Source organism: Homarus americanus, unplaced genomic scaffold (genome assembly GCF_018991925.1).
Source record: "Homarus americanus isolate GMGI-L3 unplaced genomic scaffold, GMGI_Hamer_2.0 scaffold57980, whole genome shotgun sequence".
NCBI classification, from domain to species: Eukaryota; Metazoa; Arthropoda; class Malacostraca; order Decapoda; family Nephropidae; genus Homarus; species Homarus americanus.
In genome coordinates, this window is record NW_024716703.1 from 24,072,299 (window position 1) to 24,194,194 (window position 121,896).

General features: G+C 39.0%; 2 protein-coding genes across 13 annotated transcripts in view; both read right to left on the reverse strand.

The window, feature by feature from the left end:
* The window catches only part of LOC121858346 (serine/threonine-protein kinase D3-like), a 202,407-nt gene extending 168,517 nt beyond the window's left edge, over positions 1–33,890 (reverse strand). For 2 of the 3 annotated variants that reach the window (XM_042354759.1, XM_042354756.1), the window contains exons 1-2: positions 33,741–33,890; positions 16,532–16,663 (exon numbers count right to left, since the gene is read on the reverse strand). In XM_042354759.1, coding sequence (XP_042210693.1) covers positions 16,532–16,663 — 132 coding nt within the window. In that variant the 5' untranslated portion in view covers positions 33,741–33,890. Of the gene's footprint in view, positions 1–16,531; positions 16,664–33,511 lie in introns of all 3 variants that reach the window. The other variant, XM_042354757.1, reaches the window with a different exon arrangement.
* A 7,045-nt stretch (positions 33,891–40,935) lies between these two features.
* Positions 40,936–121,587, reverse strand: LOC121858347 (flocculation protein FLO11-like). 10 transcript variants are annotated; one of them, XM_042354765.1, is made up of 19 exons: positions 121,555–121,587; positions 115,264–115,423; positions 109,960–110,022; positions 108,523–108,581; positions 106,049–106,114; positions 104,607–104,705; positions 99,312–99,486; positions 97,269–97,290; positions 94,527–94,927; positions 93,710–93,813; positions 88,743–88,869; positions 84,784–84,890; positions 81,610–81,796; positions 77,229–77,282; positions 73,718–73,748; positions 67,541–67,591; positions 48,488–49,066; positions 46,986–47,137; positions 40,936–43,912 (listed from the first exon to the last, which is right to left on the reverse strand). In XM_042354765.1, the coding sequence occupies exons 2-19, from the start codon at positions 115,336–115,338 to the stop codon at positions 43,757–43,759; spliced, it is 2,508 nt and encodes an 835-aa protein (XP_042210699.1). In that variant the 5' UTR covers positions 115,339–115,423; positions 121,555–121,587; the 3' UTR covers positions 40,936–43,756. The 10 variants fall into 10 exon arrangements, with proteins under 10 accessions (XP_042210699.1, XP_042210698.1, XP_042210700.1 ...); XM_042354764.1 differs by lacking the exon at positions 121,555–121,587 and adding an exon at positions 118,954–118,974; XM_042354766.1 differs by lacking the exon at positions 121,555–121,587 and adding an exon at positions 118,408–118,616 and having other exon boundaries at positions 48,488–49,063.
* Positions 121,588–121,896: the final 309 nt, after the last annotated feature.

The following is a 121,896-nucleotide window of genomic DNA, read 5'->3' on the forward strand; positions in this document are numbered from 1 at the left end:
CTTTGATGACAGTCAGTTCACAGTCGGTATATTCTTGGACCTCTCTAAAGCCTTCGATACTGTCGACCATACCATCCTCCTTTCAAAGCTTGAACATTAAGGCGTTAGGGGCCTGTCCCACAATTGGTTTACCTCATATCTATCCAACAGGATGCAGTATGTCTGCTATAATAATCACCACTCTGACGCCAAGCCAATCTTGTATGGCGTCCCCCAAGGTTCCATTCTCGGTCCAGTACTGTTTCTGTTGTACATAAACGACATAGTCCACACCAGCACACTAATAAAATACAACTTATTTGCAGACGATAGCAATCTCTATGCCAGCAACTCAGACCTCCATTCCTTGATGAGAACTGTGAACACTGAATTGACTAAAATAGGACGTGTTATTAAATCTGACGAGGACTTCGCAAAACTACAGGAAGATCTAAACAAATTTTTCGAATGGTCTGAAAAATGGCACATGAAATTCAACGTGGACAAATGTAAAGTACTCTGTATAGGAGATGTAAACAGGGAAACCAGATACCAGATGAACAACGATGCCATAGAGAAATCCGACTGCGAGAGAGATTTAGAAGTAATGATAAGTAGGAACCTTAAGCCAAGTAAACAATGTGTTTTTGCTCGTAACAAGGCTAATAAAGTACTTGGGTTCATACAAAGGAGTGTTAGTTACAAGACTAGCGAGGTCATCCTAAAACTGTATCTTGCGCTTGTGAGACCACACCTGGATTACGCAGTTCAGTTCTGGTCACCGTATTACAGGATGGATATAGAATCATCGGAAAGAATTCAGAGGAGAATGACAAGACTAATCCTGGGCATTAGGAACCTTGAGTATAGAGACAGGTTAAAGCATCTTAATTTGCACTCCCTCAAGACGTAGAGCGAGGGGCGACCTGATAGAGGTGCATAAGTGGAAGTCAGGGCTAAACAAAGGGGGCATTACGAAGGTACTCAAACTATCCAACCAGGAGCGAACTCGTAACAATGGTTTTAAATTAGACAAATTTAGATTTAGGCGTGAAATAGGTAAACACTGGTTTGGAAACAGAGTAGTGGATGAATGGAACAAGTTACCAAATATCATCATTAACTCGAATATGCTGAATAGCTTCAAACAGAGGTTGGATGCTTATATGAGCAATAGGGGTTGGGTGTAAACGGGACTGCCCAGTATGGGCCAATAGGCCCGCTGCAGTTTCCTCCATTCTTATGTTCTTATGTTCTCTGTACCTGTGTTTTTCTGGCTAAATAAACTGATTCAATTCAAAGACGCGGTACAATGTCGTATTTTTAATGACAGTCTGGGAAAGCTAACGCGTTGGCTATTCCGTGCATCTTTAAACGCCATAAAATAAACGCCCTAGTCAAGTTACCCAAATCATCAGGTCAGCCTATTCCTCGGGTCACAACTTTCAGGGGAGTTCTTTGTCTTACATTAGTCATAACATAATGAAACATTTTCATTAAAGCACTATCAAATGTGCGCAGATCTCAACTTATATTCATATTTTTACTTTCTGTTAACTGAATTTATGTTCATTTAAACTTTTGAATCAGCATTAATACGCCGGAGAGAGAAGAAGGGGTATGATGTCATAAACATAATCACTCTGAAGACAAATAAATAAAAGCGAAAAATACGCCGTAAACTCTGGACGGCTTATCTTCAACTGCTTAACAAATCGTTCTCAAGAGACCAAGTGAATTTCGCTTCCGAGGATCTTACCTCTTGTAACCTAAGACACGGTCATCGATCAACCTTCCCAAGAGACTCGTGTTTTCGGACTACTTATGGTAGCTCAATTTTTCCGTGCGGTTTATCGTGCATATTCTACCTCGTCTTACTCCACTAACATTAATAATGGTTTTACAGTTATAAGTGACCATATAAAATAATTTGCACTAATAAATAATTGTACGATTACCAGTACCACCCTATTCAACTATAAGAATAAAGGACATATAATAAGCACATTCCACTGTGTGTAACTGATTCAGGAGTCTTATTAACAGTACGCTTTAAACACGGTTCTTTGCAAAAGCAAGTACAGTACAGTACAATTTCACATACGCGAGTGAGATATGTGACGTCAAGACGAGGCGGCATCCTGGTACAGGGTGTACGGTCAGGGTCAAGAGACAGTGCGCAGATTATCTCCCTAGTACACGTCATGGACAATTTGATACTGCCATACAACCTTACGGTAACATACTATGTAAGCATTACATATGGTATTGTAATTTTACAGGTATGTAGCAACTTATTGTATTAATGTATATTATTGAAATTTAAGGATCTTCAACGTTATCGAACAAAATAAAATCCGAATTCTTAGAGATATCATGTAACATTCTAAAAATAAAAATAAAATAATAATCAATACAATGCCCCCAAGAGGTGAGGCGGTCGAGTGGATACAGAGCTAGTCTCCGCCTTGAGGTTGGCTAGTTCGATCCCGGGGCACTCCTGGTCCACCCATTCATGAATGAGTACTAAGTTTAGAGTTGAGGAAGTGAAGGTAGTCGAGTTAAGCACCGGCCACGCTGTCTCTTAGAGTACTCACAAGTATGGTATAAAGTGTTCTGCATGGGACACACTTTCGCTTTTCACTATACAGTATAGTATCTAGTGACAAAACTGAGGAACACCTGTATAAGAAAGTTATCAAGGAGCTTGCCAATACCTCACAGTACTGTTAAACTATGGCGATGAACAGGTCAAAAGCACTCTATAAAGACATACGGCAGGGTTACTCTACAGTCTACATAACCATTGACAGACGTAAGTACTGTACGCGAGGAACCATTAACTTTCCCTTAATTCAACTATGATGTGTTATCTCCTCCAAATTATCAAATAATCTGTTGACCAGCCCTAAAGAGTTAAGTCAATGAGAGATGGCAACAATCAGCTACTACAATGAACTAAGTGTGTGTCTTCTACTGCCAACTACCCTGCCAATAGGAACATAGAACATAACAATGGAGGAACCTGCAGCGGGCCTATTAGCCCATACTGAGCAGTCCCATTTACACCTAACTCCTATCGCTCATATATCCATCCAACCTATGTTTGAAGCTATCCCGCGTATTAGGGTTAATGATGATGTTTGGTAATTTCCAAACCAGTGTTTACTTATCTCGCGCCTAAATTTTAAATTGTTTAACTTAAAGTCATTGTTACGAGTTCGCTCCCGGTTTGAGTACCTTTGTTATATCATTTGTTTTGCCCTGACTTCCATTTACTCGATCATATCGCCTCTCACTCAATGTCTCGAGGGAGTGCACATTAAGATGCTTTAACCTGTCACTGTACTTAAGGTTCCTAATGCCCGGGATTAGTCTTGTCATTCTCCTCTGAATTCTTTCTCGGGATTCTATAATCCATTCTGTAGTACGGAGACCAGAACTGAACTGCGTAATCCAAATGAGGTCTCACAAGCGCAAGTACAGTTTTAGGGTGGTGACCTCGCTAGTCTTGTAACTAACACTCTTTTGTATGAACCAAAGTACTCTGTTAGCCTTGTTTCGAGAAATTCACATTGTTTACTTGGTTTAAGATTCCCACTTATCATTACTCCTAAATCTTTCTCACAATCGGATTTCTCTATAACATCGTTGTTCAACTGATATCTGGTTTCTCTGTTTACATCTCCAAGACTACTTTTTTTTACGTTAATTAGCCCACCCGGGCACTGGTCGAACGACCCACAACGGGCCCTAAGGGGCGAAAATATAAGACTAGAAAGCAATTAAAAACAGAAAAGAAAAAGGTTATATTTATCCACACAACGAAGATGGTGGCCCGTCCTCACTTACTGTATATACGCCGTGTCATATTCTTGTATATAAGCAACTGAACCATCCTGGTGTTTTTAGATGTAACTATGGTAAATCTGTGTATAAGAATCAATATAAAAGACAAATACAGGTGCCCCAGTATAAATGGTACAATGTCCTGCCAAACTACTGTATACCTGAACTCGTATATAAATTTGAATCCGCAAAATATCCCTGAATGCCCTCAATATCCTGACTAAAATAATTACTGCGTATTTTAACGATTATTTTATATCACCAAACTGGACGGATGTCTATGGAGGGACCAATGTCCTTACAGACGTCCGTATAAATCCGTCCATCCACTAAATAATTTCTGCTTCATAAGGATGGGCAACAGACTTTACACGCACGCTTTTAAACATCCTATAAACTCAATGGAGATAAAATATAAACCCTGCGGTAACCAAGTGCTGCCAGTTTTTTTTCTACTTTTTTTTTGCTAACAAAAATATACATTTGGGGGGATTTTTTTTATTCATACAAAATATTCATAATGCAATATAGTATTAATTCAAAATGATTTAATGAACGGATCTTTTTATTGCGTGGTCAAGAGGTCCCCTGACTTAAAAAACGCAGAACGTTTTAGACCCGCCGCCAAAACTCCTAAACATGGAGACTGAAATATGTTAGCTTTGCTCTTACCCATCGTTTACCCAAATACGCAAAGCTACTTATGGCATCATACGGATGCCTAAAACATAATATATATATTTCATTAAGTTATTTTTTATGATTTTCCTACGAGAGGCAAGTCCCCCCCCCCCCCAATACAAACATTTTTTCCTAAAATGTCCCTGATAACTTAAAGTTCAGGGTAAAGGTCCATTTCTTACAGTTTGGGCGTTACACCCAACTTAACAGCGTCCTGCGCCTGCAAACACACGAATTTTAAAAGCGCCGTAAACATTGCTACACAAATACACAAACAAATCCAAGCGTCACTGATTACTGTCTCACAAAACGTCCCTAATACAACATGGGCCTACATGTAATCAGTACTGTAGTATAATCATGTCAGCATCATATAACATTACAACTATACGTCACTTACACTTGAGAAACTCACGGATAGTAAGAACCTGGTATTATCTTATCAGCCACGCGGTTCTCACACCCCTGACAAGGCTACTGATAAGGTAATTCAAACCTAGTGTGTCCATTTTTCCGCCACCCTAATTTATTATGTTGCAGCGGTCAGCGACACACCAGCATGTTGAACTAAAACTTACCTAATTATATATATATATATATATATATATATATATATATATATATATATATATATATATATATATATATATATATATATATATCATTCCTCTGTTGTCACCTACTGTACTAATGTGCAGTATTTTCTTTAAATATACAGGAAACTACAACAAAAACATCAGCAATACTACACATGCCGAAGATGAATATTTAGGTAGTAAGGACTAAGTAGCTACCAAACAGGGAGGTACAGTCACAATCCAAAGTTTTGACACCCCCTGGCTGGGTGTTCGCCGAGGTCAGGGTTGAGGTAAGGCTGGGTGATTAGACGCAGACTAGTTCAGCAATGTGGTAACGAGACATTTCAAATTCCACCACCACAAAACTCCGAGACTCATAGCACACGAGCACAGGAAGGAACTTATTACGAACTTTGACATGGCATGAACTTGCATAACAAATGCATTCATAACATTGTTACCACACATAATAATAACATGTTAAGATTGGAGCATGAAAAACTTTGACCGGTCCCAAAACACTGGCTTGGAACCACTAGATGCGAGTCCTCGTATTACACATGAATCACCAGGGCAGCATATTATTATAAGGGGTGGCCGGCAGCCAAATTTCGTCAAGAGGGGGTGAGCGGTCAGTCGACAAGGTGAGACCTATACATGTAATAGATATTACCATAACCCTGGGAATATTATGGTTTCACACATACTAGGAATTCATATAGTCATGTTTACAATATTTAATGGTGTATCAGTAAGTACATTGGAGTATTTTGGCTTGGAATGTTGCAATTCACATTAATCATGATATCACCCAAACAATTTTTGTCTGGTCCGGAGCAGCGACTTTGCCAAAGACCTCGACCCTCAGCGTAGATGCCTGGCTGTGTGTCATCACTAGTGACTACTTCTTGGTCACTTGCCTTGTTTCCTGTCTACTGCTGCTTTTAGTTTTTAAATTTCACTTCATAATGTCTCGAATTATGAGAGTTATGGCACAGAGGTCACCAATATTACAACTAGTTACGCATATGATTCTTTTTTATTTTTCACCTGAAGGATAAATATCTATGACGTCCTAATCATGGCGTTTGGTAACTTGGAGCAAATTTCCAACAGATATGGGACTTATTATTTGTCTGTAGTAGTATCACGATACTTTTAGTCCATCAACACGTGATGTTTATCAATATTTATACTTGTATTTCATAGCTGGGTCGAGAACAGCCCAAGTTTCTCATGCCTCACTCCTAACTTGCTATTGTTGTGTGTGCCAACACTGTTATGAATGAAATTTTGTTATGCAGGTGCATGTCATGTCAAAATTCGTAAAAATTTTCTTCCATGCTCGTGTGCTGTAAGTCTTGGAGTGTTGTGGTGGTGGAATGTCTGCGTCCCATCACCCAGCCTTACCTCAACCCTGGCCTCCGCGAACACCCAGCCATGGGGGTGACGAAAATTTGAATGTGACTATACTACCACCTAGGAAGATATCGGAAGCATAATGTATTGTCTAATGGTAGACCCTGCTGCCATATGGCATTACGAAAATTGTGACCAAGTCCCAGGTTGCTCATCTGACTTTCTGCCTCATTTACAAACAATTGTTTTTCTTACTACTGACAACACAACATACAAATATCGTTTCTCACTTTTGATCTTTTTTTTAATTTTTTGTATTTCTTTGTTTATTATTATTATTATTATTTATTTTTTATTATAAATTTTATTTACAGTACTATGAATTTTTATTACATTTTCGCCTCTCCAGGCCCCGATGTGGGTCAGAGACCTGTGCCGGGTGGGCTAATCCCCATTTAAAAAAAGTGGGATAACACTTAACTCTTTGCTCCCACTCTTCCCCTTCCCCCAGGCAATAATTAAATATTTTGTCACAATATTAGTAAATTTCCAAAGACTGTGGATACATTCAGCCATCATTAAGATTCACTAGGTTCATATTCTAAATATGTTTAGGTTAAGTTTGGTTGTGGTACCATTCAACAAGTCACCCTGCCCCAATGACACCACCCACACGTCACAGGTACCAGAGGGTGCTAGTGTGTGCCCCTCGCTCATGGGGTCCTCTCCATTCCACCCTCATGCTGGAGACATCTCGTTCACAAAGGAAATGTGTGACGTTTTGTCGATATGTGATATGTCAGGATCGTTGCTCACATCAACGAGCAAAAGGCTTTGTAGCCTATCGGGATTTACTTTGCTATCTTTCGCGCCTTATAATGTTAAATGGTTCGGTGTGATACTGGAATTTCGTATTAGTTTCAAGGAAAAAAATTTCACAAGAGTATCTTGATGGGATATGCAATCGACTGATGACACAAGTATAGTTATTTACAAAAGTGTAATCATAGCTTTATTATCTTGCAATATGGAAACCACCATACACGAATTTTGTTTTAACTGAAACCAAACACAGTAACCTCCATTACGTCATATGGAAGAACTTTTTAAGTGTAGCTATATAAATAAGAGTGAGTGCATGCATCTATCGTGTTAATAATAATAATAATAATAATAATAATAATAATAATAAAAATAATAATAAACGGTTTATTAATAGAGTTGCAGCCGGTGGCTGAAAATATACACTTACATTTGATTTAGACATGATGATATAATATGCATTGAATACATTTACAGGGCTGTACAGTACATAAATCAGGAGTTGTTTATTATTTTAACAATAGATGGGATGGTACTGTTCTTATATCTATCGGTGCGGGCTCTTTTGGGCTGAATTTTGTTGTAGTGGCGGACTGCGCGAGTTGGGTGGGGGGATGCAGGTGGCAGGAGGTGGCGATGACGAGGGTGGTGCAGTAGTCCACTGCCAAACCTTTCCAGTGCTTGGTGGTGGAGGTCCCTGAGGGATCGCATTTCCAGGGTGGAGAGAGCGTTGGTGTAGCCAGAGTATTCTGCGCCGAGCATGATTCTGCAGGCCCTTTTCTGTACCTTCTCTAGCTGACGTTGTTGGGTGGAGTTGAGAAAAGACGACCAGGCTGGTGACGCATATGTAAGTTTGGGGAGAATAAAGGCGTTGTTTTGGTCCTCAGCTCTGGCGTGGGTGTCCCAAGTGACCTAAGTCGTCGTAGCATATAGAGACGGTACGAGGCTGCCTTGACTGTGTTATTTACATGGGCCTTCCAGTCAAGTTACACCCAGGAGTTTGGCAGACTGCACCAGCTGGAGAGGATGGGCACCCACTGTGACTGCTGGGGCTTGCACTGGAGTGGTGGCGGTATTGATGTGCATGACTACAGTTTTGGTGTGGTTGATGGTGACCTTGTTCTCCGTAGTCCATGCCTGTAGCCTGTCCAGGGTGCCTTGTAGCGATGAGTAGTCTGGTGCGGTGTTGTCCACTGAAACCCCTACAGTGCAGTCATCCACGTACTTCCACCTGTGAGGAAGCAGCAGTGATAGTATGCGGTCTATCACAGCTGAGGGAAGAGGCTCACATCAAGTCCTCTCCCTCAAGGTACCTTCCTTCACCACTCGCATCTGCTTTCTCCGCGTCTAGTGCACCACAATTCACACTTTCGTGTATACAGGCAAATTTAAAATGTACTCTAACTCTCCCAACTGTCCTGAGTTTATCAAGGTAAACGTTTTTCTATACCTCAAACGATTGTCAGGAATAGTTGTTGGCATTGTAAAAGCTAACTTAACACTCCCAACTTTGTGGGATTCTCAAGGTCAATTCCACTCTCCAACTTTGACATAATATCGTGGATAATCCTAATCCAATCTCCAAACAGAGGTAGCAATTTGTAAGTTGCCTACCTGTACATTGCCACCTATGCTGCGACTGCGATTTAACTTTATTCTAAGAGTTGTGGTGGAATTGTGAAGGATAACTCTTCACCAAACTGTCCATGGATCTTCAAGGTTAACTGCAAGACCTCAACTCTGTCGCGAGTCTTTGGGTATAGATGACTTCTGATCGGCTCGGTAAAGAGGTGTGGTTTAAGATTAAAATAATGTTATGACTGTTAAATCCTTCAAAAATTCGTATCAAATGAATATTACCATTATCATGTCATGACATAGTGGGGGGGGAGTGAAAATTTATTCTTCCCTCCATAGATTAAGGTTCTTGAATGTATCACCCCTCTTGCGACCTTATGGCCCCACCACACTAGGAATGCCGTTAGGTAGTAGGTAGTAGGCAGCTATCAAACAGGGAGGTACTACTGCCTGGGAAGATATTGGAAGCATAATGTGTTGTCTAATGGTAGACCCTGCTGCCATATGGTACCACGAAAATTGTGACCAAGTCCCAGGTTGCTGATCTATCTTTCTGCCTCAATTACAGTGATCCCTCGGTTAACGAGATTTCGGTTAACGATTTGCCTTCCATAAGATTCTTAACTTCGGTTAACGAGCAATCCCTCGATTAACGAGTTTTTTACGAGCCGACTTCAACATGTTTTCGCTTGCATTTGGCGGACCACCAGCTGTAGTATTAGTCCGCCAATACAGTAATCGGTTCTAGGGCTTAAATTCCTTACTATTTTAGTAAATATCAAGAAGTTTATACTATTCAATAATTTTAAAAGTTTAATATTAACCTTTTTAGTCATTTTAACAATTATTGAACATAATTGAAGGTAAAGAAACTAGTTTCTGGTGTGCCATCCAGCCTGTTAACACACCAGACAGGCGTTAGTCTCTCTCTGTTTTCAGTGGAGGTAACATCTTGCTTGAGACTCTCTTCAACTAAACGCTTTTTTCTGTGTTTCCAAGCAAATTATTGGTCATTTTGAAATATATTTTACATATTGACAATATATAATGCAGTGCAGTGTTGATTTAAAGAAAATAATCTTGAATTACACCAAGAGAACTAAAATTTTATGGGTGAAATGGTGCCATGGGGTGACTTCCCTTCTCCTCCACCCCCATTCTAATTCCCATCATCATCATCCAGGAGCCTTCTACATACACACCTCAAAGTAACTGTACTTTTCTACCTTTTTGGTTGAATTTAGGCAATTTTCGGTGAGCTGGAACCAATTACCCAAAAACCCATTGAAACAATGGTTTCGGATAACGAGCAACCTGCTGGAACGGATTGTGCTCGTTAACCGAGGGACCACTGTACACACAATTGCAGGGTCTCAATTGTTTCTCTTACTTGACAACACAACATACTGTACATATATTTTTTCTCACTATTTTTTTTCTTTATACAGGTTGTACCTCTCCAGTCCGGCATTCTGTGGTTCGGAACGATTTTAGTTTGTCCAATAGGTAGATAGGCAGCTCTTTTTTTTTTTTTTATCTGAATTATTATTATTATTACAGGAGTATTAAATTTTGCCCTCAGGCCCCAATGTGGGTCAGCGACCTATGCCCGGTGGGCTAATCCTTAAAAAAAAAAAAAAAATCCGCGGGAAATTAAGGTTTGTTTACATCCGGCAGTTCGGCTGCTCGCTCTCTCTCTCTCTCTGCTTGTCTATACAGAGTACAACATTTCACCCTTCAATATATATGAGCAGTAAATAAGTGTTGCTTTCATATTCTTATGTAAAGTAATGACGATATGTTTTCACATGTGCGCACTTACAGTACATACGCGATCTCTCTTTTTTCTTTACCATTATCGTTAGCTACTTCTATTGTTCCATTTATTAACATAAAATAACATTACTTAAAACAACCATATTAATTTTACTACAGCTACAACCAAGGTCTTATTTTCTTCAGTTTTATATGTAGAACCAGTCAGTCACTGGTTTTGTAATCACGAAAACAATGCTGTCTCATTTCCTTGTGTTTTAATATTCTACGTATTATTAATGAACTGTATTGCTCATTTTGCACACATAAACATTAATTCAATAAAAAAGACATTCAGTAATAAACAATAATGAATCTTTTGTACATAAGAGAAATGACGCTGTTAACAAGATTATGCACGTCGTCTGCACGTTCAAACCCGTCAAAATTCAAGTTTCCGCCGTCAAAATTTTTATTTATTTATTTTTTTGTGTGTTCCAATAAAATACGTTAAGAATTAAAAACTCGCGAAATTTGAGAAGCTACTATACGACATTTAACCCTTCAACATGTCTTCAAAGAGACCATGATGCAGAGAAAGTGGTGCTAGTGCTTCCAAGCATAAGCAGAAGTCACTATCTATCCAGGAAAAGGGTGAATTTCCATGGTCCGGCACCGGTCAGGTCCCGAGGTTGCCGGACTAGAGAGGTACAACCTGTAGTTCTTTATTATTATTAGTGTTATTATTATTAGTGTTATTATTATTTTATTTTACTTTTTATTATAAATTTTATTTACTATGAATAATTATTACATTTTCGCCGTCCAGGCCCTGATGTGGGTCAGTGACCTGTGCCCGGGTGGGCTAATCCCCGCATAAAAAAAAAAAAGTTGTAGGCAGTTATCAAACAGGGAGGTACTACAGCCTGGGAAGATATTGGAAGCATACTGTGTTGTCTAATGGTAGACCCTGCTGCCATATGACATATCAAAAATTGTGACCAAGTCCCAGTTGCTGATCTGACCTTCTGCCTCATTTACACAAAATTGCAGGGTTTCAATTGTTTATCTTCCTATGAAAATACAACATACATACTGTACAGTATATCGTTTCTTGCTACTGATCATTTTGGGGGTATTTATGGTCCTTTATTATTATTTATTACATATTATTATTATTATTATTATTAGTAGTAGTAGTAGTAGTATTAATTTATATTTTTATTTAATTATTTTTATTTTTTCATTAATTTTTATTATTATTATCAGATTATATTTTTGCCCCAGGCCCTGATGTGGGTCATTGATCTGTGCCCTGGTGGGCTAATCCCATAAAAAAGTATAGCATATCTTTGTTAATTTATTTTACTGTTAAAGTAAAGCAAAAAATTGTATCATAACAACATGCCATGCCCTTGGCATTGCAAACATCCAATTACAATTCCATAGTACTTGTACCATACTCACTCTGTTGACCATCATTCATCCTCTAGTTTAGCCCCTTTTTTTTTGTTCGATTTATGCCGAGTACAGTATGATATAGGTTCCGTGCAGGTCATCTGTAACTATTTACTGTTCACACTGTGGTCAGGTCTACCTACCTTATTATCACCTCCACAGTACAGTACTCCCTCTTTATCGACGGATTTTTTATCGGCGGTTTCGACTATCGACGGATTATTTAGCCGAGATTTTTATTTTGGCTTTATTTGAACTCCGCGGGCCTTGTTTGTACTTTCGCCGCTAGGCGGCACTAGTGGCGTGACTAGCGCCTACCCGCGGCCCGCCTTCCCTGAACACAAACATCAGCCAAGCCGAGTGGGCAACAGTCTTTGATTTTCAACTTTTGCTGGTGGTTCATCACATGAAATTATATCACTATGCCTCCCAAACGACCTGCTGCTCCCTCTGGATCTACACCTAAGAGGGCAAGACGAGTGCTGACGCTGAATGAGAAGAATGAAGTGCTGAAACAACTCGACAGCGGTATGAGCTATGCAGCTGTTGGCCGCCACTTTGGGCTCAACGAATCCAGTGTGCGTGGAATTAAACGACGTGCAAAGGATCTGAAGCACGCTTTAGCTTCAAGTGCACCAGTGACATCAAAAGTGACAAGCCATGTGCGTGATGATGCCCTCATTAAAATGGAAAAAGCACTGAACATTTGGATAGAGGACCTAAACCGCCGCCGCATACCACTTGACTCGAAATTTATTAGGCAGAAAGCTAAGGAACTTTATGATAGGTTTTCTAAAAGTGATGATCATGGTGTTGGTGATGGTGATGGTGATGATCAGGGTGATGGTGATGGTGACAATTTGAAAAAATTTGCAGCTAGCAAAGGATGGTTTGAGAAATTCAGACATCGTTATGGGCTGCATAATATAAAAGTGACTGGCGAAGCAGCATCAGCAGACACTGTGGCAGGGGAAGCATACCCTGCAGAGTTTGCTAACCACATAGCACAAAAGGGTTATAGGCCGGAACAAGTTTTTAATGCTGATGAGACAGGCCTATGGTGGAAGAAGATGCCACGCCGAACCTACATCTCTAAAGAGGAAAAAAGTGCCCCTGGATTTAAAGTTGCGAAGGACCGAGTGACAGTGATGCTATGTGGGAATGCGGCAGGGCATATGATTAAGCCCATGTTGTTATACACTGCCGCACGACCTCGGGCTCTCAAAAATAAAAACATGAACTTGCTACCAGTTTTCTACAGGAACAACAAGAAAGCGTGGATGACATCTGATTTGTGCGTGGATTGGCTGAAAAACTGCTTTGCTAGAGAGGTGAAAAATTATCTGGATGAACTTGGCATGGAGTTCAAAGTGGTATTATGTCTAGATAATTGCCCTGGCCACTCTGAAGAACTCAAGACTGCCCACCCCAACATTGAGGTGGTTTTCCTGCCAAAAAACACCACCTCCATCATCCAGCCAATGGACCAGGGAGTCATTGTCGTGTTTAAGGCTAAATATGCAGAGAAGACTTTCAGCATGATTCGTGAGTGCCTTGATAAGGATGCTGATGTGACACCCAGAGAAATGTGGAAGAAATTTGATATTGCACAGTGCATAAACTTCATCGCTGAAAGCCACAATGAACTGTCGCAGAACTGTGTCCGATCATGTTGGAAAAAATTGTGGCCTGAAATTGTCCCAACATTCACAGGGTTCCCAACAGCCGAGCCTCAGTTACGCAACATAATAACTATGGCAAATGAAGTTGGAGGTGAAGGGTTCTCTGACCTAACAGCGGAAGAGGTGCAAGAAGAGTTATTGGGAAATGTTGGGGACCCATTTACAAGTGATGAACTAGAACAATTAGTGGAGCTGCAGGATGAAACAGACGATGAAGTGAGTGATGATGAAAATAAGAACTTAACTTTAGATAATCTTGGTGAAGTGATAAGAATGAGTAAGGCCCTCTCTGCTCGTCTCTATGACATTGATCCCTCCCTTGATAGGTCCCTTAAAGCAAAGAGAGCTATTGAAAATGTTATGTTGCCATATATTGAACTGCAGAGGGAAATGAGAAGCAAGAAAGCACAGACCACCATCACCAACTTCTTCAGTCGCCGAGTGCCTGTCATCGCCGAACCTGCCGACACCTCACAACAACAAGACGTAGAAGCTGCCGGCACCTCACAACAATAAGACGCAGTACCTGCCCACACCCCTCAAGAAGATGCAGACCTTGACTAATCATACTCATCTGACTGGTCAGGCTTTTAATAAGCCTCAATCATCACACTTGTATATACTGTATATACTGTATTGTTTACTGTCAGGACCGATGTTCACTTCAATAAATTAAATGGTAAGTTTGCTAGTATTTTTTTCCACTTATTATATTATTATTTATACACTATTATTTAAGGTTATGTGTAAAGGAAACGCATTAATGCTTAAAGGTACATTTATTCAACATATGCTAATAATAGTTAGAAAAATTACGCAACCATCACGGTATCGACGGTTTCTTTATCGACGGCCGTTTACAGAACGTAACCCCCGTCGATAAAGAGGGAGTACTGTATATACCTAAACATCTTAGGAGTTGTAATACCTATCCTAAAATAGAAAATAAAATAAATGAATGAATTTGACTTAATGGTCTGAAGCTTTTCCATTCATTCTGTACAAGTTGTGTCATTTGTACCGAAAGAATAAATCAGTTGAGAGTACAATGAGCATGTGCATCATTAATTCCTCCCCACCCTACTGTATGGCAGCAAGACATGGCGTCACCTCAAGGTTACTTGAAAACTTTCACCAACGTAATCTATGTTCGCTGGGAAGACAAGAGAACAAATGCCAGTATTCTCACTGACACTAACTGTAGAAGCATCGAGGTTACCATTATCAATGAACAACATTGGACTGGCCATGTTACCCATATGGACGACAGTAGACCGCCAAAGCAGCTACTCTACAGTCACCTAATGAATGGTAAACGTAACACTGGTGGGCAACAGAAAAGGTATAAGGATAGTCTTAAGACAAACCTGAAAAAGTGTCAAATCAACCCTCTCACCTGGGAGACGATCACTCCACACCATAACGCTTGGAGGAGCACCACACGAGAAGGTGTCGATACTTTCAAGTTAGCCTGACAGCATACCGAGCCAGATAAGTGCCAGCACTGGAAAGACGCTGCCGCTGCCCCTCCCTCACTAGATGTAGCCCCCCACATGTGCAACATCTGTATACAGCCCTGACGGCCCTGTATTGGCCTCTCAATTCACATCCGAGCTCACCGACGAAGGTTACATCTTCATTAACTCATATCATTGTATCTAAGACAATTCTTCTATGACGTATCCCTCGCAAACTACCTAGAGCCAAGGTATTCAATATGGCAGAGGGTCCGGGGGTATTATGGAGCTTACCATGGGTAATAAAAATATTTTGTGATAGAGGCTGTGTAGCACCAATACCTGCAACATCACCCAAAAAACTGCTGTCGATACTGATACAATCACACTTGACCACTGTTAATCAAGTGTTACATAAACTAACTGGACTTCATTTAACCCTGACCTAAGTGCCAATCGATTGGATTTTCTGACAAATTCTGTAACAAAAATAATAATCCAGCTTGCTATAAGACAGCAGCTTCATAATTTCATCTAAATATCTCTCACTGCCAATACCCCATGATGATAACTTTATGTATTACAACTAAAAATTCATGTAACAACAGCTGCAAATCAGAACAGGGTTTTATGCTCTAGTTTCAAAGCACCTAGTCAGAAGGTGGTTGGTAGCCTTGATGCTGCTGTGTGTGATGCAATCAATGCCCAGAGCAGCTCTGAGCTTCACCCTCACATAACCTTACCCACACTTTCTATTACCACCTCACTTACTCCACGGTTGCAAACCTGAAAATTTACAACCCAGTATACAGTCTGGTCACATGAAGCAATAAACAATGTTTTTAATTATGAACATTACAGTAATGAAAGTCAATGGAAAATGTACAAAATCATAATACTGTACAGTACGTGTATAAAATTGACTTACAGAAATGTTATGAAAGGGGCAGTAAGGGGTGATAGTGAAGAATGTATTTCGAACAAAACTTTGTGAAAATGCCCTGAATAAAGTGAACAATGCACTTTCTCTATTGTATTACCTCGATTCACTCAAAGGTTTCTGGATGCTTGTGAAAATACAGTTGATCCTTGATACAGTACAGGTCTCTTTCCATCATGACTGGTAATTCAAAAAGAAAATGGACATATTTGAAGGAATTATAAATACAGGTATAGTATTACTGTATCAAAGGTACCTATGGTTTTGCTTTTGTTTTTCATAAATGAGTAGAAAGAATAATCACAAAGGTGCTTGGATTTTTTTCCTTTACCCCCTCACCTCCTCTACATTCTGTCACTGTATTTACACATCAGAACAAGATTATGTACTTACCTTTGAGTTGATGAATTCACATGCCCGATCTTTCAAGGTTTTAAGAGTGAGCTGTGATGCATTGACAGTTGTCGTATCCCGGATCAGACCGTGCTGTAAGGAGAAGCTTATATCTGCTCCAGTCACCTCCATCTGAAGAGAAATTAAATGAACCACAATGAGATTATATGTCATGTTACCAAAACTGTGTTCAAGCATCAACTGCATCATTAACAGAAGCATTAAAAAAATACAGTACTGTACCTGGATACCTATAAACCATATATTGCAAAGCAGTAAGCTCCTAATTGAGGCCTTACCGTATATTCCAAAATAGTAAGTGAAGTGATTTGATAGTTTCCAATTTTATCAAACGACAGTACAGGGGCCCCCCAAATTTGGCGGGGAATAGGTTATCAAAATGGCAGCGAATCGCCAAATTCACGAATAACATTTACGGACCGGGGGGAGGTACATCTTTACTTGTGTACAAAGAAATGTATACCCTGTATTCCCTTTATGTGCTTGCCCTTAGGACAACTATTTCTTTTACCTGTATTATATATACTGTATGTGTGTGTGTGTGTGTGTGTGTGTGTGTGTGTGTGTGTGCATACACACAAAACACATACAAATAAATAATATTGGGAAATATTCTCACAAATACCGTAATCAGAAACAAATTTATTTAAAATGTAAGTCTAATAAATTTGTTTCTGATTATTTGTAAGGATTTTCCAATTATTATTTATTTGTAAGTGTTTTGTGTGTGTATGTCGCCTCACACACACAAACACACATATTTACAATACAGGTAAAGGAAATTACTGTCTCTTGAACAAATGGCTCCCTGTCCCAGCCGCAAAAACTACCCACAGACATTCTTGGGTACATCCAGGGTGTCATCCGCGAATAATAGAGGACCACGAAATAAAAATCCACGAACTTGGGGCCCCCTTGTATCTGAAGTATAGCTGTAGCTGCTATTAATTTCATTTATCTTTGTAAGAGCATGCTTCAAAATATACGAGCAGAAGAATTCCTGCCAACACGTAAATTCTGATCGTATTAAAGCAGATTCAGGTGCAGTGGTTTTATTTCTCCATACCCGTATATGACCTAATTACAGTGCAATACTGCACAAGAACTTAACATAAAACAAAGCTTTATACATTGACTTTTTTTTCTACATGTACAGTATTTGATTCCTGTAGACTTGTGATTTCATTATGACATGATTTAAATAAATATCTTACCATAAAAAAATTCATGACAATCTTTTTTTAAAGTTGCTGTTCCTTAGAGTATGAAACATTCCTGCTCACATAAAGACAGTCAAAGTGCAAGAATATTCACATTTATGTTTGTATCTACCAAGCAACGAGTGTTGGTGGTACTGTACTATACAGGTACTCCTCGCCTTACGACCTACGACCACCCGGACATACGACCGCCTCAGTCATACTAAACAAATTTCAAATTAGGTACGTATTTTCCAGTACCGAAACGTTTCCGTCCTGTACGAGAGCGTGGCGTGGGCTGGGCCACCTCGTGGTGTAAAGCGTCCACGCCATAGAGCGCTCAGTTGGTGTTTGGCCGTCGTTGTTGTCAATAGTGATCGCGCTGTGTACTAACAATATTTTCAATATTTTCGGTTCTAATTCCCTTCAAAATGACTGGCAAGCATAAAAGTGAGAGTTCTGGTGGTGCTCAGAAGAAACAAATGGCAGAGGCATTTGCTACTATTAATAAGGGGATGCAAATGTTTGACGAAATGGATCAAAATGTTGAGCGTTTTGCAAAGTTGACAGAATGATCCAAGATGCACTTGCTTGCTACAGGGAGATTTACAATGAAAAGAAAAGGCAAACTGTGCAGTCTAAATTGGACATATATTTTAAGGAGTCCCCCACTGCTGTCTCCTCACGCCCCACCAGTGCTGCCTCTTCACTCCCTAAAGATGATCCAATACCTTCAACAAGCAAGTATGTTAGCCTGTCTGAAGAAAGTGATATTGATGACCCACCCAGCCCTGTCTCCTTCTCTGCTTCATCCAATTAATGTAGTCTCCATGTTTAATTAAAAAAATATTGGGGCCCCGTGTGCATTCAGCTGACTACATTAAAGGTAAGAGCACAGTAACACTTTATTAATTTTTCATTATTGATTACTTTTACTGTACTGTATTTCACTTTAGATTTTCTATTTATTATTTTTTGCATTTTCGACTTACGACCAATTCGACATACGACCTGGATTTGGGTCCCTAACCCCGTTGTAAGTCGGGGACTGCCTGTGTACAGTGGTAATGTGTGTATCCCTCACAACAATGTCATGGGTTAGAGTCCTGGCTCAGACACAAGTGAGAAGGGTGATATCCAGGTTTCCTCCGAGTACATAATTCACTGGACAATATACAGGTACGTACTTTATAGAAGTTCAAAACAAGTAAGAAAGACACACAGATATCACTCACAGTTGTCAAATGTGTTCCTTCACCACAGTGTTTGTAGAGCGAATTAAGTAGCTGTGAAAAATTTCAGAGAGTGAATTATTACTTCTGGTGTCATATGACATTACAGTACATCACAGCTGCTCCAAGATATTTGAAATAGGTGAGAAAAATCAAGATGTACCTCATATGTCCATAGGACACTGGTCCCAAGTGTATGAAATATGTCTGTAAGTCTGAAAGGATTAAAAAAATGATATGACAATTAAAGAAAACTTCAAAAATAAGTTGACCATAAGGTTCCTTGGGTCAACTAATGCTACAAAAACACACTGGGACAAATCTCCCCAAAATGCCTTTCCTCAAACTTGTTAGAACAAGTTCTTTCTGACTGTAAGGTTCTTGGGAGAGTAAACATAAATGTATCCTCTGGAGGGCAATACAATTGACAAGGAACCTATAGGTTATGCAAGATAGACTTGCCTAGCACACCAGGGATAGGAAACCTCTTCCCTCAATATCTTACTACTCCAGTATCTGAAATGTCAACTGTCCAAGGCAGCTTCACCCAAACTTTCAAGACTCAATCTACAACCTTTATACATCTTTCCATTCTAATGGAGATGTATGAACCAACTGCAATACACATACATTTAAAGCTCAACTTACAGATCTTCAATCTTCCCTTTCCAATGTCATTTGGCTCAAACTATCTCTACCAACTATAACTATTTTTCTTTGTTTTCTATAATGTTCTCCCAACTTTTCCAACTACCTGTATATGGAACTCTTTCACTATCTCACTTCTTGCCATGAGTCATTGCTTTCCTCACACCCCAACACCGAGATCCTCTACCTAAGGGTTTGCAAGATAGCTACATCACAGAAAGTGGCTTAGCTCTGTAATTAAGGGATGACCCAGGAGGAGTCGAGACATTGTCCTTTTCCTTACTTAATGATCTTTAACAAATAATTAAACACCTTACACTCGTTCCAGATCGACACAACCAACTTGCTAACATTCTTGATCTTTGTTTTACCTCTAACCCCTCTCACTCTTCATACTCAATATCTGTCCCCCCTCCCCCCCAGGGTCTTCTGATCACAATCTTATCTCTATTAACTCATACAGGGCCCGACCACCTCCCCCACCCCCCTCTAAACGCCAACTATAGCATTATCGGAGGGCACACTGGCAATCCTTGCAAGAATTCTTCTCCAACTTTCCTGGGATGAATGCTGCTTTTCCACTCGGGACACCTCGGTATGTGCTGACAGCATTGCTGGGGTTATACTTGGTGGTATGAGTGCATTTATCCCATCTTCTACCAAAACTTTCACTTCACAATCATGGTTTGATCACTCCTGTTCTCTTGCATGTGGAGAGAGAGATAAGGCATATCAAGTTATGAAACTTCTGTTTCTCACTCCTCGTTCATTACATCTAGGAATCATTGTAAAGCTCTTCTTCATAGGGTCAAGTGGAATTTTATTAAAGAGAGACCGCTGACCTGACTAACTCTTCTTTTAGTAAATCTTTCTGGTCCTTAACTAAAAACATCTGTAATAACTTCTGCACTACCTCTTTTCTGACTTGGTAACTCCATAGCCAAAACTCCCTTTGATAAAGCCAATCTCTTTTAACACCTTATTTTCCTCTAACTCCACCTTAGACAATTCCAGCTCTACCCCTCCTACTCTTACTGAACCCATGCACTTTCCTATAACCTCCAATCTAGATATGAATAAGGCCCACGGACCAGATGGAATACCCTCTCGTGTTCTGAAGTTCTTTGGTGTACTGTACTGACCAGATTACTTCAAGATGTCATCACCACCACACCATTGTTTTACGGTCATTTTCCACACTTGCACTGTCTCTTGAAGCCTCTCTTGTCAGGCTCTTATTGCTGAGGTTATTTCATACAACTTCTCCGCAATTGATTCTCCATATTCAAACAAATGTATTTCTTGACCCAGTTGGTCTCCTTGCTCTCCACATGCCCAAACCATCTCGGCCTACACAAAACCTTGCCAGTACTCTCAATACTGAAGGTTCTCTTGCTGTCAATAAAGGCAACAGCTCACACTGCTGATGGTCAATTTCACTCTTTTCAACTTAGCACAAAAAGTTTCCTTTATATTTCATTAAATTTCAACATTTTCCTTCTTGGAACATACACCTTCCTCTCTCTGCACATTTTAAACATGTCACACACAAGCAAACTGTGCTGCAAAGGCACATTCTTCCCCTGCTATCACCTTTACATCCCAAACAAGCATTCAGTCTGATTTCCTGACACACATGTAATTAATCTAGGATTTTGTGTAAACTGACCCATACATGATCAGCGTACCTGCCCTCTCCTTAAACAATACGTTGCATACAACCATATTTAGTGCATCTACAAACACAAGTACATATTCCTTTACCTTCAATATTTTTTGTTTCAAAGCCTTTTCTATCATACACACCTTCACAACTCACTGTGTTCACCAACATGAACCTTAAGATCACCATACAGTACAGTACAGGTACTCCTCTACTTAAGAACATTCGACTTACAAACTTTCAGAGATACAAACATCATCATTGAGGGCAGTTACCTTCCAGAGTACGATGTTTAATGTAGACGAGACCGGATTATTTTGAAGAAAATTTCAGATAGAACATACATTACCTAAGAGGCAAAGATTGAGCCAGGTTTTAAGGCTGTATTGTAGGGTATAGCTGTACTAAACATCCATTATCTTTTCATTTTTTATAATATGTTTGGTATCTACAGGAGTAAAGTTGGACTTACGATCAAGCCTCAGGAACGTAACTCATTTGTAAGTAGAGGAGCACCTGTACTACAATTTCTCTTTCACCAAGCTCTGATACTACATGCAGCAACTCATCTCAGAACTTGTCATTTTCTTCCTCCCTCAGCCCAACCAGTGGGGCATATGCAGATACAAGTCACCAGATTCTTGTCCACCAGTTACTTAAAACCCAAAATATTCTCATTAACCCTTCTCACCTACAGCACTTTCTCCACCCCAAAGCAGAATCACTACCCTTCCCCAAATATTTGTACCTATCATACTTAATTTTTTGAAAATGGAAAATTTGTAAATACCTCCTTTATTTCCAATAAATATATATTTTATACAGGTAAGCTTCTATATACTGTATGATGTCGCCATCTCCGATAATTCGCGTTAACAACACTATTTCGACAAAAAATCATCCCCAAAAATTTGGAAAAATTGTACAATAGGTTGTACTGTACTGTATTATATCTAATAGAAAACAAGAGTTTGAGGATGGGAACATCAATGTATTTCTTTCAATACTTAGATGTTATTGTACCTCAGTGATATTTTTAAGAGAAAACAGGTTTCAGGGCATACTCATGATCCTTATTTACAATATTTCGACCTGCAATGAGGTTTTCAGGAACCTAAATCCATTTTAATAGAGGCTTACCTGTACACATATATGCTTAAATCAGATTGACTGGTTAGCATAAATTGTAATGTAATAATGGCATTGTTTATAAGCCACAGAATCTTTTAAATCCAATATCAAGATTTAGCAGAACTCTCCAGTAATTTCCTGCATTTTTCAAGAAACTTGTCCTTTAAGAGATGTGAGAAAAGTGACCAGAAAGAGAATTAGCAGCAGCAATACCTCCATGCAGCAGTCTGTTCACTCTTAGCTTGCAACCGAGGCACATACTGTAGACACCCGAAGAATCACTACTGTTCTTTAGTATTTAATCTATATTATTTACATTATAATATTTTAATGCACAACAACTCTGGTTTGAGGAAACAAAATTCAGAATGTGAAATGCACTAGTAAAAAAATCATAAAAACAACATAAACACCATAAACAAATTCAGGGATGTAAACTCCTCCTCACTGCATGGTGGATGTCGCTGAATTTTTTTTTACTTTTTTCTTGTTCTCTTCAAGTTATCTATGTTACAAGTGTTTCACACAAAAATTTTTGCTTCCCTAAATGCAAAAATTATCAGAGACTAAAATAGAACACAGTACAGATAGTTATAATTCCCTAAAATATCAGAATACTGTACTATACTGTAGTGTACTGTAAATACGATAGATTACATATTGTACTGAAGAACTACGTATAGTGATTCTTCGGCAGTCCATTGGCCAACCAATCAGCTGCTTTGCTACTAACTGCCCTAGACCTCTGTTGCAAGCTTTGAGTGAACAGACTACAGTATAGTGGTAAAAGACCCTGTAAAGCTATCATTTTAGATGCTAAGCTGGATGTGTTACGGCATAATTAGGCTTCCAAAAAAATTATAGCCATTGGAGTTTTAAAACTATCTGAGTCAACTGTGGCGATTATTAAGCAAATTGAGTTTTGTTTTTCATTAAATTATTGCCTATGTGGTACTGTATTACATTTCAAATGTTTATGCATGCAAATATTTAAGAGGATAACATAAGCAAGCTTAAGCAAGCTAAAATGAGAATGGTGAGGAGGATGTGCAATGTGACACAAAGAGGGGGCCCTGTCTTGAGTTAAGAGGATGGCTGAGTATTGAGGTATAGATGAGATGGTTTGGGCAAGTGGAATGAATGAATGAATGAGACCAGTTGGGTCAAGAGGTGCATGAGCCTAAATGTGGAGGGGAAGAGAGCCAGGGGGTAGGCCAAGAATAATATGGGAAGAGGTTGTAAGAAATAACAGAAGAACCTGGCAAGAGAGACTGCAAGTGACTGTGGAGCATGGACAGCTGCCATCACATAATCACGAGTGGAAAATGGCCAATTTATAATAGTAATCAATGGAAAAATATGACTCAATTTACAATAAGGTTTACAGGTAAGCAACCCTATGATGAACCTGGGGATACCTGTATACAATACTGTACAGTATTGTGGGAACCTAATTAGCTACAGTGTGAACTTACAGAGTTGGCTACCCCACACAAGCATGGAAAATAGCCATAAAATGTTGTTGTTGGTACATTATAACCAAAAAGTTTAAATGTCAAATGTTGTCAGTAATACAGCCACAGTACTAATTTCATTACAGATGCCAAAGTGCCATCACCATCAGTAATAGTGCATCCAAATGTACAGTATACTACAGTATTCAGTAACATCTATCATATAAATTCACACTGGACTCAGCTTGTATATACTGTCCTATACAGTAAACAACGTAGACACACACACATACTGTACCAGTGAAGGGCATGTGGAGCCAATAAACGACAGCCCTAGAAAGCAGGAAAACGCGTATTTTCAAGAAGGTCCATAAATGAGGACAGGACGAGTGGGTGGGAGATGGGCTTCCAACCACATTACATTTAACATCCAAAAACAAACAAGAAAATTAATATGACTGCATTCTGTTGTACTTAAACTTATTGATAATACAGAATTGTGGATCTTTGCAAATACAAGATATTATGGTGCTACTATAGCATGCGGTCTAGGTAAGGTCAGTACTGTACAGTACAGTATATACGGTACTGTATCTCATTTTACACTGCAGGTAAAAGATAAACACTGTACTGTGTAGAGATGTTCTTGAAATAGCAAAATGAAGGGTAGCAAGACTATTTACAGGTAGCTCAAGTGTATAGGTACAGGCATGTGATTTTTCTCAACAAATTAAGCAGTACTGTAACAGGATTCATCAAAGTACCAGTATGTACTGTATACCAAATCATCTTCACTGTACACCCCATGCATGTTTCAACCTTCTGCACCAACGACCTGATTCAGCAAGTGAGATACAATACATGGATGCTTGGTGAATAAATCAAATTACAAAATTAACAAAACACCAATTATGATACCTAAACAGAAGTGTGTGGAGTCAATTTCCAGCTTAGCCATAGCCCCAGACTAGTACAGTCTTGTCAACCCTCGCTTTACACGGTTTCACTTTTACGCGTTTCCACGTTTACGCGGTACCCTGCCGAACACGGAATGCTCACTTTCCGCGGTGTGTGTACTCATTTACGCGGAGAGCGGCTGGCGGTCCTCTCGCGCCGCGCCATTTTTGGATCCAAACCTCCCGCCATGTTGTGTAAGCGGCGCGAGTAGGTTGCGCAGTGTATGTCTTTGTTGCGTTATCAGTGACGTCATATGACGTATCGGGCTGTGATTGGGCAAAGCATCCTTACCTCCCTCCCCGCTAGCTGTGATTGGTTTAATGTACTATGACGTGCCCCGCCGCGGGAGCGTTCAAGCCCCTTGACCTACCCGCGGCAGTTACACCCCTCCTGGCTACACCGTGTATATCGGTATCCATTGTTCCATAAGAATGGCTTCCACCGGACCACCACAAGAAACCTTGCATTACCTGGACCCAGCCGCCCTAAGCCAAAGAAGACACGACGTTCCTTAAGCTACGAAATCAAATATAAGATCATACAAGAGTTGGAGAAAGGAACAAGACAGGTTGATCTCGCGCGCCAGCATGGTGTTAACGAATCAACTATCAGGACAATTAAGAAGGATGCAGCCAAGATAAAGGAGCACATGAACATCACAAAGTCTACAGGTGCTTCTATGATCAAGTATTTCCACAACCAGGTGCTTCTCAAGACGGAAAAATTACTTGTGAGCTACTTGGTTCGTCAGGCGCAACGGAACATGGCTGTGGACACGCGCTCAGTAAGGAGTACGCACGTGAAATGTATGCTGCAGTGTCACGAAAGATGGGAATTGCACAGCCCAAACCCTTTAATGCTTCCTCTGGGTGGTTACAGATGTTTAAGAAGAGGAACAAGATCACCAATATCAACATTGGTGGTGAAGAAGCTAGTGCTGACCGTGTTGCGGCTAGGGAATTTCCTCCGTTTTTACGTGAGATTATGGAGGAAGGACAGTACACCGATGACCAGGTGTTTAACATGGACGAATCTGGTCTTTTTTGGAAAAAGCTACCTTCCAAGACCTTCGTTGTGAAGAATGCCAGCAAGTGTCGGGGCCGGAAATTGCAGAAGGAGCGCATCACCGTCCTGTTTACCACCAATGCCTCCGTTACCTGTAAGCTCAAGTTATCGGTGATCCACACAGCACGCAAGCCGCACGCCTACAAGAGCATGGACATGACCAAGCTAAATGTCCACTGGCTGATCGCACGTAAGGCATGGATGTTCTCTACTCTGTCCCTCTCCTGGTTTGATGACAGTTTCGTTCCCGATGTAAAGAAATTCTGTGAGCAACAGAATGTTCCATTCAAGATTTTGTTGCTGCTTGACAACGCACCAGGACACTCGCCCCTACTGTTAGATCGTCACCCCAACGTAAAAGTGGTCTTCCTTCCTCCCAACACTACGTCTATAATACAGCCCATGAACCAAGAATTGATCTGTAATGTAAAAGCTGCATTCTCTGCCAAGAAATTCAAGCTCCTGAACGACTACACCAACACCAAGGAAGAGTTGCGTAACCTGAGTGACACCAACACCGATAGCAAGAGCGAAAACGACGAGGATCACAGTTGGCAGAACAAGAAGTACTTTTGAGACAATTTTGGAGAACATTCAATGCCAAGAAAACTGTGGACTTCTTGGTGGAGGCATGGGATCAGCTGTCTGTAGCAACTGTTCGTCACGCATGGAGACATGTGTTGCAAGGTATTCCGGGTGTTAGGCAGAGTAAATCTATGACTGGTGAGGTTCAGACTGTTGCAGTAGCAATGGACCTTGCCAGAGAAGCTGCGCAGAGTGTTACAGCTGCAGGTTTCTCCGAGACCACCAACGACGACATCCTGGAGGTGATAAGGGATCCTGATGTGACTACCGACGAGATGGTAGATGATGATGACGTCAGTGAAGAGGCAGGTGGTGAGTCATCCCAAGAAGAACGCCGCTTATCCCATAGTAATGTTAGGGGTGCCATCGAGTGTATTGAGAAAGTCAAGCTCCTCCTTTCCGACGACCCTGACGCAAACAGGTATGAAATCTTCACTACCCAGCTGTTGCAGACTATGGAGCCCTACATCAAGGTTTATCACGACAACATAAACACCAGCCGTCAGCAAAACATAACCGAGTTCTTCGCCCGCAACCCACCACAGCCAGCCCAAGCCAGTGATAGTGACAGAGGCAGAGACAGTGATGATGACTTTGAGGGATTTGTCAGGGAGGCACTAGTAAGTGTGGATGACAGCGATGAAGACTCACCTGAGGGCCAGTAGCCTGCCCTCTGCCTCAGAACCAGCCTCCATTCCCCTACGCCGACCCATCTCTTCTACTAACGTAAGTGTGAACCCCAACCTTGTTTTTTTCTAACCTAACCTTCAGTATATTATTCTCTTATTGATTGTTCCCTTCTATATTGTGTGTGTGTGAATACCATCATAAAGTTAAGATGTTATTTTTAGTAAAACGTACGTATTGTGTCGGGAAAGAGTGGAGTTTGGGGGTCGGCCCGGTCTCTATTTCAATTAATCCCATATGTTATGTTGTTCACTTTACGCGTTTCTCACTTTACGCGGGCCGCCGTGGGTTCAATTAACCGCGTAAAGTGAGGGTTCACTGTACAGTACAGTACTGTACACACAATTACAAGGTTCTCATACTAAGTCTGTGCCCTTAAGATATTGTCTCTTTGCCTTTACATGCTATACAATTTGCAAGGATAAATATGAAATTTAGTTTCATCATAATATTTTTTAATACCTTATGCAAATCTGATGGGAAAAAAATTGATAGCCACTGATACAGCCAACCAAATGAACCTGGATGTTTATGCACCAATAAACCTTGAAAGAGGCAGAGGCAAATAGAGGAACTTATATTGTAATTGACAAAGTCTTAACTGTCTTACTTATAAACAATCATACAGTACTACAGTAGAAGTCCAAAAATCCGGACCGCTTGGGGATTGGGTCGGTCCGGATTTTCGGATTTTCCGGATTCTCAGGCAGTACTTTTAAAATTCAAATTTCAGGAGAAATAAAGGAGAGATGAACAGGTACATTTTGATAGTTTATTCATTAGCAAATATAGCATGCTTCATTTATCTAAACGAGCAGTTTTAAAGATAAAGCTGTGAATTGTAAAATTTTATTCTTTGCCTTTTTTATATCATAAATTGTAGACTTTCCAATGTCATATGTTTCCATTAGAACAGTATTGCTCACACCACGTTCTAGTTTCTTAATTATTTCAAGTTTGTCACTCAATTTCAACGTGTTCTTCTTTCTCTTCACACAACGAAGTTTATCTACTTTGGGAGCCATTATTATGGGCTTGTACAGTACTCTGTAAATGGAAAGAGTAGGACTCAAAATTTCATACGTTGTCACAGTTTGATTACTTGTTTTAAAGTGGCGACTGCGTGGTCGCTGTGCAGCTGTGGTGCTCACGCATGCAAAAATACACACAAAAGCCAGCTAAATTAAAAAAAATAAAAAATTAAGTTTGAGTTTTCGAAAAGTCCAGATTCTCGGGTGGTCCAGATTTCTGGCATCCGGATTTTTGGACTTTTACTGTATATACTGTATGTGAGGAGCTCTGGACCATAACCTGCCATGTGCCATATATCGCTGAAACATGCTATGTATTGCATTGTACAGTGGGTCCCTGATTTACGAACGCCTCCGATACGAACTCGGTTAAACTTGAAATTTACAGTACCCCTCAGCACATGTCAAGTCATACCCAATTACAAGATAACTCGTACCCAATTTACAAGACAGTTTGTACCCATATATATACATACAATATATATATATATATATATATATATATATATATATATATATATATATATATATATATATATATATATATATATATATATATATATATATATATATATATATATATATATATCAAGAGAAATCCACCATATGCGGAAAGGAAATTAATTAAATAAGATCAAAATTAGAATGCTCGTATACACTGATGAACTGGATCCAAGAAGTAGATACGCTGGCAATAACCTTTAAGGAAATAGCCAATTCAACAGGACTTGAAATAAATGTGGATAAGACCAAAACAATGATCATGGAAAGAAACCAAAGGCAAATCCCACAACATATCGGTATAAGTGGAATGAATATTTAAAAAATCGAATCCTTTAAATACCTTGGATCACTTATGACATAAGAATACCTGTACAAGATTGAAGAAGAAATTATGTAAAACCAAAGTAAATTATAGCAAGGATTGGAGCTTGTAATAGATTCTACTACAGTCTTGTGGGCAGACTAAACAAAGTTCAGTATCAAGAACAACAAAGCTGAGAATTTACAACACAATAATAAGTCCAGTTCTTACTTATGGTTGTTAATCAAGGGATACATTTCTGCAAATTTGTGAGCCTCATTTCTGATGTCATCATTATCTATTTGGCAGCATTCTATCACTACTGTGAACTGATTGTGTACAATTTTATATGCAACCATTCTAGCCTGCCTCTGGGGAATTGTTGTTCTCAACATGCCGCTTTCGTTGTCTAATTATGGTTACTTTGTATTCTGCAGTACTACATAAAGCCTGTGCTTCCATCTAAAAAAAAAATCAGAGGGCGAGTTGGGTGCGAGTTATCTTAGGTACGAGTTGGCGTGGGTACAAGTTGGCAATTTTTCTTGGGTAAAAAGATGAGCCTAACCCCAGTACAGGTATATATCAGGTGCCCGCCAGAGAGCTCAGGCTCTCAAGTGGCTCAGCCATGTTAATATTGGTATTATAATCGACTCTGTATATGTGTTTTTCTGGCTAAATAAACTGTTTCAATATCAATACCTGTATATCAATAATATCAATAGGTTAGGTAAGTTTAGGTTTCTCCTATCATTCAATTCTCGGCCAGCAAAAGTGACAACGTGATGAAATTGTCCACATAATTAACCTCAGCTTATAATTACAATTGATTTCAGCAGGGTATTTTCCTGTAAAAAGTAGACATAGTTCAGTGATTATTTTCTAAATCGTAGTGGCTATTTTGCTGTGACCGGCTAAGTTCCTACAAACGCTATTTTACCATGAATGCGCTCTGATTGGTGAAGTACTTTCTGTTTAATATGATGGTTAGGTCAGGTTCTATTAGGTTCTAGTAAATGTCGCCTCTTTTATAATGATAAGAACATGTGGAAAAAATGAACAAAATCGAACACCTCCTTCTGGTGGTCGTGGTGGTCTCAGACATTACCGTATTTTTAACCTTTTTACAAGTTAGGTAAGGTTTTCAAAGGCTTGTTTGGTGTTCTTTTTAGAATTTTACCCCACATTTTCCCTCTACTGCCCAATTTGAACAACCAATGTTATTGGTAATTGGGGAATCTTACAGGTTAAAATTTCTAAAAATTATATAAATTTGCGCCGGAAACGTAATATACAATAATTTTGTGTTTTTCTTTTTTGGGGCTTTCTCCCTATACAAATAGAAATATGAAATTCAATGTTCAATCTAAAACGAATCTTTACTTCAATTTCTGTTAGTAGCTTCCCTGCACAACAGAAATATGGTCAGATATGTTAATAACTGCACAACTAATGACCCACGATGAAATAAATACCAAATGCCACCAATGTCACAGTCAAATATAGTTCTTGCATTGTTCACCGATAATGGACGATTAGCCAATCAGAGCGCACTCATGGTAAAATAGTGGTAATAGAAACTTAGCCAGTCACAGCGAAATATCCACTGCCTTCTTAAATCACTGAAGCTCTGAAGGGGTGGCAGTGCACAGCCTTTTTGAATTTTCTAAGAAAATTTTTCAATATTTTTTCCTTGCTTCCAAGCAAAGGCAGAGTGCAGAAGGGCTGAAAAGGAGTTCCAGAGACTAGTTGCAAGCAAGGTCAAGTCAAACCCAAAGGCATTTTACCGCTATGCAAAGTCGAAATTAAAAATGCAAGTACCCTGTAGGATAAAGCTGAGGCATTGACCAGCTTCTTTTCCTCGGTGTTCACAAGAGAGGATGCGATTAACCTTCCTGCATTTGAGGACAGACGGTATGACACAACACTGACCCACATTGTGTTCACAAAAAAGGGTATAAGAAATAAACTGTCAAAGTTAAAGGTCCATAAGAATCCCGGCCCTAACATGGTGCATCCCGGAGTGCTAAGAGAGTTGTGCAACGAGCTTGCCGAGCCCCTGAAGATCCTGTTCTGTAAATGCCTGGATGAACAAAAGGTCCCCAGTGATTAGCAAATGGCTTATGTGAGTCCTATCTTTAAGAAGGGCGATTGTCACTCCATGAACAACTATAGACCAGTGAGCCTGACCAGCATAATATGTAAAGTACTTGAGAGTATTATCAGAGATGCCGCGATGGAACATCTACTACGAAATAACCTTGTAAAGGATTGCCAACACGGTTTTATGCAGGGGCGCTCCTGCTTAACACAATTTCTCAAGGTATCTTGGATATTTGGACCCATATTCTGGAACAGAGTGGTAATATCGACAATATTGTATACACCTAGATTTTGCTAAGGCTTTCAACAGTGCATCCCACGAAAGGCTGAAAATCAAACTGGAAGGGTACAGAATTCGGGGAAATGTCCTAGCGTGGATAGAAGACTTTCTACATGACCGCAAGCAGGGTGTGGTGAATAATGGCACGAAATCATCATCTGTACCTGTCACAAGCGGGGTACCACAGGGCAGTGTATCGGGCCCGCTGTTGTTTATTTGTTTCATAAATGACATGCCTGACGTTGTACACGCCTCCATACAAATGTTTGACGATGCCACCAAATTATTTCGGGAAATCAAGAACCAAGACGACTCTGAAGAGCTGCAGAAAGAACTCTGTGTAAGAGGAAGCACCTGGGATGTACCAATGGTAAAGAGGAGTATCATATGTCCCAACAGGATGAAGAAACTGCACTATTTGAGACAATGTGAGAAGGACCTAGGTGTGTATGTTGACAATGAGCTGAAGTTTTCGGGCCATTGAGAGAAGGTAAACCGGGAAAATAAATTATTAAGTCTTATAAGAAGGTCGTTCATATATCTAGACGGTCTGTCCCTCATAACGATCTTGAAGAGTAAAGTGCTTCCCCACCTGGAGTACTGTCACCCAGTCTGGTCTCCGAGATATACTAGGGACTATCAGTTGGTTGAAAATGTTCAAAGGAGGGCCACCAGACTGGTGCCTGTACTTTGGCACCTCAACTACCCTGAGAGATTGGAGCGCCTGAACTTGCCTAGCTTATACTGCAGACGGGCAAGGGGTGACCTAACTGAGGTGTATAAGCATCTCAAGGGGCACTACTCAGTCAAGTGTCCTTACTTGAAGCTGGCAGACGTTCACCGCACAAGGGGTCACAGCTCAAGATTGAAGAAGCCGCAGGTCCAGAAAACTGTGAGGGCAAACTTTTCCAGAGTGAGCGTTGTGAACTCTTGGAACAATCTACCAGAAAGTGTTGTGACGGTACCGAGTGTAAGTTCTTTTAAGACCAGACTTGACTGGAGCAGGTTCAGGTACATTCAGGAGCCAGTGCATGCCCAGTACTTGCCAACAGTGCGTAACAGAGACGTGACAGATCGCCCAAGCGGCTAACGAGCTTATCAGTGGTGAAGAGTATAAAAGTAAAAGGTAAAAGTACTGGCCTTGCAATCTTTGTATTAAAACAAATACTGGGTAATGATTTTCTGTACATCAAAATTAAGTGCACTGATTTATTAAATGTCATACCTTGTGACAAAAAATTACACAGTAAAATATTCCTTTCAGTAGTTTCAATATGAAATTTGCCACTCCCATTACATATATACTGTACAGTACTTTAAATTTCACCCTGAATGTGCAAGTAGTCCAGTGCCATCACAACTTCAGCGATGAAACCAAATCACCATTTAAGTACAGTATGTCTGACTTTATTAAGAACGAACTAGTGATACAGTACTACCTATACAGTACTCAGTAGTTTCTTCCTACTAAAATGAGACTCGGCTCTATGTTGGCTTGTTTTAATTTAGAGCTGAAGGTATGTGATTAGTGGCTTATTTGCCCCTTCTGAAAAGTAAATATTGTAATGAAAATAGCAAATGACAGCCTGAAATAGATTCTGGTAATGTAAGTATTTTGGTGCATATTTCATTATTAAAAATATTAATAAACAAGCACAGCTAAAATCTCAAAAGTGTTAAACCAGTATTAATGTAGCAACCCAAAAATACACTTTTACCAACCAAATGCATTATCTAAAAGTATCAAAAGTTCCAAACTCATACACCACCAGTCAGAATCAGAAACCAGAGATATTCAGAGCCTTAACCGTAAGCCAAGTCATTGTGAGGCACCCATAAGGCTGACCTTTCTCTACAAGTATAAGACTCATTTAAGACTTCTTAATTTAACTTTCACAAGCTCAACAGCATATTTTTACTCATATAACTCCAGAAAAATGTACCCCTGAAGCAAGCAAGTGCCAGAGAGCAGGGGAGCTGGGTGGGTGGGTGTCGTGGAGGTAAGCGGTGGGTGGATGAAGGTAACACCTGTGGCTCTGGTCTAGGCTACGGTGCACTAACTAATCTCCTAACTCCGCCTTTGTACCACCACCATTGCCCAACTAGAATCGCTTGCACCTACCAACTGAACTCAGGTCGGTATGGAACAGGGAGGGACGAGTATACATTCGTGACGCAAATACACCAAGGAGCTCCTCTGCAATATGAACCCCCAGCGTGGTGTGATGGTAACCTTAACGCAGAGTTCGAAATCTGTGTCACAGGCAATTTCCCAAGAGAAACTGGTACGTCTAACCACAAAAACAGATGGATTTTAAAGTAGGGCGCATTGATCTATATCGAAAATTTACCTTGGACGCAGAGGCTTGATATGGACTTCTTATCTCTCTAAAAACTTGTATTCCGAATCACATACAAATTTAATAAAAGCATTTCACTCCGGACATCGCAAGTAGTATGTACGAAACAACACCTACACTGACACTGACAGAATCTGTTCCCGCACCTGCGTACAATATATTCATGTGGGTGCCGGAGAAACAAAAGAGCATCGTTCAAATATGTTTTCTTGTTTCTAAGAATACTTGAATTATATCATATCTATGTTCTTTAACATTGACATAATTCATTTCGTTTCTTATACTTGATTACCAACCAGCTCAAAATATAGAAAGGCTGTAATATTACCAATGTTTAATTATTTTTATATTAAATATTTATAGCTTTTGAACGGATATTTATAATTCAGTTAAACTCGTAAGAAGCCAAATATGTATAAGTGAATAATGTTAAACTGACAGACAGGCATAATATTTAAGATTTTACCTTCAAATCTTTTTTTTTTCAAGTTACTTTTACTTTATCCTCTTACCACTGATCGGCTCGGTAGCCGCTTAGGCGATCGGTCACGTCTCTGTTACGCACTGTTGGCAAGTACTGGGCATGCACCGGCTCCTGAATGCATCTGAACCTGCTCCAGTGTTGGTCAAGTCTGGTCTTGAAAGAGCTCACACTCGGTGCCGTCACAACACTCTCTGGCAGAGAGTGTAAATGCTCCTAAATTAACGATTGGGAAGTCAATGTAGCGGTTGTGCAGCGGGGGGGGGGTGGTTAACAGTTAATATTTGTTGGTTCTTAACTCTTCGTGGAGTGGATAATTGATGGTAGTATAAAGCGTACAAATAAAAAGTCTCTTTAGATTGCAATGCAATGCAACCCAGATATCTACACGGTCCGTCCGTCGTAACGATCTTCAAGAGTGAAGTGCTTCCCCATCTGGAGTACTGTCACCCCGTCTGGTCCCTGAGATATGCTAGGGACTATCAGTTGGTTGAAAATGTTCAAAGGACGGCCACCAGACTGGTGCCTGCACTTCGGCACCTCAACTACCCTGAGAGATTGGAGCGCCTGAACTTGCCTAGCTTACGGGAAAGGGACGACCTAATTGAGGTGTATAAGCATCTCAAGGGGCACTACTCAGTCGAGTGTCCTTACTTGGAGCTGGCGGACGCTCGCCCCACAAGGGGTCACAGCTCAAAATTGAAGAAGCCGTGGGTCCCGAAAACTGTGAGGGCAAACTTTTTCGGAGTGAGAGTTGTGAACTCTTGGACCAATCTACCAGAAAGTGTTGCGACGGCACCGAGTGTGAGCTCTTTTTAAGACCAACACTGTCGTAGGTACAAATCAGTGGCGGCTCGTGCATAGGGCTGCAGTCCCCCCAGACACTCACTGCCAGGCGTATGATTCCTTTAGAGAGACAGCTGAATAATACACTACCAACAAATATATCATTTTATATGCTATTTAATTATTTTCAATACGTTGCTAAGTGAATTTTCATTAAAATCAGACCAAAATTTAAGTTACTTTCATAGTTGCTGTCAATGCTGTACGATTCATGTCTGTTATTAATTGGCGCCGCCGCCGCCGCCGCACTTGAAGCAGCTCAGTCTCGTGTTTACATTGCGTGTGGACGGTGTGGTTAACTCGTGCTTTCTTTAATTACCCTTTGACGATGGAAAATCGAGTGAAGTATTTGCAAAACATCAACTTTTCCCAGCTGACATTAAATGAAAAGACTGAAATCAAAGCAAGAGGAAGACCTACACCAGTTTTATCCATTCAACAGAACAGTACGGACTTTATTTTCAAGTAATACATGGTGAATGACAGACTGTCTGCTTTAGCAGTGATATCCATTGAAAATAAAATGATAACAGAAATAAAGGATTTTAATGAAATAGTAATAAACAATTTTGCTACATCGAAGAGCAGACACGCCGACTTTATTTTCAATTAATACTGGTCCATCACCACCAACACTACTACCATGCCCTGGGAATTCGTGGACATCAACTACAACTCATACCTGAGGTAGGTCAAATTTGTGTATCCTACTGTTGTGTGAAGCTTGCAGTCCCTCCATTTTATTTTTCACGAGCCGCCACTGCAAGTATCTGCCAACAGTGCGTATTAGACATGACCGACCGCCCAGGCGGCTAACGAGCTGATCAGTGGCGAAGAGGATAAAGGTAAATATATACAGTATATCCATCCGTGTTAACCCTGGATAAATAATCCACAGCTAACTGTCAACCAAATTGGGTTATGCCGATTTGGGTCTGAATTCACTTCGTCTTATAAACCAAAGCTTTTTTTTTTTTTTTAGGGAAAAGACAAACCCCTGGTATTCTCTTTTTGTCCTTCAACAATCTGAGTTAAATTGATCTCTGAACGTAGCTTTCGCGCCGATCAGTGGCGAAGAAGATAAAAGAAAAGTAATACATTCCAATATCAAAATACAATGGAGAAATTGGGTTTGATTAAATTTATTAGTTGAACAGAGCTCATGTGTCAAGAGTTTTCATTGCACATTATTCATTATCTGGATTTTATTATGATCGTTCAAACTAAGATGATTTAATAAACCTGAAGAAGCATGATGGGTCATAGTGTGGGGTTATGTGATATTGGTTCGCACTCAGGATGGGATGGAGAAAGGAAACTCACAATGTGCTCTCTGTATACATATTATATTGGATGTACAATGCAGCTTGGTGGCTGGGAGGAGGCAGCGTGGTTACAAGCGTGAGTAGGGAGCGCTGGTTGGTGAGGGTGCTCAGAGGTGATGTTGCTTGCTGCGGCTGTAGCTAGAAGAAGGGCAGGTCACGGCCAGGTGAGGTCTTATATAGCGGGGGTAGACCTCCACTTTGTTCGGGGGCGCTGGTTACCTGACCTTGACCACGAGGGATACGCTGAGAGATTCGCGGGGGTCGGCTAGTCAGGGACACACGACGTTTGTAGGGGAGGAATCCACTACAATAGCTTCCAGTATATGTCATGCCTCCTCAAGTTTTTAAATCTCCTTGGTTAATTTTTTTTTTCATTTCATATTATATAACATAATGATATCAAGAATAATAGTGCAAGCATGTGTTTGTATGTCAATGCTTACTTTAGCGATTAAATAAAATGTTTCCCCTTTTTGTTTACCTTTGTCCTCTTGAGCGTTACACATTATATTACTGATAATGCTGGATTTGGGCATTTTTTAGCTGTTTTTGGGAGGGAGTTGGCAGTTGTTGCAAGGACGGATTCAGGGGGTCCAGACCCCCCTTTTCACCAGAAAATTCCAATACCTTTTCTTTAATGCAGTATTGTAATCAGATATTTTTGTATAGTAAAAAATATTTACTATTGACTTCAGAATATCACCTCAAAATGCCCATGATATTGGTCAGATAAAAAAAAAATCTGTGGGGGCTTACAGCGCCCCCAGTTGGGTGGGCTTGTAGTGGATTTCTCCCCTACAAACGCTGTTTGTCGCCGAGTAGCCAACCCCGCGAATTCCCCAGTGTATGCCTCGTGGTCTGGGTCAACCAACACCGCCATACATCACGGAGGTCAACTACTAAGCCACGCCTACCCCCGCTATTTAAGACCTGACCTCGTGGTGCCCTCCCTCTTCTTCTAGCTACTGCCGCAGCAAGCAACACCACCTCTCCGCCGCTGCCTGGCGGCCCTCGCTCCCGCCGGCGAGCATGGCGACCCACAAGCTGGTCCTCCTCTGAGCATCCTCACCAACTAGCTCTCTCTACATCACGCTTGTAACCATGCTGCCTTCCCAGCACCAAGCTGCATTGTACATTCAATACAACATGTATACAGAGAGCACATTGTGAGTTTCCTTTCTCCATCCCATCCTGAGTGTGAACCCAAACATCTCGTACCCCACAGGTTCTCTGCACTCACCATGATTCCCCCCCTCCCCCTCTTTTGATATTCCTGGATCCGTCCCTGTTTTGGGATGGAATTGAGCGGGAACGCAGTCCACTTTGAGCGAATCATCTCATTGGACGATTGTGCCACCCCACCTGGTCCCTGAGATATGCTAAAGACTGTTAGTAGATTGAAAATGTCCAAAGGAGGGCCACCAAACCAGTGCCTGCATTATGACACCTCAGCTACTCAGAGATTAGAATGCCCGCAACTGCCTAACTTATACTACAGACGAGCAAGGTGTGACCTAATTTAAGTGTATAAACATCTCTGAGGACACTACTTAGTCAAGTGTCCATACCTGAAGCTGCCAGGCACCTGCCCCACAAGGTGTCCAAGTTAAAGATTGAAAAAGCCACAAGCCCAGAAAAAATGTGAGGGCAACTTTATCGGAGTGGCAATTGTAAACTCTTGGAACAATCTGCAAGATAGTTTTGTAACAAAACCAGGTGCGAGCTCTTTCAAGACCAGACTTGACCAACACTTGCAGATACGGATACATTCAGGAGCTAGTACATGCCCAGTACTTGTCAACAGGGTAAAAGATGTGATCGACTGACCAAGTGGCTAAAAAGCTGATCAGTGGAAAAAGAGGCTAAAAGTAAAAAATACATGATATCAAAGTCTTCATTTTATTATTGAAGATGCCTCCCCCACTTTTTTTACGAGGAATAGCCGACCTGGGCACAGGTCATCAACCCACAACAGGGCCTAGGGGAGCGAAAAAATAAGAGTAAAAAAAATTATAAATAGAAAAGAAAAAGGTTATACTAATCTTCACCACAAAGATGCAGGAAAACCAGCTTTTTAAAGCAAGACAGATTGTAGGAGTATGGAAACACAGAAGAAGGCAGAGCATTCCACCGTTTGGCTGTGTGACGAAAGAAGGATGTACTATAACAGGTTATTCTAGTGTGACTGACAGCCACAGAGAAACAGTGGGCACTGCAGGCAAGACTAGTGTTACGAACCCACGGCCTTGCTGGCAGTACACAGGATGCCAAATCCACCGAACATTGCCCGTTAAAGTACCTGTAAAAGCGAGAGTGAAGCAACATTGCGGTGAAGAGAAAGGGAAGAAAGATTATCAACTAAAGGAGGAGAGTTAATAAAACGAAATGATTTTGATTCCACCCTATCTAACAATTGAACCGAAGAAGAGCCACCCCAGATATGAGAGCAGTACTTTAAATGAGGACGAATGAATCCCTTATAAACTTGAAGCAACTCCTCAGGAGTGAAGTAGTTACGGCATCTGTACAGCATTCCTAGCTTTTGGGAGGCAGCTTTAGCAATGTTGTGGATGAGTGGCTTCCATGACATAGTAGAGGAAATGGCAAGGCCTCGCATATCTATTTTAGAACTTGGCAGAATGATTGTGTCCTGAAATGTGATTGGTGGGAGATCATCTAATTTGGAAAGTGTATCTGGGAAATACTGAGTTTTATAACTATTAAATTTAACCAAGTTTTTACCTTCCCATTCGGAGATGCTGCACAGGTCCGCATTGATAAATGAAATGATATCAGCTCTGAAAACAGATCTAGTTTGAGAATTAGGGGGAAGGGAGAAATGTGAAGAAGACTGAAGAATAGAATTATCAGTGTAAGAATGGATAGAATTAATTGTAGTGTGAAGTAAATCATTGATAAAAAGAAGGAAGAGAGTAGGTGAAAGAAAAGAACCCTGTGGGACGCCACTATTGGTGGAGAAAAAGCGAGAGATCGATCCCTCGACAGCAACTGCCATGGATCGGCTTTCCAGGAAGCTAGAAATTAGAGAACAAAGTGGGGGAGAGAAACCATAAGAGGGAAGTTTAGAAAGCAAAGACTTGTGCCATACCCTATCAAATGTTTTGGATATGTCGAGGGACACGATGAATGTTTCCCCATAATCCCTAAAAGAGAATGAACAAAGAAGGGTGCAGTAGGAGAGCAGATCACCAGTAGATCTCGCCTGGCGAAAGCCAAAAGAGATAAGCGTTCAAGGTGACGGAGAAAATGAGAGTTTGAGATACGGTAGTTTCGAAAATCTTAGAGAGGGATGAAGTTAGGGCAATGGAGTGATAGTTAGCGGGATTAGAATGGTCACCCTTCTTTAGGATGGGCTGAACCAAGGCATGCTTCCAAGAGAAGGAAAAGTTTGGGTTGTGAGGCAAAGGCGAAAGAGGCGAGCAAACATAGAGGCCAGAACTTCAGCACACTTCCTCAGAACACGAGGGGGTATTCCGCCCGGTCCAAGCGCCTTACTTACATCCAACCCGGATGTGAGTAAGGAGCCTAGGTAAAAGGCAACCATTTATTGAAAGAAGGCACTATTTTTACCCACACATTTTGTGACTAATTAGGAATTTTTGATAAATAAAATGTCTCCTTTACATTTCTGGATGTACCATAATAAATTCATCACTTAAAAAAGTTAATTTTTTTTTTACAAAAGAAAGCATAAAAATCTAAAAACTTTAAGATTACATTCAGAAAAAAAATGGTTGTTGAACCTCATGAATTGATATCTTCAGTGATAAATGGTATTGTCTTCCCCAGGAGCTAAATGTTTTCATAATTAATATATCTAAATACATTCTTGGCCCATAGCTCCCAAAAGCCAAGAGGAAACAACTACCAATCACGATTTTTTTCAAGAAAGAGCCAGCTGCTTGCCCAGCTGATATGACTACTCAGTCAGCTGCCGCCGCTGTTCCACCACCCATCTCCCTGCCACATGCCACTGCACCACCCGCCTCCCTGCCATGTGCCTCTCCACCAACCACCACTGCATCACCCTCTTCCAACAGCAATCCTGATGATCTCCCTATGCTTCAGTAAGCACATTTCATCCTACTGTACAGTACAATTCAAGCTTCAAACTTCCACGTATGAATGAGAGTAGTATTGGTGACTCAAGTTTCTCATACACAGCACTGTATAGGTACTGTATACAATACTGCAATGCAGTAAGGTAGTATAAGTTGCTATTCGTGGTTTTGCCAATTAGTGCTATTCCTTGGAACCTAACCCTCGTGAATAGCAAGGGCTTACTGTATATACTGCCATTCATTCTAAATGTCCAAACAAATGTGTTAGAGATAGTTGTGTGTGTGTGTAATATTTTCCGTGTTCATGGGAAGATGAGTGGATGTACAGCAAAAAAAAAGTCTCACACAGTAGAGTAGAGTATTCATGAAAGATGCTACTTTCAAACTGGGAAAATCTAACTGGAATGACACTGCACATTATATGGGAATAAAAGGCCCAAGACATAATATCATTTAACATTCTGTACCAATCATTTTAATTTTTAACTTGCATCTGTAACATAAACAATGAAGCACATAAATTGAACAAAAGTACTGCAGTAACATGTTGCAAGCACTTCAACACAAATTGCAATGCCCATACTGTATTTCTAAGCAATAACAAATAATTAACAATAAAGTTTCAGATATAAAATTTGAATAATTATGTAGTGTATAATTACTCAAGTCAATACTAGTTTATACATCTAAAGTAGGCAATTTATCTTACATAAGTCTAAACAAAACATGCAATATCTAGTAACAATTATACATTGGAATGATTAATGTGTTTTAGAGCTTATTAAAAATTAACACATATAATGTAGTAGAAAACCATTTGCCGGCTCGAATAAACAGTTTGTCGCATAGAAATGATTTCCACCAAAATAGAAATGAATATTACAAATATGAAAGGAGTTTCAGCTGAACTGACATGTCACTGGCAATGAAATGACATTGGCAGTTGTAAGTGACATCACGACAATCACATTACACTGAAATGGAATACCAGTAAGGCATTTGAATACGTCACTGCACATGTAACCTACAACGTGTTACCATATATACTCATGTATAGTTGATCTCATGTATAGGATTTTTTTCATTTATTTCTGCAATGTGGGTTTTTACTTCATTTACCAGTGTGACCATTGCACTTTCAGAATATCATCTACATATTGTCAGATCACCTCACAAAGTAAGTGTTACAGTTATTTATTACTGTATTATTTTCTTTAAAATATTGTACTGTACTGTATGCCATATACTACAGTAAAATATTTTTTATTTCTAAGCTACATTTCCTGTACAGTACTTGTTCCCCCCTCGTTTAGTGATCGGTTTTTCAGAAATGTATCCCGATCACTAAACATGGGATACCTGTATTGTCTGTTTTAGTGTGGGACAGATGACAAAATGGGAACTACACAGTTAAATTATGTCATTAACACTGGTCTGTACTTATGTAAGGTGTCCCAGAAAAATATCCCTACCTCCCTCCAACTCAGTGTCCAGGGAGTAGGGAAGGAGATTTTTCTGGGACACTTCATGTATGTACAACATACTGCATTAATATTATTTGTTTTATATATACGTATATCATGGAACTGGATATAGTTTTTGTTATTTTTGTAGGGTGGAATGAGGTACAGGGAACATACAATGTTACTTAGACTAGTCAGCATCTATGTTTCAAAATTTACATGGTACATTCCTTCTAGTATTTGTACATGTGACACATAATTGATGAAATAAAAGGTGATACCTACTGGTAATCATGTAGTAAATAGAATACAGTACTACTCTACTGTAAGCTTCTTAAATATCCAGTGGCAGATCCAGGGGGGATTTGGGGCACTCAGTCGAACCCCCCTTTTCACATAAGACACCTTGTGTCACATTAAACTACATCACACCATGTAAAATTTAACTTGTAACTAGACCAGTTCGTACACATTCTGGCTAGTGGTATAACACTAAATGGGGATTTGTGACTGTCAGGTGTCAAATTCGCAACATTTTAAAGGAACCGCCAAGTGAGAGGCTGTAGATGTGAGGTGACAGGACTTATGATGTAACATGATCAGGGTTACTGCCACTGACACCAGATTATTGGGAGGGGGGGGGGGAGGCATTAGGGTAGGTGATCACAGGTGCTGTCTCTGATGCAGATTCACCGCACAAGGGAATTAGACATCAGCAACATGGCGGACATGTTTGCCATCAAGTAATCCAGATGGATACCGATATTTATTAAAGGATTATTGTGCAAGATTTTTATTTTGACTATTTATATGGCCCATCCACGTTTTTCTTAGATTCGCATTCGAAGTCAAGATAGTCATTTTCATCACCCTGTGTACCAGGCCCCCTCCAAGTTGAATAAAATCGTCTGACGTTAGCTAAACAAAACATTAAAAGTGGCGTCTCCACAGTGAAAGGGTTAGTAGAGATAATCTAACTGAAAGGTAATTTTCTTAATTCTTTTTTTTTAATATTTCAGTCAATCTGTGTGAAGAATGAACAGAAGCGATTTAATAATGCTTAAAAAAATCTTTAAGGTTGGATAACATCAAGCTGAAATGGATTGAGGTACATCAGGTGAGGTCATTGGGAAAGACAGGTTCTCTAATCCAATTTACAAGTTATCAGTTACAAGTACATTGGCGTATTCAAATGCCTTATTCTATTTCAGTGTACAGTGCCACAATGTCACTTACAACTGCCAGTGTCATTTCGTTGTCAATGACATGTCAGTTCAGGTGAAGCTGTCATTTCATATTTGTAATATTCTATTCAAGTTTAAGTCATTTCTATGTGACAAATTGTCAACACTAAGTGATAGACAGTCTATTGGAGCCGGTATAGTAACCTAAAGCAACAATGTCTCAAAAGTTGTACAAAGGTTTCTCATCTTGTTTTTGTTAAACACAACACATGATAATATGCAAAATAGAACAAGTTTAAAAACAATAAGACCTGTGTACCATTAAATTTTCAGAAAACACATACCATCAAGAAATAGTTTAACCCAACCTATAGTAGGTTAGGTTTGGTTATCTACTTTATAATAAAATAACAGTTTAGCATTCCAACTAGACATTTTTCTATTGTTGGCTATTTTGATGATACCTATAACACCCACTAGTTTGTTAGAGAAACTGTTTACCATGTACAGTAGTTAAGACTTCACATTATCCCTTCCTTATCTGAAAAATGTCATCCTGTGGGTGAAGAAATTGTTTTGTTTTTTTCAAAATTTCTCCACTTCTATTCAAATCTTAAAAACAAAGTCTACTTTTTCAGCTCCATTTGTCTAGAATTTGTAATCTGGACATAAATGTGTTCAGATTTCCTGGGGGAGACGGTCAGCATTGCCCGTTCTCCATTCTGCAGCTTGATTGGTTCCCGTCTATGAGTATTGATAATGTCTTCAACTGAAGAGAAGGTCTGTAAATTTTAAATACAAAATGAGTGAATAACAAGATTACCAACACACAGATATTCAATGATTATATATATATATCATCACCCACGCAACCAACTCCAAAGTTTGTGTTACTATAGATAAGGCACCCGGCGAGCCATGACTGCGACATATTTTTTCAATAGTGGTATGTTAGACATCCTATAGGGGGAGGCCAGTGAACAGTGTTGTACTATTCATCGCCTCATGCCCCAAAACCACATTTTAAGTACAGTAGTATCCCTAGGCCATGGGTTAGTTAAGACATCCACCTTCTCCCTCCTGCACACATCATTGTCATCCTTAATATCTCTTTAATTCATATTACGCAACATAACATTCAAATCCACCGCGCTTGTATAGTCTCAGAAAACGGGAAATGTTGGTAAAGGATAACTCACCTACTGTATGTTTTATACAAATTGTACCAAGGTACGGTCATATAATATTAAGTGTATGTACTTAAAGCATTAAGGAGAACTCAAGGTATCTACAGGATGATTGGGAAGGTCCAATTGATACGGACTAGTGTACTATAAGGGATAAGTGTAGATCGTGTTTGAAGGTCATACTATTTACGTCTGTGAACGATTAGTGAACATAACTACCGCAGGTATCAGATGAAAATATAAGAGAACAATGATCTGGAAAAAGGATAAATGTATCAGACCTATGTGAAGTGTTGGAAGTGATCCGGAAACTGTACTCCAAATAAAATATCTTGTATGCCTCGGTGTGAGGTTAATACATCTCGTTATCTCATGTGACAAATAATCACGAACAATACAATGATCAGAGAATCTTATGCAACGTGTGAGGGGAGGATCCTTAAATACAGATTGAAGTGAAGTGGATATACCCATGCCATGAAAATATGAAGCTAGGCATTGTTCTATGTTGGAGTCCATTCCGCCCCGGGCAACAGTTTTGAGTTAATGATATAGCCCAATTAATTTCCCCAGGAACTGGCAAAACCAGAACCTTACTTTAGTATGTAATTTAGGATTAAGATATATAATTATAAGGCATAAGGCCACACTAGATAGGAAAGTTTACATGTAAGAACAAGAATAATATCAAAGTGAAAATTAAAGATTGGAAACTGTAGGCCTAGTTCAGTGAGAGACGCAGGGCACCACGCTCAGTTATACCTGCTCTCTCATCAAAACAGGTATGCACGCTTCCAGAGCGTCGCCATTACCACCACTGTGAGGAACGTACCATGTGGGGTGTGTGTGCTTACCGCCCTTATGCACCTCCACTGTGGATACCCTACATATCACCACTCAGGATAGGAGAAAATAACTGTATGTTTGAGAAGTTTCGCGGTAGCTACGTGGAGCGACTTAATAGTAACAGGAGTGGAACCAGTGCTGGTATGATTACTACTTGGAAAGTATCCCATCTACTCCGCAATAGTAGAGTGTGAACGAGATACCTTGTGTGTGTACCTAAGAATACCGAGGAGTTCCAAATTTGTAGGTGTGGAGTGTACCCGGGATGTGGTGCTATGATATAACATGTGGTGCTGTAATGTAATATGTGATGCTACACTCTAAGAGGTGGTGCAATCTGATGTGTTGGGTGTTATGATAAGAAGGAATGACCAAGGTAAGGAGGTCATGGGTTATGAAGAATGAAGATGATAATAGTAATTATTTGATGTAAGACGTGTATTGATGTGAAGTGTAATGAAAATAATAGTTATTCTTTTGATGAAGGCAAACTCTTTTTGTATTGTGATGGGATGCAATATGTTTTTTAAGGAATAAATTAGTTAAGTCATGCTCGATGTTTCACTCTTCTTCCCACTCTCGATTTGGTCAATGAAAAACCCAACCCAATGCCTAGCTTACTCTCCTCGCTACCTAACGAGCTACATACTGTCCAGGGGGGGGGGGGGTGTCTGGTGGCAGCGACTTTAAAATTATGAACAGAGTTAAGTTATTCCCTTGGAATTGGTGACCTCAGAATCAGGCAGTATACTTACGACAAACACGTTTTGTTGTGAGCATCAGCTGATTGGCTAGTCTGCCAATTCAGTAATGAGTTCTATGTTTACATTCGTTTCCAGTGGAGTAAATATCAAGAAAGTTGTGCTCTTTATATTTACATTAAAATTATTAGTCATTTTAAAATTTAGTTAACATATTGATAATATAATATATGCAGTACGGGGAACTAGTTTTTTGTGCGCCTATCAGCCGTTTGACTCACCCACCAGGTGTCAGTCTGGCTTTATTTCCAGTGGAGTGAACATCGATTTTGTTGGTGTCTTAAATATTTTTGCATTTTTACACTAAAATTATTGGTCTTTCTGAAATTTAGTTAACATATCGATAATATATAGCGCAGTGCAGTCTTGATTGAAATAAAATAATCTTGAATTACACCGAGTGAACTTAAAATTTTATTGGTGAAATTACTGCATCAAGCATGGGTCCCCTGAAAGGTGATTTCTCCTCCATCCCCACTTCCTTCTCTTCTCCCTTCTCCTCCACCCCACTTCTAATTCCCATCATCATCATCATCAACCAGGAACCTTCTACATATACATCTCAAAGTAAGTGTACTTTACTGCTTTTTTTTTTTACTTTGTATGTATTTTTCTGTGAGCTGGAACCAATTACCCAATATCCCATTGAAACAATGGATTAGGTCAAAAAATTTTCGGTTAACGAAAGACTCCATGGAACGAATTGTGTTCGTTAACCGAGGGACCACAGTGTACAGTATATGCCATAAGTTGTTCCAGTAGCGACATGTATACTGTATGTAGTGAACGTATACAAACAAGGGTGATTCTGTATACAGTCACCATTATGGTAGAAAAAAGTGATATGCTGAAAGAAAATGCCTTTTACTATTATAAACTCAATATAATACTGTTATATAATAAGACTGAATTTGTTTTAGTCTCTCATACTTACAGCATATATCATCAGTCTGTTCCTGTATTATTCACATGATGCTATCTACCTAATTCCACTGCAAAATCAGATCATGTCTAGGAACAATAAATAAATAAAAATAATAATAAAAATAAATTGAACTTACCATTTCATTAGTCTTCTCAAAGCCCAAAGCAAATAATCCATCAGAGCGATGCCTGATATTGATATTGTAGGTGCGACCTCCATGTCTAAGGCAGAGTGTCAGTGGATCTTTGGACCGAGTTGATGGACGTATCAGGAACATGCCATCTGAAGCTGAAAATTATCGTACAAGTACAGAAAATTAATTCACATTAATACCATACTGCAATATAATTTGTTAGCACGTTTCTCGATTTTAGAATCCCTTACCAGATGACAAATCAAGAAAATTGGAGATTTTCTCCATGGCAGACAAGATCATATAATACAGTACCTCAAATAAACTTGCTGAGTTCAGGATTGCTGAACCATGAAATTAAAACTATGCCCTGTTCCCACTCTATAAAAGTGTGCTGGCAATAAGAAGGGCATCCAGCCATATACAGTACAGTAATCTGGCTCAAATTTACTTGATAACCAGACTACCATGCCATTATGGCTAACCCACATACTGTGTACAATAATAAAGAGTATGGTACTGTACAGTACTACAGTATTTCCACAATCACTTGCCAAGTACTGTACTGCACTACTACCATATCAATACAGGTTGTGTACTGACTAATCCATGGTTCCAAACATTGGAAATCTCTAAACTCCAAGCATTTTATTTTTATTTTTTAATCTGGTGCAAATTATCTACCTGTTAAAGTTTTATTGCCTTACACCACTTTTACTGACAATTAATAAAGAAAAAAAAATAAGAAGATAAATCTTGAATGAAATGAAACTGCAAACAAACTCGTGCATGAATACAGAATTGGAAAAATCACCATATATGATTTGATGGCTAATGAACAGCAGATATTGAAGTTTTACAGTGAAACTGATTGAAATAAGGAATTTTTTAAAGAGTTTTAATTTCCTGATTTACTGGTTATTTCAGTTAATTGTCAAATTAATTTAATTGACACCTGGCAGCATATCAGAAGTAACTGCCGACACCTTTTCACATCACAAACACACACTTACCAGTGTTTATTTTGTACAGGGTACTGCATTATGGTTTATGAACTTACTCTTGTACATACATAGATACAAGTGTATAAGATACATGTTTGATACACCTTATCACACACACACCTATCAATAAGTTTGTGTTAATTTAACTTGTTTTTCTTTTACCAATTGATAATATACTGTACTGTTTTTAACTATAACAAAATACTGTATACAAAACTGTACAGTACAGTATTGTATATTTAATTCTGTAGTTGTCTAGTGACCACACCATCTAACCTCTGGCATATTTTTCTAATTTATTTTAATATTCTATGTAAATTTTTAAGCACATTATTTCTAAAATTGGAAAAATTCCTGATTCCAGTTCTTTTCTGAACCTAAACAAACTTTCTGTATTACAGTACTGTAATAATACAACTGATGTAATACGGAGAAGAAAACTTAAGCTAAAAAAACTGTGTATATACAAATACATACTGTACATCAAAGAAGTTCTCTTACCATTCTCAAGAATATTCATTGATTTGCCTCGGGATATTACATGGAAATATGGCTGTTCTATGAGGACACGGTATAGTGGGAGTAACTCTATAGAGTCTCCTCCAATTAATCTTATCTTCTCTTGGGTGGCTCCTCGTACACGGGAAGCCAATTGTGGTGAAGATTCTGGAGGGGGTGGTGGGGCCATTTCCTTTGGTACCTGATCAAACTGAATATAACAATCATTTGCCTGATGTGAAGGTCCTGGGTATTGTTCTGCATGTCCAGAAGGATGTCCTGAAGATAGGTGTCCACTAGGAGGCAGGAGAGGTTCTGGAGTAGGGGATCGACCTGCGCCGAGACGGGATCCTTCAGAACTTTCCGGTTGCCTCAGTAGAGATGACGGAGTATGGTGGCTAGGAATTGGTACTGGTGGCCATTTCTCTTTTTTTGTTAGTGATCCTTGATCTGCTCCCACTTGCCATTTTGAATTACCTGCAGCTGTTCCATGTACTTGACCAGGACTAATATTGTATCCAACTGGAGGTTGCTGGGTTCCAATACCTTGTCCCTGGCGATTACCAGCATCCCTGCCATCTGCTGCAAAATATAAGAAAATGACATAACTAATGTAATTTTGATACAAAATCTAAATATATTTCTAAAAATGTAATAATAATAATGGGTATTACAATCTGCTTATTGCTGCACCAAAATAATGCTGTCCATTACAGCAAATCCCAAAAAGGAATAACAAATGGAATATAACAAATATATATACAGCATATATATCATGTAGATCCACAATGAAAACGTGGAGCACCTTAGCTTTTGTCTTTATTCAAGACATCTTAAGAGGCAACTGAATTACAAGGACCGAGAGAGGCTTAAGTACGCAGGGTGACCTTGTAGTGGATTTCTTCCCTACAAACGCTGTTTGTCGCTGCATAGCCGACCCCGCGAATTCCAGTGTGTGCCTCGTGGTCTAGGTCAACCAGCGCCGCCCACGGAGCGGGGGTCAACTACTAAGCCACGCCAACCCCCGCTATTTAAGACCTGACCTCGTGGTGATCGTGCTCTTTCTACCTACACCAACCAGCCAGCAACACCTCCGCCTGCCTGGCGGTCCTCGCTCCCGCCAGCGAGCATGGCAACCCACAAGCTGTCCTCCTTTGAGCACCCTCACCAACCAGCTCTCTCTACATCACACTTGTAACCATGCTGCCTTCCCAACACCAAGCTGCATTGTACATCCAATACAACATGTATACAGAGAGCACATTGTGAGTTTCCTTTCTCCAACCCATCCTGAGTGTGAACCAAACATATCATACCCCACAAATGGTGACCCCCGGAGATTCGCACTCACACAGGATGGAGGAGAAACTGATCACTCTCCCAGTCTTCAAGCAACATGGAAGACTGGCTTATCCACCCAGAAGCAGCTCTCATCGGCTCTACAGCTACTGTCTCTAAACCGCAGGTTAGACACCCTAGAGCAGCACTGCTTCTCTAAGCAGACACCAGCTCCTCTTCCTGCCCCAAGCACCACGTCCTACCGACCCCAGCACACCCGTCCTGCCTCAGACGCCGCTCCCGGCCCAGCAGTACCCCCTGCGCCCCTGCTCCTGACGCGGACCAACACACCCGTCCTGCCTCAGACGCCGCCCCGGCCCAGCAGTACCCCCTGCCGTGGCCCCTGCTCCTGAGTGCGGACCCACACACCCCTCTTTTCTCCCTCAGGTACTCCCTGCTAATGTCCTGCACCCTGCTGCTGTCGTAGACCCAGCTGCTGTCACGAGCCCTCATCCGCTTCTGCTGACGCAGCCCCTGCTCCTGACCCAGGCCCACACACCCCAGCAGGCGTATCTGACGACCCTGTACATGCCGCGCGGAAGTACAACATTCATCGCCTCCACACACCCTTTTCCTCCCTCTCTACTCCCACAGATATTGTGTATCTAGACAGTTGTCTCTAGCGACCGGCTCATCCACGCCATCGCCGTTGTCTCACATGAGGCATGCACCGCCCGTTCTGCCTCACTTGTGCTATGCAACCCTGCAGACAACAAGTCTCCTACACCGCCTGGAGGGAAGGGGGAGTATTGTAGTGGATTACTCCCCTACAAACGCTGTTTGTCGCTGCATAGCCGACCCCGCGAATTCCAGTGTGTGCCTCATGGTCTAGGTCAACCAGCGCCGCCCACGGAGCGGGGGTCAACTACTAAGCCACGCCAACCCCCGCTATTTAAGACCTGACCTCATGGTGATCACGCTCTTTCTACCTACACCAACCAGCCAGCAACACCTCCTCCGCCTGCCTGGCGGTCCTCGCTCCCGCCGGCGAGCATGGCGACCCACAAGCTGTCCTCCTTTGAGCACCCTCACCAACCAGCTCTCTCTACATCACGCTTGTAACCACGCTGCCACTTCCCAGCACCAAGCTGCATTGTACATCCAATACAACATGTATACAGAGAGCACATTGTGAGTTTCCTTTCTCCATCCCATCCTGAGTGTGAACCAAACATCTAAAAACCCCACAACCTTACTAAAAATGAGGTCAGGTCATAAAAACGACATTCACTAATCCGCACACCAATACTACCACACACACAAAGAAGTTTAATAGAAAGGGCAACACAACTAGTCATGTTAAGTCAGGTAAAAAATATGGGACCCACTAATCATCTATCCTACATCTAACTCGAATGCTTTCAAAGCATTTTTAACCTTGGGCCATTGACAAATAAATTTGTGTAACATATCAGTTTTGTACTCACCATCACTAAGGTTTATAGAATTTAATTCCCCAATCAAACTTGCTTCAACCAGAAGTCTTTCTGTGACACATGATGATTTATACACTTCTAAGCTGTTTTCCCTACATATGGGATGATTATTGTTCCTTATACGAACGAACAGTGCACTGCTTTCAGATGCTGTTCTAATATTGTACTTGTGCTGTTTAATTCTGAGTTGTAATGCTTTTCCAGTCTGACCTACATAATTTCCATTACAATTGCTTCATGGAATACAATAAACACTTCCATTTACATTCAAGGTTGGGCTATTTTTGATTAATATGTTAGTAATAGTTGAGTCATACTTAAAAACAACATTAATGTTTAATAATTTAAGAAGAAAAAATTATATATATATATATATATATATATATATATATATATATATATATATATATATATATATATATATATATATATATATATATAAGGAAGAAATACAGGAGTTCCCAAGAAACTTTAAGTGTAATTCTGCATCTTCAGTGGTACAGACTAAATTAATGCAAATCAGGTGTTATATATATATATATATATAGTGTATATATATATATATATATATATATAAAACATAAATAACTACCACCAGTACTAACTTAACAAACATTACCTAACATAATTCAATTAAGGTAGTTTTCTATAATGTTAAGAGTGCTTATTGGGTCATTAATTTACCTCTGATAGGTTTACCAAATATGAACTAAAAAATAATTTCCAGTCACGAACAAAACAATGTAGCTGAGTTCCTCGAGTTTCAAGGCCAAATCGGACGATCATCTTGCGCGCACACACACACACACACTTGGTTAGTATTAGTCATCTGTTATCTTTAATAAACAGCTTTACACGGTAGCGAGACTCACAGTAAACCTTACTCAGAGGTAGGATGATGTGGGCGGTTTAGGTTATCTAGAAGTGGGAGGGGTGGTGTTTGAGGGTTACATAAGGGTAGGGGGGAGGGGGTAATGAGTGCCTAAGAACCCTCAGTGTCAAGACCTGACTGAATTACTCAGAATAGGCAAACTGTACTACAAGCTTTGCCAATAAATTTGTTAAACTAAAAAAAAAGCCTCAAGAGGGAGAATGATGTGGAGTGAGAGAGGGGGAAGAGAAGAGAAAGTTGGGGAAAAGAAATAAGAGAGATGCGAGTGTAAAGGACAAGGGAGGAAGGGAGGGGAAAATAAAGAAAAGGTGGGACATGGGAAAGTATGAGGAAGGGAAAGGAAATTAAATGTACAGCGACAACGCGCGTAATTCTCATCGGTATGTCAAGGGTTCGAGCCTCTGCTCGGACACGCGAGAAGGGTGTTATCCAGTGTGAACCTCACTACCACAGGTTTCCGGTCCCCGGTTTCCTCCTGTACTAACACTAGGTAGAGCAGCCAAATGGCTAATAAACTGGTAAGTGGCCAGAATGATGAACAAAAAAGAGTGACAAGTACCGAGGAAGAAGAGGAGGTAGAGGAAGGGAAAAAGAGAGAAAAGGAGGAATTCCGGAAATACCACAGACCGGCCAGACGAGTGGTGGAGCATTTTCATACCCTCTGGCCAATCGTGTTCCCGCCCTCCCTCAACCATTACAACCAGTCCCACAGTCCTAGTCACTTCCCCACTGAAGGACAACAATAATAATAATAACATACTATAATGCACTCATTTAGAACTTAATGAATAGGTTTTTGCAAGTACACTGTATAGTACATTTCTACACATATTTAGGTTCAGGCATCACCTTTACGATATTGTCACCACAAAGGGAATTAATATACAGTTACGGACAAAAATTTCCTGGACACTTGACATTATATGGCATCTACTAGATTATATATATATATATATATATATATATATATATATATATATATATATATATATATATATATATATATATATCTTGATAAAATCACACGGGAAAAGGGAAACAACGGAGCACCGTAGCTTTCGTCTTTATTCAAGACATCTTCAGTTTGATTAAGGAATTAAAATCAATAAACCTTAGTGATGGTCAGTTCAAAACTGATATGTTACATAAATTTATTTGTCAGTGGCCCAAGGTTAGGAATGCTTTGAAAACCTTTGATCTAGATGTATGATAGTTATTTAGTGGGTCCCTTATTTTTGACCTGACTAGTCACGTCACCCCCCTTCTCTTAAGCTCCTCTACGTGTGTGTTGGTGTGGGGATTAGTGGATGACATCATTATGACCTGACCTCATGTTTTTAAGGTCACCCTGTATATTTAAGCCTCTCTCTGTCCATGTAATCCAGTTGCCTCTGAAGATGTCTTGAATAAAGACGAAAGCTAAGGTGCTCTGTTGTTTCCCTTTTCCCGTGTGATTATATATATATATATATATATATATATATATATATATATATATATATATATATATATATATATATATATATATATATATATATATATATATATATATATATATACTTGTGTATCCCTCATCTTATGATCCTGAAATAATTACAAGCCAGATACTGCCAACTTGCCATGTATCAGGGAATTATGTCCACAAATGTATCTGTAATTCATACCAAGATACGCTCTAGTACTATTAAGCCTTCATAAACTTTCCGATTCCAATATCACACCGCGCGTCGCCGCCCTACACCAAACAGGTTTAATTTACTATCGGGCGATCAAGGCAGCATCTCCTAGTCGTCCTTAAATGTAAGCCGAGGAGAGCATTAGACCTTAAAGCCGTTTCTTCGTGTCGAGTAAGACTGAATTCTAATTTATGTGACATTAAGTGAATTCACACCTATTAAGAAAGTTTTTGTTTATAAATTTGGTTTCTTGAAAAGAAAAAAATACAATCTGTGGTCTCATATTTGTGTAAGTAATGTAAAATAAAGTCGAGCATGACTGAACAAAATCAATATTACTCTTTAGGTATGACCTAGAGACCAAGGTCAAAAGTTTGAAATACTTTTTGGCAAAAATGGTAGCCCAATACCATACACTAAATAGTGTATACACTTACCTATCACAAACTTCTAAACTGTAACTGTGAACATGAGAAACAATTTACCGAAATCTACTTAAAAGTGGGGACACGTATTGAAGTAACGACGCGTGAAAATAGATACTGCAAGATGACACTTAATATAAGAACACTTGTTTAAGTAATAATAGATTGAGCAATGAGCTAACACCCAAAAGTTCGCACCTAAAAACGGCGTCAACGACGACCAGGGTAGTGGCAACAGCTATAGTTCTCGAAAACATGACTTTTGATAAAATGTGGTTATGTTTGGACAATTTGGAATCTGACTGAGTAACGTGTCAGGAGACAAAAAGAAACTGTTTAAACGAGATACCAAGCATTTCGGTACAGTGACCCTATGTGCAAGGCTACAAGTATGGGGCCTTAGAAGCACAAGGCTGCAAGCGCCGCCGCAGGGGAAATGGAGTTATTGGTACCAATGTACTCTCTAAGTTGAGTTCTGTCTTGTGGAGCTTGAATTTGCTCTGAAATACATTGGTCTGTGATTGTGGAGTAAAAAACAAAAACAATAATGGGGCTCATTTCGAAAAATGATGATATAAATTTATAATTCCTTCTTCGTTCTAACAAATTAAAATTATCTATACTATAAATGACATATACTGTACTGGCACGGAAAAAATCTTATTTGGACATGTATTTTACACATTACTGTAATCAGCTCACCAACATGCATATATGAAGCTGTCATTTAATTTCTATCTTCTACTACTAACAAGCAAGAACAACACAAATATTTATCTTCTTCACCACAGCAGTCACTAAAGCAAAGGTTACAAATATTCTACACACGGGTTAATCTGAGTGTCAGTCAATTGGACCCCAATACTAATATATCCCCAACCTCACCTAACAGGACTGAGATGAATGAAACAAGTTGCTCAGTTCCATGTGGTGGCCGCAGCAAAGCAGTGTATGGCTACAAGCAGGCCCGACTATGGGAGGGAGAGGAGAGGATACTAGTACCCACAAGTTAGCTGTGTCGGTGACTCCAGACTTAACCTTACACAAACCTGTTTACCTGCTTACATTTACTCCCTGTATCAATCTGCAGGTCATCAGAGGTCAAACATATATCACATCAAAGAAATAGGCTGCTCTCCAAGGTTTAAAATATAACCAGATACTTGTAGTAAAATATATTATTACTAAATGGAAATTAACTAGAACTCACTAGCATATACAACAGCTGTAAAGAGTGCTAATGGGAAGCGTCATGCATGTTGGGTGAATAAATGACAAGGTATACATTACAGAAAATGCGGGTGACCGTACAAGCACCGTAAACCAAATAGAAGACTCCACCACTCACAAATAGACACCAAGGAAAGGATCCCTAACCCACATTCATCAAGACCAAAATAAGTGAAGAGGGAAAAGTGTCCAACCTGACGCGGTGTGTGGCAGGAGAGCAGCATCATCCTGGTGGTACTGTCCGACGCTGCAGCTGTGGTTGAATGGAGGCACCCTGAGGAAGCAGGTCCCACGGAGGGTATGCAGCCGTTCACCAGGTAGGTATGAAGATTCGTACGTGCTCTGAGAGTGGTTGCAGATAACAATAAGAGGTTCCACAGGTAAATGAATTCCCGTGACGTGGACGTCAACCTCCTGTTCTGCAGGAATATCGTCTAGGTGTGCTGTCGCTGGTGACGTATTGGAGAAAGACGCCTGTGAGTGGTGTGTGCAGGGTACTGGCTCACTCTGCGGCCGTATCTTGCAATCGTGAGATGTTCTGGAGACGAGCGGTTGACTGCAGGGACGCGCCTTCTGGCTCAGGGACTGACGATGTCGCCTCCGTACTGAAAGCTTCTGTAAATGTCGCTGGTGGTTAATAACTATCCAGTGTGCGGCGCGGCGACCCAACCCTCGCACCAGCAATAAGGGCGCCGTGAAGATAGCAGCGCCCAAGCCCCCGTTGTCAGGTAAGCATACCATTACCCCAGTCTCACCAACACAATGTATACTCTTGCTGTAGGTCCACCTCACATATATTTACTCCGTCAGATCCCACCACGTTTATCCAACTGCAGTGAATGTCAACCGAAGCTTGGCATCACAGCTGTCTAGATAGTGATTTCCACCTTCCAAGTTTCTTCATTCCTTCTGTTCCTATTTTCAATAATTACACACACAGGTCACCGGTGATTGTCACGTTAAACGCAAGTTTTAACATGTCCACAAGTTTTCCTTCCAAATTCACCCTCGACAAAGGATCGGTAATTCGTGATTACCGAAAAGTCGAATTTTCAGCCATATTTTACCTGAAATACATAACCAAGACTGTATATGTTGAGTTTATTCCATCCACTGTATCAATTTACGTCAACCAATGATTAAAATACGTTTTTTTAATATCTGATTATAAAACTACTGAGGAATCACACGAAAGGTGACAGTAATACGAGGGTGAAGGATGAATGTCAGTAAAGCAGGACAGGCAGTGTGATGGTGAGCAGCGTGTCAACCAGTATAGCAGTTCTAGCAACACTACCCCTCTCTCTCTCTCCCTGCTTCTACACCGTCACTATTACCCTCACCTCCATGCATATCCTCTTTACATGCCCCAAGACTACAACATTTTATATTTCATGTGTGTATGCGTGTGCAATAATCATTAATCTAACAAACCTAACCTTTCCTCTCTCAACCTACCATATCCTAACGGTCCTAACCTACTTAGGACAGTTTGCTTACGGTATAACTGAAACAGTAAATGATATCTCAATGAATCTATGCGAATTTTAACAAACATTAAGTAATTTCCGTTTATTATAAGGTAACAAAAATTTATCTTTCTTTGGCAAAATGATTAGTTGCGTTTTAATAACCCCACACACACAATATCCCCAACATACAGTCGACATTCACTGTAGAGGAGCCAATATTTTCATTAACATTAATGTTATATAATTAAAGTACAGTAGTTATCAAGATGAACAACAGAAGGAGGAGGAGGAGGAGGGCGAGTAAGTAACCAGGCAGTGAGTCAGCTGGAGCAGGTAGTGCTCAGTCAGCCTCAGCCTCCTGTATGATCCCTGCAGGCTGGTGACTAACGGTGAGCAGACCAACACCAGCACCCCGATACCCACCACCTAGCTGCATGACCGCACACTGGGGAGGAGGAATACCCACCTACCAATCAATGGTTCCACTCATAATCTACCTGTGCAACACTTAACCACCTATGCACCATGAGATCACAACAGATCAACACACAGGATGCTGTATGTAACCATGTACAGGACATTATATTATCACCAAAAGGTTTTTCGCAGTTAATCCCAACTCACCCATCTTGGTAAAGCTCCGTAGCCATTCTGATGACACTCGCTACTCGCCCACATAAACAATACGAGCCTTCTGGCTGCCATGCTCTTTCAATAAACCGTTAATTATTATTATTATTATTATTATTATTAAAACTACAGATTGAGTGCTGACAGGTATAAGTAAGAGGGCAGACGTAGTAACAGAAGAGAAGTAGAATTTGAGGATACTTGAGGGTATGATACATTGATCTGGCCCTGCCACCTACAACTGTTCCTCTCGCATCATCCCACACAAGTTGGCATGCACTCGGAATATAGTTGTACAAGGACATCAACTTCAAATGAATGATGAACACTCCACTAAGAATACATATTATGATGAGCGAACTTGGATGTATTTTACTTACTATATGGGTACTCACTGCCAAAAAACGGAGATAGAAAACAATGTTCCTACAACTGCTTAAAAGTTTTATGACGAAAAAAGTATATAAAAATCCTTCGGGTTGTGGCATACTTTCACACCAAAACCACCGAGACAAGCCCTCGGCGAGAAAAGACGCGTATCATTTGGGAGCAGGTGTACTGGCAGGCTCTATCCTCCACCTTCCACCCCTCCTGACAAGGCTAAACCTCCTCGTCCTGAATTGTTTTTTTTTTCTTTTACTTCTTCAGGTATAGAGGGAATTACGAAGGTCGTCCACCAGCCGAGTGGTGACCTTATGGTTACCTTCGGTGACTGGGGGCAGGCTGAACAGATGATGGGAGTGATCTCCCACGCTGATACAACATAATTATGGAAAGACAAGAGATACAAGAATTTTTTGGAAATGTCTACGTGGAACGGAAGACCAAGAAACCAGACGGAGAATTCACCTCAACTCTGGTTGCAATCTTCAACAAATTACCAGAGACGGTTACAATGGGATGGGACACCGTCACAGTGAAGCCGTACATAACAAAACCCACCCGGCGCTACCATTGTCAGCGCTATGGACATCCTGTAAAGAAGAACCGGGCTCGGGAGGTCTGTGCCAAATGCTGGACAACTGGGCACCAGCACACTTCATGTCCGGCAACACAGAAGAAATGTGCAGCTTGTGGCGGCCTTCATTCCTCCTCCGAACGGGAGTATCCCAAGTGGAGGGAAGAGTGTCGGGGAGTAAAGCTGCGATCCAAGAAAAACTACAAGGGGGCTCTCCTTTTAGTTAAGAAACAAGGAATCAAGAACCAATAAATGAAGAAATGAGAAAAGAAGACGAAGAAAAACAAGAGCTCAACATAACTCTACGGTCGTAATGACAGCAGCAGTTGATGGCCAGGAAATAAAATAAAGGTTTACTTTACATACGAGTGTCTTTTCCGATTGACTGGTAAGCCGGGAAAATATTTCGTTCACTCACGTCACGGGCTCATCACTACAGTAATCCCCTGGTCGTCACTAACGCAACTCATGAATAATTCTTGATCACCCTTGGTAACACAATCGAAAGGGAAAAACACGTATATGATCTTGGACAAAAGTTTTGTCATTGATCATTACGATCACCGTTTTCCGGCCATTTTCCACGGTTGCATGGGTCAGCCACGGTTCCCTGAAGCAGCTCTCGCCAGGTTCTTATTTCTAAGACAATTTCTCAAACTATCCCCATGTTATTAATGGCCTACCCCTAGCTCTCCTCCCCTTCATACTCAAGCAGTTCTTGAACCAATTTGTCTCCTCCAATCACTACCAATGCCTGAACCATCCCAGCCTTTCTCACTGCAAAACCTTACCGATGCTCTCAATACCCAGCTCCCCTCTTAGCTATGAGCAGGGTATACTATCTCTCAACATCACATTACACATCCATCTCACCATAGTCATTTCAACTAGTTCAAGTAAGTCATCAACTTTACTGCCATACAACACGACGTTTCTTACGCCAGCTGCATACAATTTTTCCTCTCTACATATTCTGGTATTCAAAACAACACCTGAGATGCAAGTCAGTTTAAGACGCCAACACAGTAAGGAAAGTCGGAAGGCAGCAGGGGAGAAAGAAAAAAAAAACGCGAGGAAACACACGTATCTGCTTGTGCGATAAACGTAAAAACTTCAACCTGACAAGATCCATGATGGTGAAAATTACTTTCAGTACTTTTTAATAAACGAACTAAGAATGGGAAGACAATGAAAGACAAGTCTGAGAAATAAACATTAAATAGGAAAGCCAAGAAACCAAGGAAATCACAAAGCAGGTGGTGAGAGTAGCTCATAACCATCACAAGGATGAAGGTCCCCTACAAGTAACAACTCTCCCTTGGTCCCAATTGTGGAGGATAGTTTGTTAAATGGGCGTGTAACCTTTTCGCGTAACTTTCAAGAAAGTCGTCTTAAACACCCATAAAAAAACAACGACCATGAAATAAATATTGCCTATTGCCTTGTGGTTTTTGTTGCGCGCACTACCAGCTTATACGACTGCTTTCCGGACGCTAATTTCCGCTCCTGACACCACTCCCAGCTCTTCCATCTCGTGCCCGGTGTCTGAAGCGCGCTTCTCCCAACGCCAACCATTTCCGGCGAAGGCCAGACAAAGTGAACCTGCAGGGGAATGACCGCCGCCTTGAACCACCTCTTACTCCGCCTCCCGTAAATCAGCACGGAGGATGTACCTGAAAAGCGGCTCTCCCCATCTTTCACTCAACCCAAGCTCAGTTACGCAAGATGGCAGTACTAGTGGTGGAGAGTGTGAAAAAGAGGGTTAGTTCCAGAGAACAATGAAGGTTATCCAGTTTGTGGATCCAGGCATGTGGGTGGGTCCAGGCATAGGGGCGGGACCTGAGCACGGGGGGATGAGTGGGTCCTCTGGTTCTCGTCTCCTCATCCCATTCACAAGAATGGCAGAGGAAACACATTATGTACGCCACAATCATTGGTTCCTGATTAATACACACACACACGGAAATTACATATATATATATATATATATATATATATATATATATATATATATATATATATATATATATATATATACACACACACACGTGTAACAACATGGTTCGTACACTAATTACTTGTCCTTGTACAACACATTCCATGCGTCAACATTATGTACAGTTTGAGAACAATCAAACAAAGACCGTTTCCTTGTGAATGTAGCATTGTACTGTACTGTACGTACGCCATATTACTAAATACTTCTACATACGGTGGACTATTATGATTTTTTTACGATAAAAACAAATCTATTCCATGAATATTAATGTGCAGATAAATATTTGCGTAATTTTTACCCTGCGTATCAATCGCACAATTAATCTCAATGATCACCGATTCAAAGTGTACACATACATAGATAAGTTGACAATACACACACACAACTTGTTTTCGCATTTTAAGTCACTAAAAGAACTATACAAACCCATTTATTATCAGTTTTATAATTATACACACTGGGTTAAGAAAACATCAGTCAATCAATAACAAATAAACACCGAGTGATTACTAAGATGTTTATCACTTGGATAAAATCAGTTTATTAACACAAGTCAATAACAAGGTTTTCACTGGCATAAAATCACTAATTACTTGCAATTTAAAAAGACTTCCGGATGAAGTCTAATTTGCTTCACTGATTAATTCGAATCGAGTCAGTGAATGAAGTTTCCCGCGCGTGGGAGTGAGTGTTGGTAACAAGCGGGAGGACGACTGGACGAGTACCACAAGCGGGAGGATCAGTTGAGGCAGCGGCCGGGAACGTACGACGGTGAAGAAGTGCTGCTCCACACTGCCTCCACCACACCACACTGCACCTCGCTACTACCCGCCCCCGCCACGATCGTTGTTCACCACTGTGTAACACACCACCACCTACCCACTTTTCCCGCAGTATCCCTTGGTCTACCTTCCCCGCCATATCTTCATCAAATGAGTCGCGCCCCAAGAACTACCTGTACCTTGTACCAACCATATACGTTATATAAATTTGTTAGGGGATTTGCAAAAAACCTTCTGAATACTCCTAAAACCCCTCAGCCGTTGAAAGCGAAGGAAATATGCAAATAACAGAAAAACCATGGACATTTCACCTTGAAAAGTGTACACACACACACATATATATATATATATATATATATATATATATATATATATATATATATATATATATATATATATATATATATATATTGTATAACTAACAAACAAGACAGGCCTAGAAGATTCTGCGCTTATTATTATTGCACAGTAATTAGGCTCCATGGTACTGTTTTATTGTAATGCTAAACTAATTACGGTACATAGATATCAGGGCTACTCCGTTAATCATACTAACTTTATAAAATTTTCTGCATCAAGTGTTCAAACAACCTTATCGTACCTTATCAACTTAACCGGCAGCTCATCACATATTTTGGATACCATCATATTGGCAGCAAATATAAATTTTCTGGCAGCTTGCGGCCGGAAATTAAAGGTTTCGGACCCCTGCTGTTACGTGTGTGTATGTGGGGTGGGGGGAGTCCACTGTGAGGCAGACTCAGGGCCTACATTTATTCCATATCACCTTTACAATAAAAAGCATATACAACTGAATCATCAACATAATACCTTTTCTATTCAGTATTGTGGTTATGATTTACGATAATGAAGATTCCCGGGCTAAATGATTAATGACCAAGTTATCGTGTTTGTAACAACTTATGGACAGAAATTCCGTCGAACAATAAACGTTATTTAATACAGTACATGCATTATCATAAGAAAACATGAAGATCTAGTTTCAGTAACACGTTGGAATATCAGTCCAGTAAGACGGACAAATCCAAGGTTGAAGAAGCTGCAAGTCCAGAAAACTGTGAGGGCAAACTTTTTCGGAGAGTTGTAAACTCTTGGAACGATCTGCTAGTGTTGTGACTACACTGAGTAATCTCTTTCAAGACCCGACTCGACCAACACTGGAGCAGGTTCAGGTACATTCAGGAGCCAATGTATGCCCAGTACTTGCCAACAGTGCGTAAGAGACGTGACTGACCACCCAAGCGGCTAACGAGCCGATCGACAGCGAAGGGGATAAAAGTAAAAAGTAAAGTATCGTGTTAATATCAGCCATACGCCTTCGAAAATTTTGGAAAACAGTTCACACAAGATTTGATCTACGACCCCGCACTTCTTAGTAACATATACATAATTATTGATGACTGTCTTGGGTCTTGAACCAAACAAATATGAACTGTATGACAATGCAAGTACAATTGGTAGGGAGGTGATGCAGGATAACAAACTGTTTTGATTGTTTTATTTAAACAATCTACACTACATTTAATACTCTGTGAATTTCTATGAAATCTTACATAAAAATATGATAACCAATGCTTGTTCGTCACGTACTTTTGACTTTAACTAAAATATTTCATTCATGCTTAGTTTCTCAAACTTGTGGATTTAGTAACAAGTGGTAAGCCTGGCATTACAAATTTTCATAGTCTGTGATTCTTGTTTAATAGTTATTTCAATCACACTATGAAAAATAAAGTTTGGGGAGGGTCACAAGTAAAAGTAATTTTTCGAAGGATATTTGCACGCTATTTAATTTATTATAAATTGTATTTACCGACATATATACAGACAAACGTATGTTAGCCAATCACTGTTACAAATGGACGAGTTCATTGATAAAATTTCACATCCTGCTACAAATGGGTTGCCAAGTACCACCAGCCAGTCACTGGGCATGTAGTAAGTTGATTTATCCCCAAACTCCAACAGTACATCTCTTGGGTAATATTATGGAACGTACTATAGTACTTGACTTACAACTTAGGTTTTAGGATGGCTTACCAATACACAAAAATATCGTACTTACGTTTCATTTCTTGTTCTTTTCACTAGATGAGATCTTTAGTAACTCTGGAGTGGATTTCAGCATATTGTAGAACCCTAGACAAGTTTGATTGAAACTTATCTTAGTTACTGTGCCACCAAGGCTTTGACAATTGGGACTTGTAGATGTGTTTTTTCAGAGGTTCAATCAAAGACAAAAGTCGTGTCCGGATATTAAATATAACTCGTGAAATATTATGAGAGCCCTACCACAAGGCAGAGCGCACCAAAAGTTTAGCCCTTCGGCATATGTTTTCACCAAATTTTACGACACAACTTTTGTCTTTCATTGTACATATCTTGAAATTATGAACCTCATTTGAGCACTAATCTGGCCAGCAAAGATCCCTGCCAAAACATTATCCATTTCTCGCATCAGCAGAAATCCTGCTGCTTGCTGGGCCCTCGGGCCAATGGTCAGCAAAACGGGCAACATGTTTGGAGGAAGGTGCCCAATGTGCTGCCGCCTTTAGCTGGGGTCCTCATACTAATTCAGGCACTAGTTTGTATAATGCTAACAGGTGACGGCGCTGTTTGTTTCACTTTCCTCTCAGCCAATCACTGAGACTGATACATAACTGAGTAGGAGACGTAAACCAATCATCTCATAACAACGAAAGACTGCTTGGATGCACGTGTCAGCATCTCTTTTAACAACATTTATGAAAGAAATAAATTATGGAGTTTTCGCTATTAATAATAAAAAATAATAAAAGTAATAATATACTGTAATATGATTATTATCATTAGTACAGTACATATATTTTGAAGCAAATGTCAATATAATTCTTGACAGTTGATTTTCTTAAGCTTGTAACATCACGAACTACACTCTGGAAACTACCACTTGTGTAAAACCTCTACACTATTAACACAGACGTATGCGTTGGGACCGCATGAGACACCTGTAGTGGATTTCTCCCCTACAAACGCTGTTTGTCGCTGAGTAGCCAACCCCGCCAATTCCCCAGTGTATGCCTCGTGGTCTAGGTCAACCAGCGCCGCCATACATCACGGAGCGGGGGTCAACTACTAAGCCACACCAACCCCCGCTATTTAAGACCTGACCTCGTGGTGATCTCTCTCTTTCTACCTACACCAACCAGCCAGCAACACCTCCTCATCCTCCTCCTCCTGCCTGGCGGTCCTCTCTCCCGCCGGCGAGCATGGCGACCCACAAGCTGTCCTTCTCTGAGTGTCCTCACCAACCAGCTCTCTCTACATCACGCTTGTAACCATGCTGCCTTCCCAGCACCAAGCTGCAATGTACATCCAATACAACATGTATATAGAGAGCACATTGTGAGTTTCCTTTCTCCATTCCATCCTGAGTGTGAACCAAACATCTCATACCCCACACGACCTTGCCACTTGACCAATATCTAGCCAGAGTGAATCCCTACATAGAAATCTGTAGTACCATAGCAGTAGGTGGTCATCAATTAGTAGAGGGTTCAAACAATCCATAAACTTCCTTTCCCTACTGAGTGCATGATCATGAGCTGAAGCAATCATTGGTAATCCTGGAGGAGATGGCTAACACCAGGTGTTGTTCAATTTCGTTAATTTTTCCATAGATGTTCTTATTATAGTAAGTATTTTAAAAGAGGTGACATTTACTAGAATCTAATACTCTGACCTAACCAACCAAAGAATCCTACCTAACCTTACCTAACTTCCTAGCATCGGGAGGGCGGGCCCGCCATATTAAACAGAAAGTACTTATTTTGATATCTGGTACCAATGAAAGCAACTTTCTTGAAGCGTCATTGTGTAATTTTATGTTTTTCGTTGATGTGAGATTACGCTCAGACCTAGTGGGTCGATTGTATACAAACCGAGCAGATGATAACACGCGATGACTAAGGAAATTTTTCAGACAAGTATTACGGTAAATAATTACTGTAATTTCAGCACATACAAAGCACATAGAAACCTCATTTAGTGTCACATGATCAGTTTTTCACCGTACTTTATCCCGCAATTTCCCTCACCCTTCATGCCCTGCCCATTACAGATGATTTATGATCGTAGATATTGAGAAAAAAAAGAGTACATAATTAAAATAAAAAGTTGTTGCCTTTTAAAATACTTATTTCTGTATGAAGACAAGAACACCTGTGGAAAAACAAAACAAAATCGAACAGTTCCTTAGTGTTAACCATCTAATTCAATACTTTGTAAAAATCTGAGCCAAATAAATTTGTCTGTTTTTTGTACAGTACAGTATTACCCAATCATTAGTTCCCTCTTCACTAGTGATACTTAAGTACGTCTGGCAACTGTGTGTGTTTTGGTACAGGTTGTATCTTTTTATATTCGATGTCCACAAAATTACAAAACTCGTTCAGTTCTTCAACTTGAACAGTATACACGTGCAAAAACCATCCCAATAAATTCCATTTCTTGATAATTTCAAGGCTTACAAACATTGGAAATTTACACTATCAGCGGTGGAAAATTGCTAAAATGGCAACTATGGCTGCCAACTCTGTGGCCAATGTGTACACGCACGGTTCCGGTATGGACTGGTTATCAGACAGACTCCACTTACGAAGGTCTACATTCAATACCAAACACTTGTTCAAGAACATAATGTAGAGAAAGGAACTGTGACTCTAGCATCCATTAACCTTACTTAGGTTAGGTTATGATATATTATATTATGCTAGGTTAGGTTGGGTAAATAGATGCTACAGTGTAAACATCCCGTTAGACCAACTCCAACTCGGTAGACCACATACTATAGTAGCACCAAAATTTTTAGTGATTATAATTATCATCATTCTCTCTCTCTCTCCCCAAGCTATTACAGTAAATCACTGAATGCAAGTATATATGTGAAGAGGTTTTCAATTTATCAATATGGCCACTAGATACAGTACAGTATTACATGACTAGGATATACAGCACAACAGTTTCAAGCAACAAATAGGTGCTTGTCTCTCCACATTCGCCTTCCTAGCTGAACGTAAGACTTTAGGGAATTTAAATTTAAGCCTGCCAACGGCTTTCAAGTATTGCCCTTCCTCCTGTTGCACCCTATATATTTGCTGCATGCACAATAAAATCCACTTTTTTATATCTGTTTTTCATCCTTGGAAATTGATAAAATATCAAAGTTTTATCGAGTAGTCTGTAATGTGATATGCATCCAGATATGGTGCATCTATCAGGCATTGCCACAGACCCTCACACCACGAATGCCAACTTCTAACTGAGCACCCCTTGGCTGCCAACCATATGATGTCATGCATGGCAAAGGACAAATTTTTTACTTGAAGTGGGGTGACTTGGTTTAATTAGACAGAGTTTACTTCTCAAGGAATGTGTCAGTGTTAGTGTACATGACTTTCAAGCCAGAATTAGTCTTCAGTAACATCTCTGATCTTGGTAGTACCTCCAGCTCCCTCCATTCTCACTAGCTGCTTATGTATTATAGAAGCTAGATAACCAAAGGGGAGGGGCCAAGGGAAAAAAAAAAAAATGTTGTCATCTTGGATTTTTCACTGAGCCAATACAAGCCAATATGGTGCTATCTCTCCTCTGTACAGCCAGGGACAAGAGTTTGTTCCCTGTGGTGAAAATGAGCCACGGGTTGAATCCCCAAACTGAATTCCCTTGACTGTCATCTGGTGAGGGTGTTGTGATTGATTTCATGTGAGGTCGATACTGTTTCAGTTTGGGAGGGAGCGAACTTTTGACCCCGACTGTACCTCGGGCTAGATCACCCATGATTCACACACGAAGGAATATCCTTCCTTCCTTAGGCTTTAGCAAGCCCCTTTGCATTACAATATTTAATTTATATGTACAGTTGCAGAAATGTGTTCCTACATCCCTTGTGGCAACCTGTACCTCCAAACGGCCAACCTATATGACCTATAGCAAACCTGTCCACCGTTACACGACCAATACCCATTCATTCATAAATAGTGATACGTACTACTACTGCAATGGTGTCGTTTGGAGACATGGGTTACAACAGGGGTGTAGGGACACATTTCCACAACTGTACTCGAGATTTCTGCCAGATGCTTCTGGTAACATTGTACAGGGGTACCTAGTGACAGCACTAGGATCCCATTTCCTACCCTCCCCTGTATTCCACGTACCTTGATTCCTTGGTGGTAAAGCAGGTGGGGTTATATCTGGAGAAAGTAAACCTGAAATAGGAAAAAAATAAAAAAATAAAAAAATAAATAACTACTGCACTAATCCTCTAAATCCCTTCATCCAATTTTGTGTTTACAAATTTCTTACTATGATCATGCGCTTGCATAACACTGAACAATAATATCTAGACACCAGCCACCTTATTTGGTTGTTATTATTCCCTTTCAGTCAGCACAGTGGAATTCCAATTAAATAGGAGTTTAACGTTCTGTTTATTGTTGAAATAAATACTCTAGGTATATAATAAAACAACCAAGTGTAAATTAAAACAAATAAATATAATCCAAGCAGATACAAACCATCTTCGCAAACTATTTCTATGGCAGGGTAAATAGCCAATTATTGATGTTACTGGAAATTAATAAAGTCACTGCTGGAGGCTATCTCATGTCATTATCATCTTCAAACCCTGACAAAACCCATCACTTTCTGTAACCTCAGAAAACCTTACTACCATGGCAACTCTTGGTCAGTTTTGATACAATTTGTAACATAAGTTTATAATGTAGGCTTAGTCAAATGTTGATCAAACCTTTCAGGTTTAATGTAAATTTACAATCCATTTATGGATTAATTTAAACACACACACACATGCACAAAATTCCTCCAAACTTTTACTTTTCTTCAGGAGATAAGAAAAAGTTTTCTTCTATACATAATTTGTTTGTAATGTTGCTCAATATAACAAGCACTATTTTAACCAATTACTACCATACAAATGCTAGTATTATTGTTGCTGTTAGTGGTAGTGCTACTTTTGCAGCAGTGTTAGTGGTGTTTATTGTACAGTATTTTATTGATTTAACAAACTAATTCGAGCCACCCCTTTCCGTTAAATCAAAATTTCCATTATTTTCACTCAATTTAGTTAACTACAGTATACAGTAGTATGCATTTACGCGGATTTTGTTTACGTGTTTGGTCATTTACGCGGCATCTTGCCAGAATGAAAATTTTGAATTACGCGGGCCATTGCATCATTTACGAGGGAAGCGGTGCGGGCAGGGTGCGCATTAGGTCGCTCTTACGTTATCGCTGACGTCATATGACGTATCGGACTGTGACTGGGCCACGCATCCTTACCACCGACTCATTCCCTCCGCCGCTAGCTGTGATTGGTCTAATGTAACATGACGTGCCCTGCCACCAGAAGGTAGAAATCGCTGACCTTGCCGGGCCAGTCTCATTGTTCTCAGTCCACGTATACAGTTCTCTCTTGTGCCTGCTATTCTCCTCACAATGGCTTCCGCTGGACCCCCACCACCCCAGAAAAACCTTGAATTACCTGGACCAAGCCATGGTTATGTGAAGGAAATCATCGAGTTGGGGGAGAAAATTAAGCTCATCCTTGACAAAGACACAGTCAAGCATCAGTATGAAGTGTCTAATAACCTTCTGTCGAAAATTATGGAACCGTATGTCCATATCTATCACGACAACATCAATGCTAGTCATCAACGTAGTATTACGGACTTCTTCGCCCGCAACCCACCACAACCACAGCCAGCTCGAGTCAGTGACAGTGAGGATACGGACTTTGAGGGGTTTGTCAGGGAGGCCCTGCAAACCTCTGCGAGTAGTGAAAGTGATTCACCGGAGGGCAACTAATCTGCCCTCTGCCTCGGAACCAGCCGCCATCCATGTGTGCTGACCCATCTCTTCTACTAATGTAAGTGAAAAATAACAGAAAAAATTCCTTCCACTAAATCAAGGGTTCATTATATCGGATTCCGTTAAATCGAGAGTATACTGTATCGTTCCTGACTATAGTGTTAGTTTTGTAAAGAGAATGTTACAGATGATGGAAAATGTGTTGTTATGGGTAAAGACAGGTAGAAGGAATGAGTGCTTTTACAGATGATATCTGGCACATTATCAAAAAAGAATATGTGCCTCTTCTTCCATCACCCACATCTGCTGATGCAGAACTAGAAATCTGTTGGCACCATATCAAGACATCAAGTTCTCAATTGCCCTTGACTCTATACAAAGCTGTCATCACCATTATGGGACTGTTTCCAATCATCCTCCACACTCTCCTGGCTATGCCAGTTGCCACTGTTGAGCATTCAATCAGCTCTCTTTGCTGCCTGAAGACTTACCTAAATAGTCTGATGACTGACCAACAACTCACCAGCCTCCTGTGGAGTTTGACTCCACAGGACAATGAACATTGTAAGCATTGTTTACGTATATCTATCAATATCATCTGTTTTGTGCTCCTCCAAACACTCACTATGACTGCAACTACTGTACAGCATTAAAACATCAAGCTTGAAAACATAAAATACAGTTTATTAGTCACCAAAATTTTTTAAATATAAATATCTGTACAGTATCCATTTTACAAATTGTAAATGAACATTCTAGATTACTACGAGTCATGAAAAGTAACGTGATAAATATAAATAGAATTAAGTAAAATAGACTACTAATCGATTATTAAGTTGATTAAATGCTTGCATACCTATAGTGCATTTTTCCCAGCTGATAAGATATGCCCCGCCCCCTCCTCAAGAGTTACAGCTGATTGACTATCGTAAATCTGTCCAATTTCGTCCTGAAATAATGACGTCTTTCTAAAAGAGTTTGCTCATAATCGTTGGGATGACCATTTCTGATGAGAAAGATATTTAGCTAAATTATATAAAGATACATTCATTATTTCAAAAATGAACATGTAGGAAGTTTAACAGAAATCTTGTACACGAATTAACTGTTAAACTCTGGTGGCAAATTCATGCTTTTGGAGGACGCATTTAATATACAGCTCCTCCCCGACTTACGACCTGCCTCGGTTGTACCAAAATTTGGTCAAATTACGTATTTTCGAGTCCCAAATTCAGTACACAGACAAAATTTTCGTTTGTAATTCACTTTAAAATGGCTGGCAAGCTTAAAAGTGAGAGTTTTGTGGTGCTGAGAAGAAAATAAGACACCCATTTTAGATTTTCTATGTATTATTTAAGCATTTCCGACTTACAACCTGATGTCGGTCCCTAACCCCGTCGTAAGTCGGGGAGGAGCTGTATACTTATTTTTACCCACAATAAGGTATACTAAGACAAATTAAATATCAGTAGCACTACATTATGCAAAAACTAACATTTTAAACGATCAAAATTAATATGAAATGTTACACCGCTGTCAGCAGAGGCGGGAAATGTGACTGCGAACAACTTCATATTTCTTGCCTCTGCTGATGGTTAGACAGGCCAAGGTCCTCACAGTCTGTCACACTCATCCACCAACTTTCAGAGGTTGTGTAATATTTCAATGTGATTCTGATCTTTTAAATGCTAGTTTTTGCATCATGTTGTACAGGTAGTCTGTGCTTAATGTCGTCCCGCTTAACGTTGTTTCGGTACTACATCGCTAAACTTTAGAGACCAAAAATTCTTTTAACGCCCCGGTGTTCCAATACTACGTCGCTTTGCGTCATCACGGACTACTTTCTATGGCATATCACCCTCTCTTGTCTGGTCCCGCTACGCTCTTTTGGCTCGGTGCAGAGTCTCGGTGACTCACCATGCTCCTCTTCTGCTCCGGCCACACTCCTCCCCTCCCGCCATCCCGTCCCCCGCTTCACTACCCACCACACACTCGCTCTACCACTTCTGCCCATCGGTGAGTACCAATACAAACTTAGTAGTTGTATATGTATGCACTATTTTCTATAGAAATGGCAATGATTTTCTGTATAAGTAATGTATTTCATGGGGCAAAGGGAGGCTCAGGAACGTAACACCCATATTTTATCTATTTCCTATGGGGGAAAATTGATCCGCTTAACGTTGTTTCGATAACGTCGCATTTTTAGGAACGTAATCCAGACGTTAATTGAGGACTCCCAACTGATACATAATTTGTCTTGGTATGCTTTATTATGGGTAAAAAAATAAAATAAAAAATATTAAATGAGTCCTTTGAAAGCATGAATTTGCTACCCGAGTTTAACAGTTAATTCATGTATAAGATTTCTGATAAACTTCCTACGTGCTCATGTTTGAAATAATGAATGTATGTATGTATCTTTATATAATTTAGCTAATTATCTTTCTCGTCAGAAATGGTCATCCCAACGATTATGAACAAATTCATTTTGAAATACTTCATTACTTCAGGACGAAATCGGACAGAATCTCTTCTCAGCTGGGAAAAAACGCACTATAGTACAGTGTAATTCAAATGAGTTGATAAAAGAAGTAAATTTGAAAAACTCGCCCAAAGTATTGTACTACCGGGTATCTATTTCCTAAACTATGATTTGTTTAATTACCATAAGTTAACAGAAAATAGTGCAACTCCTGTATCATATATCAAGATTTATAGTTTTGGTGTTTATGGGGAAAAACCATATAACCCTCAATATATTTTCACGCGTAGATGGTCACGTAGCGAAGCCGAGACTTACCATGTGAGACAGAGTGAGCTGGATGGATCCAAACCTAGCAGATGTACTGACAACATTTATACCTTTTAGATGGTCCAAAGCCTTCAAGCAACCTATTCTTTGTCTACAGTAGTTAATTTTTTCTGTGCATAAGACATAGTAGAAGAATTACCACCAACCAGGCATCAGAAGTTATGATGGTTTAAACAACCCCAGCCCAGCAGTCCAGAATGTACCACCATCATAAATAAGATACGTATCTTTGTTATACTGTATTGTCCGATAGAATTTTAGACTATCTAATACTGATAGAATATTGTCACCGGTGCAAATCTGCAGGGACAATTTAGTTGGGTTATTTGTTTGATCATAACACTAAAAGTACTGTACAGGCATCCTCTGGGTTACAGAAGGGTTCTGTTCCAGAAGATCTTTCCATAACGCGAAATTCTGTTGCAAAAAACCATTTTTCCCATATGCTTCCATTATAAAAGTTGAGATGCACTCCTAAGGAAATTTTTGAGGCCCAAAAATGTGACATAAGCACATATATGTATGAAATTAGACAGGTTTAACCACATACAATGAGTCATTCATTATGTAACATGATAATAAATGAGCAAAACACTTGATTTTCACTTACCAGAAAATAATGATGTTGCAGGAAGTGGTCAGGTTGTGGGACCAGAGTTACCTCCTTAAAACATTAATGTCCAATGCAATTCCTTTATGGATTCTTTTATCACCACTCACCTTGAATAAAGGTACACAGTAACACTGATGCATAAATGAACACAAACTGGGGAAAGAATTCAAACTGAGCAGCGCCATTATTGTTGTGGCTGCTACCAGCTGGTGAAGCATGAGAGCTAAGCCAGAATCCAAATGAAATAAATTTATTTTATTTTTTTAAATAGTTTGTTCTATATGTAGACTTTTTCTTTTGAAAATCATAAAAAATTAACCAAAATTCCATAATGGCGAATAAAGTCCCAAACACAGACGTATAACTGAACACAAAGTGGGGAAGTATTCTAACTGAGCAGCTCCATTGCTGTGGTAAATGCTGACAATCACCTTGTGGCCACCACAGATGCATCCACACTAAATATTTTTTACTATTTCTGTAAAAATTTCAATTTTTTATTTGTAAAAAATTTCCAAAATTAACCTGAAGTTATGGTCTGATTTTAAAAAATTTGTAAGGGCAAAATTAAATAATCATAAATTTCGTAACCCGGGGGATGTCTATAGTACTGTACTACTAAAATAGCATCCTTGAGGTACAACATAAGAGAAATAAGGCTACATTCAACATCTTCGGCTGTCCAGTAACGGTTAATAACAGTTAAATTCTATTAGTACAGTACACATTTTACTTGGTTATACTAAAGTATTCATTGAATTAGTGCATACACTTACCTCTTTTAATAATTACAGTATAGTCTGGATTTACGCAGATTTTGTTTACGTGCTTGGTCATTTACGCGGTGCTTTGCCAGAATGAAATGCTTTAATTATGCTGTAAATTTGGTCATTTATGCGGGAAGCGGTGCGGACAGGGTGCGCACAAGGTCGCCCAGTCATCAGAACATTACTTTCAAGGTACAGTTATTTTTGTTATGTGCTTGTCAATTATTTAGTTTTGTCGAGTATCTGTTATAGAAATTATATAATTATATTCTACAATTAAAAACACAAAAGATGTCCAGTAATAACTTACCTGAAGAATTAGGAGCATTATTCTCAGTGCTCTGCAAATAAGAAGTAAATAAAAAAATTAGTTATATAATAAAATTAATTCACTTTCTTTCAATTCCTTCACTGCCGTGAAGCAGGATTGCTGGAATGAAGAGCAAATACAGTACTCTACACATACAGTCTATCTTTCTATTTACCATAATTTAGGCATTAAATCTCACTGCTATAATAGGTATGTTCTACAATGGTATATCCATCTGGTTGATTACAAATGATTCTCACAACCTAGAATCAGTAGTATGGTCATTTCCAAAATTCACTTGATGCCATGCTCCTCATTAATTCATGCACATTTGTGCTTCCTCATTTTTAACACACATCATTCTATCTCTTGCTTGATCTTCCCTTCTTATTTGTTACTATCCAATTTTAAATTGTTTTCATTTTACTGACCAATCCCTGTCCATTCTCTCAATACCTGTATGTATGTCCATAAACCCAAGCAAACTCTTATCCACTATCTGTTTAACACTTCTTTCACTTACACTTCTCCCAATTACTGTATCTCCTATTTTTTTCATCCAATTCACCACATATGGTAATCTCACATGTAAGTTTTGTAGCTTCTAATGTAATGGGAGAGTGATAAGATAATCGTACAAAGTAGAAGAGCGTTTCATATGGTATACAGTAAACCCTTGATATTCACGGGGTTAGGTTCCAAGGAATGGCGTGAATAGGCAAAACCGCGAATAGCAACTTATACTACCTTAGTACACTGCTGTACACCTATACCAAACAACCCCCTCTTTTAACTTATCTAATAATTCAACTTTCTTTGTCAGGTTCATCATTGACTTCTGCCTTTTACATTTCACTCCACTAGCGTCACTAGCACTGGCACTTTGGGCCATAACACACAGAAATACTAATGTTTTGAGAGTACAACACAAAATGCTGTGTGGGGTGACTCTTTGTGCTGTGGGAAAGGGCTTGCAAGCTAGCCGCCATCTGCTTACCGCGAATAGTCAAAATCGCGAATCGCAAACCCGCGAATGGCAAGGGTCTAGTGCAGTGCTTTTCAACCGGGGTGACTAGTCACCCTGGGGTGACCCAGGCTAGGTCCAGGAGTGACCCAGGGGTGACCTGGTAGGCTGGGGTGACCCAGGGGTGATCCAAGTGGCTGGGGTGACTATTAGGGGTGATCTGGCTGTATATATAAGTCTGGAACAATACATATCCTATCACAATATAAGCTTTGACTGAGTAACTCCTGTTAGAATGGTTAGATTAAGATAACAGCTTACATTGCTGTGATCTATGTATGGTAAAATCGACACAAAACAAAAGGTTTACTTTGACAATGAAAATGCACAAATACAACTGTGAGCAGCGAGAGAACGAGGTGCGTGTCTCCTAGTAGTTGTCTTCCCTGCGTCACGTCCACCGCCGCCGCTTCAGGGATGCCAGCTATATATATATATATATATATATATATATATATATATATATATATATATATATATATATATATATATATATATATATATATATATATATATATATATATATATATATATATATATATATATATATATATATATATATATATATATATATATATATATATATATATATATATATATATATATATATATATATATATATATTTTTTTTTTTTTTTTTTCAAAACATTTTGGTGGTGGAACCTGGCAATGATCTAGGAACACTGGCATTTCCTGCCACAGCTTATGTGTAACATGTTATGGTGCGCCTCGTAATGGGGTGACCCAGTTCGTGGAAGAGCTTCTCACGGGTGACCCACCATGAAAAATGTTGAAAAGCACTGGTCTAGTGCACATTATTACTGTACTATAATGTACCTGTTAATAAAAAACAAATTAGAAGAACAAAATACATGTTACTAAAGTACTGTACATTAATTATTAACTTATCACTGCCTCCTCAGAGGCAGCTGTTAAGTTACCCTCCTGGGGCACCACAGTGGTAGCCCCTGCTTACACCAACTTTACCCCATACTAACCGGATTTTGGTTGTGTTTTTCTGAGTTAGGGATACATGGGACTGGTGCTAGACCCCACACCGGTTTGCAAGTGGATCCGGATTAAGCAAGTCCGGTTTATAAGGAGTTTACTGAACTGTGCGTGTACAGTAGTGTTTGCATAAATAAATACTGCTCTGTGGCTGTCCGACTGTAGTTAGGTTTCTGTAGACATGGTGCTCCATGCCAGGTGCACAGTTGGAATGCAGAGACATTCACCATTGCCCAGAAAAATTTCGTAGAAGTGATTTTTTCCGGGATAAGAAAATTCGTCTCAATACCCAGAAATGCTCTGCACCAATAATTCCGGCTAACAAGGAGATTACTGTATATATAGATAAGGATCATTTGTAAAAATAATAATAAATACAGTACATCCAAGATACCGGTAGCTATTTATTTGCTACAATTACAGAACATAAAGTTAAAATAACAATGCCTATGCCTATATGATGATGAACCATGCAGTTCCATATTGTTCAAATTCACAGAACATCAAGGTGTGAAGCAAGAGCCATGAAATATTAATGGTACAGTCATCCCTTGGTTATAGCGCACTTGGTTATCTCGATTTTCGTTATCATGCCTCCATCAAAATCTGCACACCTGCTGTTATAGCGCATTTTTCAGTCCGAGAATTTAGTTATCACGCAGTTGCCTCCAGGTGTATTGTTACCCCTTTGCTTCACCTACATCTATTGAGGATAAAATCTTTCACCTACAAATTGACAATAACACATTTGCTGTAATCAGACATATCTAAGTTGCCTCAACAATTGCAACCCCAGTTGCAATTTCAAATTCTGTGTCATTACTAAGGAATAACGAAGTGTCGGATGCACTCTAAGATTGAGAGAAAACGGAGGACTCAGGCGTCCTGAAGTGATGAGAAAACGGACTACTCAGACAGGAGACTCAAATAAAGAAAGCATAGCTACATGCTTTGTGGACTACAGAATTGAGCATACCCTTTCCATCACTTTGTAATAAACCTAGCCATGCCTATGTGTGTTTCTGATACTCACCATAACATTATCTATATCAAGGGTTCTCAACCAGGGGGGAATTTCCCCCCTCAGGTTTTCAGTGGGGGGGGGAACTGATACTAATATGGAAAAAATAAAGGATTTTCAGTATTATATGCATATTATTTGGAATGCACTTTTTGAGGCAGACAATCTTGGAAAGGAGGGGGGAATGACATTCTGACATATGGTGAAAGGGGTGCATGGGGCAAACAAGGTTGAGAACCACTGATCTATATCTTTAGTGGGTCTAAATGGTCGTAAAATGGGAAAATTGGGGTTGGGTCTTGGGTGCCTGGAACCAATTAGAATAAATCCCATAGGTTCTGTACTTTCGTTATCGCATTTTTCGTTATCACGCACTCGGCGCGGTCCCAATTAGGCGTGATAACCAAGGGATGACTGTAATTGATTATATCTATGAAAAATATCATTACAATACTTACAGTGTATGATCTTACTGGAACACCAACAATCTCATATTCATGATCTGTCTTCTCCTGGAATGCAAATTTAAAAAATGTTAAGGAGTATATAAATTTCCCATATCTCTTAACTGTCTATACCACAAAAGAAGTTTCTGAGATGCTCTTAACAGTGTTGGACACATATCTCTAACAATTCTATATACAGTACAGTACAGGTTGTACCTCTCTAGTCCGGCATTCTGTGGTTCGGAAACTCCCGTGGTCCGGAACGATTTTAGTTTGCCCATGGAGAAAATTAATTTGAGTCTGGTACTTTTGATGTTTGGCTAAATCTTGCCTTATTTACCCTACTTTTTGGGTGAATTACTACCTCTAATAAAGCAATATCCTAATAAACCAAAGAAAATAACACAGATAAAGTTAAATAAAAACTAAAAACAACACAGAAAAAGTTTTTATGTTCTACAGCTTCAACTAGAGTTGAACCTGATGACCTGGCAACTTCGTCATCCGAGTAAAAACGCACACAACAACATTGGCTGTCCTTATGTTCTCAACTTTACCACCACTGGTGGGTAGAATTTATGTTTTAAATTCAGAAACATGAATTAAAATATATATGAACAGTAAATAAGTGCTGCTTTCATATTCTTATGTAGAGTAATGACGATATGTTTTCACATGTGCGCACTTACATACGTGCAGTCTCACTTTTTTCTTTACCATTATGGTTAGTTATGTATATTGTTCCATTTATTAACATTAAATCACATTACTTCAAATAACCATATTAATTTTTTTTACATTAATTTTACTACAGCTACAATCAGGGTCTTATTTTCTTCAGTTTTATATGTAGAACCAGTCAGTCACTGGTTTTGTAAACAACGAAAACAATGCTGTCTCGTCTCCTCGTGTTTTTTAATATTCTACGTATTATTAATGAATTGTATTGTTCATTTTGCACACAAACATTAATTCAATTAAAAAGACATTCAGTAATAAACAATACGGTAATAAGTCTTTTGTACATAAGAGAAATGACGCTGTTTACACGATTATGCACGTCCGAACGTTGGCGGGCTGTGCAAACTGGTCGAAATTCGAGTTTTCGCCGTCAAAATGTTAAATTGTGTAGTGTTTTTTTTTTTGTGTCCAAATAAAAAACATTGAATTAAAAACTCGCAAAATTTGAGAACCTACTGTACAACATTTAACCCTTCAACATGTTTTTAAAGAGACCACGAAGCAGTGAAAGTGGTGCTAGTGCTTCCAAGCATAAGCACAAGTCACTATCTATCCAGGAAAAGGGTGAATTTCCATGGTCCGACACAGGTCAGGTCCCAAGGTTGCCGGACTAGAGAGGTACAACCTGTATCTATAGTTTTAGATCTTTTTTCTAGTACAGTAGACCGCCAACAGAGAATGATCCTACATCGAGCGATCCGATACAGTGTTGGTTTGTAATTCAGACAAAAAAGGATTTGATAATGAGTCACCTATTAACAGAGTTGCAAAGAGTAACAGATTTTGATACTTAAGTAAAAGTATTGTTACATTGGCAAAATATTACTCAAATAGAAGTAAAAGTATCAAAAGTTCAATGTACTCAAGTAGAAGTAAAAAAGTATCTCATTCATAAAGTACTCAAGTACTGAAAATAACAAGTAACAAAAAAATTAATAATTGTCTCAAATATCAAAATAAATCCACAATAAATTAAAAAAAAAATAGTTAACTAAAGATAAAAATAAAAGAGACACAGCATTTCACATGTTCAATTGCAAATCTTTCTGTAGATTAATCAATAACTGATTATCGAAATTATGGCTGTCCAATCAGGATCTCTTGGCCTAAATATAAGCCCTGCATGACCTACCAAAAGAGATATGTTCATCCACTCTCCTCCCTACAGTCACAGGGATAGTGAACGGACTGAAAATATATCCATCCAACACTATGATCACTTTGTTCCTTATCTACAAAAGTGTAGACGACTTGGATTTATGGTCCACAGACATAATGTTGTCTCTGCTCGCATTACGTGAGGCTACAGACCTATCTGGCAAGTATCTGAGGCGGTGGATGACCTGCACTTCTCTTCTTGTAGACTCTGTAACTGTCCCAATGCTAAAATCCTTCAACAATATTGCCCTGACTGTTCCACTGCCAGGGACCTCCTACCACAGGACGAGTCACTAACCACTATATATCACCACCTACTTATTCGTAATAATTTAGATTCAATTCTTTTATGCTACCCATGATTTAGTGGGTGCTAACTCCCATTGTCCTTAAATCATATCAATATTGTCTCCACACAAATACTAATGTATTAACGTTTGACCGCATTGTATTACAACTAAGCTTGTCAACTCCTGGGTGTAATAAATTAACTAAATAATAAATAATAAGCCCAGCATGACTAAGCAGCTGCTCACAGGCAGCAGATGCAGGTAGTGGGGTGTTAAACTTCAGAGATAACTCACATAATGTCAGAAAAGACCTCAGTAGCTCCATTCCATCCCTTGGGAATGCCAAAGCATGTCGAAACATTCTCGTAAGAATTTCGTGAACCGAATTTTTGTTCGTTAACCGAAATGAAGATTCTTATGGAAAGTAATTCATCAACAGAGGGACCACTGTGTGTGTGTGCGTGTATATATATATATATATATATATATATATATATATATATATATATATATATATATATATATATATATATATATATATATATATATATATATATATATATATATATATATATGCAAGTAAATCACTGTAGGTGCACGTGATCTAGGTATATGCTGATAACCACCCCTGAAGATGTGAATTACACGAAAGCACTTGGGAACTTCGTGTTTTCTTCTTTCCTTGTGGTTATCAGCGCGCACGCACGCACACACACACACACACACAGTAATACAGTAGGCTCTCGCCAATAACGACTTCCACAATAACGTTTTCAACAATAACGTTAAGTTACAATAGATACCCATTTTCGATAATAACGTCTGGATTTTCTTGAATAACGGAGATTTTGCGGGAAGCATTTGAGCGCATCAATGTTAGCGTTTGCTTGCCGCCATGTTGATGGCGTAGTTGTCCGCTCCGCCTAACTCTCACTCTCACACACGCTCCGTGTAATACAGCGCTGCGCCCCATGTGAGATTTTCGCCTCTATAATCAGTGGTTACTAGGGTCGATGATCAATAATGGCTTCCGCATTTTTGCCTGTGGGGGTTAGGGGAGGTGGTGGAGGGAGTGATTTGCCGCCTGAACGCCCGGGAACTTTTAAAGTGAATGAGAAAAAAGACCCCAAAGCTAAGAGACAAAGCCACAAGAAGCATGCCTACTCGGTCAAGGATAAAGAACAGATTGTTGAGCTCATTGAAAGTGGTGCACGGAACATTGATATTGTGAGAAAATTGAACTGTCCTGAGTCTACAGTGCGAAATATTAAGAGGAACTTAGAAGAGGCCAAGAAGAGTATTGCGCTGGCTAAGAAATATTTCGGTAGTGATGGAAATGCGAGGCGAGCTATGAATGATAAAAGTGATAGAAACAGGTTATTAGTGATAACAGAGCATTTTCTTGTGAAATGGTTAGCTTGTCAAATGAAAGACAGTGCAAGTCTTAGCGGCCGTCAGAAACTCCCCCAAGTAAAGTGTTATATTACTCAAACTCTTTATTTTGATGATTGAATCACAATTCTTTTTATTTCAGCTAACAAAAAGTGTTAGGAGGGTTTCTAAGGGGAAAAATTGGGTGAAATTCTTGGGGCGGCGGCACCAATAAACCCTTTTTACATGTATTTTAATGTCACACAAATAACGTTTTCGCTAATAACGGCGTTTTTCAGGCACCTATTAAACATTATTGGCGAGAGCCTACTGTACCCCGATTTACGCGGTCAATTGAACCCACAGAGGTCCGTGGAAAATGAGAAACGCGTAAATGTTATAACAGAACATATGGGATTAATTGAAATAGAGACTGGGCCAACTCCCAAACTCCACTTTTTCCGACACAATACCTATGTTGTAGTAAAAATAAAATCTTAATTTTATGATGGTATGCACACACAATTAATATTTAAGAGAAATACAGTCGCCAACTTACTCTTTTTGTGATTAAATTAAAACATTATTCAGGAACAAGTTTACTCTTTAATTTTTTTACATAATAATGTCTTAAACTGTTTGCTATTGGCAAATATTCACTTGAAATTCTAAGTGATTCCTTCTTATGTTAAAAAACAGATTTTCTGAGAAGTAGAATGATCCAAGTGATATAGCTGTTAATAAAATCATACGGCGCAATTACATACAAATACCTGTACGTAAATCAGAAGGTTATGAAAATTATCATAACATTCAAAACTAAGATTACTCACCGGAGCATATGGAGCCGACTGTGAGGTTGGGTTTAACTTTGGCTGCACTTCCCTTAACTGTAGATGACAAGGTCTGGGAGCATTATTTCCCTCCAGAGATTTATTGGCAGACACTGGTGGATGGTATAGAGGGTAAACTCCCTTCCCTCCTTGTCCACCAGTATCGCTAGGACTCACAGGCCGGCTGCTGAAATATCAAGGCAATTATTAACTGAACCATTCTTTATAAACCTTCTGTATTAAAATATTAAATATTTTATAAAATAAAAGCAAAGACAGCTGGCCGCGTGGTGTTGGTGGCGCCACTGGCAGTTCGTTTACATCAGCTGATGCAAATGGTGGATCGTAAGCCAGGTGTACCATAATGTTCTACTATCATACTGTATATAGCGGTACTATCAAGGTGCGATACTGGTATGCTGTGGAGGTGTTGATTATGGCTTGGTGTTTACCAGAGTTCTTACGAAGATAACTTACTGAAGATTTTTAGTGGTTGCTTGCTGTCCTACGTAGATCCTGTTGCCAACTTCCCTTTTTGTATGAACTATATCATATATATATAAAATATTTAATGGTATTATGATAAGTGTCTTGATGAAAGTGGCGTGGCCTTATTACACACTTTCGCCATAGGCTATATCCACATTTCAGTTCTAGCCTAGCCTATCTTTGGGCCTTGGGGGGTCGACTTATACGGCGAGTATAGGCCTAATCCTGAATTTTGAACTAAAATCTTGAGGTCGACTTATACGCCGGAACTTACGGTATGTGATACAAATATATATAATAACCAGGTGGGGAGAAGCTCATACTACAGGGCATTTCAACAGTGACAGTGCAAAAAGGTAAGAGTGACAGAGTGAATACACTGGCTAATTACAAGGTGTTGATAATTTTTACAATGGTTGGGACTGGGCTGTTCTTACAGCGATCAGTACGCACTCGTATGGGCTGGATGAAGTTGTGGTGCCGAACAGCAATTTGCGGACGAGGGATCTCAAGTGGTAGTAGGAGCCGGTGTCGAGGATGGTGCAGAAGCTTCTCACCAAATTTGCAGATGAGGTCGTGGTGATGGTCAGAGAGAACCGAGAGGGTCAGTGTGTTGAGCGCTTCTTGATATGTGGAGTAGGAAGGAGAGAATAATCTTGCATGCTCTTCTTTTGCACTTTTTATAGGTGTTTATGTTGTGTGGCATTTAGGGAGGAAGACCAGGCAGGGGAAGCATAGGTGAGCTTGGGAACAATAAATGTAGAGTAAATACTAAGGAGCTCAGGCGCAGGAACTCCGAGGGACTTGAGTCGGCGGAGGTGGTGGATACAAAAACTGGAAGATTTGACAACGTCACTGACGTGTTTTCCAATTTAGTTTATCTATAGTGACGCCGAGGAGCTTAGTGGAGTCCACAACCTGGAGTGTGTTGGGGCCCAAAGTAATGAAGGGAGGTGGGACAAGGTCAGAGAGAGGTTGAAATGCATAACCATGGTCTTGGTATGATTGACGGTGACATGGTTGTTGGTGGCCCAATTTTGGAGACTGTTCAATAAATCCTAGAGGGCAGTGTAGTCAGGAACCGAGTTGTTGACACTGATCCCAATGGTGGAGTCGTTGACAAATAAACAAAAAAATGTATATTCCCTTTATATGTTTGCCCATAGGACAATTATTTCTTTTACCTGTTGTATGTGTGTAGACACACACACACAAAACACATACAAATAAATAATAATTGGAAAATCCTCTCTATTACAGTACTTTATTAAGAGCATGGACTTGAGGGTACACTGTCACATTTTTAATAAATTTGTTTCTGATTATTTGTCAGAGGATTTTCCAGTTATTATTTATTTGTATGGGTTTTGTGTGTGTGTGTCTATGTACACACACACACACATACATTAAGTCCTCGCATAACATCGGCCCACTTAACGTTGTTTCTGTACTACGTCGCTTATCTTTACATACCAAATATTCGTTTAATGCCCCAATGACTCGGTACAATGTCGTTTTGCGTCGTCACGGATTACTTTTTATGGCGAATCACCCTCTCTCGTCTGGCCCCGCTACGCTCTTCGGCTCGGCAGTCTCTCAGTGACTCACCACCCTCCTCCTCCTCCTCTGCTCCGGCCACACTCCTCCCCTCCCGCCATCCCCATCCCCCGCTTCACTACCCACCACACACTCGCTCTACCACTTCTGCCCATCGGTGAGTACCAATACAAACTTAGTAGTTGTACATGTATGCACTATTTTCTATAGAAATGGCAATGATTTTCTGTATAAGTAATGTATTTCATGGGGCAAAGGGAGGCTCAGGAACGTAACACCCATATTTTATCTATTTCTTATGGGGAAAATTGATCCACTAAACGTTGTTTCGTATAACGTCGCGTTTTTGGGAACGTAACCCCGGCATTAAGAGAGGACTTACTTTACAGGTATTTACAAATTGTTCCGGTTAATGGGGATATCACTGTAAAAGGATGCTTTCGACCAGATTATTAATTCATTCTTATTATATTCTACTATGATCAGCCTAAAATGGCATATGATTCATCTTGAAATAATATAAAATCTTTAGTAGCAGAAAAAAATATATAATTTGCATTTTGGCGAGAAAAAATAAATAAATATGTTACATCGAAGGTGACGTCTCACTTTCGTCTCTCCCTCCTCCCTCCCATAAAAATCATAATGAGAGAAGCCATTTATTATGTAACCATATAGAACAGGTTTATGGGCACATGTTGGCAGGCCCACTGAATCTAAACATTTTCCGTTAGCCCACAGAAATTTCCAGGAGCCTGGAAATGTTTACGAGATGTGTGGAGATATCTTTTAAAACTTTTAATGGCAGAAACAGTGGCCAAAGCATCGGCCAGCCCATTTTCTGCAAAACAACCCTCACATACAGTATAAGAGAGATCCTCTGGAATGAAAAGTCTCTTCACTTATATCACTCATAATCTAAGGGTGTACAGTGCAGTAATATTGTTCATTAACAAGCTTGTTAATTGTGACAACAACAAGTGCAAACTCTTTCAGGTCCAGATTTAAAAAAAAAAGCACTGATGCACATTCGAACACTTGTCACACCATGAAACCATTCAATTGGTTAGTAATAAGATTAGTAGTGCAGGGGCTTGACTAATTAAGTGAAATGAATAAAGCACTAACTTATGTGGGCTGGTGGTGTTGTGGGATCCAGGAGGCGGCAACATAAATGAACGATTTGGATTCCCACCAGATCCTGTCTCCTGTGATGGTGTCTGCTGCAGTTTTGGCTGGAGGGAAAAATATGCTGCATTACCATTTTGAAATCGTTTAACAATGTAGATCTTTCCAAACATCATTATTATATTTCTACATTTTGAACAGTCACAGACAATCTACAGCAATATTAACAAGATCTGCTCAAGTGATAATTTAAGCAATAACTCTCAAATCCCTTGGGCTAATAACACACCCAACCGACCCTAACACAAAATCACAACAGCACTTCAAATTTATGGAAAGTTACCAAATATAAAAACAAATTTGTCATGAAAGAATGAATGGACAAACAGACATTACCACTGCTAAATCCAATTTTTCTTTTTAAAGTGAGAAGGTTAAGACATTTACTGTACTGTACAATCATACACTCTGGGTATAGGGGTGTTCATTATACTTCAGGGATGTGTTCCCCAAAAAATGCAACATATAGTGTAACAATTATAATGAGGAATTTTCCGAATAAGAATGAATGTAATTAGAAGTACAGTATATGCACCTAAATCTGGTACAGAGGTAAAATACTGTACTTAAAAAAATGTTTAAATTTTGCTGGGGACATAAAATGGAAAAGTACCATTATTTTTGTTGTTGTTTTTTTCCCTGGGAGAAGGTCCCTTATATTTCGTAAAATTTCATAATTTGCAAGAGCTAGAACACCTATTATTTCAAATTATGGAGGTTTTAGGGTTTTACACGTTCCAGCTAAGGATGTGTTCCTAGAGAGAGAGTTTCAGCAAATCAGCTTACAACAGGGTCATTATAACATACTGTTACAATAAAACCACCGATTAATAAATAAACCAGGGTATATAAAGGTGCATAATACACTACAATATTATTTATTAAGTGCTGAAGACAGATGTGGTAAGTATGACAATATGGTGAGGGATGGTTGTGGGTGATCAGTAGTTTGCGCTGCCGCTATGTAAACAAAGGCGCTGAAAATTTAATATGATGCAATAATCACATCTAGGGTTAAGCGTGGGATTGTTTTTCTCATGGAAATTCATTATTTTACAATAATGTTTCATTAACCCGGGACCAAATGAACCTAATACAGCTCCTCCCCGACTTACGATGGGGTCAGGGACCCAAATCCAGGTCGTAAGTCGAAAATGCTTAAATAATACATAGAAAATCTAAAATGGGTGTCTCTTTTTCTTCTTGGCTTGCCAGCCATTTTAAAGTGAATTACAAACGTAATTTGAAAATTTTTTTGTACGACTGAGGCAGGTCGTAAGTGCGGGTGGTCGCAAGTCGAGTAGGTAGTAAGTCGGGGAGGAGCTGTAAATGAAAATTATGGTGATATTGCATGAGCACGTGTTAAAGGGCTTGTGGGCTAATGAGTGCAAGAGGCGAGTTGTCCTCTCAGTCCAGCTAGGACTCCATCCCTACTCCTCTGCCACCAGCAACCTCCTCTCCCTAGCTATACACTCTGATGTAGTTTTGTAGTTTTTTCACTCCATTTCTTTACATGCAATCCTTCCATTGTATAAGACCTGATTAAGGTTTTCTAAACTTAAATTTTTTGGTGTTGGAACATTTGTGTGATTTAAATGTCTACAGTGAGGTACTGTACAGTAGGGCGGAGAATCATGGTGTGTTGCCAGACCGCCTCCCACTTTCAGATACACTCCATCTCCTACACAGAATATACCCTTACTCTCTTAATTTTTCTTTTATATTTTTATATTACTGTATTGTACATATACTGTATAGTATTCTCTTTATTCATAAGGCACACTAGCACATTGAGATGACTTTCTGCAAATTCTGTGGTTATTTACATATAACAATGGTATACAGTAGCTCGCAGTTGTATGGGACATGATTGATGTATTTTGGTGTGGTAGAAACTTAACACTTGTACAATACAGCATTTTTATTACTTATAAAAATTAGTTTTACATATTAGATGTTTTTAACACAATTTATGCATAATATAAAACAGTGGATGATGTTGACAACGTATATGTGAAATAAATGAAGTATAATGGAATTTTCTTTATGTATTTGTTAGCAATGTATATGTGAAATGACGTATATTGGCACAATGTATAATGAAGATTCCCTTAAAGCATAAATAAAATAAGTACAGCCAATTTGTTCAAATAACACAAATATTTTGAAGAAAAAACATTATACCTCTGGAAGTACAGTATATAACAAGATAAACTAAAAATGTTGGAAAGCAGAAGAGAGGAAAGTAGAATACAGAAGATGAAAGATAACCATAGAAATGGAAAAGCATAACTCGGTATAATACAGTAATCTCCACGTCAGCTGGAATCCCCAATATCCTGGAACTCTCCAATAGCCAGAATGGAAATTGGGTCACAAAAATTCCAGGAAAACTATTCCCATCCCGGGTCTTCAAACGAGTTTCCGAGGATGAAAATCAAATTTATTATCCAGAAAAATTCCGTGAAAATCTCTCCAAATCTCTCTGTTCTGGGCCTGCCAATAAATTTTCCACGAGTCCTGAGAGATATCATAATGCTCCAATACATCTCCATATGTCAGGCGCATGGGTGGCCGAGCTGCTTGGATCCCTTAGTTCATATTCTGCTGCCATTGTAAAAGGTTGTTCCCTCACTAGCTGCTGTTTGTGTATACAAATTGTGTTGTGCAGTACTGTACAGTCCTCCCCCAAAAGTATCATTAACCAAGAGGTCGATGTGGTTCGAGGCTATCTAAACAATGTTACTCGACAGGGTCTCTGAACAGTTAGCAGTTCTAGATCCGCAACCTTTTGACATGGATGAACACTGATTATATGCTTTTGAACTATACATACAGTAAAGTATCTTAATGGATTTATTGTTATACAGTACAGTATTGAATATTGAAGTATGTAGTATGCCATACAAGGGCGACTCCCTCCCCCAATCCTATCCCTATCTGTTGCTGATATGGCGAGCAGGCATACCAACTATGATGATGCAATGAGGATCATATTAAAACTTTTCATTTAGCATTTCAAATTGTAGCAACAGAAATTCTAACGATACTCTTCGGGGGAGACTGTACATTACTGTACCAGGACACAATCAGCCAAGAATACAGTGTTCAGACATAAGAAGTGATACAGTTATTTATACTGTACATTCAGTAAGAGGGAAATACTGGAAAATGTGTAAATTTAGTCTTTATTCATGATATCTTCAGGTCACGAGATCCACTAATCACCCACCCAACATAAGGTGACCTGACACTTCATCAGATCAGTGATATGAGACCACTAATCCCCCACCCTACTTCCACTGCAAATGAGAGAAGTTTATATACAAAGGGTTGACCTGACATTGCATCAGGTCAGGTCAGTAACATGAGACCCATCAAAACCCCTACCCCACCTCCATTGCAAGTGTTAAGATGTAAAAAGTGATTACAGTTACCTATTACATTCAACAGAGTGTCTGCCTATAGCATCTGCTGGCGAGTACAGTACAGTGGGGTCTCATTTTACGACAGTCTTGCATGCATGGCTATCATCATGGGTAGCGATATAGCATTACTTTAGTGATCTTTTGTTTATTTAGGTTAATTCAACAAATAAGGGGCTCAGGGTCACCCAAAATACAGGTGCAAAAAATTAAAAATAAAATTTTTGTTGCATGAACAGCATCAAGTAATTATGCCCAAACACAATGGTGTAAAACAAATTATGATAAAACACCTCTTTGATACAAGAATTAACTTTAAACAATGAGAATGTTTTAGATATCCATGAACAGACCCACACCTTAATAGGTCCAATTTTTAATGGACATACAGTATAAAGAAATTATTACGGTACTCTGAGCATAAATAGCTAATTATTAACTAAGCTGAAATTTGAGTACAGTACAGTACAGTACCTTTGGCAGAACAAGATGTCGAGTAGCATTATTTCCTTCAAGAGATTTAGAGACAGACAGAGTCGAGTGCAGGAAGCTGCCTTTCCTTCCTTGTCCACCACTATCATTTGGACTCACAGGTCGACTGCTGAGATATAAACATATTGTTATCCATATATTATGCATATAAAAATTCCATCTTTTAGCAAAAATTATATCATTCACAAAATATGAAGACTGTGAAAGACCAAAAATGTCTTCATTTGTACAGTAATTATATGTTAAGAAAATTATAAGAAGCACATGGGAGTGTGTCCAAATGATTCACATTCAAAATCATGTAAGAAGCAAAGTAAAATCCTACACATCACAGGTACACCCCAATTTATGATAAAAAAACCTACAGCATATGTTTTTTCTTATTTAATGATTATAAATAATTTAAACCTTAATTTCTATTCAAGACTTTTTTTCTATAGCATGTTTTAATTTACATATAAAGTTTTTGGGTGACAATAAACATGACATATGTTCCGTGCAAAATCACTGGTTATAGCATGTCATAACAAAATCGTTAACAAATCAACTATATCTTTCAAATCCAGCTCCACATTTTCACTAAACTCTCCAACAATTTCTTGCAGTTTTTTAAACAATGCCTCTTGTGGAAAAGTTTCTGCAAGGCCATCACTTTAGATGTTTGAGGTGATAAAGTACTGTACACCGAGACTGACAAAAAGACAATGGTCCTTGGTCAAAGTTTTGGTCTACTGTACAGAATCTCAGTCAACTGTTGCAATTATTAAACAAATTACAGTTTTCTTTTTCGTTAAATTGTTGTCTACTTGTATTGCATTTAAAATTTTCATGCATGCAAATATTTCTCTTGCAAAGCGTCATTTTCTTACTTATATTTTTCTCCCAAGAATATATTTCTTAATTTATAATGGTTTTCAATGGAGAAATATGATTCATTTTAAGATTATCTGATTTAAAGTTGGGTTTTTGTGAACAAAACCCCATCATAAATTGAGGTATACCTGTACAAGAAATACTTCAGCGATGAAAATATGAACTTGGATGTTTGAACCCTTTATTTTAATAAAATTGATTTTTTGAATCTATGTTTTTGTAGTAGATATAAACTTCAGCATTCTAAGTTACAATAAAATAATGGTTTATATTACTTAGAAAAGAAAAGAAAAAAGCTAACAACAAGCATGATAAAACATTTAAGGTAACTGCTTAAGAAGTAAGTGTATTAAAACCCCAGAGTAATGGAAATTAAGCAGTGAAAGTTTAGACAAACAAAGACTCTACAAATCGATCACAGTAAATCTTCCATTATTTGGCACTTTGTAATTAGGAATTTTCCTTACTTCAGGTAGTTCGAGAATGCCAAAATATATCTTCCCTCAAAATAGGTGTCAAATTATAACAAATACTTGTGAATAATGTAGACATGTTTTGGGGCACTGAAATACACATGAAAATGCTGTGATCACTTTCTGTTTTATGCAGATATTGTACATGACATTTTGTTTTTGAAAACTAAAGAAATTTCACAACCTGTGGTACTGTGTAGTATCTTAAAACCTTATTGATGTTGTTTAATGATGAACCAAGTCCTTCAACAACACATCCCAATTAATTTAAGTCACAAATGTAAAGCTTAAGTAGTGATGAGAATCTAAAACTTGTTGATAGTGATACAAGTTGCATGAATCCAGATATGACTCCAAGGTAATCACTCCTTACACTCCAATGGTGTAAAATATGTGCAGCAGTGTAATTCATGTAATGTACAGACTTATGCAAGTGTCGTGATCCCAATATCCTTTATACCTGGGGAGTGAAACCTACCCCAAGTTATCATCAAATAAAGGAACAAACAGGGAACACGGCAATAATTATCCCAATAAAAACCGACTCAACTGAATGTACTTGAATAAATAAGAATAAGTTAGAGTAAGTGAGTCACAAATGGGAAGATAATTAAATAATTCAATTTATGTCCTTAAAGGAGTACTGTCTAGCAACCATGGAATTTAAGGGAATAAGTGATTGTATATTAAAATAAGAGTGATGCCGGAAGGGTGAAAATATACCGTTAAGGAGTTATATCAAATGAATACTACTTAACATTAACGATATTAAACACAGACATCACAATATATACACAGCAATCACAACCAACTGGTTATTTCCTGCCAAATAGAAGATTCCTTAACACCAGGATCCCTTCCTAGGCCTAAGTTAACGTGCCACTAATTACCAGATACCACTAGGGTATTGTAGATGACTGAACAAGGCACGTCTGTACTGGGTCGGTGTGGACACGTCCTGCCTATAGCCTATACCACGGTTTACTAGAGAGGGAGTCTCTGGCCACACAGCATGTGAGTGAGGAGCGTCTTAGCTCACGTGACTCAGGGCAGTTGCCAAATAGTCTTATAACTAATTAATACTACTCTTGGTTTGACTTAACAGAGTAACACAAATGATGCATATTAATGACATACATAGATATACAATTAACCTAAGTAACTAAGAACAACAATAAGATAATAGTAAAAATAACAAGTTATTAATAGCTTGTGTGGGGAGGAGGCGTAAATAGATATCATGCGACATGCGTGTTCCTAAAAGTTACAGGCACATGACACTAGTCCTAAATACCACTATAAGACTTCTCCTATTCTACTAAGGTGAAAACACCATTAGTATTAGTTTTTTGTTGAAAGGCAATTACATTTTTTTTACAGTTCTGTTCTCAAAATTCATCAATGTTGGGGCCTCTATTGTGCTGAACTGCAGTAGTCCCTCATTCTACGCGAGTTTGCGTAACATGGATCTACCTTTACGAACAAAATTATTTGTGATATTAACCGACTCAAAGGTAAGTTAGCTGACACATAAGCTGGTGAAAGTTAGCAAGTGTCTGCCATATCAAATATCATTCTTGCCCACCTCCAATACCTCAATCCTGGTTAAGTGCAATAATCTAGCTAAATTAAACAAGATAACCGAGCTAAACGAGCATAATAACTTAGATAAACTTGGCACAATGACCAGGATAAAATCAGCACAATAACCTGGCAGCCTTAAGCTTATCAACTGTGTGTGGAGTCACACAATCTGTTTACAAACCTGTAAACTCTTTTTATATGCCTCACAAAAGAGGGGGCTGAGGACCATTCCAGTGAAATGGAGCAATTTTGAAAGACATGGAGAAATGTCAAACACCATGTTTATTGGTACGTACTCCTGATTCATTTGACTGTAGCTAAACTGCGTGTCCAAATTTTCTTTGATAATTTAGCTTCTTTAACTGGTATTGAAAAAAACCGCCAATAATTTTAATAAGACAGGGTGTTCCCTTAAGTGCTATTCTGTAATAAGTTGACACTGACTGGTTTATATTACTGACACATTTAGATTTTGTTTTGATCTGTTTGAAAATACATTCACCCTACACTGCCTCCTCGCTTAACACGGGTTCATTCAACATATTTTCTTTTATTACTGCCCAGTATCACTTAAAGGTTCGCTCAAACACGGGTTGAACCGGGCTAATATGGGAAAACTCGGCTGAACGCGCTGAATTAGAAAATGCTTTACGCAAGCCAGCTGACGCTTAAGTTCATTCCAGTTCATGGCTAGTGTCTCCACACACACCACATGGGTTCAGAGTTTATCTAGTGCTTGGTCCGGCCACAACCATAACCTTCGCTTGGATTAAATTCAGTTATTTCGCCTGCTTTCATCATCATGGCTCCACCAAAATATTCCCCAAGTGACCCTTTACTTAGGGACACTCCAGCAAAGAAGAATAGGACCATGTTTACCCTGGAAATTAAGTTAAGACATTTTTCAACGACCATAGAGAGGCCAGTCCACGGCCTCTGTTGGAGTGGTTTCTCTGTGAACGAGTCAAGAAGAATGTGGAGATGAATAGAGCCATAATTTCAGGTAAACACAAGTTTCTTCATATTGTTTTATTAAGTTACATGCACACACAGTTCTTCATACAGAATGTGCACAAATAAAATCATTAAGTTAAAAACAGAAAGGGAAAAAAAACATTTCTTTGTGTACTGACGAGATTTAGCAGGAGCTGGGGAGTTATGTTATGCTTATTTTTTAACTTGTAATTTCAGGTAGATAAACTGAAATTTGTTCACTTGTTACATATTACATGTTACATCCCCTCCCTCAAAAAAATATAATAAATAAATAAATAAATAAATAATAATAATAAATAAATACAGTAAAATAAAAGAAATAACTATGATATGGTAAAAAATATAGAGGGAATAAAAATTTCTTTGTGTATGAGAGCATTAGGGGGAATGTTGCAAAGGGTCAGGAAGGGGAGCGTTCACAGGCGGGATTGGGTTAAGGCGAGGCTTGAGGACAACCTCACATGACGCAACCAGGATCTATGCAAATGGTGGCCATGTTAAACTTTTACTTATTGCTTTTTGCTGCATGTTGTCATCTACACAGTATATATTTTTTTAACGTGTTAGGTAGAAAATTACAGTAGTTGTGTACTATTCAGCATTAGTTTGGTAGTTTTTTGTTGTTTAGGGAACTGATTTTATAGAAATGCCAGTGCCTCCACAACATCATGTTAAGTGAATTTGGTAGATGTATGTGTGGAAGCGAGCTGCTTTAGAGCTGTACCATATCCTTGAATTTTCGTTTTGGAGAGATTTTGATGTTGGGGGGGTTGCATTTTGGGGACCACCAGAAGCATCCCCTATCTCCGTATGTTATGATGGATTCAATCTACACAGCATTTTCTGTGAGCGTAACCCGTGTTAAATGAGGGAGCAGTGTACAGAGATGGTGCTGCCTCAAGTAACAATGACCCTAAACATTACAGCCCTGTCACTGGCAGCATCTCGCGAATAGCAAACCCACGAATGGCAAGGGTCTACTGTATTGCAAAAAAGAGAGCTACTTCATGAAGACTAACTAACTTGTGTGGACTGTTGCTGGTGTGGGATCCAGGAATCATCATAGGCGGACGATTTGTCAACCCCCCGGATGGCTGCCCTGATGGTGGATTTTGTTGGAGCCTTGGCTGGAAGGAAAAGTGGAATTATTGTTACAGCTTGATCCCTCTTACCTGATTAATATTCTAGAATACTAGACTTGACTCATATTTTTCTCTATAGTGACGTCTCTGTTAGCCGGAACAATTGGTGCAAAGCACTTCCGAGAATGAGAGATTTCCTGGTAACGAGACGACTCTCTCAGAGCCGGAAAAAATCCCTCATCCCCGGAACTTTTTAGGGGTTCACTGTCTTTAATTTGGAGGCAATGAAGCCATGGTTTGGTTAGGTTAGGTTTATGCTGAGCCAATGATGAATTGCCCAGTGACAAAATATCTTAGGACCATATCATTTGCACTGCATTTTGATAGTTTGGACTTTCAGCTAATCAGGACCCCTCCATCCCCAATGAGTCTGGATGACCCAGGGTTAATTTTTAGGAAAACTGGAGTAACTTTGATAGCCATGCAATGAAAATAAAAAGTTGCAAAAGAACCCTAGATTATTGTATATAGACATACGTATAGTACAGCTATATATGCTCAACAGCTTCATTTAGTGGCATGTCAGTCATAGTCTCTATACACTTACCACTTTTTTATTACTCCAATAACTTTTATTTTTTTGCTTGAAGAAATTCACCTGCATTCTATAAGCAATTCATTCCCATATATTACAAGTAACTCACGGGTTAATTTTAAACTTTTAATAACAATATGCAACTTAACACAGTGTACTGTACCTTTATGAGTGGGTAGTTACTGTTTTTATTAAGTCCCGGTAATGGTGCAGGTCCACGTCCAGAGATATCTGGTGGAGAGGGTCCACGCTGAGTAAGGTCAGTTGGTCCTTGTGATCTCAATGGAGCAGAGAACCCTCCATGCTGATTTATAGATGAATGGTTTGCACGTGAAGGTCCTCTGTTTAATCCTGGCAGAGAAACATCCCTGTTTGGTGGCTGCATATTTTGTAAATTGCCACGTGGAAGAGTAACTGGTGGCCGATTTGCAGAAACATAAGGATTAGCATTTGTTGGAGGTTGTCTTGAAGGTAAAATGGGAGGACCTCTGGTTGGTAGACTTGGGAAGCTTGGGGTGTTGATTACAGTTCGGGGGGTCATGTAAAATTCATTTTCTTCATCACCTAGAAAGAAACAGAACCATACTTGTGATCAAGAATTTCATTCCAAGTGGCAGTTCTGTGGCAGAGAGTTCACCTGATAAATGAATAGTCCTAAGTGTAATTCCAAACTGGGAGTAGAGGATTTGTTTCCCTCTATGTAAAGGCATCCTTCAATACATGATCAGGTTGCATTCCCGAAAACCTGATCATAAAGTGAATGATCACAAACCGAACACATCTTAGCATAATGTCAATGGGGTTATGTTGCAGGAATCAGTGAAAGTGGGGGTTTCACCCAATTAGGCCCAAAACTTATGACGTTAAAGTACCTCAACACCATAATATCACTATATTAAAGCACCTCAATGTCACAATATCATGATATTAAAGTGATTATATGTAATTATATGTAAGAGGTGGTCACATGGCACAGGAGCGCCAAGCAAAAAATAAGACACTTCCGATGAACGTACATATTTTCCACCCTATAACACACAATTATATGATATAAAATGTGGGTTTGAATGATATTACCACCACCACCACCACCTCGACCCACAATACCACTACCACCACTCCACATCGGCTAGGTAGCAAAGCATATATCGCATGCCTTTCAAATTCGCGGGGGTTAGGTTCTCAAAATGGCCATGAATCAACAAATGTTGAGTCTACCCTCAAGTCTACTCTGTGCTTTATTAATAACAAAGCACGTAGTGGACTTGAGAGTAGACTCAACATTATTAATATACATTTGTTTCTGAATATTAGTGAGAGGATTTTCCCATTATTATTCACTTGTATGTGTTTTGTGTGTAGTGTCTACACACACACACACACACATACCCGTATATACAATACAGGTAAAGGAAATTACTGTCTCTAGAACAAATGAATCCCTGTCCCAGCCGCAAAAATGCCAGCAAATTTAAAACTACCAGCAGACATTCTGGGTACATCCAGGGTATCATCTACGAATACAGTGATATCCCTGTTAGCCAGAACAATTAGTGCAGAGCACTTCCGGGGATGAGAGATTTCCGGGTAACAAGACGACTATCTCAAACTTGTTAAAGTTTCTTATCCCCGGAACCTTTTTCGGTTCCTGGGAAAATTTTCAATGTGTCTAAACCAGCCCTCTTGCACAGACACACACTAGCCCACTTCCCCAGAATGTTTCTGGGTGCTGGAGATGTTTTCCTTGAGTCTAACCTACTGGAATCTGTAAACACAGTTCCAATTAAGTTAGAAACTTAATTTCTTTACTATAATAATCCAGAATATGTAGTTTATCTAAAAGGTTGGTTAAATAAATATATTTAAAATGAAAAATCTAAGGGATATGGTCATGAATGAAGCTGTGTGTTACAGAAAAGACTGTCATTTTCCACTCCCATAGAGCTGTAGGGGTTTAGTGGGTCTCATGTTACTGACCTGACCTGATGCAATGTCAGGTGGAGGTAGGGTGGGGGATTAGTGGTATCATATTACTGACCTTCGGATGCAATGTTAGGTCACCCATGTTGGGTGACCTAAGATGTTTTGAATACAGACGAAAGCTAAGATACTTTTGAGGCTCATGCTGTTGGTGGAGGCATGGGAAAACGTAAAATAACAAGTAGATTGCACCACGTGATGATAGTGTGGTGCTTCCTGAGACCTCTCCCAGTGTCTCTGGCCCTTCTAGCATAAGTGATAGTTTGTCCGGCCCTTCAACAAGACGTCCTAGGGCTATGACTCAACATGTACAATTATCTTTTAAGCTTGGAGGGAATAACGATTAATCTGTACTCGGCCTGGGTGCACTTATCAGAATGCAAAATTTCCACCACTATTACCTAGTGAAATATTAATTGTTATCAACTTTTTTTATAAAAAAAATTTCCGACATATGCATGCTTTATAATGGAATAAGGTTTATATTGCAATCACATGAAATAATGAAGGTATAAAGCAATGTATAAACATTTTCATTGAACGCAAACAAATATTTTGTGTTCTACTTGCGCTTACGTATAGGATTAATTATTTTTATGGTGATTACACATACAAAACTGTTTATAGATAATTTATTTACAATGCAGATGCAATAAATCCCACCTTTTTATCTCAAATAGCAAGCTAGTTATGACTCATTGCATACAGCTATTTCTAGTGTGGTGAGGTGAGTAATAGGCCAGAGAGCACCTACCCAAACCCAAGAGTGTTAAGGTGCACGAGAAAGAAAGTCTGAATGGCTAGGTGAATAATATATTGTACTGTACACATATATTATATCAGTAACCTTCTTAAATACTGTTTTAATAGATGGTAGGAGCTAACATATACATACAGTAATCATAAATGTACAGGAATCAATTACCTTCAACATGGCCGGTGGATACCTGAAAAGAGAAACCACAAAATAATAAAAAAACAACATTTATTGCTGAGACATGAGTGAATATGACACAGGATCTTGTATTACAATAGATGTTATAAATGTATACATGTACTGCATAGATGCTAATGATAATATACTGTACTGTACTTATTTCCTGCCTTAATGCATTGAAGGCATTTATTTACCTAACTATAGAAAAGCCTGATGGATTTTATATAACATTATAGAACCTAATGTGAATAAAGTTCAAATTATGTTTAGAAAATGAAATTATCAAAATTAATAACATTATATTAAAGTTCCATATTATCACTTCATTTTGTAATAACAAGCACACTGAAGAGTCTCAGTTTATGATTTCGAACCTACAAAGCATTCAATATTCCATTTTAATTAGTGGGTTTTCAGCAGAAAGATATAATCATTTTAGAATCTTGATTTTTTGCACAAATGTCATTCATAGCAGTTTTGGACCATTCTAGCATTTTCCACAACTCTCAAAAATTTTTGTACACCCAGTGAATACCTAAGAAATGTTGCAAAGTGTTTTAAACCAGAGCTGTTAACTTAAGTCAATCAACAAGGAGAAGAGATAAAACAGGGTTCTTCTCAGAGTACATGTTCCTCCCCAATATTACATATCCCTAAGTAGTAGACACGCTTAGATGTGTAAAAGTACATAGGGTATATATTTCAGAAAACAATGAATTGTAGATATACAAGTAATTTTCACTCAGAAATTTGTCTTGGTAGTAAATACAGTACCAACAAATCAAACCTTTTGATGACGGCAATTACTGTATCTTGAAGTCAATATCTAACTGTGACCTCAGATTCTAATGTTATTGTAAAATTGCCCAAATGAATGATATGATGATTTCCAGAAACTTTAGATCAGAAAGTACTAGTGATATCCCCGTTAACCATAACAAATGGTGCAGACGACTTTTTCAAACGAGGAAAAATCCCTTATCCCCGGAATTTTTTACGGTTACTGGGAAAAGTTTCCAAAAGTCTAAACTACAGTACAGTGTGCATGTGCATTTTGTACAGAGAGACACTAGCCTACATCCCAAGAACGTTTCTGCATGTTGGGATAAGTTTTCCAAGAGTCTAAACTACCAGAGTCTGTAAAATCAGTTCTATTTAAGTTAGAAACTCCATTTCCTTACTAGAAGAATCCTTAATAATTTATGTAAAACTTTAGTTAAATAAATAAACAGTTTTTAAAAAATAAAAAATCTATATAATATGGGTGTGTGAGGTGCCTTGTGAATGAAGATGTGTGTTACAGCGAAGATTGATATTTTCCACTCACACAAAGTTGTAGGGGATTAGTGGGTCTCATGTTACTGACTTGACCTGATGCAATGTCAGGTGAAGGTAGGGTGGGGGATTAGTGGTCTCATATTACTGACCTTCGGATGCAATGTCAGGTCACCCATTGTTGGGTAAAGGATTAGTGGGTCTCATGACCGCAAGATACCTTGAAGAAAAATTAAAGCCGAGGTATTTTGAGATGCGAGGCTGCAAGCAAAGTGTAAACTTTTATTCCCAACATCAGCTCTGATAGTGTTAAAGAAAAGAATTTGGTACCATTGCATATATGGAGATGCATTCTTTTTACCTATGAAATATATACAGTATTGTATATGAAGGGTACAGGTATTACCTGTAATAAACACAGATTATTACAGTAATGTATCTTTACTAATTAATGAATAACAAATAAATAATGTACTGTACAATAAAGATGTAAAGTTATGAAGGAGACTGTTTATATTCATTGTGCATTGTGTACACCAAAAACTGTCATTAAAAACACGTTTTGTGGCAATATAAAAATTTGGGGGAAGATTTTCTTTTTTTTTTCCATAGGAAAATACAGTATCTCAGTTTTTATAATTGGATCCTATGGGAGCCTATGGTGAAAAAAGAATTTTATAGAAGGGTTTTCAGAAACAGAATCTATGAAAGAAAGTGTCTCCTATTGTCATGCAGTACAAAACTAAAGCAACTCACATCTTGTTTGGGTGAAGTGGATGAATCTTGTTCTGTGTCATCACCAAAGTCATCATCAAAGTCATCTTCGTCATCATATTCACTACTATTTCTAGAGGAATCAGCTTGCTGATATGAAGGTGATCTCTTCCAGCTTCCTTGGAGTCCAAGAGAGTTCTGTGGTTGCTGGATTTCGCTGTTGAAATGGGGAGGATATTGTAAACCATATCTATTTTCTGGGTTGTAAAGGTCAAATTCATTTAATAAACTGTGAAAGATAATGTATAAATTATGCCAGTAATATTTTTTTCTCTGAGAAAACTCAGCTTTATACAGGTATGGGACCATTTATCTGGCATGCATGCTTGGGACCTGGGGTTGCCAGATAGATTTTTTCCAGAATTTGGAGTGCCAACCACTGTGATGTCCTGCTCCATCACTGAGCCAGCTAACTCATGTGTAAAGAAATATATATTCCCTCTATGTGTTTGTCCTAGGACAATTATTTCTTTAACTTTTTTTTCCAATATGTATGTAGGATGGTGTGAGCCTGTAACCGAGTAATAATAGATGAAGAAAATTACGTATATCTTCCTGAAAATATGCATTAAGAAGCAACCATAACACCTCACAGCTTGGCTCAGTTGCTTGGTGGTTACAGTGACAAGTCTAACCTGACTACAATGTCCCCAGCAATGTTAACAGATGCAAATGTGAAAAGAAAGTTCTGTAAATCTTCATTTGTATCAAGTATTTGTAGATTTAAAATTAAATGTTGCAGGTATGGCACTAATAGATTGTAATGCTAGCAAGAGTTCAGAAATGGTTACTGCTTAGCTACCTCTGAAGAGTTGTGTCGCTGCCATACAGACATTAATCGTCTCAGGTTATCATCAGTACAGTACAGAGTAGTTATAAATTGAGGTTTTATATTTACAATACTAAAAACTTTTTAATTAATTAAAAATAGTAATAATGTATTTAAGTATGTAATAACATACATTTAATTCTGGAGTTGGGTTAGGTAGAATTTAGCCTACTAAAGACAACAACTGGAGGAGTCATTAGCTTACAGGGGACTGCAACTTCACATACAAGATGAAGGCTGATTTTTTTTTAGCCATTTTCAGACAAAAAAGTGCATCTTATATGCTGTAAAATACAGTAATTAGCAAATCAACTCGTGTAATCTTAGTCGGAAGACTCATACCTCATGGTCAGTTACCCGCCAGATATTGTGAGGGAAGCACATCCTTAGACCTCTCTAATGACCTCCCTCACTCCACACCCAAGTGCAAGTGAAGGCATTTGCTCGGCAGTAATGCTGTTCATTAAGAGTTGCTTGATTTGAGTGGTACTGATAAAGTATCAGGTAACAAAGACAATGATGAGAGGAAACAGAACCCAGATGATATCGAGTTTGTTTTGGCAGTGAGGACAGTGATACAGCCAATGATTCCCTTCCCCACCCTGCCAGCCACCGCGATCCACGACACAAAGATGTTATGATGTGGTACAAGGAGTGTGGAGTTACCTAGTACATTCTATGTTAGGAAGACATCCACATGATCAAGTTCTAAATTCAGTATAAGTGCATACAAATAGTGTATATATTTGAAAATAGTGAGAAGTTTTGTGCTGCCTGAATATTTCTACTGCTCAGTATTTATAGTTCTTTTGAAGAAAATAGAAATAATTTGTGTTTTGTAATAGCTATAAGATAGAAATATGATATAAAAGGGCCTTCAAGTAAGAATTGTGTGTTCCCGCTCACTGTGGGTTGTGCGCAGCAGCTTCAAACAAGACATCTTTCCTCATTCCACACTGCTCGGCAACACTCAAGATAACTCTTCAACTATGCTACAATAAAAGTTGAATGTAAAAATGTTCTTCTGGAAATTTTCTTTTACTGATTAACCCATTTAGAAGGTGACAAAAAAAAAAAAAAGCCTGTGTGGGGGGTGTGGTGGGTCTTACGTCGCCGGGGCTTTAAGGGTTAAATAATTTGTACCAGAATGTAGCTGCTTTCTGGAGTGCTCCAGATACCAAGATGATGGACGAAGTCCCATTCCTGTATTACTGTACTTCCAAAGGGTACTTCAAAAAATACTCACTCCTCATAATATGGGATACTTTACATAACACATCTAAATGATTGGTGAATGTGTTATTTCAGATGTAGACATGGCATCTCAATAGCTATTACCCTTCACTTCTGAGGGAGTTACTAAATATGACAGTATGCACCTGAACAAGTGTTCATTATTAATTAAAAACTAGCTTACTGGAAACAAATGCCAGATAGTACATTTATTGTCAACAAAGTGAAGAAAGCACCTGGGTTTAAAGCAAGCAAGAATAGCTAGACTCAGATATTACCACCATCTCTAATAAGCACAGATTTACTGTAATTTTATAAATGACAGTATTTATTTTATAATCACAGTAAAGCGGTCACTGAAATGTCTGGAAAATATTGAATTTACCCTAAAAAAAGTGAAAATTTAAATGTAAAATGGCAAAGAACACTCACACCATAGTTTTTTTTCCATACTTCATTTATATTTGTTGTCCACTTGCTTGGATCAGTTGTCAAACAGTTCTCATAGGTAGAATGTCTTGAACATGAAAATAACACATTGATCCACGAGTTGGATCAAAGCAGTCATGTTTTGGGAAGAAACATCACTTCACAAGATCAACTAAACGTCCTAAGTAGCTTAGGGTATTATCTACAATAGTCTGGAACAGCACTACAATAGTCTGGAACAGCACTACAATAGTCTGGAACAGCACTACAATAGTCTGGAACAGCACTACAATAGTCTGGAACAGTACTACAATAGTCTGGAACAGTCCTACAATAGTCTGGAACAGTACTACAATAGTCTGGAACAGCACTACAATAGTCTGGAACAGCACTACAATAGTCTGGAACAGCACTACAATAGTCTGGAACAGCACTACAATAGTCTGGAACAGCACTACAATAGTCTGGAACAGCACTACAATAGTCTGGAACAGTACTACAATAGTCTGGAACAGTACTACAATAGTCTGGAACAGTACTACAATAGTCTGGAACAGCACTACAATAGTCTGGAACAGCACTACAATAGTCTGGAACAGCACTACAATAGTCTGGAACAGCACTACAATAGTCTGGAACAGCACTACAATAGTCTAGCCTGGAACAGCACTAAATAGTCTGGAACAGTACTACAATAGTCTGGAACAGTACTACAATAGTCTGGAACAGCACTACAATAGTCTGGAACAGTACTACAATAGTCTGGAACAGCACTACAATAGTCTGGAACAGCACTACAATAGTCTGGAACGGTACTAAAATAGCCTGGAACAGCACAACTAGTCTGGAACAGTACTACAATAGTCTGGAACAGTCCTACAATAGTCTGGAACGGTACTAAAATAGCCTGGAACAGCACTACTAGTCTGGAACAGCACTACAATAATCTGGAACAGTACTACAATAGTCTGGAACAGTACTACAATAGTCTGGAACGGTACTAAAATAGCCTGGAACAGTACTACAATAGCCTGGAACAGTACTACAATAGCCTGGAACAGTACTACAATAGTCTGGAACAGCACTACAATAGTCTGGAACAGCACTACAATAGCCTGGAACAGTACTACAATAGTCTGGAACAGCACTACAATAGTCTGGAACAGCACTACAATAATCTGGAACAGTACTACAATAGTCTGGAACGGTACTAAAATAGCCTGGAACAGCACTACTAGTCTGGAACAGTACTGGATGTACAATAGCCTGGAACAGTACTCCAAGTCTGGAACAGTACTACAATAGCCTGGAACAGTACTACAATAGTCTGGAACAGCACTACAATAGCCTGGAACAGCACTACAATAGTCTGGAACAGTACTACAATAGTCTGGAACGGTACTAAAATAGCCTGGAACAGCACTACTAGTCTGGAACAGTACTACAATAGCCTGGAACAGTACTACAATAGCCTGGAACAGTACTACAATAGCCTGGAACAGTACTACAATAGCCTGGAACAGTACTACAATAGCCTGGAACAGCACTACAATAGTCTGGAACAGCACTACAATAGCCTGGAACAGTACTACAATAGCCTGGAACAGTACTACAATAGCCTGGAACAGTACTACAATAGTCTGGAACAGCACTACAATAGCCTGGAACAGTACTACAATAGCCTGGAACAGTACTACAATAGCCTGGAACAGTACTACAATAGCCTGGAACAGTACTACAATAGCCTGGAACAGTACTACAATAGTCTGGAACAGCACTACAATAGCCAGGAACAGCACTACAATAGTCTGGAACAGCACTACAGTAATCTGGAACAGTACTACAATAGCCTGTAACAGTACTACAATAGCCTGTAACAGTACTACAATAGCCTGTAACAGTACTACAATAGTCTGAGACAGTACTACAATAGTCTGGAACAGCATTACAATAGTATGGAACAGTACAATAGCCTGTATCAGTACTGCAATAGCCTGTAACAGCACTACAATATCCTAGGACAGTACTACAATAGCCTGTAACAGTAATACAATAGCCTGGGACAGTACTATAATAGCCTGGGACAGTACTACAATATCCTGGAACAGTTCTACAATTGTAGTAAATTTTAAAAACTTACCAAAATTCAGTAAAATCGAGTTCTTTTACGTAACCCGAAATTATGGTCATACAAACATACTGAAATTCTCACAATTACACCAGGGCAAAATTACATAACTGGAGATTCCATAATGCGGGGGATGCCTGTATACTGTACTTTATATATAAAGTGTTACACAGTTCCAAATTAGTTTCTAATGTTAACACCACGTTAGCCTTTTCTATAATAGGTGCTCTTTGTGGTGCCTGAGATGTTTTATCATAAAGCATTATGCATGGCAGAGATGAAAAGTGCAATGCACGTCCATGTACTGTACAGCATGTGTAAATTTTAGCCCAGCCTTAATGAACTTTAAATAGTAAAAGTACTATGTACAAGTTAAAATCCATTTCTTGTGAAACCAATATAAATAAGGGTAATCTGTATTTACTAATCTTTAATGAAGGCAACTAATTTGAATGGTTGACACATACAATATAGCTACTTTCAAACTAGAGTGTATGTTTATAAGCATTGGCAATACTGTACAATAATACCTAACCAAAAAACACAGTTCACAAGGGCTGTTAAATGTGCAGTACATTACATATATATGGCAGTTACCCACAGAGCACGGTACTGAAAAGCTTAGTGGCAAATTTAAAACAATACTGTATATACTTACTCAAGTAACTTTTGACTCCCTAGCAGTTTAGCAAAAGTGATGGCATCATTATTGAGATATATTGAGTCATCATCATTACATTCCCTATTCTGCATTTCTCTGGAATAAAGTTGGGAATGATTTCCTAGCAAATACTGAAGGGAGAATTGTATGAACAGAAGTGCAAAAATTTTCACTCACATCATTTAACATAATATCTCAAATACTATACGATATACATACACAATCTTAAATTAACATGTAAGCCAATTTTGTTTTGCACTACCGGGTAATCAGAATGTCACACAAAAATTGAGAAATTGTAAAATACTAGTGATCCAGAATGATGACAGATTAGTTTCTGGAAGATCTCAAACAAGCCTTTGTTCCTAAGGTTAAGACAGTACACTGGTGGTGACAGTCGAACATAAGTTTCACAGTAAGATATTACTATCAAGTCATTCAGGAAGTTACATCCTGTAAGCTATATAAAAAAAAAAAAAAAATCTTACCAGATTCTCAACATCTTTTCTTATTATCTGTCCACCATTTTTATATCTTTCCCAGTTTTGTTTGGGGTGGATCAATGAGTAAAGAAACCTTGTAGATGAAGTCTTAACCTTAACAATATATAACTCAGTATTACAAAGGTTCTGTTACATACCCAATCATTATTTCAATGACACTGTTAAAACTTTTACCTTTAAATGAGCGATTGTATGCGCATGTAACAGTATGGGGTGAAGACAAAAATAAAAAAAATATAAAATAAAATAAAAATGTTACATAAACAATGGACCAACAAAATAGCTCAAAACAGCCTGTCAGGCCATTTTGCCGACCTGTAATGTAGCCTCATAAGAAAAACATCAGCAACAGCTGGTGAAACATAACCAACAGGTGTAAAATACTTCAAAAACAGATTCACTGTGATTGTTTGTATAATACAGATGCAGAGGTAGTGTCCAAGGTATTTTAAATATATGTGAAAATATTCATAATACTGTACAGTACATTATCATGGCAACAAAAGAGCATATATGACCAAGACATTTTTCTTGAGTGGTTTAAAACCATTTCGTTCATGAACACGGGCACATTGTACAGCAGCTGGTCTTGAAGAAAAGAGTAAAATATTGTTGCTGTTAGATGCTTGTTAAGCACATCCTGATACTTAACTTCTGATGAAGGATAATGTTTATTTTATCTATTTACCACCGTGTAACATCACTGATACAACCACTGGACCAAGAAATTTTGAGAGCAATGAAGTGCTTTTGCAAATACATCTTCATGAAACATTTGTTTATTATCGTAAACAAAGGTAGTTTGCTAGAGATAACATTATTTAAACATCCAGATATTATTATGATATTAATCAATGTAAATTATTCATGTAGTACCAATGCTCCATTCAGCCAACATGGGAAAAAAGTCACAATATACTGTATTTAGAAACTTACTTTGTGTGTCTACCGGTACTGACTAGTTGTTGGCTTCTAATCTGCGTGACTAGTTTCATTATTTGTCTGAAAGTAAACAAATAATACTAGGTAATGTTTCAACCATGAAAAGATTGAGGACTTAAGAGGAAAGATAGTTTTGTGTTCTCAGAACAAACTAAAAATTACTGAAAATCATTAAGGAGCAAATAAAACAAGAAAAATTTTTAAGAAAATATTTTGCCTTTTTTACATGATTAATATTTAAAATCTCTTGTCAAGGAATGCAAAACAAAACAAAGTGTTGTCAAAATATAAAAGTTCTAATTCTAACAGAGCCTCTATTTTTACTATATAAATATGGAAAATGTTAATTATCAATGTCAACCTAGCTACACAATATATATAGCTGTAAAACAAATTGTATTTCAATGTACCAAGTTTTTCTCAGGTTAAAAACAACCATTCTCCACACTTGCATGGGTTAACTATGAAGGCATTGTATCCCAGTTGAGTTAGGCATATCTGAAGCAAGTTTTATGGTTGGACTTACAAGTGCACAAAAATCTGATGCTACAGTTGATGACAAGAATGAGAAACCCTGCTAGATAAAGATATACTGTACTGTAAATGTTTTATCAAAAATTTCATAATATAAATTGGAAAAATTTAAACCTCTGGTTTAAATTTTGTCTGCCTTTTACTCGGATATAACTCTTCCTCATAATGTGCACAACACTAGAATTTTTTACAAGCATGACAGGCATGACTACCTGTTCGGGACAGCGTGGATACAGCTCATCATATACTAAGCCTTTGATACAAATGGAGGCAACATGGTCGGTGCTGCACTCGGCCCCATTCACTTCCCCAAGGTGTAAACTTAAGTATCCATTTACAGTTGAGTAAACTGGGGGTGCCCGGAGATCAAACCACCGACCCTTGGAACAGGCGGCTAGCACTACAACCATTCGACCACCACACTCCTTGGGAAGTCAATAAGAAACCCCAAAATGGAAAGATCTGAAGGAGGAGTCATCAAATGCTTCAAGAGTACAGTACATGTAGATATGCAGCAGACATTAAGGACTCTGCACAAGTTTATTTAACTGTTGTTGAAAGGTCAGGATAATTAAAACTTGGTAGAGCTTCATGAAAAGATGCCATCTATGTGTAAGGAAACCACTGGAAAGGTGCATAATCTTTACTAAGTCTGTTGACATTTCATATGACAGTACCCACCTCTTATAACAAATTTTTCTGGTGTATCACCATGGACGAAATTTGGGTTCACTATTTTGATCCTGAGACAAAATAACAAAACATGACCTAAACAAACCCATCATCTCTGCCTCCCCTTGGCAGGCAAAATCATGGCATCCATTTTCTAGGATGCTGAAGAAAAACTGCTTGCCACTCACCAGGAGAGGTGAGTTGCCATTAATTGTAACTATTATACAAAGTTAACTGGAAAACTGCAAGAGGCAATCATGGAAAAAAGATGAGTAATTTACAAAGTGGAGTGCTGTTTCACCTGAAAATGCATATCCCCTCCAGGAAAAATATTTCTAATGATCAATACATGATGTCTCTTGGTCTGTTGTGGATCTATGGTTAGGGAACTAGGACAAAGACTTTTTTTTTTAGAAAGAGGAATACGGTGCAGGCCCTGGAGCACTACAATACAGCCCAAACATCACTTAAGTTCAAGAAGCCAATGTTAAAATATAAAAAGTAAATCATTTGCATACATACAGTCATTCATACCCAAAATACAACTTTTTGATTAAGCCTCAAACCTGTTAATCTTCAGGGTTATATTCAGAAGTGCTGTCAAGGAATGACCCAAGAGTAAAAAACAGACAGACTATAAATTAATATGGAAATGGGACAACAGTCTGTGACAAAGTAAGTAGGCAAGTACAAAAAATTACAATATGGCAGTCTATGAACATTTAAATCTCTAATTCACTTTCTTCAAATTGATTTGAAGATAAAAATAGATAAGCCATCACAGTTTTGATTTGTTTAAAATTAGGTGAGTGTAGTATTTCTATATAACTTAGGCCTTATGCTTCTCTAATCATGTTTTACAACACTCTCCCATGCTATTTCTTCCCTTTCCTGAAATTCCTTTACCCCTTGATCCATCCCACAGATAAGAGGAGTGACTGCAATAGACAGTTATTTCTATATTAACTGACATTTTCTCACTATTCTCCGAGTCATCTGTTACCTTTTTTATCCCCTACACAATGGATTTCACGGAGGTTAATAGGCAGATGGCCAGCTGATGAAATAAAGAATTAAAAGGTCAGAAAGAAATGTCTTAAGAATGATAGTTGATGTGTATAATGGAGTTGTTTTGTATATGACAACAGTGTTAGTAAGAACAAATATGATGCCTCACTTTATTATACATGGCATTGTGTATCTACAATACATGGAGGCTGAAGATTCACAATTCAAGATACAACTTTGCCAATATTACTCACTTGCGATTCCTAATGGAAACATCTCTACCCCATAGTACTAAATTTTCTTCAGTTAATTGCTGAAAAAAAAAATGCAATTAGTCTTCAAATCTTTAAATCGTACTCTGTGTACAATGATAATATTAAAGAAGCATAAAATAAAAACTTTAAATTTAATACATTTTATATGCCAGTAAAATATAATTGTACTATTACTCAACTGGATTACCTACATGGTTAAATAGTATCCACAAAAAATATTGAACCAGGTTATGAAGTAAAATGCATTTTCATGCTCAAATTTGAGCCCAGTTACTGCTCACCAATTTAAATTGGGCCAAAATTTTCACCTACAAACTCAATGGTGCTTCAGGCCTCTATGTAAGATGTTCCCACATGACCAGTTTGTGTTTTGCTGTCACCTAGGGTGATGGCAACAGTTTCTGCCACATTCTGATGACAGGAAAAAACACACCACTATACAAGCCAATTTTTTTCTCTGACCAGTCACCATGTTCCAAGAACATGTTTTGTGAGGAAAAGGCTCATATCCTTGCCCTGTTAGATGAAAAAATTCCTCTGAAGGAAATCCAGTAATGGTCAGGAACGACTCTCTCAAAGCCAGGAAAAAAAATCCCCTATACCCAGAATTTTCTGGGTTACGGAGAAATTTTCTCGGAAGTTCAAGAAATTGCACATTACATCATCTCTCAAACCCAGAAAAACTACCCCATCCCCGGAATTTTCCAGAAAATGTGCCCCTCAGAAAATGTTTCTCGGCTTTGGGAATAATTTTCTGAGAAAATTTCAATTCCGGCTATTGGAGAGTTCCGGTTAAGAGGGATTCCAACTAACGGAGATATTACTGTACTTATATTTCTTAAGTATAATTTCATCTTTGGTAAACCCAGGTGGTTAGGCCATGATCAAACATTATACTGAACAAATATCCACATAATTAAAGGATTTCTCAATATTAAAAAAAAAAAAAAATGTTTCCAGTATTTTTTTTTAAGGGCATTAGCCCAACCGGGCACAGGTCACTGACCCACATCAGGGCCTGGGGGGGACGAAAATATTATTATTATTATTATTATTATTATTATTATTATTATTATTATTATTATTATTACACTTGTATTATTATAATAATAATAATAATAATAATAATAAACAGTGCGAACCGATATACCTATATGTATGTTGTGTTGTCAGTATTAAGAGAAACAATTGAGACCCTGCAATTATGTGTAAATGAGGCAGAAAGTCAGATCAGCAACCTGGGACTTGGTCACAATTTTTGTGATGCCATATGGCAGCAGGGTCTACCATAAGACAACACATTATGCTTCCAATATCTTCCCAGGCGGTAGTACCACCCTGTTTGATAGCTGCCTACTACCTAATACTGTTTATCATTAGCTAAAAGTCCAAAATATAACCAAAGCATAAACTTACCAGTAAGGAATGTCCATCTATTCCCTTTCTGAGAGAAACATCACAGCAGTCAGCTAACTCAACCTGTAATTTCAATACAGTACTATACTATACAATACAGGTACAGTATATAATTTCAACTAAACAGTGTTAAGTTTAAAATAAGCAAATTACTGTACATAGGTAACTGGCTCCTATCCAGGATTTTATAAGTTTAGTAAAATGCCAAGAATATAACAAGAAAATGAGGCCGACAGACAAAAGTGTCATGTTAATCAATACAGTAGTTCTTTTTCCATTCGCTTGACATGTGACTTATCAATAGTTATTACTGGCATCAAGTGAAAACTGTTAGTAACCAGCAAATTCCAAAACACAGTGAACCCTTGCCCAACACTGGTTTGTCCAATGCGCTTTTTGATTATATGCGTTTAAATATATGTGACCAAATAATTTCCCCAACAAGGAAAATTTGAATATAAGCGGATTAAGAATGCGTCGCCCCCGCCCTCCACTCTGCCAGTTGGAGATGCCTGCCAAGCAGCAGCCACTCATCTCTCGGTCTCCCTTACGTGCTCGTACTGCCGACATTGTACTAAAGTGGTTTTGGAACTTTTTGTGTTGCTTTGTGTGTTTGCCCTTGCAGAATGTCCCCCAAATGCTGAAGTGATGCTAGTGATGGTAGCACACCCCAAAAAAGTAGAAAAGTGATGACTTTAGCCGAGAAAATAAAGATTTTAGATTGGCTGCGTGATGAAGCGCGTGAGAACTCTGTAAATGAATCCATCGTATGCACAATTCAAAGTTATGAGGACAAAATAATTGCAAGTGTGAAAGCAACTGCATTTTATAGTGCTAAGGTAGCCCAAGTACCAAGGAGGAATCGGTACTTGGAAAAATTGGAGAAACGATTAAATGTTTGGATCAGTGGACAGGTGAATGAGAAAGGATCTGTTGTCGATAGCGTAGCAATGCGTGAGAAAGCACGTAGCGTGTATGCTCATGTTGTGAAAACTGAGAGGGCAGGGAGTGATGCTGCGACTGTGACTTGATTTCCCAGCAAGCAAAGGTTGGTTTGAAAATATTAAATGCAGCTTTGCTTTACATAATGTAAAGCTTCAGAGAGAGGCTGGATCAGCAGACAAAGAGGCTGAAGAGCACTTCAAGACCATGCTGCTTGAATCGATAAACGACAAAGGATATGCCCTGGAGCAAGTGTTTAACGCTGATGAGAATGACCTCTTTTATAAACGTATGGAGAAAAGTTTAAAGTTCAAAAGGGCCCTTGATGATATTTGTGCCATACAGAGATATTCTGAAAGATTTGCCTAGAAAAGCAAACAACAGAAAATAACAGACTTCTTCTCGAGGCCGCAGTCACCCCAACCATCAACATCATCTGTAGATCTTGAGCCTTGGGAAATAAAACTCATTCCAGTTTCATCATCATCAAGGCCTTCCTCATGAATCACCATCACCAGAAAGCTTCACAACATCTACAATATCATCATCATCAGTTATGCTACAATCATCTAACCATGGATCAGTGAGTATAGTAATATGATTTATAATGCTTATCATTAATATTTTTAATTTTTGATGATATGTTAGTTCTCTTATCATCATATCTGTGCATTAAGTAAATATTTAATAGGTATGCATTTCACGTGATAGAGTCTATATGCGGCCACGAATCCGCCACCCCATTTTTCCCATAAGAAGTTAAGTTTGCCCAACACACCGTTTTCGAGGAACCTAACCCCTGCGTTTGGCAAGGGTTCACTGTATTGAAGTGTGGTATATAGAGGTTCTACTGTAGTTAATAGTCAAATTGTGACCGAGGGGAGTTGGCAGTGTTTTGGCTGTTTTCTACTCAAGTTGGAATTTTTTAAGGGGTGATTATCAAGTCAAGAATGATATCTAATAAATCCATAACCAGAAACAGAAATACGAAATTTTTATAGGATTATATTCTTGATGTTCTCACAATGGTCAATTACTGAGGCTGACTTTCACCATCACTCAAGTGACCCAAGGACCCCTCCCTCACCTTGCCACTGAGGTGCAGTAAGCCCATACATTTGACAATGCCTCTGTGTGTATGAGAAATACTATGTCATTAGCAAAGCAATTAGCAACAACTGGCAGCTTGGTCTGGTTGGCTGTCTCAGGTCAAACCGTCATGATGTTGAGATCACAGAGGAACTGTGTATACTGTACCTAGTGTTAGGTCATTATGAGATTGTAACTGTAAATATTATTTAGGTCGACTGCCATGGAAATTATTGACAGTAATACGCATGGTTCCAAAATCTGCTACAATGAGTTCGTACAAACCACACATGGTACTCGCAAAACCAAACTGGGGTGAAATCGAAGAAAAATCCAGTGGTCGCTGTCAGGGCAGTATGACAACTTTATTTCATACTCTATGTTTTTTGAGGTATCTACTGTATTTAATAAGATGTGATTTTTTACATATATTGTACCTACAAAGGCATGATACTGTAAATTTTGTCATAAATCTATGGAAGCCATGAATTGTCTATTTATAGCTGCCTTAAATTGCTTTTAGTTTCACCACTTCACTTGTTAATGTTATTTAAATAAAATGCAAATTTCTACCTAGTCAAAACTGTAAATTATTTCTGTTATTTTCTTCCTTGTGACTATAGTACAGTATTTCTATCCACCCAAATCTGAATCCCCAAGATTTTCACACCACTGTTTTAAAAGTGAGTGGCATGAGTAGCATCATAAAGCATGACACGTCTCAATAGACCTCTCGCACTACCCAAGCAGTACTCAGGCTCTCAGCCCCACTCGCTACTTGAACACTGCCATGGCTGAACTACCAGTACTGTACCCAAAATAAATAATTTATACAGCATTTCATTCTTTTATTCATCAGCATACATATCTTTCACCTTATAAGAATATGAGTGTAAACTTATTTCCTGCATTTTATTGCACATACAGCACTAAGAAATTTTTTCAATAGTGACACTCTTAGAGCTAAATTTTTATATGCAAACAGCAATAGCAAGATTTTCGTAGAGCTGCAGTTTAAGGGTTAATCACAACAAATAATAATAGACATATCAACAAATAATATACAGTACTGTATGTTTGAAATTTTTTCATTCTATAAATTCATAAGTGAAAAATTAATTAAAAGTGAGAACCTGCAAACAAATTTAAAATTCGGAAAGGTCAACCACGGAGCTCTATACTGATTTGCATAGAGGGAGATAGGGCAAAAATATTTTAATACTTATAGCATTTTTGTTTGAAATTTATATTTGTTTTTTCTTTTGTCTTATTGGGTTGGGTTAGGTTTACACACAGGAGGTTAGGTTAGCTCCTTCTGGTTTCTCTGGTTAGGTTAGTCATGTACCGGTACACTGATATTAGAGTCATTACCTAACCTAATGACTCATTAGGTTAGATTCTTATTGATCTTTTTCCTTGGCAAAAAATTAATTCCTTCATTATTTTTGGGGTGTTCTTGATAAACTGAAGAACTTTTCTTCTTTTGAAAAGTTTTGTAACTCTTGTCTTTAACCCTGATACCTGTTCTTAAATACACTAATAAAATGTTTAAAGTTTTCTGTAATAGCTAGGTTAGGTTTCATCAGTTTTTATGCCATAATTTCCCTCTACTTCAAAACCCTGCCCATTTTGTGTGGTAAAAGTTGCATTTTGTAAGTGAAATAGGAGTAAAAAATAAAAAACTTGAAAAATTAAGAATTTTTTGGCTCTATCTCTCTATATACAAATCAATATAGGGTTCCATGGTTGATTTTCCGAATTTATAAAAAAATAAATTTTAGAATATGAACAGAAGAATGGGTCTTTAACTATATAAAAAAAAAAAAAAAGTTGAGGCATCACTGAACAAGGGAATAAGCAAAACATCCATGAAAAAGTATACAATATTTGTGGTGCAAGCAAACCATCTGTATCAGACTGGATAATCTGTTTGACTATTTTTCACTTGCAAGTTCTGAGGTACAGGTACTGTACTGTATTTTAAAATTATAACAAGTGGTCTATAAGGTTCAAATAGAAGTTACCATTGTTAGGTTATTCATGGGATAACATATAACACAGACTGAGATTGGCTGTATAACATTTTTAGCTCTAAGCAGTGTGAAACCTGATACATTAATGAAACTTTCCAGAACTCACGAATGATTGAAATACAGTAAACCCTCGTTTAACTGACCTACAGGGAGGAAAGGTGGATCAGAAAAGCCATAAAGTCATATAACCGAGGTACTGTACCAAAAATACGTTACTGAGCATTAGATAATGACTTGAGTTAGGTAATAATCATACATGTTAGTACAGGGTACAAATACTGTATATATATAAATACAGGTACAGTATACAGTACTGTAGTGTAATACAGAAATAACAATACGTATAGTACAATCATCTTACTCTCACTCACCTGCCCATTCGCTTTCTTTCAGTCGTAAACAAATTAGCTTACTACAGTACATCCTTAGTATAACTAAAGCTGCCTCCCGAAAGTTGGGGATGCTGTACAGATGCCGCAGCTACTTCACTCCTGAGTAGTTGCTCCAAGTACAATATATAAGGGATTTATTCGTCCTAACTTTGAGTACTGCTCTCATATCCAGGGTGGCTCTTCTTCTGTCCAACTATTAGATAGGGTGGAATCAATGGCATTTCGTCTTATTAACTCTCCTCTTTTAGTGGACAATCTCTCTTCCCTTTCTCTTCGCCGCAATGTTGCTTCACTCTCTCTCTTTTACAGGTACTTTAACGGGCAATGCTCGGTGGATTTGGCATCCTGTGTACCGCCGGCAAGGCCGTGGGTTCGTAACACACGTCTTGCCCGCGGTGCCCACCGTTTCTCTGTGGATGTCGGTCACACGAGAATAACTCGTTATAGTACCTCCTTCTTTCCTCACACAGCCAAACTGTGGAATGCTCTGCCTTCTTCTGGGTTTCCATGCTTACAATCTGTCTCACTTTAAAAAGCTGGTTTTCCGGCATCTTTGTGGTGTAGATTAATACTGTATAACCTTTTTTTTTCTATACAGTATTTACAATTTCTGTTCTTTCCCCCAGGCTCACCTGTGCCTTACCACTCACCTGGACTTGCGATTGATGTTGTTCGGGGAACTGATGTCCGACTTTGATGTGCTGGGAATGCTTACACCTGGTGGTGTAGGCCCCACGGGAGGTGGGTCAGTTATTGAGGGTGTCGGGTATTCGAGGGTGTACTGTATGTGATAAAATTAAACACAAGATACACTGTATACTACTTGAAAACTTATGTGTTTCACCCACCTGCTGAAGCCAGGCAGCCACTTGCTCCACAGTCCACCTCTCCACATCATCTCTCTGAGGTACTGGTGTTGCCATTTCTTATCAACTTCATGGCACTCTTGACAGCACTCAGCTAGAGTACTTGTCAGATGGCAAAAGTACTAAAATCTCTCCAAATTCTCTGTTAATATTGAAATATGTCATTAATTCCCTAACAACTTCCTCAAGATTACCCATGCCTATCCTCCTCCACAGTAGGTGACTAAGTTAGGTTAGGTTCTATTAATCATGTTTAACCCCAAATTTTCTGGTACATTTGTAAAAGTTGCCACCAACAGAATTTCAGGATTTCTATCTTTGCAATCAATAGTTAAGACAATTTTAACATACACTTTTCTTCTATGACCTTTCCCTCACAACTAACTTAATCTCCTAATTGACCCCCCTGCTTATACATGTCGTTTATGAGGGAAACGTCACAGAAGAAAAGTGTCTTAGGATTGTCGCAACTGCCAATAGTAAAGAAGATTCCTACAATTCCTGTGTAGTCCAAATTTTAAATAATACCCTAGATTGACAGGGTACGAAGGGTCATAACTCAACAACTATGCATTTTACAAACCTTTCAATACCACCACTCCATTCAGCATGAAAATTTGCAATAAAAATATCTCTTTTTATGCTAAACCACATATCAGCACCAGTGTTTATGGAAAAAATTATCTCTGATTTGACAATAAAGTAAACCTGGAGCAGTTGGCTAACACCAGAATGCATCGTTTGATTTCATTCATTTTTTCCACAGAGGTTCTTTGGATGATAGTAATAAGCAATACAATCATGCACAGAACCTGACCTAACCTTACTTAACTTCCTAGCTGGGGGGCTCTGCATTGTCTCCTGAATGTATCTGAACCTGCTCCAGTGCTTGTCAAATCTGATCTTGAAAGAGCTCATACTCGGTGCCATCACAACACTCTCTGGCAGACTATTCCAAGAATTCACAACTATCACCCCGAAAAAGTTTGCCCTCACGGTTTTTTGGGCTTGCGGCTTCTTCAACCTTGAGCTGTGACCCCTTGTGGGGTGACCATCTGTCAGTTCCAGTGAGTAGTGCCCTTTGAGATGTTTATACACCTCAATTAGGGCTCCCCTAGCCCGTCTGTAGTATAAGCTAGGTAATTTCAAGCGCTCTAATCTCTCAGGGTAGCTGAAGTGCCGTAGTGCAGGCACCAGTCTGGTGGCCCTCCTTCGGACATTTTCAATCAACTGACAGTCCCTAGCATATCTCAGGGACCAGACAAGGTGACAGTACTCCAGACGGGAAAGCACTTCTCTCATGAAGATCGTTACGAGGGACGGACCGTCTAGATATCTGAACGACCTTCTTATAAGACCTAATAATTTAGTTGCCTGATTTACTTCTTCTCGCAATGGCCCGAGAACTTCAGCTCATTGTCAACATACACACTCATGTCCTTTTCAAATTGTCTCCATTAATGCAGTTTCTTCGTCCCGTTGAGACATACAATACGCCTCCTTACCGTTGGTACATCCCAGGTGCATCCTCTTACACTTCGCGATATTGAATCATAGCACCCATTTTTTTGACGATTCCTGAAGCTCACAGAGAACATTCTGCAGCTTTTCACACTCTGCTTGGTTCTTAACTTCCCGAAATAACTTGGCGTCATTCGCAAACATTTGTATGGAGGAATGTACAGCGTCAGACATGTCAGTTATGAAGCAAATAAGCAACAGCAAACTTAGTCGAGTGTCCTTACTTGGAGCTGGCGGACGCCCGCCCCACAAGGGGTCACAGCTCAAGATTGATGAAGCCGCAAGTCCAGAAAACTGTGAGGGCAAACTTTTTCAGAGTGAGAGTTGTAAGCTCGTGGAACAATCTACCAGAGAGTGTTGTGACGGCACTGAGTGAGAGCTCCTTCAAGAAGACCAGACTTGACCAACACTGGAGCGGGTTCAGGTACATTCAGGAGCCGGTGCATGCCCAGTATTTGCCAACAGTGCGTGACAGAGACGTGACCAATCGCCCGGGCAGCTAGCAAGCCGATCTTTTGGTGAAGAGGATAAATGAAAAGGAAGTGTAATCAGAGACGTGACCGATCGCCCAAGCGGCTAACGAGCCGATCAGTGGCGAAGAGGATAAAAGTAAGTAAAAATACACTGCCCTGTGGTACCCCGCTTTTGACGGGTAAACATGATGATTTCGTGCCATTAATCACCACACACTGCTTGCAGTCATGAAGAAAGTCTCCGATCCACACTAGGACATTTCCCCAAATCCCGTACGCTTCCAGTTTAATTTTTAGCCTTTTGTGGGGTACACTGTCGAAAAAATTGGCAAAATCTAGGTATATAATGTCGATATTACCACCCTGTTCCAGAATTTGGGTCCAAATAACCAGTACCTTGAGTAATTGTGTTAAGCAGGAGTGCCCCGGCATAAAACCGTGTTTTAGGTTAGGTGGGTTAAGCTAGGTTAGGTTAACTTAGCTAGAACTTTTAAATAAAAATCTTTTAACACACTTACTTTAACTGTGACAGTGTCCACAATAAAACATTGTGAAATTGCGATGTTTTTAAATTCGTTTTACATGAAAAATCAGCGGCGGGTCAGTCATCAAGAATTGCCTTCTACACTAATAAATAAAAAGTTGTCATTTGGTTTTTATTACTTACTATCAACCAAAGAAACATAAGTGAAACATATTAACGAAATCAAACAACTACCGTCCGTTCCAGTGTTACCGACAATAAATATGAAAATGGCACCAAGTAATAATGATTTCCTTGCTTGCATGTTATACCATAGTATCCTTTATTTCTAAAGTTTTTTTTTTATCATGTCACTGCACCAGTGACGTCTATACCATGGATGTAATCGTTATGCAGTCTTCAAATGACAATACAATCACAAAACGTGAAGATGTGGTTTAAACTCCTCCACGTAGTCGTGCCCTCCATACCCAATTAACAACAAACATTAAATTTACAAAACATACGTTTAAATAAGCAACAAAACTCTACTATAGTGTGTCCTTTTTCATATATTATCTAAATACTTTACCACTATAAAACTCACGGAAATAAAAATTAACTTAATTTTGGAAATTTTATGTTAAACTTTATACTTGCAAGACTCACGTCTACCTCGCGCCACAGCTCCTCTGACACTGTCTGACGTCTCGAGTCTCGACGCCGAAGGTCCTCAGGACTTCAACCTCAATTCCTCAATCCCCAAATTCCTCAACGTCTTTAGTTTCAACAAAAGTGACGTAAAAAAAGTATTTTCACCAGAATCATAATTAGTTACTTAAACATTGATTTATATTGTAAGTTACAAAGATTTTAATTGCGTACATAATTATATGTTTCACTTTCATCAACATTCTTTAATTATTGCGCTGCTACTGATACCAAAATAATAACAATAATAATAATTGTTTACATAATTATATGTTTCACTTTCATCTACATTCTTTAATTATTGCGCTGCTTTTATCTTCTTAACCAAATGATCGGCCTGTTAGCCGCTTGGGCGATCGGTCACGTCTGTTACGCGCTGTTGGCAAGGACTGGGCATGCACCGGCTCCTAAATGTACCTCTCGTCTTTCACATGTAAACAAGATACTGCCACAAACGCGTGTTGTTTCCATAGTTTCTTTACCACACACACACACACGACCGACCTTAGTGATGGGTTATAGTGGTTCCTTCATTCCCAATGATGATTCACGGAGTCGACTGGTGTACGTCAGAGGATGAGAAGCATGGTGACATCCGCACCATTTAACTTCCAACCTTTGAACTTTAACATTTTGGCCTTTGGTGGTTTTCTTTCTCGAAACTGGGGGCTGGTGGTAGAAGCGGTATCGCTCTTGCCTCGCAAGCAATATGTCACGGGTTCGATTCCCGGGCCGGTGGAAGTTGTATGGACATACTTCCTAGTCCCCATTAGTCCCTGTTCACCTAGCAGTAAAGTAGGTACCTGTTGTAAGTCGAAAGTTGCGAATTCGTATCGTATTCAGGGAGTTGTTGGAGCTTCCAATAACTTGATGACATAAGCCATTGACTCTCCAGGCTTCTACGCCCTTAACTCATGAGACATAAAGGCAAGCATGAACTTAGCATGTAGGGGGGTGCCCAATAAATAATAATAATAATAAATAAAAACCTTAGCCTGACCTAACCATATGCCTATCTCCCGCTTCAATACTATAAGGTAACTATGAAGTAAGTCTACCATAATATATTGTTTCGCTATTTATTTATTACAAAATATGATGACTGTGTAGATTACCTGACTCCATTCCATTCTTTCTCGTTACTACTTTCTTCCCTTCCCCACTACCCTTCACCACTTTCCTCCCCTCCCCATTACCCTTCACTACTTCCCTCCCTTCCCCACTACCCTTCACCACTTTCCTCCCCTCCCCATTACCCTTCACTACTTCCCTCCCCTCCCCACTACCCTTCACTACTTCCCTCCCTTCCCCACTACCCTTCACCACTTTCCTCCCCTCCCCACTACCCTTCACCACTTTCCTCCCCTCCCCACTACCCTTCACCACTTTCCTCCCCTCCCTGCTTCCTCCTCCCCAGCCCTTCACTGCTTCCCTCCCCACAACCCTTCACTGCTTCCCTCCCCTTCCCCACTACCCTTCACTGTTTCCCTCCCCTCTCCACTACCCTTCACTGCTTCCCTTCCCTCCCCACTCCCCTACACTGCTTCTCTCTCCTCCCCACTACCCTTCGCTACTACCATTCTCTCCCCACTACCCTTCACCACTTCTGCCCTCTTCTCCCCACTACTTTTAACCATTTTCTCCCCTTATCATATACACTTCAGCCTCCCCATTAACCTTCGCTCCCCATCGAGCACTATGCCACCCTGTTCCCTCCCCAATCTTCCTTCCCGTGCCACTCCTCTCTATAGTTTCTTTCCCTGGTGGTTAACACTTCACACCTTCCCCTCCTGCCCTGCCCTGCCCACCTCCGGGGATTCCTTCTCCTGGGGCCTTGGAACGATGTCTTCAAACAGCGTCTCTCTTCTCCCAGTTTCCAAGACAACTTACCGTAGGAAAAATCATGATATCGTAAATATAACTTAACCCGTGTTGATAGAAACTTATACTTTTATACTGCATAGAAATATAAGTTGTATTCGATTACATGAAGATTAGCCTCCTTCCCCCCTTCCAGGGTTATTTCAGTTGATGATTAAATATCCTAACGCTACCTTGGAGGTTAGGTTAACTTAGGTTAGTTTAGCGTTATGGTGATTTATCATACGACGAAAAAAGAAAGGGAGCTAATCTTTATGTTATGAATCTCATTTAGCGAAATATATTATGTACCGATGTTAATCCTTTAGTAAATTGAACCTATTGTTATAGTAACAGCCAAGATGACCTCACGATATAGGCAGTATACAGTAATGAAAACCAAACCTAATCTAACCTAACCTAACCCACACCACCTGTGACTATGTTAAGTGACACAAGTTCCACATCTCCAGTTCGTGTTTGCCCGACGAGTGGTTACATTTACTTTCTTCTTCTTGAAAGGCTTTGTTAATACGTTACGCTCACTAAATACTGCCTAAGGCTCCCCGGTTCAAAATTAGTTCCTACCGAACGATGGTCTATAAATGGGTAAAAAAGAAATACGAAGCGATGCCATTTCTTTTAATTAAATCCTTATGAAATTAAGTTAAGTTTAGGTAGTCATATCTAGAAATTTACAAATTATAATAATTTATAATGCTAAACTCAGAGCAATTATGCAAGTCAAGCTGGATAATTAATAGATAATTTGCAAGCCTGCCAGCGACATGCACTAGTAGCAAGTTGAGTTCTTACCGGTTTTGTACACTGTCCATTTTCTTTAATTTCTTTTAGATTACTGAAATTCTAACGTTATGTGAACATTTATATTCTCGATTTTTTAAGCATGCATGCTAGGGTTACGGCAACTGAAACACATACCACCTTTATTACAGGTTGAATCAGCTAATTAGATCTATCGTTCCGTAGCCCATATATATTATCAATGTATAATATATGCGATAACTTATTAATTATACCCGGGCTCCTGTGTTTCAAACATGGATTTTTATAACACGCGAAAGAAATACAAATAGTATATCATACTCTAAATATTTCAACAGTTAGGTCAGCAGCTGGTTCCACATTTGTCTTTTCTAGGGTTGCCGCCCCCCCTCCCCCCGCCCGGCACACACAGGCTAATGTACATCACACATGGTATAGAAATCTTAAAAAAAAAATTACCTTTGCTTAAGGCTGAACATCTTCATTCCTTTAGCTGCAGTCTTCTTCCCTCACTGTGTGTGTGACTTGATGTGCCCACGCATACTTTTCTGTAGATTGGATCTTTTTCAGTATTGGCTGATTGCTCTTTAGAAAGGTATAGAAGTCACTGCAAGATGTTTCTTGGAAGTTGTACTGTACAGTCAGAATGCCTTTCATTGTTTCAACACTCAATTTATTCCTTTCCTTTGTCCATTGACTTTGCATCAGTGAAAAAACTTTTTCTACATTTGCATTGTGAGATGATATAGCAAAGAAGAATTGTGCAATTCTTAGCAATTCTGAGTGGCAGTTGTAGCGTAC

Excerpts from the sequence above, each read along its gene's own strand:
- LOC121858347 (XM_042354765.1), bottom strand. The coding sequence starts at position 115,338 with ATGGCAACACCAGTACCTCAGAGAGATGATGTGGAGAGGTGGACTGTG. Across the intron at positions 93,814-94,526 it reads GTAACTACCCACTCATAAAG|CCAAGGCTCCAACAAAATCC; the intron begins GTACAGTACACT and ends TTTTCCTTCCAG. Across the intron at positions 67,592-73,717 it reads TAATGCTCCTAATTCTTCAG|GTTTACTTTCTCCAGATATA; the intron begins GTAAGTTATTAC and ends TTCCTATTTCAG.